Below are 130819 nucleotides of genomic sequence, written 5' to 3'. Positions count from 1 at the left end.
ACCCACTTGTGTCACAATTCATACATCAATAATAATCAATCATTTTTCTCTAAGTTAGCACATTTGATAACCTCTTCCCATGAATTCTCAAATTCATCAGGTGTTGTAGAATTTACAATGACATTCTTTATGCTTTGATAGTAGTCACGAAAAATCAAAGGGTGCAATTTATCTGAGAATTTGTTCAATATGTGCCATAAACAATATCGATGCACCGTCTGAGGAAAAACTTGGGCAATGACTTTCGTCATAGCAGGATCTTGATCAGTGATGATCACATTTGGTGCACCTTTAGGCATGGCTTCTATGAACTTGTTAAATAGCCAAATAAAAGACTCAATTTTCTCATCACTTATAAGGTCGCAACCAAAAATAATTGTCTGATGATGATGATTTACTCCTACAAATGGTGCAAAAATCAAACCATATTTATTGGTATTATATGTTGTATCAAATACAACTACATCACCAAATAAATTGTATGTCATCCTTGATAAATGATCTGCCCAAAAACATCTAATAAATCTGTTATCTGAGTCAGTCTCGTAATCAAAGAAAAAAGTTGAATTCTTCTCTTTCTCAGTTGTAAAAAAACTCGATAAGTGTTTCAACATCGATACCCTTTTGTTCAACCCTTAGTTTCTTTTCAAAGTTTCTAATATCTCTTTCTGTGCAACCTACTCTCTTAGGCCCTCCATACTCAATCTCCAATAATCGCATTTGTTGACAAGTTGGCATATTAGCCTCTGAAAACTGTTGAGTTAATGCTTTTTTTGCTGTCGAAACATTACGATGTGAGCATAGTAAATGTACCTTTGAAGGAGTTGAAAGTGGATGATTATGACTTTCCATGAAGTTACTGACAACCCAATTAGGTCCAGTTTGTTTCTTGACAAGTGAAATCTTTGACTGACAACCAGTTCTAACTTCGCCACGTGTTCTTTCCTTTTTTTGTTGATCACTTTTTGCTTGTTTATTCCATTGATCATCTGTGTGCCCTTCTTTAAAGCATACAAATGTTTTCCAGACAACTTCATTTGTCCTCTTATTTATTTTGCTATTGCTTATTCTTGCGCTAAATCCGGCTTCTCGTGCATATTGGTTATAGAACAAAAATGCTTCCTCTAGTGATGCAAATTTCATTCCATATTTTGGCTTTCGATCATCTGCAACTTGGGGAATATATAGTTGCACCTCGTTGTCATGGTCTTCCATTGCTGGGGAATGTCAGATTTAGATGAAGTTCAACTCTACATATCACAAAAGCATTATAAATCAAATAAATAAAATACTCTTCTTCATATCAGATCAAGATAAAGATCAAGATGGTAGAAATTAAGTCTATAAGGGATCCACAGGAACTGCCAAGATCAAGTTGGCAAAAATTAAGTCATATTGGTCATTTTGTTTTTGTGTATGAGCTTGCTAGTAATGCAATGTCATTCTAATGTCACCCACATGAATTCATTTCCTGATGTATTTCTGTTCGAGATTAGTACTTAAAAATCTAAACCAATCATGATGATTAAATCGAATTCAAATATCCATGCTAGGGTAAGAATTCATTCAAGCACATATACATATCACAAAAAAAAAACAAAGAAGAAAAAAATAAAGAAGCAAAACCAAGAATTTAAAACCAAATACAGATCATGAAAAGAGAGGTCTAATCAGTGAAACAATAGTCATTAAATCATAATCGAGGCAAAAGATGAGAGAGTGAGTACTTAGAGCATACTTTGAAATAAAAATTAAGTTAAAATAGTGTTTCTTCTTCTCATGTATCAACACTTCAGCTCTACATATCACCATATATCCACAAAAATATTTTAAATCAAATAGACAAATATTCTTCTTCATATCAGATCAAGATCAAGATGAAGATCAACATGACAGAGATTAAGTCTATAAGGGATCCACAAGAACGACCAAGATAAAGATGGCTTAAATTAAGTCACAATGGTCATTTTACTCTTGTGTATGAGCTAACCAGTAATGCAATGTCATTTAATGTCATCCACTTCAATTTATTTCGTGGTGTATTTCTGTTCCAGACTAGTGCTTAAAAAACTAAACCAATCATGATGAATAAACCAAATTCAGATATCCCTTGCTAGGGTAAGAATTCATGCAAGCACATATACAGAGCACAAGATATTCCAAAGAAGAAAAGAATAAAAAAGCAAAACTAAGAATTTACAACCAAATCTAGACCACGAAAAGAGAGGGTTAATCAGTGAAACTATAGACACTAAATCGTAGTTGAGGCAAAAGATGAGAGAGTGAGTACTTAAAGCATGCTTTCAAAATAGAAATTAAGTCAAAATAGTATTTCAAGAAGAAGGAGAAGATGTGCAAACCCTAGAAATAAGGGCAGAAGAAAGCTCATCGGGAGAGGAACGATGTTTGGCAGCGGTGCTCAGAAAGCGTCACACATAGGTCTCGAGGAGGGGACAACGTCGCGGTGAGGGAAAAACCTACTTGTTGCGGCGAAGAACGACGTCCACCAACGTGTTGAGGCGAGGGCGGCGTTGAGGAGAGGAGAGGAAAGGATAGAGCTGCGGCAAGGATTGCGGCGAGGAGAGGGAAGAGTCGTGACGAGAACGCGCCACGGAGAGGGAAGAGTGGCAGCGAGGAAAAGACAGGGCGAAAATAGGGGAAGGGCTAAGAAAGCTGTTCGAAAGAGTTTAAAAACCATTAACAATAAAAAAAAAAAAGGTGAGGTGGAATGCCACAATGGACAGGCGCGCACAGGAGCTCACCGAACGCCGCCCAGCATAACCGGCCTGTATATATATATATATCCTATTCTTAAATTTTGTGAATTGTAAGGATGACTCCCATTTCGACTATATGATTTGATTTGAGATCATAGATGGCTAAGTCATCGATGAGTTGTCTTCAATGTTGATGGAGTCGCTGCACGCCAAGGAGGATGAAGAGTGGGAGAGTCGAACCACCAGCGGCGCTTGTAAAGCTTGAGAGAAGGAGAGTTAGAATGGAGACCAAGGGTGCTCTGGCTCAGCCACTCTGACGTTTGTGTCAATCTCCGACAGAAGAAAAATAGAGAAAATGAATAGTGGAAAAGAATGTGTGTATTAGCTCGTGCATATATCCGCCTACCTTGGCCCACAAATGTGGGCTCCTTTTATAACACTGTTGGAATGATATTCTTCTTTCATTAATTAAATGTTGTCACAGTAAAAAAAAAATCCCATTGTTGTATCTTCATTGTATGCAATCTCCCATACTCCGTATCTTATTATATCATATTGCTCTACGTGCTCTGACAATCCATGTACCGTACGTAGCATTATGGCGTCAACCCACGAGATAAGAGTCCATTGGGCTTAAGGGTCTGGCCCCCTTGGAGCTGGGTGAACCAACTGGAAGAATCAAAGAAGAGTTGATAGAGCAGAGTGACCAATCGGGGGAGCTAAGCTCCTTAGAGTATGATGAACCAACTGGAAGAATTGGAGGAGACTTGACTGAGTGGAGACATGAGTCGAGGGAGCTAAGCCCCTTGGAGTCGAGTGGACCGATTGGAATTGGATAGAGCATCTGATAAGTAACTGAGCTGAAATGAGGCAAGGAGCTGAATGGAGTGCCCTCAACTTGACTACACCGTTAAGTCGGGGGGTTGTTGAGTTAGTGATATGACCTAAATGGAGGCGATCAGAGCATTTCCAACTTAGCAAGACTGTTGACCTTCTCTTGACATTCTCATTACATGGGGAAGTCCCTGATTACTCCTCGTATCATGAGCCTCCTTGAGTTTAGTCGAAGGAGATATGAGTCTGATTGACTAAACTATTATGCTATAACAAAATGAGATTATCGAGTCAATAATGGACACACGAGAGCTTGGCTAAAAAACCTATGTACGTGACAAATCCCCAACAAGATGTGGATGTCATTTCTCATTAAATACCGCTATGTGAACCATGCATAATCAGCTTCGATTTCTAAGGTGGGTATGTTTTGACGATATTTTTTCAAGGTTAGGTCCATTAATGTGACATAACTAACTGAAAGATAGAGGCGTTAGTCTGATCATAATGATTACCTGGCTTGTGTCGATTCATACGCTTGATCCAACAGCTAGAGATTGATGCCACCTTTTTGACTCCCCATTCCAACCGTCATGGTCAAGCAAGTGAGGGTATATTAGGTTGAGAGAGTGGGGGTGACATTGTCACCATCATTTTTGTTTGCACCTTAGGCCGTTTCTTCCATCATCTTCAAGCTTCTTGTGTCAAGCCTTTCCTTAAGCTCTCATTGTCTTTCTCAAGTCATCTTCTTTTGTTCTTTTTGACCTTTTATCCTTGGTATGAATTTTGGGGCTTAGATCATATTCGGATGTCGTATGAGATCCCAGTCGACCATCACATTGTAATCCCTAGTGTCGAGGATCGTCCCCATCACCCGTCAACCATCTTCGAGAGTCACCTAGTGAACAGGCTCTGATTCTCAATCCCCAGCTTTTTTCTGACATCTTCTAATACATTTGCATCCACTTGTCTCAGTTAGCTTCAAACTTCTTTAGACAGTTATGTGAGGTGGTTACAATTTTTTGCCTATATAGAATCTCTTTAAACCCTCAGATCTTTCATTATTTCTTCTACCCGAAGGAAATGAAAACGGGATATTCTATTTCTCCTCTCGAGCTGGGTGTAATTTTTTGAAAAAACTATCCTCTTCTCACAAAGGTGGAAGCCCCAATTCTTTTTTATTAAGTCTCCTACTCCCTTGTCATGGCCCACCGAGTGGCAAGCAAACTTGCCCTAGTCTCCCTCTAACACTATAAGTTAGAGCTCACGTATTTGGAGTCCCCTAACATACCTTAAGTTTGATAGCAACAAGCTGATCAAGGAGGCACTACTCTTTCGCTTCAGACTAAGCCCGATTGCAACCCAATTATAAACTTATTTTGGCAAGAATTTTATTATTTCTTGCTTTGTGATTTCTAATAGAAAACCTTTTTACTTGTGCAGTTTGGACCATGTTGTAGGTTATTCTCAATAACTTTCAAATTATTTGAGCCGAAAGTGAAAGCCCATGGCAAATTACTCATTGACCTAATCGTAGATGCGGCTGCTCCCTCGAGGGATGTACTAACAACCCCACAGTGTCGACGCAGCATGTCCCCTCTAATGAGTTGAGGGCACCCTTGAGAATAAATAGAAAAAAGCGCTAATTGTCAAGGCCCTTAACTGAACCAGCTTAGCAGATGTAGTCCCAACTATGATCTCTCACCCTAGGTAGAAGGTTTTCAAGCTGAGGGGAGTTCTACACATTTGCTCCCTAAACTAGCTTCCTCGGCTCTTTCTCATAAGGATCTTCAGATAGAATCTGGTGGTCACCCCGAGCCAACTGTTGGACCGCTGGGCCGGCTAGAAAGGGGGGTTGAATAGTCTGCAAAAACAAAAAGCACAACCCTTCTCGAACTCTTAAACTAACACTTGCATAAATTAGCAAAACAGAAAGTAAATCAGAAAAGACGAGGCATGCCGGGATTGACTTGGTTACAACCGGGGAGGTTGTTAATCCAAGGAAGATGATCGTACTAAAACTCCTTCAAGTGGAGAAGTCTCTTACAACAATGAAGCGCACAAAAAGAAGCTAAACTACAGACGAAGTACACAAGTATTGAAAGAATTGCTTGACTTCTGATTGATGAAAAACTTTCTGGACCAAGACTGTATTTATAGCCTTGGTCGAGGCGCTCCGAAGGGGTTCCGGGCGCCCTAGGGGATAAAACTTTATCCCCCAACGTTCAGATCGCGATTGACGCGATTTGGTCAAAAAGTCAACTCCGAGCGCCCGAAAGGGTTCCGGGCGCCCCGGCTGGTAAAGTCAATCCCGTTAACTTTTTTCAGCCTGGGTCTTCTACTCCGGCTCCGTTCGCCTCAGACCAAGTCTTCCGCTCGCTTGGGTAATCTCTGTCATCCGGAATAGGGCTCACCCGAACCCAACTTTCAGTCTTCTCGAGCAGGCTTCCGCTTCGGTTTCTCGTCCCTCGGAATCGTCGCGTGCTTACTTCTCGTCCGCCAGCGTACTCATCCGCATTCTTCGTCCCTCGGTCGCACCTCGTGACGACCTTCTCGCTAGCTGCGTCTCTTGCTCCTCGAGCAGTCTTCCGCTCCGGCTTCTCGTCCCTCAGAACCACCGCACGCTTCCTTCTCGTCCGGCGGTGTACTCTTCCGCAGCGCCTCGTCTCTCGGACGCACCGCGTGCCGTCCTTCTCGCTAGTTGCGTCTTCCGCTCGACTACCTGTGCTCCTAAGCTCCTGCACACTTAGACACAAGGTTAAAAACACGCATGACCTAACTTAACTTGTTGATCACACCAAAACAACCTTGGGGTTCCAACAATCTCTTTCTTTTTTATGTGAGCAACCCAAGTTAAGCTAGGGTAAAAATAGACATAATAATAAACTAACTAATTTTGTAATTAAGTGCAAAAAGATAAAAAAATTTATCTACCTCCCCCTAGACTTATACTTTTCCATCTCCCCCTTTGATTACATAAAAAATTGGGACTCCGAAAAAAAATCTAAGGGTAAAAAAAAATTCTAACTTTCTTAAAAAATTCTAATTTAAATAAACTCTAAGTTAGATAATTTGTAATAATTTTTAGAAAAAAATATTCTAAGTTAAATAATTTCTAAGTAAAAAATTTTTGGTAAGATTTTTTTTTTAAAAAAAATTCTAACTTAAGAAATTTTGCAAAGAAAATATTTTTGAAAAGAATTTTTCTAAATAAATATTCTAAGCAGAAATTTCTAATTTCAGAATTTTTTTTTAATTTTTAGTAAAAGTTTTATAAAAAAAAATTCTAAGTAAAAAAATATTCTTGAAATTTTTTTAAAAAAATGTTTAATAGACTTTTTAAAGTATTATTAAATTTCAATTTTAAAACTTTATCAGAAAGTTAATTAAATATTTTATTTCAATATTTTGACTTCCAGGTCGTGGCGAGGCGCTAGGTCTTTTTGGTTATTGGAGCAACAACTACTTCCTTAGATAAAGTCTCATAAAGAAATTTTAATGTCTAATTTTCTCGCTGAAAGCTCTAAATCTAACTAGTTCAAGTTTAAGTCAGACAGGACTTTGGAACCCAATATAGGTTCCAGCCTACTAGATTGACTAGGAATTTCTCAGGGACATTTTTCTTTGAAATAGTTCTAATTTGTCTCTTATGATATCGAAAATACTAATTTAAATTATTGTATTTTCTAAAATATGTTTTATTTGAACATGCATGATTTTTTAGACTATCTATTTGCATTTTCAAATTATTATTTTCTGATTTCAATTTTTTATTTTCTAATTTTGATTTGTCTAAATCTTCTAGAGGGCAAGATTTAGCTAGTATTACTTTTAAACTTTTATTTTCTTTTTCTAATTTGCAGCAATCTTTTGTTAATAATTTGATGAATTTAAAGAGTTTATCGGGAGGAAGAGATCGTACCTGACTTATCTTGTCGATCTAGTTGTCCATGTCTCCCCCTGAACTGCTGCTATCTTCCGACGTGCCTCCCCCTTCATCGATGCTCTCGATGCTCATTTCGGAAGACCTTGACTCGCAGTCGTCGTCTTGATGACTCGCCATTAATGCGAGCTCGGAGAATGCCTCGACTTCCGATTCGGACGACATATCGTCCCACGTCGCCTTTAAGATCTTGTGCTTTTGGATAGGCTTTTTATCTTTATCCTTGTCCTTGTTCTTTAGCTTGGGACAATTGTCCTTGACATGCCCTTCTTCGTCGCAGTGGTAGCAGCGGATGGTCCTTTTCTTTTTCCCCTGCAGATGGTTAGATTTCCTAGATTTACAAAGATTCTTAAACCGTCTTACCATCATTACCATTTCCTCGTCGTCGAGAGAAGACTCCGACTCAGGTTCGTCTCTCGATGCTTTGAGAGCGATGTTGTGCTTAGGCTCCTTCGTACCTGCACATCTTGACTCATGCACTTCAAATGTCGAAAAGAATTCTTTTAATGTAATTTTTTCTAAATCTTTCAAAATGTAAAAAGCATCTACTAGTGACGCCCATTTTGAATTTCTCGGAAAAAAAGTTAACGCATACCTGAGTGAATCTTGGTTACTTACCTTTTCTCCGAGATTCGAAAGTCCGGTGACGATTTCTTTAATTTTCGAGTGCAGATGTGCAACTATCTCGTCTTCCCCAAGTCGCAAGCTAGTGAGCCGATTGCGAAGTAGATCTTGTCTTACGAGTTTGGCTTTGGACGTCCCTTCGTGTAGCTCGAGGAACTTCTCCCAAAGTTCCTTCACGGAGTTGTAGTTGCTGATTCGGTTGACTTCTTGTGGCGGAAGAACGCTTAGCAGATGGTATTCTGCTTTGTCGTTCGCCACGTAGTGGGCCTACTCCTTTTTCGTCTATTGATATTTTTCTTTGCCCTCTGGAGCTACAAAACCAAATTCCATTATTAGAATTAATTCAAAATTTGTTGTAAAGAATACTTGCATTCGCTTTTTCCAGGTAGCGAAATCCCCTTCGAATTTCGGCGGGTATCACTTGGTCCGACCATTATCTTTGCTTCGATTGGCGGTTAGTCCTTCTGAATCGCCTTGGCTCTGATACCACTTGTTGGATCGCTGGGCCGGCTAGAAGGGATGGTTGAATAGCTTGCAAAAACAAAAGGCACAACCCTTCTCGAATTCTTAAACTAACACTTGCATAAATTAGCTAAATAGAAAGTAAAATAGAAAAGACGAGGCACACCGGGATTAACTTGGTTACAACCGGGGAAGTTGTTAATCCAAGGAAAATGATCACACTAAAAACTTCTTCAGGTGGATAAGCCTCTTACAATGATGAAGCACACAAAAAGAAGCTAAACTATAGATGAAGTACACAAGTGTTGAAAGAATTGCTTGAGTTCTGATTGATAAAAATCTTTTGGACCAAGGCTGTATTTATAGCCTTGGTCGGGGCGCCCTGAAGGGGTTCCGGGCGTCCTGGGGGGATAAAACTTTATCCCCCAACGTTCAGATCGCGATTGACGCGATTTGGTCAAAAAGTCAACTCCGGGTGCCTCGGACAGTTCCGGGCGCCCCAGCTGGGAAAGTCAACCCCGTTGACTTTTTTCAGGCGCTGGGGTCTTCTGCTCCGGCTCCGTTCGCCTCAGACCGAGTCTTCCACTCACTTGGGTAATCTCTGCCATCCGGAATAGGGCTCACCCGAACCCAACTTCCGGTCTTCTCGAGCAAGCTTCCGCTCCGGTTTCTTGCCCCTCGGAATCGTCGCATGCTTCCTTCTCGTCTGTCAGCGTACTCATCCGCAGTCTTCGTCCCTCGGTCGCACCCCGTGCCAACCTTCTCGCTAGCTGCGTCTCTTGCTCCTCGAGCAGTCTTCCGCTCCGGCTTCTCGTCCCTCGGGACCACCGCACGCTTTCTTCTCGTCCGCCGGTATACTCTTCCGCAGCGCCTCGTCTCTCGGACGCACCGCGTCCCGTCCTTCTCGTTAACTGCGTCTTCCGCTCGACTATCTGTGCTCCTAAGCTCCTGCACACTTAGACATAAGGTTAAAAATACACAAGACTTAACTTAAATTGTTGATCACACCAAAACAATCTTGAGGTTCCAACACCAACCTCCTATCAAAGGGCATGTGAGGGCTCACTTTCTCCCACACAAGGCGTGCCTCAAGGTTAAGGTGCCCCTTCATCACCCTGGTTTAGTGTCATGTTAACACCGAGAAATCAGCTAGCCAAGGTGTGGGACAAAGCTAAGCGTAAGTTGAGGCACAAATCTTTTAGATCTCTAGTGGAATCGACATCATGAGGTGGAATCGGGGTACAAACTTGTATCATCGAAAAAGCGCTAGAAGGAGAAGGGGGAATAGTGCTCGTGGCTAATTCGTTTGTTTCGTAAATACGCAACGGAATATAAAAGTAAACTAAAAGCAATCACTAACACTTTTGGTTACTTGGTTCAGAGACCGTGTCGACTCCTATTCCAAGACCCGCAATCGTTGATCACTTTAAGTGGACAATCACTATAAGCTCAAAAATCTTTACAAGATTAATTACAAGTACTGAACTTAAAAAGATTATACCGGCAATAAAAAATTATGGAAGTAGTCATCGATTGTCAGAATAGCTTGTTAGCAGCACACGGAAGAAGGGTCGCAATTGGAAGTATTGTAATACATCAATTCGTGACATGCTTATATAGGGTCATTGAAGGCGCCTTCAAGCTCCTTGGAAGGCACTTTCAACGAACTCTTATCCCCTGAATCTCAGTCATCGATAAGCTCCGTTGCGATCGCTGATTATCCACCCGAAGGCGCCTTCAAGCTCCATGAAAGACGCCTTCCATCAACTGTCCAAGGCGCCTTCAGCACACTCAAAATGCGCCTTCTGCCCTACTTCCTACGCAACTGCAGCCAAGGCGCCTGAGGCGCCTCCAACAGTCCGGAGGCGCCTCGGACACTGTTCATCCGAGAGTTCTCTTGTATAACTTCATTCCTGCAAGGCATATTAGTCCACAAACAAAGTATACCCTGCAAAATCAAGTTAGCACAATAATATAAGATAAATATAAGTACTTGATAGTCATCGGACTGTCCGGTTCTAACTTTGAATTTCGCTCCAAAAACTCTAGGTCTAACCGACACCTACTGTTCTCTCACTGGGGAGTGCATCCTCACCTACTCCTCTCAGGAGAGTTTACCTGTTGTCAGATTGATCTTCTAGACCAACTGGACTTTTGCTCACTGTCCGAAGCTTTTGTTGGTTGCTACTCGGAAAGTCTAGAGGTTCCACTGTACAAAAATTTTGTACAAAGGTCTGAACCTTTTCCTAGCTACCATGTGTTCTTTTAAATTAAATTTTGGATCGCCTGCAGAACTTAACACGTTTGATCCAAAACTTAATCTATTCGTTCTTTTAGGTTTTGACTTGGGTCTCCTGCGGAACTTAACACGTTCGACCCAAATCACCTTAAGTTATTAATTCCATTAAATATTAATTTCCATAATCGGTTCCCAGTACTGACGTGGCGAGGCACATGACCTTCTTGGATATGGGAGCAACCACCACCGACTAGACAAAACCTTTTATGGAAAGTTAATATTTAATTTCCTAAAATAACTTTAGGTTAACCGAAAAGAACAATCAAATCACAAGGAAAAGAAAAAATAAAAGAACACAACTTCGAAAAACATATTCGAAATACTAGAATCGTAAGCCTCTTGTATTTGGTATTATTTCCATAAATAACTAGCATGATGCGGAAAGGAAAAAATTACTAGTTATACCTTCTAAATAGACCTCTTGATCTTCTACCGTATTCCTCTTCTAACCTCGGACGTTGTGTGGGCAACGATCTTCCGAGATGAGAACCACCAAGCACCTTCTTCTTCCTTGCAAGTTTCGGCCACCACAATTCTCCAAGAGAAGTAGAGGTCCGGCCACCACCACCAAGCTCCAAGGGATGCAAGAAACAAAACCACCTTTCTCTCCTTCTTCTCCTAGCTAGAACCGGCCACCATCAAGAGCTCCAAGAGAGGTTGCCGCCGGCCATAAGAAGAAGAGAAGAGGAAGAAGCTAGGGTCGGCCACCAAGGAGGAAAAGAAAGGAGAAGAATGATAGAGTTGATCTCCCATGAAGGCACCTCTACCCCCTCTTTTATAATCCTTGGTCTTGGCAAATAAGGAAATTTAATTAAAAACTTCCTTAATTCTTTTGCCATGGAAAAGAAAAATTTATTTAATTAAAAACAATTTTCCTATTCTCAATTTACATGACCGGCCACCATCAAGCTATAAACAAGGAGAGTTTTAATTAATTAAAACTTCCTAATTTGTCTCTAGAAATTTATAAAAAATTTCTCCAATAATTTTCCCTTCATGGTGGTTAATAAAAAGGAAATTTTATAAATTAAAATTCTTCTTTTAAACATGTGGATAATTTCCAAAAGGAAAGTTATCTCTTAAAAATTAAAATCTCTTTTCAATCTACAAATAAGGAAAGATATCAAATCTTTTCTTAATCTTTGTAGAAACTAATAAAAGAGAATATTTAATTTTAAACTTCTTTTAAATTATTATCATGGTTAAAAGGAAAGTTTTTCTTAAAATAAAATCTCCTTTCAATCTACAAATAAGGAAAGATTTCAAATCTTTTCTTAATCTTTTGTAGAAAGCTTTTAAAAGGAAAGATTTAATTTTTAAACTCTCTTTTAAAACTATGATATCCACATAAGAAATAATTTTAAAAAATCCTTTTTAATATGATATGGCCGGCCACCTAATCTTGGGCTTCAAGCTATTGGCGGCCACCTTAAGGCCAACCTTTAGGCTTGGCCGGCCCTAAGCTTGAGCTTCAAGCTTAGCTTGGTGGCCCCTATTGGTTGGGTAAGAAGGTGGGTATGTGGTGGGTATAAATCTCTATATACAAGAGGCTACGATAGGGAGGAGGAATTGATTTTGGTCTCCCGATGAAATTAAGCATCCCGTGTTCGCCCTGAACACACAACTTAATTTTATCAATAATAATTCATTCCACTAAAAAACTATTATTGAACTACCGCACCAATCCCAAATTACATTTTGGGCTCCTTCTTATCATGAGTGTGTTAGTCTCCCTGTGTTTAAGATATCGAATGTCCACTAATTAAGTGAGTTACTGACAACTCATTTAATTAATATCTTAGTCCAAGAGTAGTACTACTCAACCTTATCATCATGTCGGACTAGGTCCACCTGCAGGGTTTAACATGACAATCCTTATGAGCTCCTCTTGAGGACATTATCAACCTAGTATCTCTAGGACACAGTTTTCTTCTATAATCAACAACACACACTATAAGTGATACCATTTCCCAACTTATCGGGCTTATTGATTCATCGAACTAAATCTCACCCATTGATAAATTAAAGAAATAAATATCAAATATATGTGCTTGTTATTATATTAGGATTAAGAGCACACACTTCCATAATAACCGAGGTCTTTGTTTCTTTATAAAATTAATATAAAAGAAACGACCTCAACTGGTCCTACTCAATACACTCTAAGTGTACTAGTGTAATTATACAGTCAAGATAAACTGATACCTAATTACACTACGACCTTCTAATGGTTTGTTCCTTTCCATTTTGGTCGTGAGCTACTGTTTATAATTTATAAAGAACCGATAACATGATCCTCTGTGTGTGACACCACACACCATGTTATCTACAATATAAATTAATTGAACAACTACATTTATCATAAATGTAGACATTTGACCAATGTGATTCTTATTACTAGATAAATGTTTATACCAAAAGCTAGGCTTTTAGTATACACCCTAACAATCTCCCACTTATACTAAAAGACTAAGCTGTCATATCTGCTGCCATACATCTGATTCCCAACCCTTCAACATGTCCATCAAAAGCTCTCGCCTTAAGGACCTTAGTGAAAAGATCTATAGGTCATCATCTGATGCATTCTAGGCGGCAACAACTTCTCCTCGTTTATACGATTTCTCGTATTGGGTGGTACTTGCGCTCTATTGTGTTTACTTGCCTTATAGACTCATGGTTTCTTCGAGTTTGTTACTGCACCATTATTATTACAATAAATTGTAATAATCTTTGGACAAACTAAAAATCATATCTAAGTCTATCTTGAGGTAATTAAGTCATTCAGCTTTTATGGCTTCCTCAGAGGCTTGTCATATACTAAGCTTCTATGGTGGAGTCCAGAAAAACACCTATGCTTATCACTCTTCCATAGTTATGACTTTACCTCCTAAAGTAAACACAAAACCCCGAGGTTGACTTATTATTGTCCCTATCCGATTGGAAGTTAAAATCTGTGTAACCCACAGGGACCAAATTAATTGCCTTGTAAGCTAGCATATAATCTCTAGCTCCTCTAAGGTACTTTAATATATGCTTTACTGCAGTCCAATGTCCTTGTCTAGGGTTACTTTGATATATGCTAACTATGCCCTTGGCAAAACAGATTTCTGATCTCGTGTATAGCATACATTAGGTTGTCTAACTGCCGAAGCATAAAGAACTGCCTACATGTCCTCAATCTCTTTTGATGTCAACGGAGACATCTCTTTAGATAGAGCCACTCCATGCTTAAAAAGTAAGAAACCTTTCGAGGAGTTTTGCATGCTTAAAACGAGCAAAGATTTTCCAATGTATCAAGCTTGGGATAAGTAAAATATATTTTTCTTTCGATCCCTTATTATTTTGATCTAAAAAATATATACATTCTCCCAAGTCCTTTATATCGAATTATTTGGACAACCATACCCTTACTTCTGACAACATTTTGATATTGTTTCCAACTACCAAAAATGTTATCTACGTATAGTACAAGAAATATCACCACGCTTCCATCACACCTTTTGTATACACAAGACTTATCCAGTTACTAAATAAATCCATAGATCTGGATTACTTTGATAAACCGGATGTTCCAAGACCTTGAAGCTTTGCCTCAGTCCATAGACTGATTGAGCTTACACAAGATGCTCTTAGCCCTTTGCAATGAACCCTTCTGGCTGCTTTATATGGATGCTTTCTTCAAGACTTCCATTAAGGAATGCTGTCTTGACATCCTCTTGCCAAATAGATAAAAGAATCCGGATAGACTTAAGCATGACTACCAGTGAAAAAGTTTCCTTTTTCATCAAGCCTTGCTTTGAAAGTTACTACCTTCCTGTCTATCCCTCTTTTCCTATTATAGACCTTTTTACACCCAACGGCTTTTACACCATTTGGTGATTCTACAAGCTTCCAGATTTTATTAGAATACATATATTCTAATTCTTTTATTCATTACTCTTTGCCAAGATGCTGCATCTTTATCTTGGAGTGCTTCATCATATGACCGGAGATCAGGTTCATGCCCTCCAGGGATCGAGTCCAAAAACTCTCCCAAAACATGAACCTATTTAGGTTGCATAACAACCCTCCCACTACAACAAGACACTTTTTGTAATTGTGTATCAATTTGTGATACGTGTTGCAGTTTTCTTGTGGTATCTCATCTTGTACAGTTGGTACTAGGTTAGACATGTCCTTTATTATTTCCTTAAGAACAAATTTACTTATGAGCACGTGGTTCATTATATAGTCATTTTCTAAAAATCAGTCATTGATGCTAACAATGACCTTCTGATTTTTAAGACTATAAACCTACTTTTGTTTATCTAGGATAACTTACAAACAAGTGAACTCCTATCCAACTTATCATTGTCTCTCTTTAACATATGTGTTGGATTACCCGAATCCGAATATGCTTCAAAATAGGTTTTCACCTATTCAGCAATTCTATATGAGTAGAGAGTTCTAACTTGGAAGGTACTATGTTCACTTTCGTTTTCAGAGTTTATCCTTAAAACAAATTTGGTAATTTTCTGAATAACTCATCATCTATCTAATTATTTCATAAGAGTCCTTTACCTTCTTTCTACTACACCATTCTGTTGGGGTGTACCAGGTGCAGTTAGTTGGGATTGAATCCCTACTTTTGATAAGTGACTCCTAAATTCTCCCAAGAGGTACTTGCCACTACGATCTTACCATAGTGACATTTACTTTAACATTTCTCCGCATCAGCCTTGTACTCTTTGAACTAATCAAAGTACTTAGTCTTGCGGTACATTAAGTAAATTTATTTGTATCTTGAATAATTGTCTATAAAATAGATGAAATATTCAATACTACCTCTTGTCTGGATAGTCATAGGATCACACAAATCAGAATGAACCGATTTCAACATATCTTTGACTCCATACCCCTTGGACTTAAAAGCTTCTTGGTTATTTTCCTTCCAAGTAAGACTCGCAGGTTGGAAAGATTTCCACTACCAATGAACCCAAAAGTTCATCAGCTACCAATGAATCCTACTTAAGTATAACCTAGCTTTAGGTGCCAAAGATATAATTGGTTCATTTCCGAAGGTTGCTTTCTCTTAAAATTAGAAGATGTGTTACTAATTTCCATTTGTTGCATTGTGGGAGTTATTGGATTATAAATTGTCAACCATCATACCAGAATAGATAACTTCTCTATTTTTCTTGATAACAACTTTGTTATCAAAATAGACACAATATCTATAATAGTTTAGAAACTGAAATCAGGTTCTTTCTAAACTTGGTACGTAAAGACAATTACTTAAAATCCATATTTTATTCTTATCAAAGGATAAACATCTCCCATTGCAACAACTACTTTTACAGTAGTGCCCATGTGGACGGTGATTTACCTTTCATTTAGTTGTCGGGTTTCCTAAAACCCTGCAATGAATTGCAGACATGATTAATGGCATCTTGTATCTATACTCCAGGTTCTGGTAGATAACACCACTAGACATGTTTCAACTAATGAATTAAATACACCTAAATTGTTCTTAGTTCTAAGAAGACAGTCTACCTTAATGTCCAAGTCCTATTTCCAATCATTACAATTGGGACTACTAAGTCTTTTTCTATAGTATGACTACTAGGGATTGACAAACATCCTAAGAATCACAAAAATATTTGGTCAAGATTAACTCCTTAAAATCTCCATGAATTTTGTGTATACAAAATCGAAGAGGAGATTTTATTCATTAATTTTATTATCTCATCAACTTGACGAATAAAATTAATAGTTGATATGTCTTTGATCAAATATTTGGTCAAAACTCTTTGAATTTAAAATAACATTGATTCCTCAAACAATATTATTTAAATTCACCAACACCTCAGACACCGTGAATTTTGCATGCCACGTTAGTGTGGACGTATACAAATTCATCATTTGTAAGAGGAGGGTTTTACCCATTGACTATCTTGTCAATATAACTTTTTGACAAATAAAATTACCTCAAACACCATGAATCTTGTATGCCACGTTAGTGTGGACGTATACAAATTCAAACATTTGTAAGAGGGGTTTATTAATTTTATTATATTGCCAATCTAGTTTTATGACAAGTCAATAGTTGGTTTCCCTTTGGTCACACAAGTGATAGTAGTAACTCCGTTGGAGAGGATACTATTAAATGTGTCTAAGTGTATACCATTACTTGACACTAAGTCCATTAATAAGATTATGCCCTTTGTTGGGAAGATCACACGCTCTTAATTAACTTCCTATAGTCATCCAAAATGGAAGTCTTATAGTGATCCACAAACAAGCTCATCCGTTATGGAGGAAGGCACTCGAGCCAACGCAAGCTTGTTTGCATCACTTACAAACCAGAATGGAGACCATGGGATTTACTTAAAATCCCTCTCCCATAGTTATTTATAAATGAGAAATTTTAACTATGCTAGCCTACTAAATATGTAAACCAACATGGACACGCACAATATAAAAGCAATAAATAGAAAATATAATTTTCAACTATTATGGCTTTTATCTCTAGTTATCCTCCGTGTGTTGTCATCCCAAGTTGCTGCCATATTTGCCACCGGGTCTAGTCGCATCCATCTTGCTCCTAGTTCATTGCGCCTCCGGTCCTTAGAAGGTTCCACGCTTTGCAAGATTCGATCCATGACATAAATAGAATTTTACATTTTGATCCTATATTCCATAAAAGGAATGTACATGTATCTAGATCAAAAATAAAATCCTAATAAAAATAAATACAGCTTCTGTATTTTATAATACAATCATGCACACACATATAAATGCCCTTGACATGTCCAAGGGTCCAATCACACATAATAACTAAAAGTCATAATAGTTGGATCCTGCGTCCACAAAGTTAGCACATCCTACTATTATCCCGCCTAAATTATGTATGACATGTGAATAATTAAACTAATACCAAATACACAGAGGCAAAACCCTAGCTCGATACCAATTGTTGGTTGCTACTCGGAAAGCCTAGAGGTTCTACAAAATTTTATACAAAGGTCTGAACCTTTTCCTAGCTACCATGTGTTCTTTTAAATTAAATTTTGGATCGCTTATGAACTTAACACGTTTGATCCAAAACTTAATCTATTCGTTCTTTTAGGTTTTGACTTGGGTCTCCTGCGGAACTTAACACGTTCGACCCAAATCACCTTAAGTTATTAATTCCATTAAATATTAATTTCCATAATCGGTTCCCAGTACTGACGTGGCAAGGCACATGGCCTTCTTGGATATGGGAGCAACTACCACCGACTAGACAAAACCTTTTATGGAAAGTTAATATTTAATTTCCTAAAATAACTTTAGGTTAACCGAAAAGAACAATCAAATCACAAGGAAAAGAAAAAATAAAAGAACACAACTTCGAAAAACATATTCAAAATACTAGAATCGTAAGCCTCTTGTATTTGGTATTATTTCCATAAATAACTAGCATGATGCGGAAAGGAAAAAATTACTAGTTATACCTTCTAAATAGACCTCTTGATCTTCTACCGTATTCCTCTTCTAACCTCGGACGTTGTGTGGGCAACGATCTTCCGAGATGAGAACCACCAAGCACCTTCTTCTTCCTTGCAAGTTTCGGCCACCACAATTCTCCAAGAGAAGTAGAGGTCCGGCCACCACCACCAAGCTCCAAGGGATGCAAGAAACAAAACCACCTTTCTCTCCTTCTTCTCCTAGCTAGAACCGGCCACCATCAAGAGCTCCAAGAGAGGTTGCCGCCGGCCATAAGAAGAAGAGAAGAGGAAGAAGCTAGGGCCGGCCACCAAGGAGGAAAAGAAAGGAGAAGAATGATAGAGTTGATCTCCCATGAAGGCACCTCTACCCCCTCTTTTATAATCCTTGGTCTTGGCAAATAAGGAAATTTAATTAAAAACTTCCTTAATTCTTTTTCCATGGAAAAGAAAATTTTATTTAATTAAAAACAATTTTCCTATTCTCAATTTACATGACTGGCCACCATCAAGCTATAAACAAGGAGAGTTTTAATTAATTAAAACTTCCTAATTTGTCTCCAGAAATTTATAAAAAATTTCTCCAATAATTTTCCCTTCATGGTGGTTAATAAAAAGGAAATTTTATAAATTAAAATTCTTCTTTTAAACATGTGGATAATTTCCAAAAGGAAAGTTATCTCTTAAAAATTAAAATCTCTTTTCAATCTACAAATAAGGAAAGATATCAAATCTTTTCTTAATCTTTTGTAGAAACTAATAAAAGAGAATATTTAATTTTTAAACTTCTCTTTTAAATTATTATCATGGTTAAAAAGGAAAGTTTTTCTTAAAAATAAAATCTCCTTTCAATCTACAAATAAGGAAAGATTTCAAATCTTTTCTTAATCTTTTAGAAAGCTTTAAAAGGAAAGATTTAATTTTAAACTCTCTTTTAAAACTATGATATCCACATAAGAAATAATTTTAATAAAAAATCCTTTTTAATATGATGTGGCCGGCCACCTAAGCTTGGGCTTCAAGCTATTGGCCGGCCACCTTAAGGCCAACCTTTAGGCTTGGCCGGCCCTAATCTTGAGCTTCAAGCTTATCTTGGCCGGCCCCTATTGGTTGGGTAAGAAGGTGGGTATGTGGTGTGTATAAATCTCTATATACAAGAGGCTACGATAGGGACCGAGAGGAGGAATTGGTTTTGGTCTCCCGATAAAATTAAGCATCCCGTGCTCGCCCCGAACACACAACTTAATTTTATCAATAATAATTCATTCCACTAGAGAATTATTATTGAACTACCGCACCAATCCCAAATTACATTTTGGGCTCCTTCTTATCATGAGTGTGTTAGTCTCCCTGTGTTTAAGATATCGAATGTCCACTAATTAAGTGAGTTACTGACAACTCATTTAATTAATATCTTAGTCCAAGAGTAGTACCACTCAACCTTATCATCATGTCGGACTAGGTCCACCTGCAGGGTTTAACATGACAATCCTTATGAGCTCCTCTTGAGAACATTATCAACCTAGTATCTCTAGGACACAGTTTCCTTCTATAATCAACAACACACACTATAAGTGATACCATTTCCCAACTTATCGGGCTTATTGATTCATCGAACTAAATCTCACCCATTGATAAATTAAAGAAATAAATATCAAATATATGTGCTTGTTATTATATTAGGATTAAGAGCACACACTTCCATAATAACCGAGGTCTTTGTTTCTTTATAAAATCAGTATAAAAGAAACGACCTCAACTGGTCCTACTCAATACACTCTAAGTGTACTAGTGTAATTATACAGTCAAGATAAACTGATACCTAATTACACTACGACCTTCTAATGGTTTGTTCCTTTCCATTTTGGTCGTGAGCTACTGTTTATAATTTATAAGGTACTGATAACATGATCCTCTGTGTATGACACCACACACCATGTTATCTACAATATAAATTATTTGAACAACTACATTTATCATAAATGTAGACATTTGACCAATGTGATTCTTATTACTAGATAAATGTTTATACCAAAAGCTAGGCTTTTAGTATACACCCTAACAATCTCCCACTTATACTAAAAGACTAAGGGGGCGTTTGGTTCTTTCCTAGGAATAGGAATCGGAATGGGAATCATTGTATTGTGGAATGGGAATAGGTATGAGCATGGATATCACTCTTAAAAGCAATGTTTGGTTAGTTGTATATCTTCTATCGGAATAAATCAAAGTTTCCTTTTTTACCCTTAAAGGAAAATAAGAGAAAAAATTAGATGTGAGAGAAAGATGAATGTGAGAGAAAAATATGATGAAAGAGAATGATGAGAGAGAAAGTATTATGAGAGAGAAAGTGTGATAAGAAAGAATGATGAGAGAGAAAGTGTGATGAGAGAAAATGAAAAAAAAGAGTGTGATTAGAGAGAGCATGATGAGAGAAAATATGATGTGAGAGAAAGTATGATAGGAGAGGATGAAGAGAGAGAAAATATAGTGAGAAAAAATGAGGAGAGAGTGTGATGAGAGAGATTGAGGAGAGAGAAAGTATGGTGAGAGAAAAAGAGAACAGTGAATATGATGGAAGAGATTGAGGAGAGAGAAAGTATGATGAGAGAGAAAGTGTGTTGAGGAAAAAAGAAGTAAGTGTGATAAGAGAGATTGAGGAGAGAGAAAGTGTGTTGAGGAAAAAAGGAGGAAGTGTGATAAGAGAGATTGAGGAGAGAGAAAGTATGATGAGAGAGAAAGTGTGATGAGAAAAAAGAGTGTGATGGGAGAGATTGAGGAGAGAGAAAGTGTGATAAGGAACAAAAGAAGGAAGAGAGTGCGATGGAAGAGATTGAGGAGAGAGAAAGTATGATGAGAGAGAAAGTGTAATGAGAAAAAAAGAGGAAAGAGAGTGTGATAGGAGAGATTAAGGAGAGAGAAAGTGTGTGATAAAATGATGAGAGAGAAACAATGATGAGAGAGAAAAATGTAATGAGAGAGAATAAGGAGAGATAAGTGATATAAAAGAAAAAATAAATAAATAAATTTTGATATTTGATATTAATAGAGAAAATTTTAGTTTTAAGTCAAGGGTATTTTTGGAATAAGGGAATATTTTGATTGATGAAAATAGGGTAATGGCTCATTGAAGGGGAGGTACATGGGAATGAGTCATTACCCAATTTCAAGGATTCATTCCCTTATTTGTATTCCTATTCCTATAATCCAAACATTAACAATGGGAATCAATGATTCCCATTCCCATTCCCCACTCTTATTACCCTAAACCAAACGCCCCCTAAGCTGTCATATCTGCTGCCATACATCTGATTCCCAACCCTTCAACATGTCCATCAAAAGCTCTCGCCTTAAGGACCTTAGTGAAAAGATCTATAGGTCATCATCTGATGCATTCTAGGCGGCAACAACTTCTCCTCGTTTATACGATTTCTCGTATTGGGTGGTACTTGCGCTCTATTGTGTTTACTTGCCTTATAGACTCATGGTTTCTTCGAGTTTGTTACTGCACCATTATTATTACAATAAATTGTAATAATCTTTGGACAAACTAGAAATCATATCTAAGTCTATCTTGAGGTAATTAAGTCATTCAGCTTTTATGGCTTCCTCAGAGGCTTGTCATATACTAAGCTTCTATGGTGGAGTCCAGAAAAACACCTATGCTTATCACTCTTCCATAGTTATGACTTTACCTCCTAAAGTAAACACAAAACCCCGAGGTTGACTTATTATTGTCCCTATCCGATTGGAAGTTAAAATCCGTGTAACCCACAGGGACCAAATTAATTGCCTTGTAAGCTAGCATATAATCTCTAGCTCCTCTAAGGTACTTTAATATATGCTTTACTGCAGTCCAATGTCCTTGTCTAGGGTTACTTTGATATCTGCTAACTATGCCCTTGGCAAAACAGATTTATGATCTCGTGTATAGCATACATTAGGATATGACTTACTGTCTATTCTATTCGGATATGACTTACTGTGTTGATGACTCACGTCCCTGCCCCTTGCGCAGATAACACCTATAGATACCACGCTCCCTCAAACGAATCCTAATTATATTATCTGATTCTATCAAAAGTAACTTTTTCTCAATATTATTATAGTTCGATGTCTCATACTCTTCTTCAACTCCATTTTTTTATATATAAATTGTTGGACAATACAAACAATCTGTTGCCGGAGATTTTAGGGGACTTAGTTGAATTTAAAACTTACACGAAATTTAAATTCAACTTACAGTCGAAATGACCTGGGCAGATAATCTCAGGCTGCCAGCAGAGGCTGGTTTTCGTAACGCAGCAGAGCTGAGCGACAGGGCAGATCTGCAGAGCGGTAGAGCAGGTCTGCAGAGCAACAGACCAGAGCGGCAGACCAAGTCTGTAGAGCAGAAGAGCAGGTCTACAGAGTGGCAGGGCAGAGCAGCAGACCAGCGCTGCAGTGCGGAAGACCAGAGTGGCAGGGCAGGTCTGCAGAGCGGCAGACCAGAGCAGCAGAACAGATCTGCAGAGTGGCAGACCAGAGCAACAGGTCTGCAGAATGGAAGACCAGGTCTGCAAAGCAGAATGACCAGGTATGCAGAAAGGAAGACTAGGTCTGTAGAGCAGAATGACCAGGTCTATTCGAGCAAGTCTGCAGAGCAGAATGACCAGGTTTACAGAAAGGAAGACCAGGTCTGCAGACCGGATAGTAAGGTCGGGCGAAAATTTTAACTAGGCAAGCTGACCGAGGTCTGCGAGTAGCAGTTTTCTTGAAACAGATTCGCCTACCTCGGGCTGTGCCTCGATGTTTACTCAGGTCGTTTGTTTTTCAGGATACAACGATTGACCGTGAACTCCACCAAGCACTGGTGGTCATGACGAACTGAGTGACACCCGAATGCTACCACGGGTACTCTGCCGAGCAAGAGTTGCACGACAGAGGAGGGGAATGTGGAGGAGAGCTTCTGCCTTCTTCGTTGTGTTATCTGCGTAACCTTTTGCTTGTGGTCGCAGCCTCCTTATATAAGAGATAGGACAACATTAATGATCATTACTCAACGCCAGCGTTTCACTTGGCCATTTCGATTCTACATTAATATTTCTTTAATGCATCTGTTACACAAGAAGCAAAAAGATATATGTGGCAAAATGTTGGTTGTTCCGCTTGAGCAAATTTTACCCTGACCGGTCCGACATTCGTGTGCGTAGGTCGCGTTCGAGTCAACTTGGTTCAATGCAATCCATGCCCTAGATTTCCACCCCCCTTGCACACCCACGCATGAGAGAGAGTCTCTCCCCATGCATTTGTTCATATCCTTAATATATGTGAATCAATATAAATCAATAAAGATACAAAAAAACTCCAATATAAAACTAAAGTCTCATGCACAATAGAGCTTCTTCTCTTCCTACTCTTCTCCCTTCACACTTATTCAACATAAATTAATGACATTTAATGTTATATTTTTTTTTAATTTGGTCATGAACTCATTCGTCATTCCCAAATAGCCTCAGGTAGTTAGCGTCAGTCTAATAATTTTGAATCTTAATTATGCTCTATGTTGGCACGTGGCTACACGGACAGGCGGACATCTCCCAAATCTTGTCATCGACAAATTCAACAAAAGAAATATTTCCGACCAATGTTCAAGTTAAAAATAAAAAATGGAAACTAGAATTAATATTTATTCGTTAATTTATTTTTAACTCTATGATGCATGGGTATAGTACAAGATATATGTACCTCATGGCAGTTTTCTTTTCGCTTTTCTCCCTATGCTCTCTCCCTCTATCTTCAAATTTCAATTCTAGAATTAAATTGTGACACAGAACATTTGGAAATTTTGTACTGTGACATATTTGGTATTATATAAACAAGTCTCTGCCTACTAGGGTTCAGGACAAATTTGGAACACTAAACTTGGGTGTAGGATTAAAAATAAGATAGCAAATCACGGAAGGACATATCATTGGTTTGAAATCTTTTCTAAGAAATCAACGCCTCTCGTCATCTGACGCAACAGTCCAACGTTCATCATCTGCCCAAACGGTGGTGTCGGCACCAGAAAAGTCAGTGGCAGAGGACAAATAGCCTGAGCTGGCTCATTTGCGGGACAGCCGGAGGATACTTGCTAACGGGATGCCCTGGCGCCGGAGGGCAAACGAGACGTGCAGTTCTGGCAGCTGGGGCAATCCGATATGCGATTGTATACCCAGATCGCAGTCATGGAAGTATCAAGTACGGGATTAAGGGCTGCGGCTCTCAGGCCTAAAATACATAATATATAAAATCAAACTATTTATATTTATTATTCAGTATAAAATCATCGAGTCTTAGATTAAAAAAAACATCTTTTAAAATATTTTTTTTAAGAGGCTCCAAACAAAATTGTGTATTACGGTTATTTTCATATTTTCTATCGTTAGAGTTTTACGATTATTTAAATATTTATTTAGTTAATGTTTAATGGTTTTGATCACCATCAATATTTTCTTTCATTTTGATGTCTATTTCTTTTTATTTGTTGAATCAATAAGTTTTTTTTTAAATTATTTATGACATTCGATTTGAATCAACGGATACAAAATCAATATAAATAATATGTGACCCTACCTATCTGATTATGATCGACCCTAAATCGATTATAAAATCATGATTCTATAACCCTTGGGGTTTTGCAGTGATAGAGCATCTAAATCGTCACCCAGATATTCATGATTCAAATCTTAACTATGACAAATTTATAATAATTTTCTTTCAAATAGGACACACAACTAAAAAATATCACAGCAACAGGCGTGGCCACAACAATCCTCAGTTATTGGGTGAGTCTAAGTCAAGAGATGTGCACACAACAATCCTCAGTTATTGGTTCTCTTTCACGGGACAGGCGTGGCCACTTGAAAGTGCCCAGAATGAGTATTGGCTGGCTCACTACAATTTTATTATAACTCATCTAAAGTTAAACAGTCAATGCAGTTTCACAGGATGTCAATCTGTTTTCAATTTTTTTATATATAATTCAAGCTTAAAAAAACAATTTGTTTAAGATCATCTTAGTTTGAAGAATAATCCTAATTAAATTACTGAAATTTTCAATCAAAGATAAAATCTCAGTAGATAAATAATACCTCACAATATATTTCAAATCATTGAATCGGTATATAAAAAGATTTTAAAAACTTTTATTTTTTTTATTCCTGTTCTCATCATTATCGTTATAATTCTTACCCCATTATTCTTTTCGATCTTATATTTATTCGCATACCAACCTATCCTATCCGTATTTTTTTATATTTTATTTTGTGTGATTTGATTTATTTTATCTTTATATTTTGGTAATTTGTTATCGCGTGTGCAATTCTCTTACGTTTTGTACAATTATTTCAACGATCGTAATCATACCCAAGGTTTCACGTATCATCTGCCAATTTAAAAAGCAGCGCATGTACCACGTCCATATTATATAAATTGTTTTGTACACTTAGGTTCCCGCTAAGTGATACATCTTTTAACTTAGGGTACGTGAGATTTATAAAATTAAAAATTCTTTAAAACAATTTGAGGTGAGATGAGGTGACATTTAAGGTTTGTAATTCCAGAATAGTACTATTATAATTTGATTGGGGTGATGATGAGGGGTCCACTTTATTATTATGGTGGAGATTAAAAGAGGTTAAAGTTAATATGATCATCGCGTAGATGACATCAGACGGTCGATTAGGGAGAAAGTTTTGATTCGCCGCATCCTTCGACACAAGGAGAAGTCGGACGACCTACGCTCAATGAAGACAATGTGCAGAAGTCTCCCGAGCGGCTTCCTCGCTCAGCAAGACACCAGTATTCGACGGGCGGACGGAACTTTGACCGAGCGGCTACCCCGCTTAGCCAGACAACCCGAGCTTGCCATCGACAGAGTTCAACTTCGATCGAGCGACTATCCCGCTCGGTCTGACAGTAGATCTCGACAGTGGAAAAGGGGAACTTCCGTCGAGCGACCACATACACAAGAGTAGCGAGATTCTGACCGACTAGACGAGGCATCAGAGCAGCGAGATCTAGGCCGAGCGGCCATCCCGCTTGCCCAAGCAGTAGAGTACGTTGATATTCATCAACATCCTTTTGAGAGTTAATGTCGTCGACATCGGGCATGGACAACTAGAAGATTGTACGACACAATCTTTCATTATCACTTCAGATATATGCTCGGTCCGTTAAGGTATTATGTTAGGGACATTTTACTGACAAGTCTTTTGAGGGAAACTTTGAGAAGCGTGCACGCGCACTACCGGAGCTCTATATAAAAGGGAGTCCAAGCATCGACGGAGGTATGCGATACATGCGATATTCACTATTTACGATACAGTTTTCTTGTTGCTCCACTTTATTCCTCATCGTCGATGATTGACTTGAGTATTGGAGGGTCAACGCCGAGGACCCCTTCCCTGTCTTGATACTGACGTAATTTGTGTTGTAGATTCGAACAGAGTTCACAGGAGGTCAGCAGGAACGTCACATCCTTGATTTTCTATCTCTTCGATTTTCGGACAGATCATAATTGAAGAACAATATTAAAAATTTAAATCTATTTATTTATTTTTTAAAAATTGAGTTGAAAAATTAATGTTTTGTATATATATGATTTGTAATGTTGAACTCAAACACAATGATAAATGAGTTTTTTTATTATAGATAGAATAGTCAATTTTTATTTTTATATAGTATTGATGTGTCATGGTGAGAGTTATAAAAAAATTTCATTTAAAGATTTAACTATGGAAAAAGATGCCCATAAGTGAACGTGGATGAAATTTTTTTTTTATCAGAAAATAAGCGTAAATATTTATTTGAAACTAATAATTTGTTTCTGAAATAAGAATTTTGCATTAATAGGCAGCTACGGACAAGTAAGTGGGATTCGAATCTCATATATACCATATCATCGCTAGGAAACTTGCGGGACCGACCAGACCAATTACCTCCTTAATTATTAAAAAGGAATGTGAACATGGTACTTTTTGAATAAAAAAATATAAATAATTGTAAAAAAGTCGATGTATCTATCAAATAATTGAGCTGTTAAATCCAGATCTGACTGTGTGGCTTATAATATTCATATATTTAATTAAATTATAATTATTTTTACAAAAGTAATTAAAAGCCGAATCTGTATCGCATTTGGAATTAGCTGACAGCCTTGGTCCATCGGAAGATGATTCTTTTATCTGTATTAATGAAGTTATAAGGAGGTAACATAATCGATGGATACATAATATTTTTGATATAATAATATGTGTATATATTTCTCTTCATTTTCATAAAATCGGCATAAAAAAAATATTAAAATAACATATCTATCTTTTTCTATATGTATTAATAGAAATTAATAATCTATTTATTTTATGATTATTAATTTCTATATGTATTAATAAAAATTAATAATCTATATTTAGAGAATCCTATCTGATTAAACATTTCATTCTTTACTCTTATAAGTATTTTTTATTTAAAATTTTAATTTATTGTTCTGTTTATATGAGGAAAATAATATTAAAATGAGAAAGCATTTTGATTCTATTTTATAATTATTAAAAAAAAATAATTTTATATAATTTGAGGATTAGGATGGGTATTTGAGTGTAACCGTCTTTGTTATAATTTATAATTATAAAATGAATAAATAATATTTTGAAGTTGTAGGAGCCAAAATAAAAAATGAATAAATTGTGGGGCAGGTCATTCTTCCCCCTCGATTAGGCACAAGTGAAACGAGGGAAGAAGGGCGAGGAGGAATAAGGAAAGCCAGAGATTCTTTTTTATTGATAGGTGAAAGCCTGAGATTCTTGCTTGCACGGAAGAAGTGCGAAGGAGTAGTGGAGGAGGAGGAGCCGAGGAGGAAGAAGAAGAGAAAGGATTAAGAAACAGGGGAGAAGTGTTCGTTTTCTCCTCCTTGGTCTCCCCTCTATCCGTCCATTCCCTTAAAAAGGTGGCAAAAACTCAGTCTTTATTGCGACCGAGGAATTTGACATCGATTAATCGATAAAGCCGTCGCTTTGTTATCTTTTTGTGCGCGCTTGTGATGGGGTTCGAGGAGGGGACGGGGAAGGAGAGAGGGGGCGTCCGTGTGGGGTTACGGTTCCTGACGAGGCGCAAGCAGGTGGATTCTAAGCGCGCGTGGTCGGATGGAGGTCAACAGCTCGCTAAGGCGTTGTCAGTTCCGCAGCTTGTGGCCATAGGTAGTGCCGTCGATTTGTTCAAGTTCTCATCTTGTGTGTTCACTCCTGTTCTTCTTATGACTTTCGAGTTAGATTTTTAGTCCTGATCTATGCGGTGCCGCTGTCGGTATTTGTGCAGTTTCATCTCGCTTTTTGGGTAATACGCCACTCTTTTTCACTTTCGGCTGTTAATTTATAGAGATGTTTTTTTTTCCCTTAATTTTTTCATTAGTCGGGAAGGAAACTTGTTATCTTTGCCGCAGTTGGTGAATTTATCATCGGTTCGTTCCTCTTCAAGTGAAGCATGAAGCTGATGGGTAAATTAGCTTGGCTTTGTCAGGAGTATAAAGATTTTTAAACACGTATTTTGAATAAAGTTGTAGCCTTCGTGATAGTCTACAAACATTAAAAAGATTTAGAATTTGGTGCATTTTATCAATTAACTCAATTTTCTTCTCGTCAAAGATATTTAATTCCCACATATGCATTATTTAGGTTAGTGTAAAAGGTAAAAGATTTAGATTTTCAGTGTATTCTAGTACTTTGGTCAATTTATCGACTGGGTAGCTATTTTTACCAAAGGTAAATTCAAATGTGCATTATTAGCTTGAGTCTGTAAGTCTTTGTGTTGGTTGAAAAGGCAAAATTTAAATTTGCGTGAATTCTATCACTTTGCTCTATTTTCTTGGTTCTAAAGCAGTTTACTACTTTAGCTGTCACTTTCCCTCTTACCTTGCATAATACAGTCAATGGTCATACTGATTGGATTGGATGGTAGGAAATGGTTATACTTGTTGCCTTAAGCATCTTCTTTATAATAGTCTGCAAGTTGAAGACAATATTTTCATGCTTACCTCTCATAGCTTCATTGTGGGTTTAAGTTGTTTTTATTAAGTTAATTCTATGGTTCTGGAAAGCTTGTTTTCGTCCTAAATTTTAGAAGAATTTTTCGATTTGACAATATTTCTCTTCCTTTCTTTATAGGTGTTGGTTCCACAATAGGTGCTGGAGTTTATGTTCTTGTTGGAACTGTTGCCAGAGAGCATACTGGGCCAGCACTCACCATCTCTTTTCTGATAGCTGGGATAGCAGCTGCTCTTTCAGCTTTCTGCTATGCTGAGCTTGCAAGTCGATGCCCTTCTGCAGGAAGCGCCTATCACTATTCATACATCTGTGTTGGCGAAGGGTAACCATTTAGTCTAGTAAGAATGTTAGGCTTTGAATGTTGTTATTAAATGGCAAACCATTCCTATGTGCAGTATTAAGATCGTATCAGAAAAACTAGTTTTATTGAAAAATGTAGGCCATATTAGTGACTGAGATAAATGACCATATATAATGAACCGTAGAACTATGTAATTCAATTACACTGGTAACATAATAATATCCATGTTGTTGGGCCCAAATAATTGAGACTATATATGTCTTTACTATGTTGAGTAATTATTTCACTAAATATAAGCTAGTTATTTCTAAGTTTGTTGTCTTTGTCAGGGTTGCTTGGATTATTGGCTGGGCTTTACTTCTTGAATATACAATTGGAGGGTCAGCTGTTGCGCGTGGTATATCTCCAAATTTGGTTAGTGTCTCAGGACTTCTATGTATGTGGTTTACTTATATATAATGGTTGATCTATCATTTTCTGAATTAAACACATCAAGACCTTTTTGTACATCATTGCTTGTTTTGGTACTTGGTAATTATTTTGTATTCATATTTTGGAACATTATATTGCACTTGTTACTTGTACGAGTGTTTGGAATCAGGTGTTAGTATGTTGGATTGAAACTTGGGAGTTTGAAATTTCCATGATGAATGATTGTTTTTATTATTAGCAAAATTCAGATTTCCTATCAATCTTCTAAATTTTCTACTTCTGACCTGTAGTATCTAAAAAAAAAAATTGTATACCCAGCAGAATGCATAACATGGAAAAATTGTTGTTGATCTCATTTGCTTTGGAATTAGATGGGAAGTTATTGACTATGTTTTTTTTTTTTGGATTATGCATTCTTGTACTGAAATACAAACAATGGGTGATTTGATCTTCAACTGAAGTTAATGGTACAGTGACAAAATTATAGTAGTCTTTCAAGATTGTATCTTGACACCCTTGAAATTGATTTCAGGCATTAGTTTTTGGAGGACCAGAGAGTCTGTCTATATATTTAGAACGCATTTATATTCCAGGTCTTCACATTGTTGTGGATCCATGTGCTGCTGTTCTTGTACTGGTTGTAACTGGATTACTCTGTTTGGGAATAAAGGAGGTATGCCACTGAGTACGAAGTTTTTCACACCAAAGTTGATTGCTTGCTACATTTTTGACATTAGTTGTTTTATCATGCAGAGCGCGCTTGTACAGGCAATTGCCACAGCACTAAATGTCTGTGTCTTATTATTTGTTATCATTGCCGGTGGGTATATTGCCTTTCAGACTGGATGGGTCGGCTATACTGTAGCTGGCGGGTAATTGTGTGACTCAAAATTCCATAGAAGGATTAGATTGTTTGTTGGAACTTGATCATTGTGTACTCTAATCTTTCAGATATTTTCCTTACGGGGTAAATGGAGTTCTTGCTGGTTCAGCAACTGTTTTCTTTTCATATATAGGGTTTGATAATGTTGCCAGCACTGCTGAGGAGGTTAGATTTTATTGATTTATTTTGCTTCAAATGATCCTAAGGCAGCTACTGCTGCTTAAAAGATTTTTTCACAATGATTACAAGATTGGTGACTGTGACTGTGAAATTCTGGAAAATGATAAAAAGAGTTTGCCTTTTTCTGTATTAGTGAGTATTTTTTCTGGTTGTAATTGCAGGTTAAGCATCCTCAAAGAGATTTGCCATTAGGAATAGCAACTTCTTTGTCTGTATGTTGCTTATTGTATATGACAGTCTCGGCTGTGGTTGTTGGATTGGTTCCATATTTTGCTATGGACCCTGACACTCCGATATCATCTGCATTTACTCGGAATGATGTTCACTGGGCAGCGTGAGTAGGTTGCCTATGCATCTGAGTCCTTGCATTCTTGTTCCTTTTCTAATTCTTCTTTTGGCATCATGATGACAGGTACATAATCACATTAGGTGCGGTTCTTGCACTATGCTCATCTTTGTTGGGTTCACTTCTCCCACAGGTACAGAATAAGTGAATAAATCCTGATGCCTTTTCCTCACTTTCAGCAGATTTCTCACCATTTATGATTATTTTGCTCTTTATGTTATTGCGAGGGAATGTTGTAATTCAAATTTACTTGGCTAATGCTAGATCCTGTCTGCAAACAGTCAGTGGATACCTGTAAAAATGATTATTTTTGTCAATGAAAATATGATGAAAAATGAAAACTAATTGTGTGAAACAAGTGCTTTGGTACAATGTATCAAAATATGTATTGTGTTTCCTAGGTAAGCTGGTCCTTGTTGATAACAAGGAAAGTGTTGGCCTTGGTTGTTTATCTTCATAAACCTTATCACCACTTGATTTTTCTCTGAGTAGCTTGGTAGTTGCTAATTTTCTTTTAATAGCTACAATAATGTCACTCAACCACGAATCAAGGTACCTTACCATGCTTCCTTTGAGCAAATATCTAACAATATCAGCAAGATCAAGAACTTGAGACAGTGTTCTAAAATATGCCACACTAATTTCACCGGTAAATAGGAGATTGTGTTTTGAATAACCTTGGGTTACAAGATTTGCTTCTTTGTGTGTTCACCAGTTATCTACAAGATAATTATTTGTGATTGTTTCATTTGACTATGCCTAGATGATTACTTGTGAAGTTGTGATAATGCAGTTTACTAATGTTTGTATTTGTTTGCTTGTTTTGCCAGCCTAGAATACTGATGGCAATGGCTAGAGATGGATTACTGCCATCATTTTTTTCTGATGTTAATAAGCGCACACAAGTTCCTGTCAAGAGCACAATTATAACTGGAATTTTTGCAGCGTCCCTAGCATTCTTTATGGACGTTTCACAACTGGCTGGAATGGTAAAATCACTTAAGGATCTAGTGTTTTCTTTGAAGATTGAGCATACTTCTTTTGTTGTCAATTCATCCTGATGAATAAACAAAGAAAAGCTGCAACATACCATCTATTTACATTGTCTTTTAACATATAGGTCAGCGTTGGCACACTTCTTGCGTTTACCATAGTTGCAGTTTCAATTTTGATACTGCGATATGTTCCTCCACATGAGGTCCCACTGCCATCATCTCTTCGTGAATCAATTGAGTCAGTTTCTTTTCGCTATACCAGTAATCAAAGCCATGATGATGTCACATCCCAAGAAATTTCCAAGGAATCAGCTGACTCTCCTCTCATTGTGAAGGAGCTTAAGAAAGGTATCTACAGCTGAAATCAATCAATCTTCTCAATGTGTGTCGAACACTTCTCTCGTGTTTACTGAATGGAGATTTCCTATGTCACTCACTAGGCGTTTATTGGTGTGTTATGAGCACCAAAATGCAAATTTATTTTCAAATATCTGTTTCTTATAGTCATTTTGTTCGAAGTCATCAATATATCAATTAATCTTTGCAGAGAATTTGAACGACCAAAATAGGCGTAAGAAAGCAGCTTGGAGCATATCATCTATTTGTGTTGGAGTGCTCATCCTCACTACATCAGCTTCTTATTCATTTTTGCCCAAGTAGGTTTTCCCAACATTGAGTGAATATTTCCTTGTCAGCTGCACATATCTACTAGCCACACTGTTGAATTTTGCGATCTTTGGTGTCTTCCATTCTCAGATGAATTATTTGCAACCGTTAAGAATCATAAAATGACTTTCATATGGTACATTTGTTGAAGCTGTTCTTATGGCCTCCTCCAACTTTATAAACAATAGAGACACATTAAATACGATACCTTGAAAATTTCCAGGATTTGTTTTCTTCAACATCTGATGTTTGATAAATCCTAGATATTGAGCTTCATTTTTCCGATCCTTCTAATGTTCTTCGAATTAACATTTCCCGACAGTGTCCTACGCTATATGACATGCTCTATCGGAGGTTTGCTTCTTTTGGGTGGTCTGTTTGTGTTGTCCTGGATAGATCAAGACGATGCTCGCCATAACTTCGGGCACACTGGAGGTAGTGTATAATGAATTCCTTTCAAAATGCCATGAGTTCTAGCATTTTCGGTGGTAACTTAGTAACGAGAAGACCGACTCTTTTCAGGTTTCATTTGCCCCTTCATCCCATTTCTACCTGTTTGTTGCATCCTTGTCAATGCCTATCTTCTTGTAAATCTTGGGTGAGTTATCTCCTGATTTCTTTTCATAGGAGTTTTTCAAATGCCATGAAGATCGTTCAAAAGTTTTTTGTATAACAAAAAGTAGATTCAAAATGGGTATCATCCTAAGAATTCACTAACCACATACTTTGATTGTCTTTTGGTATCAGTGCTGGCACATGGTTTCGAGTATCGCTCTGGTTATTGCTCGGAGTTTTTGTGTACTTGTTCTACGGACGAACCCACAGCTCCCTGACGGATGTCGTATACGTTCCCGCGGCGCGTGTCGATGAAATATACAGAACCTCAGAGTGCGCAACTTGAAGTCCATCAAAATCATTCAACTTGTATCCGTTATTATTTATCATGGCGATTAGTTGCATATTTTGATTACTACTAATGAGCTTGTTCTTGCATGCTTGTGTGCCGGTACTAGTGTTGTAAACATATGTACTGCTTGCTACCTCTACAGGAATGTAAATAGTATGGATTATATAATCTTGCATAAATTTAGAAGTCTAAATCAAAATTCCGTTGGAAATATGTATAATGATTAAACGACTAACACTTATTTACTTTTATTATAATTACAAATTCAATGGATATAAAAGGCAGTTGAAGAAGTTAATTCACTTTAAAGATAAAATCCTTTAAAATTATAATATTACACCAAATTAATAATTTGTAAGAAAAATAAAAAATTTAATTTTTTTTTTAAATTCAAGCGCTCGAGTAGAAGTTTTTCACCAATTAAATTAAAAAACACGGATGGTCCGTCAGGTAAGATCTCAATCGCCCATTAAGTAGTCGCTCTATTTTTTTTTTAATAATTCAAATATCTAATTTTTTAAATAAAAATATATATGGAGGTTTTTTTTATTAGAAAGATAATAGTAAATTTTTATGTTGTTGATGTGATATTAAGATAATATATTAAGAATTATAAAAAAAAATATTTATTCAAATACCCTAACGCGTATTGTTGTGTCATGCACGCAACTTCCTTATCAAACCAAAGCGCACTGAGAAATTAATCAAAGCTTCGATAATTTGTTGGTTAAACCCAACAATTCCAGGTCATCTCCAATTTCCATGCCTTCCAAGTCTTCTTCCAAGTCTTCAAGTAATGGCTAAGTAGGCCCTCGTTTCCCGGTAAAAATGTTAAGACTTTCCATGCATGGACTTACGGAGCCCACGTTGTTGCGAACCAGTCGCGAGAAGGGTAGAATTCGGGTAGGTTAAGGTAAATTTTGAAGAGAAATATGGAGTACGACAACGACTTCGCCGTCGTGGCCGCTCTGCTGACCTGTCGCCGTCTTCCCTCGCTTTGCGGTAGGCGTACGCTCGATGACCCCTCGAAATCGTACTGCGTAGGGCGTAGCGGCGGTTGATGCCAGCTGGGACACATCGTTTAGTTTCGTGAGGAGGTGAGTTCACCGCATTTGTTATGTTGACCCGTATAGTCCACCCCTGGTACAAACACGCCGAGAGACGATGGATGGATTTGTTGGAGAAATAAAATTGTTAATTTTGGGGAAGTATTTGTCTTCTTGAAGAGGAGAAAGCGGACAGAAACAGAGTGAGGGGACGAGAAAGAGGACCGAGCAAGCAGCGAGCGACGAGTAGTGAAGAAGAGAGAAAGATGGAGAGCAACATCGTCGAGATTTCTACTGACGAGGAGACGGGTTCGCGGGAGGATGGTAGGTTTAATTCCATCACGCGATTCAATCAGATTGCGCCGACGACGACGACGCGGGTGAGGATTATTTTATCCAATTTGTTGTTGCTTTTTTTGTATTTTACACGGTTACTATTTGTTGATGTATCTGTTCTTGTTTTATGGAGCCCTGTTCGTTGTTAATTCTTCAATCGGGCACTTCTCTGTTCGCGTTGTCTAGTGTGGATTGGTTAGGTTTAGTTCTTACAACCCCCTTTTCAATCGTTTACTGAAGATCGAGACTTTATAATTGTCTGGTAGGGAATTCTTGCAGGTTTTGCTACAATTGCTCGGTTGGGCAAGCTGTTTAACTAATTTGCTTTCTTTGATTATATTATCTTGCACGAAGTCAATGGGTTAAGTTTATGTTAACTTATTCATGGATTGGTGAAAGAAAATCAACTGTTCTTCCTTTGCAAGGAAATCTTCAGAAAATTCGTGTATTTATTTCAAAATGATTTGTTCTACATTTCTTGTGAAACTAATTTTGTAGCAATTTTGAAGGTTGATGCAGCTCAATTGAACTATAGATCGAGAACGGTGGGTAGCTTCGCCGGCAGGCTCGCCACCGTCCTCTTCTTTACCCACCTCCTCGCCGCCGTTATCCTCATCATCTACTTAGCTGCCCGCGGCCTCCCCTCCCGGCATCCGTCCTTCCACCAGGCCTACTGGTTCCCGCCTCTCCTCACCTCCGCCGCCGCCTCCCTCCCGTTCGCCGTCCTATGGCTGCTAATCGCGCTTCGCCACCCTACTAAAGCCCTCCGCGCCGCCCTCTGGCTCGCCCCCATCCTCTCATGCGGAGTCGCCGTGCTCCTCCTCGCCGACGAGAACGGCTACAGCCTGGCCGTGGCCGTGCTCTTCCTCGTCCTCGCTCTCGTGCTCTCTCTCTACTGCTGTTGGATCACCCGCCGGCTTCACCACGCCGAGGAGGTACTCTCGGCGGCCGGAGCCGCCGTCCGGCCAACTCTCGCTCTGGCGAAGTACCTGGTGCTCGCGCTACTTGCCGGAGTACTCTACTTCTTTTTCTGGACGCTGGGCGCCGGCGGCGCCGCGGCCTCCGCCTCGCGGTTCGTCCCGCTCTACGCGGTACTGCTGCTGCTGAACCTGGCATGGACGATGCAGGCCCTCAGGTACACTGTCCACGTGGCGGTCGCGCGGACAGCCTACGCGCGGCTCGCGTCAGGGGCGGAGGCGCAGCCCACGGCCGCCATTTTCGACACCGCCGCCATTTTCGACACCGCCGCCGCGAGGCTCGTTCTCGGGGAGGTGCTATACGGCGCGGCCGTGGTACCGGCTGCCGCGTTGGCGCGGGGAGCGTCCCAGACTATGGGGCAGGTGGTGCGCGACTCCGACGAGTTCCTGTTCTCGTGCACCATCTGCTTCGAGGAAGTGGCGGAGCGGATGGTGGCGCTGGGCAACCGCTGGGGGTTGGTGTACGTAGGGGCGCAGGGGAAGGGACTCGGCCGGTCGTCGGTGGAAGTGTGGGAGCTGTTCGCGAAGCAGGGAATGGAGAGGCTGATCGAACTTGATCTGACGGGGGCATTCTGCTTCCTCTGCGGCGTGGCCAGCGGCAGCGTGGCCGCCGTGGCGGCGGGGGCGTGGGTGCTGGTGTCGCACAAGGGCCATGTCGCGGACGCCACGGCCTACGCCTTCTTCGTTGGCTATTTCATGGTAACTAACTACATGACAAAACAACGTCTACGTACATATCCCTTGTTATGTTGGATAGGATCGGTCATAGGTTCTATATAATTGACCATGTGTAAATTTTGTGGAAACAGACACGGATCGCCATGGCTTGGCCTCAGGCGTGCGTCGCGGCGTACCACGTCGTCTTCGCGGAGAACCCGGCGAACAACGAGATGGGATCTTGCTTACGCGAGCGATTGACGCAGCTAAACTCCATCTCCACGCGTTAAATTTCCTGACCAAAAGACCTAAAAAAAAAAAAAGAAGCAATATCCAAGAAATACAACTTTCCAAATTGGAATTTAGGTGTACATGTGAAATGTTAGCGTAAATGACGATGCGAAACATGCGTTGTTAAAGAAGGATATACCAATATTAGCCCAGTAAGATGTGGCGGTAAGTGATAGAGTGTATTTTTTTTAAAAAAATTAGGCTTCAAAATTCATTCAGCGCATGTCTATGTACGTAGAATTAATTGAATTGTAATATTTGAATAGTGGTTAAAAAAAAAAGAATGGATAAAGTTATGGGAGACATGTAAACCTGATTCCGATTGTAACTTAGAATAGGGTTGTTAAATCTCTATGTCCAATGATGTAAAATATTATAATAAAAGATGTTGTTATACTATTTTGTCTGAAAATTGGGAAGATAGTTGATTGGAAACTTATAGGGCGTTTGATTTGCCCCATTTTCATTTTTATTTTCTGAAAAATGTGTATTTTTTATTTTTCAGAAAATGACTTTTTCACGTTTTTCGTTTTCTTAGAAAACACTCTCACATTTTCTTAAAAATGAACGTAGAAAACGCAAACCAAACGCGTTTTTCATTTTCTCAGAAAATGAAAACAGAAAACAGCGTGGAAAACGTAAACCAAACGCCCTTTAGCTTTGCGGTTGACCAAATGAAGACTTGAAGCTACCTTGATAAAGAGTGTTAGTTGTCGGGTCAAGGAAGAAGTTCCGACGTTGATCCTCCGATGCTAAGTCGGTAATTGATTTTGAGAGAGGAATCGTGAAAGAAATTATAGCAATAAGCGTGTAAAAATATATAGTGTCGCATACCTTCGTCTGTGGATTAAGATCTCTTTTAATAATGTCACTGTTGTGTCTGCATGAGCCCCCACGGGTTTAGCTGAGTTAGTAAGTACTAAGTTGATTGTTATATAAAGTCTTGGGAATGAATCTCGCGATTGGCCGAGCGTAAATCCCTGCAACCCGTGTAAACTCACCCCACCTGCCACTTACCTTCTCAGTCATCGTAATTTACCTTCTCCGTGTTGGTCCTGGGATGGGCTGGTAGAGGTACTGGAGACGAGTGTATTCGCCTTTTGTCACCATTGTGTCTACATGAATTACAAAACACTTTCAAAAAAGGACAAAAAAGGACAAAAACACTTTCAAATAAGCCAATAAATTTTGTAATTTGACATTTTGAAAGTTTTGAAAACGCGATTTACCTATAGAATATCCTCTGTCTTTCGTGGTACAAAAGGACAAAAAAACGTAATAGTTTGATGGTTTACAGGACCCGTAATAAATTACTTTAACCAACTGATTGAATTATTGGTATAATCCGACCGACTGTGACTCCAGAGGAGTACCCGGTTAATGTTTATGAGTGCAATCAACGACTCGACTTTCACTCAACTTCTTTATTTGAACCGTACGTGACTCAGTGTCTAGTACAATCGATCGGACCATATGTTCGATCTGCTGGAGCATTTGGTCGGGATAATTGATACTTGGCTTCATACTTCATCATTGATTGTGAAATCAGACTTTGAGGCTAGACTGACCGAAGGGCTGGATCGGGCGAGCCCCTGGCTTAACACTTAATTTGCGCATAAGATTGGAACTCATCGTTCACCCGGCCTAGAGGTCCTATCGGACATTCTCTTGTCCCAAATAATATTGACCATCATTTGACTTTAACTCTCACGTTAGCTGGCCTCCTAGACTTTGATCCATCACAAATAAGGCTGTAAACGAGCCGAGCCGAGCTTTGGGGTGTTTAAGCTTGTTTGATAAGGTAACTAAATCGAGCTTAAAATGAATCAAACTTTTGAAATGAGTGTTCAAGCTTGGCTTGATTTATTTTTTATGAAAGCTTGGCTTGAGTTTGGTTCATTTAGATGTTATCAAGCTATCAATTCAAGCTTGGCTTGAGCTTGGTTCGATTTTGATTCATTTAGATGTTATTAAGCTCTCAATTCAAGCTTATTTGATTGTTTGAAATTTTTAATTGTTTGATTGGTTATTGAGTTTGATAATTTAAATTTATTTTATTATTTATTTAGCATATTAAAAAGAGTTTTATTAATGAATATGGTTCGTGAACATTGTTCACGAACGTTGTTCATGAAAATTAACGAGCTGAACACATATGTGTTAAACCTGTTTATTTAGCTTAACGAGTTGTTCAAGCTTGTTTATTTAATTAGTTTTATGCATATTGAATGAATATAAATAAGTTCTTACTAAATTGAACACCAAACTTGTTCATGAACATTTGATTCATTTATAATCCTAATCTCAAATGGATCTATCTTAAACACCCTATCATTAGATATTTCATAATCCATACCAATGCCTGACGCGTTCGCTCAGAATTGCAAATGTACCAAAGAACAACAAGTGTATATATACTCTCATCCAGTATGAGAGACGCAAAGAACTTTGAGGATGTCTCTTTGCTGGGGAGTGTTGAGATCGTATTTGACATGAAGCAAATAAGCTCTTATGCTCTTACACTTATGTTTACTTGAGCGTGTGGAAAGTAATTAAATTTCACATCATTAAAATTTTTTAAATGAAAGAGAAATACTATCCTATGATTTTAAAGTCAAAATTAATCATCTCAAAATTAGACGAAAAAAAATGATACATGTACCAATTTTATTCATAAAATTATACAATATATCAACAAATAATAACACATGTACCTTTTTAATTCACAAAATTACATCATATACTTAAAAAATGATGCATATACTATTTTTCAGTTATAAAAATTACACCACATGTATCTATCTTCCACAATCAAGGTAAATAAGTATACAAGAAAGAGATTTCTTTCCTTTTTTATTCTCTTCCCATACCCTTAAGTTTATTTCATCCATCCATCATCCACTCCTTAGAATAAACAGAGCATTAAATTCTCAGGATGTCCTTGTGCTTGGGAGTGTTGAGACCTAAGAGTATATTTTGTTCAAATTATCATATATAATCTTGGTTATTTGATTATTTGATAATCATATAACTAAGACTATGGAGAATAAAATATAACTTAATGTTATTTGATTTAATTTAGGTAATACAATATAAACTTATTTATTTAAAGATTTTAATATATAACCTAATCTAATATTTTGTTGTATTATCCTCGGTAGGAAAATGTAATAAAACTTATTATTTTAATTTCTAAAAATTAAAATCTCAAAAATATATAATAATAATAATATTATTATTATTATTAACAGTAATATATATAAATAAATAAAATTGAATACTACTTTTTTTTTAAAAATTTGTTTACATAATTTTATTTGATAAATTTAAATTTATTTAGTTTATCCCAACTATAATTAGGAGTTGATTGATTTAATTTACTATAATTTTTGATTAAAATATTAAAGTTAAAAGAAAACACACTTCTTCCTCTCATCCCCGCTACGCCGATAACCGCCCCTGCCCACCTTCCGCCGATCGCCGACATCTGCCTGTCAACTGCCACCCGCTGCCCGTCGACCGCCGCCCACCACCCACCCTCCTATCTGATGATCTGCTGTCACCTCCGGAGATGTCTGTCACTGTCCACCAACTACAACCCGTCGCTCGTAGACCACCGATGATCTACTACCTCCGGCAACGCTAGCTGCTGCCCGCCAACAGCCATCCATCTCCTGATGTCGCCGCTTGTTGCAGCCTCCGCGTCATCGAGTTCGATGACTGCACGGATAATTTTGAAAAAAAAATTCGCTTAACCTTAGAAATAGAGAAAAACCAAAGCAACTAATGGTATTCTGATTCCGGAGTTAATGCCCCAATTGCTGATTTTTGATGAGGTTTGAGAAAAACTTTGGAATTGAAAAAAACTTAAACCAAATAGGTATCGTGGATAACTGTAGACGGATAACTAACGTTATCCACGATTACCTGAATCAAGTATGCCCTATGCGTATTTGACATGAAACAAATAAGCTCTTACGCTCTTACACTTAAAGCTCAAATTTCTGAAAGAAACACGCAAACAGATTCTTGTCAATCCATTTATCATTATCTGTTCGTCGATCTCAATAAAACACTATGCAAGAACGTATAATAAATAATGTTCAAATAAAAAATATTTTTAAAAATTAATTAATATTTCCTTCTCTTTTACGCCCTCTCTGATTCTTTTACACATTCCACTCTAATAGACTTTGCAATCCACGTTTTCAGAATAAACTTCTACGGAGCTACCCGAATAGAACTGATAGCATTTTGTTCGAAAATGTTTCGACGATAATAAGGAACTTAGACCATCTCTAACCACAAAACTCATTTTGGTGCCACTTCAACACCAATTTGGTGTCACTTCAGCATCAAATAATTTTTCAACTTCAATCAATACACATCTTTTCCTACCCTAAAAGAAATATTCCTTAAAATATTCTATTTTTCCATCTTATAATTTATTATTCAAGATACATATTAATTTATTAAATATTTTGATTACGATAATAATTACTATTAAAATTAATAATTTTATGGTACATAATAACTAATTTTTATTATATTAATTTATAATATTTAAGAATATTTTAAATATAAATTTAATATTATAATATATTATATTAAAAAAAAAAAGGCACTTGCACCATTTTGGTGCAAGTGAACAGTGCAACACCAAGACATCTTGGTGTTGCACTGTTCACTTACACAAAAATGGTACAAATTTTAATGTTCCGTTGGAGAGTATTTGGGATTCTTTTTATATTAAAATGCTGTAAAAAAGTAGGCGTTGGAGTTCGTCTTACAATCCAGTGTGTCCCCGCCCTCCACATCTGGAGCACATGATGTTGCCAACACCTCCACAAGCTACATCCAAAATAATGTGCATTACAGAAGTGAATAAATGATCCAAAAGTTGGCAGATGAAGATAAAATGGCAACTGAGCAATTTTTTCCACATTTTTTTTTGTATTACGGACTGGTGTTATAAACACAATTACACAAATATATACTGATACATTGTGAGGAATGAAAAGAAATGAACACAACGAAAAGAACAAACCTGAAAATTTTATACTGGAAATTATAGATCTAGTATAGTCACAAACTAAATTCAAAAGAGAAAATACAGGGCCCGATTGAGAACTTTTCAATATGGTCTCTACAAGATGAATTATTATAATGTCTAGCAGTAGATAAATGTCTAATAAATATTAGAAGAAATTTTATTGACTAATAGTGCATTTGATTGATCTGAATAATTATTCCTGACTTTTCACAGAAATTGCATTTTTATGCTTGGTTACAAGATAAAATTTAGATCACAGTTCCCATGGGATTGTGATTCCCTACTCATCCTTCATTGAAAATATGCTCCTCTATCTCATTCTCTAAAAAATATTTATTTTTACTCTATTCAGTTCTAAAAAAAATGCATATTTTTGAAGAGAATATATATTTTGAACAAGGCAAGTCAGGCAGGCTGACAGACCAGACCAAGCAGGTGGCTGGCAGACTGGACTGAATAGGTCATAAGGGATAAACAATATAGTAAAAGGATTAAACGATAACTTCAAAGCAATCAATTTATTGTTTATAGCTCTATTCTGCTAACACGAGTTGGTGGACTGAGTAGGCCTTAAGGGATTAACAACTTATAATCAGTTAAAAGGATTAAGAGATTAAAACTTCTAAGCAACCAGTGTACTGTTTATAGTTTTATTTGACTAATGAGTATAGTTCCAGTCTCCATAAGGATGACAACTCATTTACTAACTTATAAGGAAAGGGGGAGGGGAAGACATCCCCGTCAAAATATGAAGTCTTTCCCAAAGGAAATATGTCATAAGCACGATCTGTCCATCCTTTGTAGCAAGCAAGTTAGGATGGCTCAAACTGGGACAGTTGAGTGGGAAGGATGAATCAAATTAACACTGGTTGCCCATAGATCAGGGTAAAACTTTGGAATTGAAAAAAACTTAAACCAAATATGGTATCGTGGCTAATGGTAGACGGATAACTAAGATTATCCACGATTACCTGAATCAAATATGCCCTATTTGTATTTGACATGAAACAAATAAGCTCTTACGCTCTTACACTTAAAGCTCAAATTTCTGAAAGAAACACGCAAACAGATTACTTGTCAATCCATTTATCATTATCTGTTTGTCGATCTCAATAAAACATTATGCAAGATCGTATCATAAATAATGTTCAAATGAAAAATATTTTTAAAAATTAATTAATATTTCCTTCTCTTTTACGCCCTCTCTGATTCTTTTACACATTCCACTCTAGTAGACTTTGCAATCCACGTTTTCAGAATAAACTTCTACGGAGCTACCCGAATAGAATTGATAGCATTTTGTTCGAAAATGTTTCGACGATAACAAGGAACTTACAATCCAGTGTGATCCCGCCCTCCACATAGGGCTGCAAACGAATCGAGCCGGCTCGCGAATTTTTCGAGCCGACTTGAAAAATATTCAATTTGTATTCGAATTTATCGAATTCAAACATGTTCGAACTTTTTTTTTTGATCCGAACTCGAATCCAAATTATATTATTCGAACTGCTTGCGAACCTTAATATTTATTAATATAAGTTAAATATATATTAAATAAATAAAGTTCGAGTCTTTCGAATCTATTTTCAAGCAATAATTCGAATAGTTCACGAACATGTTCGAATATTTCGAGCTGAACTCGAACCCGATCCCTAATTTGAACCGAACTCGAACCAAACATTTTGAATTTTCCGGGCTTCGAATCAAGCTCCAACTCGAATATACATATATATTTCGAGCCGAATTCGAACCTTAAATTTTTCTGCATATTCGGCTCGATTCGATTTACACCCCTACCTCCACATCTGGAGCACATGATGTTGCCAGTACCTCCACAAGCTACATCCAAAATAATGTGCATCACAGAAGTGAATAAATGATCCAAAAGTTGGCAGATGAAGATAAAATGGAAACTAAGCAATTTATTCCACATTTTTTTTTTTGTATTACAGACTGGTGTTATAAACACAATTACACAAATATATACTGATACATTGTGAGGAATGAAAAGAAATGAACACAACGAAAAGAACAAACCTGAAAATTTTGTACTGGAAATTATAGATCTAGTATAGTCACAAACTAAATTCAAAAGAGAAAATTCAGGGCCCGATTGAGAACTTTTCAATATGGTGTCTACAAGATGAATTATTATAATGTCTAGCAGTAGATAAATGTCTAATAAATATTAGAAGAAATTTTATTGACTAATAGTGCATTTGATTGATCTGAATAATTATTCCTGACTTTTCACAGAAAATGTATTTTTATGCTTGGTTACAAGATAAAATTTAGATCACAGTTCCCATGGGATTGTGATTCCCTACTCATCCTTCATTGAAAATATATGCTCCTCTATCTCATTCCCTAAAAAATATCTATTTTTACTCTATTCAGTTCTAAAAAAAATGAATATTTTTGAAGAGAATATATATTTTGAACAAGGCAAGTCAGGCAGGCTGACAGACCAGACCAAGCAGGTGGCTGGCAGACTGGACTGAATAGGTCATAAGGGATAAACAATATAGTAAAAGGATTAAACGATAACTTCAAAGCAATCAATTTATTGTTTATAGCTCTATTCTGCTAACACGAGTTGGTGGACTGAGTAGGCCTTAAGGGATTAACAACTTATAATCAGTTAAAAGGATTAAGAGATTAAAACTTCTAAGCAACCAGTGTACTGTTTATAGTTTTATTTGACTAATGAGTATAGTTCCAGTCTCCATAAGGATGACAACTCATTTACTAACTTATAAGGAAAGGGGGAGGGGAAGACATCCCCGTCAAAATATGAAGTCTTTCCCAAAGGAAAAATGTCATAAGCACGATCTGTCCATCCTTTGTAGCAAGCAAGTTAGGATGGCCCAAACTGGGACAGTTGAGTGGAAAGAATGAATCAAATGGAACGAATGTTAGGATGTATACTATAAGCCTAGCTTTTGTATGAACATCTATTTTGAAATATTTTGAAATGAGAATCACTTTGGTCAAATGTCTGCATTTTATATTTGCATATATGTCAATGCAGTTGTTCATTTAATTTATATTATAGAGAACATGGTGTCACACAGAAGATCATGTTATCGGTTCCTTATAAATTATAAATAGTAGCTCACAACCAAGATGGATAGGAACGAACCATTGGAACGGTTGTAGTATAATTTGGTATTAGTCTGTCTTGACTATAAAATTACATTAATACACTATGTGTGTTTTGCGCAGGACCGTTTGAGGTTGTTCGATTTGTACTAACTACATAAAAGAACAGAACCTCTGTTATTATGGATGTGCGTCCTCTTAATCTCTATATAATAACAAGTACGTATACTTAGTATTTATTTCTTTAACTTATCAATGAGTGAGATTTATTCGTTAAATCAATAGGCCCGATGAGTTGGGAGATAGTACTGTTTATATGATGTGTTGTTGATTATAGAAGGAGTCTGTGTCCTAGTTATTTAGGCTAATGATGTCCCCTTGAGGAGCTCATAAGGATTATCATGTAAACCTTGCAGGTGGACTTAGTCCGGCATGATAATAAAGTTGAGTGGTACTACTCTTAGAATCAGATGTTAATTAATTAAGTTGTCAATAACTCAATTAATTAACGGACATACGATATTTTAAACACAGAGAGATTAACGCACTCATGATAAGAAGGAGCTCATATTGTAATACGGGATTGGTGCGGTAGTTCAATAATAACCCTTTAGTGATATGAGTTATTATTGATGGACTTGGGTTGGGTGTTCGGGCCGAACACAGGAAGCCCAAGCCCATCAGGAGGTCTAAACCAATTCCTCTTCTAGGTCCCTGTTGTAGCCTCTATATAAAGCCTCGCATCCACTCATCCATAACTTGGTTTGGTTTAACTTAACTTGGTTTGGTTTAACTTGGTTATAGAAAGGGAGATTTTTTTTAAACAGAATTCGGTTATAGAAAAAGAGATTTTTTCTAAATAGAATTCTGTTATTTTTTTCTTTGTAACAGACGACAAGCCTATAAAAAGGAGCAGGTGGTGACTCCTAAAATCAAATTTTCTCTCTTCTCCTCCTTGTGGTCGGCACCCCTCCCTTTCCTCCTCACCTAGGGCCGGCGCCCCTCCCCTTCTCCTTTGCTAGGACCGGCACCCCCTTTATCCTTGGTGGTCGGCGCCCCTCCTCCTTGGTGGCCAGCGGATTGGAGAAGAGGAAGAAGAAGAAAAGGAAGAAGATTAGAAGGTGCCCCATCCTAGAGCCTCCTTTTGTAGCCGAGGGTTTGGAAACCGAGAAGAGAAGGAGGGTGGTGTTGTCTTGGTAGATCGTCGCCCTCACGACGTCCAAGAAGAGGAGAGAAATATGGCAGAAGATCAAGAGGTCTTTAGCTACAAAGAAAAAGTACAACTAGTTCTTTAATTCTGCTGCGTAATTAGTTAGTTTTTCTTTGTATCGTTTTCGGAATACCAACACAAGAGACCAGCGATCTTGTACTTCGATCAAGGTATGCTTTGATCCGTCAAGAACTTGCTTGATTGATCAAACATATGTCTGATCGAACATGCGGGTTGCTAGGAATAGTTCTGTATTTGTACAATTTTTTTACGGGGAAATTTAAACAGAACGGAATTCCAGCGCCTTCAACAAACAGGTTGGGCAACCCAAGTAGATCAGGCGAACCAAGCAGCATACATTTGTCACTCGGGCAAGTTGATGACTTGGCTGGACTAGGCAGTTGGGACAGATCAGGTGACCCGAACAGATTGAGCAAGTGAGCCATGAGGATTGAGTCAGACAAGGCCTGACAAGTCGGGCCAACAAACCAGACAAAACAGACCACATAGAACAGGTATACTTAGCCATACAGGGTATCTAGGTGTTTTGGAGTTTGACTATATTAATGATTCCTACAAATCAAACCCAGGGATACTGCATGTGCATTCCATTTGATTAATCAAACTAAAGAGTACCTATTCAAATTATATTCCTAATCTATTTGATTCCCAGAAACAATTGTTCTTTTCCTTGTTTGTTCAGTTCCTTGAAGCATGGAGTGCACCATAAGAGCAATAATTGTTTTTGGGGAACTTGTTCAGTATGACAGTACTTTAGACAACACTGAAGTGCCAACTATAAAATACATATAAGGAAAACAATGTAAATTCATAAAGACAAGTCATGCAAGAAATACAATAATTATGCAAGAAATTAACATTACCCAGGCACCTAACTTTCACAATGATTCCTTGGCTCTCTAGGATTGAGTCGACATATAAACCAGAACCTTCACATGTAGCACATAACACTGCGCCTTTCACTTCACAATCAGTGCAAGGTGGGTTATTACCTATTTCCTTCTTATCCATCGTCAAACCAACAGGCATCTCTATATTCTCCTCTGGATAAGACTTGTCATAGCAGAACAAGGATTCAAGATTTGCTTCTACACTTCCGTAAATCATGAATTGAACTTGACCTGACCTGTATCACAAAAATAAATGAATTGAGAACCAATTACTCCAAAAATATCAGATCGCAAGGTAAGTTATACCCTCAAATTAGCCGGATAAGAAGTCTCCTAACGAATTTTCTTGTAAAAACCAATGGAAAAATTAGAATCATCATAACATGTTAGCCAAGTTATTTCTCTTCACAATGTGTGTATATATATATAAAACTTTTGAATCCAATTACATAGCTGTAATGAGTTACTTAAGAAGATAATATTTGACAAAAGTAGGTAGTGTAAAATTCACATGAATAATCACCACTCAAAAGAAGGAATTACCTATACAGAAAAATGCATATTTCTTAGGTTTAAATGTTTAAATCAGATTCCTGTAACAATAATAAATGGAGATAAGCACTACATTCAAGAGGAAGAACTCTTGCCGTTCTTTATTTCTTCCATGCAAACAATATAATCACTCCAGATGTGACTGAGATTCAAGCAAGACAAACGTTTTATGGTGGTTATCAAAACCAATGATTCATTTGTAGAATAATTAAACAGGGGTGGACCAAACAGAACTTTCTACATCTGGGTTGTGAATGAGAAGGAACTCTTTGTCCAACATGATATCAATAACCAAATTGACAGATGCACAGCTGGTATTTACAAATACTAACATGGTTTGGTGATGTTCGTGACTAAATAAACATCCACACACTACAAAGTAGTACATCAACTAGATTAACCAGAGAGTTATGTTTTCAGTTATTCTTTCTACATTTTACACTATTGTCCCTTGGTCCATTTGTCTTCTTTTATCTTATGGTTTACTAGTGAAGACATTCAAACAATAGGTCAATGATTAAAAGAGAATATGGAAAATAACACTGCCTTTGATAAAAAATTAAGACCTCCGTTATTAAAAACAGGATAGCTGAAGCTGAATCATCAATGATATGTGAGGTGCCTGAATTCGATGTGTGCATGGCAATGAGCACAGACCATATATAAATAGAAAATGCCCACAAGTCCATCATCATCGATGGAACTGCAACCAGGGCACAATGCCAAACAAGTATATCAAGAAGGTACTGATCAATAACTGGTTGGCATATTCCTAACAGGAAACAACACCAGAAATCAATTCTATGTCACTCCTAGAAACAGGGTATGTGTAGTAGCATGACTTTGTATCTTGAAGTGTTGTTAGGTTGACATTAGTGATTCACACACAATGGCTATAAGGGAAGTTAACTCCTAGTTTATAAAAAAACTTCTTCCATCGGAGGATAATGATTCCTATGTGAGTTCTGTGAGAATAATTCAGTGTGCTACTTTAAATATCTCATAGAAAATAAGCTGGTTGAATTTATTGGACTGCAGTCAGCAGGTTACCCACTTCTACATACTCTTCTCTTGGACAAGAAGCGACAAGGTCTCATTTTCTTCCAACCGAGGGCAACATTCTGATACAAGTAAACGTGAATAGTTCAACTTAAATCCTTTTCACCAAAAAGAACGTCAACAAATGTTTGTTTTTTCTGAGGCTATAGAATGGATTGATAGTTCATGAATCCACACTGTGTGGGTTAAGATTCCAGAAACAGTTCGCGGTAAAAAAAGTTGGCAGACATTGAGAACATTAATCAAATTTTGGCGCCAACCAGATCAAGTTAAAATGCCAAAAAAAATAGTAGTCGATACAATTGGTCTTTGCAGCACCAGCCCTTATAGAGAGAGGACTTGTAAATCTTACCAAGTATTGGTGCTCAACCGATCAAATGAATTTTCTAACCAATGCAAAACAAATAATAATGAGAAAATAAACAATAATAAAAGAAGTTGGTCCACAGCTAACTTAACAAAGCAGCCCTTAGCCATTGGTTTTCCAGTTTCCTATAAGCAAACAGAAATAAAATTTAGAGACAGCATGATCTCATCTGATCAAACATAATTTGCTCTGGTTCTCGATCAACCATGTTCAGTTCTCAAACACTCATAAACTACTGTTTCTTGGGTGGATCTTGATTTTTATTTCAAAAACCGTAAGTTTAAGACAAATAATTCAGATCAACAGAGCTCCCTCCTACAAAGAGTAATCTGCATATTACTTCTTAATTAAATTAAACAAAAAGCTTCAAAAAGAAAATAATGAAAAAAAGGTTGGAAACTACAAACCCGAGCTAACTTGCGACACAGACTGTCGTGAAGCGGATTCGCTCAAAGTGGACGAAATTTCCCGGAGAAATCGCACCCTTTGTTCTGAACTAAGAGCGCCCGCGCACCGCAGCATCGCATCGAGTGGCAACACGGTGAGATCGAAGAGGGCTTTGCGGAGAATAAGATCGCCATGAAATTTCTCCCCTTCCGCTTGAACATTAACAAGAAAGAGAGTGACGGCCTCGGGCGTATCGAGCGGGCCGGCGCAACAAGATCAACACTTCGGCCTTGTTACTCTCCGAGATAATGGTTAAGGATGAAATTATAAATGCATTTTTAAAAATAAATTAAAAAATTGATATTTTATTTTATTTTATTTTAAAAAATGATCTTTTTAGACGATTTAAATAAAAATGATAGATTATTTTTTAAGTCACAAAATATAAGTTAATTATTACTTAATTTTATTTTTAAAATTTTTAATATAAATTAAAAAATAATTCATTGTCTTTCATCCTTATTATCTTTTGCTCAATATTAGAAAAATCATAAACAGATGTTTTAATTTCACATTTATGGACAAGCCTTTAATTCAAATTATTTAATTTAACTGAAGATAAAAATAAAAACATTTTCCTTAATTTCGAAAATTTTCCATGTGGTCCAACCTAAACGTGCACCGCGGAGCACCAGAAACTCCGGCTCCTTCTATAAAATGGCAAAGTGGATGCCTCCTTCCAAATCGACTAAACTAGGGTTCTAAGAGGGAGCTCCTGGTTTCATAGTTCCTACCTTTCTCTGACGTATTCTTTTCTTCGCCAACTTCTCGATCGATCGTCCTCAATTTTTCTGACGTTTCTTTTTCCGAATCAAAGTTTTTCTCTTCTCTCTTCAATTTCGCTGCAATTCCTTGTTTTAGCTCCTACGCGTATTCCTTTTTGGGATCTTCTGTGTTTATGTTGCGTATGTGATTCCTTAATGCATTGTCCTTATCTCCTACGGTTCTTTGTTGCATGAGTTGTTAATCACGAGTATTTTTTTTTTCTTTTGGATTTCATCTCTTGACTTGTTATGGATCTTTTCATGCATGATCTTGGATGATGAAAAGAATCATTCGGATTCCCATTGATTTCCAGGACCGTTTTAAATTTGTCGTTTATATATGTGGTTGCAATCTGATTTATATTTTTCGTAAAATGCTTTTGTTAGTCTGTGATGAGGGATTAATATCTGCTACTTTTGATGGCAAATGACAATGGCCATCTGATGATTTTTAGTCCACCAAGATCTCTGAGACTTGTAAGCGTGCTATCACTTGACTCATCTTTATTAAAAGTCAGACTTTCTAAGGCCTTGTAGGTTTTTCCTAATGATAATTTAGCATCATTTCTTCTTTTCCATTACTTCATATCATCTAGTTAAAGATGTTCTCATTTTACTTCAAAAAGGATTAAGGATTAATGATATATTTATGTGGCATATATCATAAAATACGAGAGGAAAGCATAACATATATTCTCCCTGCGTCAGATGGATTCATAAAGGACAGAATGAGAAGAAAGCAGTTGAAACAAATTATCTGCCAGAATACGAACAGCTGTTCATAAGGATTTGTAAAATTAATTATAATTTTAATTTCCAGCAATATATTGTGATCCTTTTTTTTACTAAATAATGAGAATTCAATGCAACTGTGTCCTACCGAGTAATCTTTGATGTGTGTAATCATAGATTCTGCATTCTGTTTCTTTAAATTTCTTGTTCAAAATTTAAATGCTAATATTAACAGTTTGTCTATGACTCTATGATCTCTTTTTGAAATTTCAAAGTGCCCAATTTCAAATACAATTTTGTACAAGAGGACTGGAGTCTTATAGCTTGAGGAATTGAAAGGTGCCCTCCCTCCCGTAAGGCAACAAATATTTATGGCAGTTGCAGAATCATCAAATACACCAGCGATCAAAGAAAATTATGATTCCAAGAATATCATTTCAGGTTTCATTGAGCCTCAGCTTGTCAAGCATGACCAGGGTTCCTTAGTGTTCAATGATGTCAGGGAGCTTATCTGATGTAATGAAGATACGGTGGATAGTTCATGTCTGAGTTCATTGTGGTATTGCTGACTGCCTCAGATGCTATGGTGTAGAGAACCTTGGAAATTAGAGTGCATGCAACTAAGCATCTTTTATACATAGTGCCAGATGTTCATGGCTGAGTTCATCGTGGAATTGATGACTGCATCAGACGCTATGGAGTGGAGAACCTTGGAAATTAGAGAATATGCACCAAAGCATCATATATATACATAGAGCCAGAAGTTCATGTTTGAGATTCATTGTGGAATTGATGATTGCCTCAGATGCTATGGCGTGGAGAACCTTGGAGATTAGAGAGCACGCACTGATACAATGGAGAGCATTGAATAAGGTTAAACTGTGCGATAAAGATCATAGCACTGATAATTAACAACAGAAGAAGAAGAAGAATCCAATGTTATGGTAATTTTCCTAATGCAGTACATTGTTTTGTATATACTTTTTTCTTTCTGAAAATATGTAATTCTTTGAACAAGAAACGAGTATAGTTCTTGAGTGGGGCCGGACTGGTTACCTCCCGGTTCAAAAAAGTACTTGGATTACCAAATATATCAAGGTTGTTACTGTGGCTGTTCCTTTTCATCAACAACAAGAATTGGGATGTTTCAGACATTAAACTTCATAGAAAACGATAGTTTTGGTCATGACTTTATACTATAATTCTGTGCCAGTCGGCATGGGTAAATCTGTCATTTGCTGCTGACAGAAGTGAAGCAGAGGTACGCCAGCACTGCACTGAAATGAATGCTTTCCGGCCACGACCCGACTCTGAATGAAACTTCGCATTTAGTACCACACACTGGTTGTTCTTTGCTCCTTCAAAATTAAATATACCTCTCTCTATTTTTCCAGCTTCCTGTGCCTTATGCAGATAATTGCCTTGGATTAGTGAGGATAGACCAATGGGACCTGGCAATTTTGTTACACTTCCAATTGTATGGAGGTGAAGAAATTCCTTCGGTAGCCGGCTTTGGATGGTGATTATTCTTGGATTATGTGTACCCTACTGTCACATTTCAAAGGCATTGCAAGGGACTCGTTTGTTTTTTCTACTGCTTCAGTTTTGTAATCCTTGTTAGATCATGGCACTGGTACACTAATACAATGTATTTCTTCTCATGTAATACCAGAACTCGTACAACAGCTTCTGAAGAAGTGAGATGCTTTATCAATTTTACTGGTTGAAGTTTATTGATTTAACTCATGGAAGGATGATCCATTACTGAAATTAAACTATTAATACTTAATAAAAGCTAACTAAATTTTTTGAATGTGATCGGGTGATCAAAGTTTCAATTGTGTTTAGCAGCAGCAGGGTTTTTGGGGTGATAGTGCAGGTTGATTTGTAGAGTTTCCTATGCTAATGATGTGCCAGGGTGATTACTTCACTATTTTCAGTCAAATTTGGCTATTTTATCTAGGAAACCCTTGGCATTTATGTTGATTTTTTTCTCAACTACTTCTGTATCTTTCACTAGTACATAGTTCTCTTGAATTATTATTGCAGGCTAGTTCTCTTGAATTATTATTGCAGACCACTAAAGATCATGACATCCTAGCCATATATGTCTTTGACATCCGTTGCTATATAAATTTAAGATGAGAAAAGGGGTCCCTGAATAATGGCTCCAGTACCTCTCCTAGCCAAGCCCATAATCTTGCATGGTATCATTAACCTACAGGTCTTTAACTGATTGCTCAGGAGGCCTTTGGATACTATTCCAACTCACTATGTTCTTTCATGAAATGTTACCATATTTACGTGTACCCTTTAAGAGCCTCAGAGTATTTGAGTTGTGTGCAAAATAGCAATGTTCTTGTTTTTTGTTCTTATCATTTTTTTTTCAGTTCGTCACGCCACAGGAATCTGAAAAGATGAAAATAGATTTAATTTACAGTGGGTCACTCACTGTCAACAGGGAAGCCAAAGAGCTATTTCATGTTTCCTATCTCCATAATGCTGTGATAAATTTGAAAGGGGTAGGCAAAGACAGCTGTGTTCAATTGGAAGCAATGGAGTTTTCCAAACGTGGAGCCTCTTGACAGTAAAATATCATCAAAAATAAAATAAAATCAAAACCCTGTGTAATTGCAGGAGCTTGAGAGGGCCCCAAAGCATGTCTCTTTCTCTTCGCATAATTGATGACACGGTGCAGGTAATTATTTCTCAAATGAGCCTTATCATGCAGCAATTTACCGTATTGTTTTGGATCCAAACATTGCTTCCAGTAATTCTTTTAACAATTTTTTTTTTTTTTTTTTTTTGTATTTTCCACTTGACTCTGGCCTGTTTGATGATTGTTCTAAGTTCAAAAGTATTGTATTTTAATATACACAAGGCTCGCAGCATTGGACTTTGGATCCATAAAGAAAGCAGATTGTGGACTCGTCAGTCACTCATCTCATGGATTCAAAATTTGAAAGGGTGGAGAGATGTATGTCCTCTTATAGAGTGGAGGGAGAGTGATCATCTGTGTGAATGTGTGTGTGGGTGAAAGGGACTTTTTTTCTCCCTCTTTTGGTTGGCTGTGTAATTGTATTATATGGTCTCTAGTCTCTACCGACAAAGAACAGCAAGGAGATAGATAATAAAGGGACGAGAAAAGAGGCAAAGGAGGTAGCTGCTGCCTGTCCCTCCCTATTTTTAAGCCCCTCCTTAATCCACAAGGAACTTAGTATTCAATTCACCACCTCACTCTTCTTCCTTTTTGTTTCTTGTTCTTAGTTTTGGCGAGTTGAGCGGTTTGGAATGGACACCAGCAAGAGTTCTTCCACTGCTGCATCTTCTTCGTTGGGAGACCTCGTTCCTGGCTCATTCATGGTCATTTTTCTTTTCTCATTTGCTGTTCCTTAGAAACGCAAAACAAGCTTCTTTCTCGGTGTTAGTTTCTCTTGTGTTGGGCTTGTAGCGGAAAATTGTGACAGGAGAAAAATGCTTTCTGCGAATTACCACTTTCTTCGATATACATCCATGAATTGTTTTAGTAGAATTGCCAACTTGAATGTGGCTCGATATTTCCATTTAGCTCATCTTCAAGCGCAGGTTTCAAGATATGTTTCAAGAATTGTCACTTCTCCAATGAGCTTGTTTCCCTTCAATTCATAAAGGTCCCATTCTTCTTTGTTTTTCTTTGCATATTTCAGTTTCCCTGTCGACCGAAAAGCAGCTGCATGCAGAAAATTTATTTCACCTCAAGAAACGAATCTTTAAAACTCAGAGGTGCCAGCTTTTGCTTTGTGGACTGCCCTCTTGATTCTTGTTTTCACCTGCTGAAAAATTCATGCCATTGTAATTAATTATTTTATATAGCTCACTTGATGGTTCTTCATTCTTGTTTTTCCAATTTTAACTTTTTCATCTTCTGAAAATTCGTGCCATTGTAATCATACAGCTCACTTGATTATGTGCCATGCTCACAGGAAGAGGAAGAAGAATGGCTATCCATATATGTGGAGGACTGCTTCTCGAGCGCCACATCCTACAACAACTTCAACCTTCTTCCAACCTCACCGCCGTCACAAACCCCCAATCCTTCCTCCAAACCGCTGCTCCCGCTTGCAGCGACGGCTTCAACCAAGAGCAGAACCCGAAAGAGGAGGAGAATTTCCCCAGCAGATCACTCAAATCTGTCCCTCAGCATGAGCTCAGACCCACCCCTACTGCACCAGGTCCACTGGCTTGCAGACAGCGAGCTCCTCATCCTCCCCAAGCAGAAGGAACAACAGCCAGAAGAGGAAGAAGAGCAAGAGGAAGAAGAAGAAGTGAAGGCAGCTCCAAGAGAAGCACTGAAAGGAGGAGGAGGAGAAGGGCAGGCAAGGAGGTGCAGTCATTGTCTGTCACAGAAGACCCCGCAGTGGAGGGCAGGGCCACTGGGGCCCAAGACGCTGTGCAATGCATGTGGAGTGAGGTTCAAGTCAGGGAGGCTGCTCCCTGAGTACAGGCCAGCCAAGAGTCCTACTTTTGTGAGCTGCAAGCACTCCAACTCACACAAGAAGGTGATGATGATGAGGATGGCCTTGATGATGCCTTCCAATTCCAACTCAACCTAGTTGCTCCTCATATATATGCAGACCTATATATACATATATTTTGCAAAGAGTCCTACTTTTGTGAGCAAGACGAAGAAGAAGTTTCGCAGAAGTTACGCAGATATGTTGTATGTAAACTAGTATATATTTTGCACATCTAGCAATAGACTTCTGTTTGTGAACTTAAAAAGCGCTTTCAACCCACAGAAAGCAGTGCTGAATATCTGATGCCTTCAAATTCTTAATGAACAAGGATGGTTTTGTTTTTGCACAGCAAGGTGGAGCTTCAGCTTAGTGCTCACGCAATGTGATGCGAACATACTACAATTCTTTGACAACTGCTGGCTTTTAAGTACGAACTGTGTATCTTTAGTGTCTACTTTGAACCAAAGTCATGAGGATGGTTGGTTTATCTATTTACTAAGAAATATTATAATCGAATTTATTGCTTTTTTAAAAAAATACAGACATGGTTTGATTTCATTGGTTTCCAATACCATAGAAGAACTATCTTTTCAAATTCAAATTTTTTATTTGAATTGAATTAAAACATATACATAAAACATGTTTGGCCCACGCCACATAATCAACACAATTATTGATTATGAGAACATCCACTAAAATCCACATCAGGTGCAAAAGAACATCTACATAACCAAAAGGAAAGATTTATTCAGATTAATCTGCAGGCCAAAGAGCTACAAAGATGAGATGAGAAAACAGCGCCCATAAGCAACATTTAACCAAAGCGGTCCTTGCAAAAGAAATACGCAGCAGAAAATACACACTATTAAGAGCAGAGAAAACAGGTCTATTGCCTCTAATACTATGAAACTTAACCCCCCCAATAAACTACCTAAGGGACAGCTTAGAAAACAAACTCCATATCAAATATTAAGATGGAATAAGATAAACTACAGCTTTTCTACAATGCAGTGGCCGACATAGACCTAAAGCATACACGCCCACCGCCTGGTGCCCCAGTTTTTTGATCAAGTCTTAACACCATAGTTGAAGGTGCGGGAGGTTTGGCAGATTAACTTAGTACCCATTAGCTATACCGTTAGCCACAGCACGCTTCTCAGTCACTGGTTTAGCATCCTTTGGAGCAACGCCAGCTACAACAGGGATACCATTTTTTTCTGATAAAGTGAATTCTGCAAGTGCATTTTGTGAAGATTCTTTCTTCAAAATTGAAACTACTTCCAAGGGCTTCTGCAACCCAGGCTTCCCATTGGCCGAGTCCTTATCTTTTTCATCAAAAATGACTGGTTTTCCATCCACGACCTGAAATGAAAATAACACGGATGGGTATAAAAAAAAGATGGCTAACAATCCTACATGGAGATGAAAATTCCCACACAGGCACTTGATATGAGTTTCAGAAAGGAAATTTATGGAACTGAGTCATTGAACTATTAATTCACTGCAAACGTGCATTAGTTGCTAAATTATTATCAGCATAAACCAGTTTATGCATTGCATATCATAAGTATAAAAGACATGGCCATGCCTTCTGTAACTGCTGTTGCTTTGGTCTCTTTTCTAGCATCACCTTCTGTCGGGTCTCATAAAAAACAAAATCATCGAGAATTGATGTCTTGCTCGCATGTTCAGTGAAGAGCTTGAGTAGTTGAAGTCCTTGTTCGAGCTTCACCTAAGGGAAAAAACAAGTTGATAAAAAATGATACTTCACAGCTGTCGGGTACATCCTTACCTCCTGAGTTGATAAAAAATGATACTTTTCCTTACCTCCTGAGTGTCCCTACTGTTTGTCACTGGTTTGTTGTCATTGTTTTCCAAAGTAATGTGCTTTAGAATGCTATTGGGTACATCCTTTACAATATGCCACTTAACAGGGAAACACCCTATCCACTTGTCCTGCTGCCAATAATCTAATGTTTTGCTGAAATCAACCGGACCAACCATCTCCGCCACACCTACAAACTGTCCACTTGTGTTGACCTATAATGCAAAAATATACTCAATTCACTCAGGAACACCAAGAATAATAAAGTGTAACATAAAATTAATTCTTACAGAGAACAATAAAAACACTGGGCATTCATTTGTCTTCTCCTTAGATTCCTGATAAGCACCATCAAGCTTCTTGTTCCCATGGGGAGTGCTAGACCAAACATTGTACTTGACACTCTTGTGAATATCATCCTCACTGTAAGATTTTATAATAAAAAACTTGGCATCTGAATACATTACAGAGAAATCCAGCTTGTTGAATTGATCTTTATCAGGAACTTCAGAAGAGTCCTGGACATTTGTAGGAAGACTTTGTCCCCTGGCTGCAACAGAAAAGTTAGGCCCAAATCCCTTCTGATTTCTGAAATGACCTGCCCTCGGTCCTTTATTAAGCTCACTTAGTCCTTCTAAGTTCTCATTACCATAGCCACTGAAACCATTGACCTGGCATCTATGCTTATACTTGTTATCCATGGACATTACCCATCTTCCATTCATGCTAGAGTCATAGATATTTGAACGGAAATTCTGATTACCTCTGAATCCATTAGCATTCTGGCCATACATTCTATTATTAGAATACATCTTGTTCACTATCCCAGGTGCTGATGATCTTGGAGTATGCATTCCCTGGCAAAATCATATTCATAAGATATTATAACTAAACAACAAATAGAAAATCACAAGTGCCAAATAGAATCAAATCTGAATTTTAGTATGCTTCAGCTTAACATGATGATTGACAAGTAGACCTAAAGTAATAGTTCAGTGAAATATTTGGTTTGCTGCAAGCTAGATTATGATTACCAAGATGAAGTTATAACAGAATGTAAGCATGCGCATGCCACATTTTCTTACATATATGGCCCTACTCAGTTTCATCAAAAACAACAAATATATCAGTTAACAGACAAGATACTAATTTGCATAATACATACTGTAAGATGAGGAAGGTGATGGAGATTCTGATTTCTTGTGGATGTAGTATTTCCAATATGAGAAATCATTGAAGAACCATTGTTAGCGGAAGTTGGTCTCTGTGGCCCATCAGGAAACATGGAACTGTCATACCATGAAATAGGCGACCACATGCCATCATAACCAAATCTTGGATCCTGGTAGCCTGAAGATGGATTTGCACCAGGTAAGGTGCCTTTACCAAACGAGCCCATGGCATTTGATGGCGCATACTGTTGGTTTGGTTTTGCTTTTGTTGTTCCATTGTTGGTATTTGGGCTTGCTTTAGCAGTTCCATTAGAATTAGCTTTCGTTGTATCTACTGGAATAGGAGGAAGATCAATGGCAGTAGCTGTAGAAACATCTCCTTTCAAACTAGGATTTTGGCTTGGTGTGTATGGTGCACTGGTGGGTGTTAGTGGCTGGTAATATGTAGCAGGGAACTGGTAATGTTGGGGTGTGTATAGTTGATTATTGTGCCCCATAGTTGGTGCTGGGGAACCAGGAGAAGGATACGGACTATAGCATAGCCACATATCCGTGGATGGTACATATATCCTCAAAACCCCAACGGCGTTGTCATTTTTAATTGTAGAGTCCAGAGATAACTTTTGCATAAGATCTGCAGATTCTGAGACACAGGTTAAAGAACAAACAAAAATTGACAAGGTATGACCCAATAGTTATAGAACTCAACCCAGTATGAATCACATAAAAAAAAAGTTGATTTCATACCAAGTTTCAGATTGTGAATAGGAATATCAACGAAATAGAAACCATAGATCACCTTAAAAGGTATTCCTTCGCAGGATTAACATAATAAAACACATGACAAAAATCCCTTACACTAGGAAAAACAACCACCCCAGGATACCACCGTTCAACTTTATCATAATTGAAGCTTCCGATTCAAAAATAACGCAGACAGAAACCTAAATAAACAACGCAGAGAAGCAAAATCGAATTTTTAAATAAAAAACTAGCAACAAAACAACAAAACAAACGGATCACATGAGGTAAGGTAACACTAAATCGATTCCCATGTAAGGAAGGATACGGTCGGCGGGAGTGGGAAGAGCCACGGTCGCCATCAGCAGATCTGCAGGTAGACCACGGGATCGAAGAAGCGAGCTGTTCCGGGAGGATCAGATGGCCCAGACCCTGGAGAGGGCAGAGACGGAGGAGGATAACCCTAGGAAAAGGAAGGAGGTGAGCGCCGCCACAGGAGGGGGGAAGAAAAGGAGGGTTTTGGTCTCGAAGTGGAGCTGATCAAATACTCACAGCTTTCGCTTGAGCCCGATCTAACTCAACCCACTCTTGGAATCTACCCATTGACCCAGTTCGATACACTATGCCTAAAAGACTGCACCGTCGTGGGACCCTCCTCGATTCCGTGGAAATTGGCTAATCATTAGTCTGGTAAACATCCCGGGTGCATAGTTTCTTTTTTGCTTTCTTTCCTTTAGCACAAAGATCATTTCCAAAATAGGAAAAGATTTTGCTGTTCTTTTAAATTTACTTAACGGATAAAAATAAGCAGCTTACAATTTCTGTTTTTCTAAAGAAACAAAAATTTAAAATAAATTTTATACAATATTTTATATTAACTTATTATAAAGCAATGTGGATGTGGATTTCTCCAAACTAATCATCTTCACACGAAGTCATTGGAAAATGAAAAACAAATATAGCGATAATTACTAGTGTGTTATACTCTTCAGTGTGAAAGTTTCTTGTCAAAAACTAATAAAATTCAAGTCATTTTTGGTTCTTTTGATTTAATAACAATTATTAAGTACAGATGAATAGAAACAAACTTAAACTTCTCATACTATTGAGTGCATGATGCTCCTTTCATTTCATTTATACTGGTATACAATTATCGCTCACTCCAAGTTATGAGTAGTACTGGTTCTATGATAAGATACATGTATAGGAAAAGTTGACATTTAATAAGGTATTTTATACTCGTCCATGTACATCCTTGCTATCGCATCAAAGTTTTCAATAATGGATAAGAAGCGTGGAGGAGAGTGGAGACCACAATGGCACTTGATCTACCACCAGCAGTGCATTTAAAAAGGAATATAAAAGCCTGGAAAAATTGGAAAGTGACAATCAATTACACTTAAAGGCTGTTCTTTTGGGCCAAACAAATAAGCACAAAGTGGATGGTATTAGAATGGACATATATACCACAGTTCGTTCAACAATTATGTGTTTTCATTTATGTCTAGATCTTTATTTTTGTTAGCCTCTCTGAAAAACAAGTTCATTTTTGCAAACCACATGGCTTACGATTGATGCTCATCAAACAAACTCAACCTGGGGTATTATTTAAAATCAGTTTGTTTCAGCAGATAACTTATTTCTTGTACTGAGTTATCATTTTGCTGCAACAAGGCAACACAAAAGCTTAGCAATCAAGCTTCCCATCCTCGAAGAACAGTTGCTCGTGCAACTCGGTTGACTCCAAGAGTAAAAGCTCCCATGCGTAGATCACAGTTGTAGGTCTTGCACATCTCCTTCATATTGTTGAAGGCTCTGATAATGTATGTTCTCAGTTCAGCATTCACCTTCTCTTCATCCCACATGAATCCTTGGATATTCTGAAAAGGGAATGGAAAAAGAAAAAAAAAAAATCAAACTCTTTTAGAACTTTGTCGGATGCAAATTTTAAGGATGATAACTAATGCTTATTTATCTACACCCCTTTGTATTTTTAGAGAAAAGAGAACATGATATCCATCAGTTGGTTGCACATGAAATCTGTGATTGGATTGTTACAAGCTAAGCATGGAGTATGAAGAGTACTGGAACTAACAACTAACCTGAACCCACTCAAAATAACTGACAGTAACTCCGCCAGAGTTGGCATATATATCTGGAAGAATGACGACACCTTTCTTTGATAAGATCTAAAACAGGAGGCAAAAAGTTAACTAGCTGGCTATACCAGCAACTATGCTTTTGACCAATGAGAGGATTAAAACTTGGGTATCACCTCATCAGCTTCAGGATCAGTTGGATGATTTGCAGCCTCAACAATGAATTTGGCCTTTATGTCATTCGCATTTTCCCTTAGGATTGACAAAAGAAGAAAAAGTTTCTCAGATCATGAAAACTTCCAAGGAGAAGAAACAATCTAATTTATTCCCAGTGATCTCAGATGTTTCTTAAAACTACAAATAAGTAGATTATAAGGTAGAACAATTTACAGAAAGAATCAAATGATAAAAAACCTGTTAATCACACCACCAAGTGCTGCAGGAATGAGAACATCACAGTCTTCAATTAGCAAAGAACCTGGATCGATGGGTTCTCCGCCAGTGAAGCCTCTAATTCCATGATTCTCTGATGAATGTTTTAGCAATTCTTTTATGTTCAGACCTTTACTGTTCTTAATTGCCCCAGTGACATCACTAACAGCAATCACCTGACCACCAGCTTCACTAATGAGTTGGGCTGCCCATGATCCAACATTACCAAAGCCCTGAATTTGAAGACAACGAGATCTTCATCAATAAATAAGTTAGCGAAACGGATTGGTAATGGTTTCACAATCTGAACTAGTACATTATCCTAGCCCCAACAGAAAAATGTGTCGATTGTATAGTATGATTCAATTTTAATGATTTATGAATCAAAAAATGACATTGAAACACCAAACTGAGAGCGAAATTCATTATGATGATCAAAGCAAAAAGAAAAAGATATGAACAAGTAAAACTGTATGTAAGAGCAAGACAGGTAAGCCCATCTGTTCATGTATTAAGAATAATGAGATTTTGAAAATTTCAAGCAAATGTGGATAATGAATATATATGACAGAAATGACCACAAACAAACAAATCATCAACAAAAGTAATAACAGATTATGTTCTAACGTATAATTTCATAGATCTTTATTCATTTCTTTTCTGATTTACATGATGCTATGTTTGAATTATAGTTCATATTACTATACTACTTGCAGGGCTAAAAATAGGGCACTAAACTTAAATCCTAAGTTACAAATCATCCAAAGAATGCCAGTACCTAAAGCTCAACATTTGAAACAAGCTTCGCTCAAGAGAGCTGCTTTACCAACGGTGTTAGTTGCATTTTAATTCCATAGTTACAGAAACAAAAGGCAATTCTAGTATATCAATTATGGGCTCCACTTTATGGTTCTTTTTTCAGGTACAAAAGGCAAAACAAATTTTTTACTTTAGTCAACAGGAACTAGATTGCTATTTAGCAGACTATAGCTCCCAAAAACCTTTGAACTTCATTTTGTTATATCTAGGTGCTAAACCTAATTATTATCAATGGTCTATTTTCCATATGCCTTAAGATCCAAACCAATAGTTTTCCCATGAATTCACCAGTTTTTTTGATGTTCTCTTTAGTCTCTATGACAATCTGGTCCATCAAACATTGCAGACCTTCTGTCTATTTGATAAAATTCTTTTTCTTTACAGAAGGATCGAAGATCACAATAATTTCTTTAAAATTTCTTATTTTATAAAAAAAGGGCAGCCCGATGCACGAAGCTCCCGCCATGCGGGGTTCCGGGGAAGGATCCACGCAGCCTTAGCCTACTTTTTGTAAGAGACTGTTTTCAGGATTTGAACCCGTGACCTTTTGGTCACAACAACTTCCTATTATATAAAAGTTCTTATTTTATATAATTAAAAATTTCCTTCTAATTAACTTTAGTTTTGACAATTGATTTGTGAAACTCAAAATTAGCAACTAGGCGCGTAGAGAAGTTGCAGTAGCAACTAGCATCTAGTTGTTACTGCAACTTGTAAGAGCTATACAAAAAAAGCATAGCTTTACCTGTATCACAAAGCGCTGATCTTCAAGCCTCTTTCCATGCTCCTCTAGTAGAACTTCTGTGGCAAACAGCACCCCCCTTCCAGTAGCTGCTTCTCTACCAAGAGATCCTCCAAGATCCTAAAGGAAAAGAAAATTCTTCATATCACAAGGTAATAATAAACTATACAGTATCTGAATTTTGAAATGACAGCTTTTTCACTTATGCTTTAAGAAACACAATGAAGAAATTACTTTAGAATTGATTAGTTTACAAAGTTTAAAACAAGAAATTGTATTTCCCTGAAAAGCATTAGTAACACATAAAGTCAAGATGAAATAACTGAATTCATTTCATATTGAGCATTGAACATGAAAGTCCACATTAACCTTTGAAAATACTACTTTCTGGATTTATTTCATCATTTCAACCATCTTATCATTATTTATAGAATAAATCCTTCCTTTCCACTTGCCCAGAAAGATGCCCACTGAATAGAAATAGATACAAGAAATCACCAGTCCTTTTACTTCCATCGGGTTTTAATTCCCAAACCTTTATTTGATGTATGTGATAGGATAGCTTTGACTTGATTGTTGAGAAACTCAAGTAAAACCAGTAGCAAGCTCACATACAAGAAAATAGTAGTCAATGTAATAAAATGACTTAATTGGAATGACTATTACAAGTGATAGCCTCGCATAGAATCCAAATAGAGAGATAAGATTCATATAGCTGGCCTAAATAGTTAGGACAAACACAGTTTGTGATGACAGTGATATATGGCAACAACAACAACAACCAAGCCTTTTCCCACTAGGTGGGGTCGGCTGTATGAATCCTTTTACGCCATTAGTACTGATACATTTTTGCAGTTAACAAGAATATGGGCAGTGTATTTGCAACATAATAGACACTTAAAATTTATATTTAGAAACTCTGCGATTGTGGTATCACTTTAGTGAACTTACAACAGGTTTTCCAGTAACAACTGCTGGTGAATAACCATGAAACTTTGAGTACTCGTCCAGTATCCAAGCCATTGTCTGTAGGCATTCCCACATACAACAATTAGACTGGTACACAAGTATAGTATATTATCGATTAGCTCCAGAAAATGAAAAAGAAATTAGCTTAAATTAACCTGTGAATTAGTCCCCATATCAGGTGCTGGAACATCTGTGTGAATGCCAATCAAATCATGTATCTTCTGAGTGAAAACTCTAGTAAGTCTCTCAAGTTCAGATTTACTAAGTTTCCCCGGAGTGCACCCGATTCCACCTTTAGCACCTCCATATGGAATATTTGCTACAGCCGTTTTCCAAGTCATCAATTGTGCCAAAGCATTAACCTCATCTGGATCAACCTATAGTATCATGTCAAATTAAATAAGAAATGATGTGACAACATCTGCTGGAATGTATCTATAGACAATAACTACAGTTACTCAGTGAGTAAGATAAATCAGTATATTAAACTAGTAAAATTTAAAATGAGAATGGAGTTATTGTCCACAAGTATATATACATTCACTCCAATTTTTCGTATGTTCAAGTATAGTAATTCAAAAGAATAGCAACATCCTTACAACGAAGAAATACACCAAGATGAAATTCTCAGATAAGTAAAAAAACACTTGAGCGTCCTTTCCTTTTTCCAATAAACAAAATTATATGCACAAAGACCACATGCAGCATGCATTTCCTCCTCTATGAACAAGTAAACTAACTCAGTATTTTAAATAGGTTAAACAAGTGAAAATAATTATAATTTATCTAGGTATGCAGCAAGATTACCTGCAGTATGCCATTAAGGACAATCCCAAAAAGTAAAAACAATTGCTAAAAATCGGTATTCCATAATGAGTTCAAAGTAGTGTAATGTTCTTGGCAGCAGTGAGTGTAGCTTCTTTCTCCATTTTTTTTTAAATGGATCACAGGACGACCGACCCTTTGAGACCAATGTTAATCAAGCTTCTAATGAATTTTTCCAGAAAGTGACTTCTGATATCATTATGCAAATCAATTAATTCGGCAGGGAAACAAAAGGGATGAATATGAGAGCTTGGCTTGAACACCCACCTCATGGTGGTATCTGATACCTCCCTTCATAGGGCCTCTGGCATTATCATGTTGCACTCTGAATCCAACAAATGACGCTAAAGTACCATCATCTTTTGGGATTGTGCACTCAACCTGCATTGAAATTTGAGGTGGTCAAACAAATAACACAGTGTTCGCAGTACTATCCTCTTTGTTCCAGAAGATAAGTGTTGAATTCACTAAATAATAGCCATCAAAGGAAATGATAGGTCAGACAGATGAATGTTTATTGTCAAAGATCAACATGTTCAGCATTAGTATTCTAATTTAACGCAAAAAGATAAATTACTTAAAAATTTGAAACCAGTCATTATAATCATTTCAATAAGTTGGCTTACATAAGATTGTAGATAATACTGATGTTGCTAGTTTGGCATCAGCTAAAGTATAAAGGATAGTACATATATAATTGTAGGCGACGGCATTGATCCATAAGGCTTGGGGTCAGATACTAGAGAGAAAAAAGGTTTAATAAAAGAAAACCTTTCTAGAAATAGATATTTTATGTCAGATAGGACAATGCCTTTAATCCAGATATGCAAACAAAGCTAGAACTTTATAAGCACAAATTAGTGCCTCTCCAGAACAAATTGTTGAAGAAGTGTAACTTAGTGTGGAACCTTGAAAGTAGGACCAAGCCAACATGGCTGGATTTTTTTTTGGGGAGGCATAAACATAAGTTCAGATAAAAGGAACTGGTACAAAATTTGTTCAGCAGACAAAAATTGTGATCGTATCATAGCTTCCTTACTTTTATTTCTCTGAATGGAATAAGCAGACTTTTCTCCAGCTTAGAGTCCAAGCCCAGCAGCTTGGCAGCCTGCTTGAAATTTCTACTTGTTGCAGCTAATGCATTCATCTTTTCTTTTTCAATATTCCACAACTTCAAAATCACAAAAAGCGAAGATTCTTACATAGCTTAACAGTTTTGCTCTAAATCAGTGCATGGGTTCTTACCAAAGCCAAGTGCGAACCAAACTGCTTATGGAATTTTCGCAATATCGAATTAGGCAGTGCAGATCTGAAAATGGTGTGTGGTTGGTTCTGAAACAAGAGGGAAGAAGGTTTAGCACTTGGGGAGTTGGGTAATTATCGCAATGTACGATTAGCGACAGCACAAAAGTCTTGAGCAATAAATGCGTGGCAATGTACAATTAGTTAATGAACAATGGCCCATGCCATGAATTAAAAATCTAATCCTGGAGTGTAAATACAAGATAAGGCAAGATTTTCTCAGAAAAGTAATAAATAATAAAACTAACAGACCCAACACATGGCTGCCACCTATTGCTGATGAAAGTTTGGTGACAAGTCAAAGGTTAGCGAATAACTCGCCAGGAAATTAAGCTCGCCAAATTCATATAAATGTCACATGTTCCATATGTTGGCCATGCATTATTGCGTGACCTTATCTACACATCCATGGGCCTCCAATATTAACACCATTTTCCTATTACTTCTCCAACAATTTCTTGCAATTATTGTCGGCAGTTGTTTGAATCATTCAACCATGGAAATCACAGCACCACGAGCTTCGTCGTGAAGATGAAACTACTTTTGGAGGAAATTAAGAAGATAGACTATTAAAATAGACAAACGTAAAATACTTATAATGCTAATTCTTGCCTCCTTGATTTAACCATCTTCATCCTCGTCAATAGCACTGACATCGTTTAATCATCCTTGCGAAGTGCAGTGAACAAGCATTCGATAATTAATCATCCTTTAAGATAACTGTTTGACTCCAAATCATCATAGAATCACATTCCTGACTTCCACTATTTTTTTTTTTGGAATTAAAGGAAGGTGAGAATGTAATGCGTACCTCAAAATTCATACGCTCGCGGTGTAAACACAACTCAGTTCAACTTGATAGATTCAACACTTCTAACAAATGTAAAATTATAATACAGTTTTTGATTAATAATGGGCTCTAGTAAAGCAGATTGAAATGAATCCAAAGACCGACGGACATGAAATTGTGGTCAATGCACAACCAAACAATTGGACTACTAACGCGGAACATGAAGGACTCGAAGAGACGTTTGAGTTCATCGCTTCTTCGAGACATCAACAGTCTTTCCCAGGCCTACAAAACGTTTGAGTTCAGCAGCAGATAGCTCACCAGCACTACAAAATGTTGCGCATGTCGATTAGATCCTAGAAGAAGATAGCACACAAGGCAAATTCAATTGGATAGTTTAAGCGAAGTTCAGCTTGGAGCATTAAAATAAAGTGTTGGCAATTTCTTTCGACAAATATTAGACAACACGCGGATACTCGTAATAGAATGAACAACTTGTGGAGAAACGCATCGGTAGAGTTTCAAATAAACAAATCAGGAAGAAAGGGGCCGATAAAACTTCGAATTCCAAATATCGGGATCATCTTGAATGAACATTCGTCAAAACTTAGCTCAAAATATCAAATATAAACTCGCTTAGAAGACCCCAATTTTGTACTTCATAAAAGAAGAACCTTTTGTTCATATTGATGTCGGCAATGTTGGCGAAGCGGTGACCGATACACTCGATGAAGGTGAGGGTGAACATGATCCTCTGCTTCCCATCGACGTTCCTCTCTCTCTCTCTGCGACGGCGAAGCAGATGGTCCATCTGCAAAGCAGTATCTCAATTACAAAGAAAAGGGGTTCCTAAGAGTCACCCACCATTTGTGACATAAAGGAGCAGAAAAGAACGGATTAACAAAACTAGAAACCAGCCTTCAAATCCTTATAATAGATATAAACAAATTACAAATAGGTTTAATTACTTTTAAAAATATTTATCTAATTTATCGTCCGCGATATTGAACTAGCTTGAATAAATCCTACCATTATGGGCCTGCACACATAAATACAAAAGAAAAATATTAAACTAAAAATTAGCCTTTTTTACATGATATATGATCAGTGCCTTAGCACCCACAAAAGAACGCCAATGAGATTGAATGACAAAGGGCATGTGGAAAACAATCATAAAATCCACTGATCAAAATAATATTCATTTGCTAAGTATGTTATCAAAACTTACGAGAACATACTTTAGACTGCCTATGAAAAACCATGGCATGTTTAAAATGTTGTATCAAATAGTGTAGATGCAAGGCGTCCCAACAAATGCATCAAAAGGCTGTAAACTCTACAGAATGAATGGATTGAATACCACAAATGTGTGTCATTAGGATCTAACCGATGGATGACCAAATTCCTACAGAAAATGAGACATCTTTCCGTATTTGTCATCCCTACACGAGAAGCCTCTTCCAGCCAGCAATACATGGAGCTTCAGCATCCCTACACGAGAAGCCTCTTCCAGCCAGCAATACATGGAGCTTCATCATCCCTACACGAGAAGCCTCTTCCAGCCAGCAATACATGGAGCTTCAGCATCCGCCTGAATATGCCGCTAGTAATAGTCAATAATCCATGTGTCAAAAAATTGCATTGACAATATTGAGCGCCTGCTTGACACAAGAAAATGCAGGGGATAAGAAATAGGGTTACAACATTCAGAAGTAAAGAGAATTTATCACCCATTTGATATAAAACCACCACCATTGATAATTCACAAAAATATTTAACCACATCCAAAATTAGTAATTCAACTGGAACATAAAGGAGAAGCTATACTTTCTAATGCAACAGGCAACTATAAAGCAATGCTACATTTGTTGCATTAAGAACCCTGTAAAACAATCCTATGCAGGGAAAAAATAGGAAGGCCCTAATGCACATTGCAAATAAATTACTTAATAATGGGTTTTAGGCAAATGTTCTACAGATATTGAAAATAAATTAATAAAACCAAAAAAGGAGAACTATAAAGCTGAAGCAATTACATTCGAGATGTTTATTAAAGATAACATGTTGGGACATTTTGAAAACTATCAAACGTAAGGTGAGAACACAGGTGACGGTGCTGAGGCCAAGCTCACAAATGTTGTACAGAATCTGTAAATAAATTAAAATAACCAAGTAGGAGACTATAAAATTGAAGCTAATGCATTCAAGATGTTTATTTAAAGATAATAAAGTTAAGATATTCTGAAGTAACATCAAAAATAAGGTGAGAACAAGCTTATGATGGTGCCGAGGCCAAGTTCACATTACTTAATATATGAAGAACTAGGAAATAGTCATCAACCAACAGCAAAACAGATTATTAAAATATCTACAAAAATTTAACAACAATTTTGAAATTATTTGGACCACGTAACAAAAGGTTCCAGATGAATAAAAACAAAGTTAATATTAAGTAAATAAAGTGTACTTACCCAAAGTTAAGCTAATATCATTCTTCCTTTTGTACTTCTGGTACAAACTCAATATTGCACCATCAAGAAGTGCTAGCACCAAATTATCGCTCAGCATGCTCAGCCCAACGTACGATCAATACTGAGCATTTTTCTAGAGATCATCAAACATTATGAAGTTCAACAACCTCCATGATGTTGACCACGTTCAAAAATGCTTCATCAAGAGGCATAAAGCAATACCTTAGAAGCTTGATGATATTAGTCTTTACTATTTGCAAGAGAAATTAACATCATCTTTCTCACCAAATCAGAGGTGGCAACTGGTATCTCCACAACCTTTCAATCTTCCCCAAGTAAATACATCCCTATAACAGATACATTGGACTTCCCACAGGGTGCACTATGAAGAAGATTCAGGAGCATTATCAATCCTCTTTAAGATCAAAGAACATCAGAAGCATCATGAACAGTGCATGAACAAAAATCAAGAATATGTCCAGCAAGTCGCCTCATATTTTCCACTATAAGAAGTATTTGCAACATTAGCATGGCGGGACTTAGCCAAAGCAACATCAGGAATCACATTGGATGGCTTTAAATTAAGGCAGACATCATATGTATCTGAATCTACTTACGAGAGCAAGCTATACCTGTGCGCTCGGATTTTGTATCTTACAACACTTAGTGGAAGATAAGTTTTACTCACTTGCACCAGTACCGTTATTTAGTGAATATATCAGACATCAATTTTGTTGTACGGAAAACTTTTTGAGTTTTCATTAGTATTGAGAAATGTACCACATGAGTATGGAATACAAAATTCTTTCACAGCATCATTGCTATTATACCTACTGATGACCTCCAAAGTACAAGATTCAGAAACCTCACCATTTGAAGAAAATTCAGGGTCCAGAACAGCATCTTCAGCTTTCACCTTATGGATGCTCTGCATTGGTTCTTTGCTGAGCATGAATATAACATCTGAGCATTCAGCATGAAATTTCTCATCACATATTAGATTGCTGAAACTTCTCATTACATATTATATCAAAAGTAGATCCACGATAAGTAGGATCACGGTGCTGGGCAGAGTTTCAAAGTTAATTTCTGCTGATTCAATTAGTTTCTTAACCAAAGTAATGATGGATTCCAAGAAACATATGGGAGGTTCAATGCTCTCTCTAACCTCATTATTAAACGTGGAGGTACAGATATTGGCAACCACAAAGATACTCGCATGTATGTTGCACAATCTTCCACTAAGTGTGAAGTATACAAGGTAAAGATTATCCTGGACTTTGGCAAGCAGAGGGGTTTGCTTGGAAAAAATGTCACCTTCTTAATGGGAGATGGACACATTCAACTGCTATCATTTTTTCTCCATATTATCTGATGTAATGCCAATGAGCCCAGTTTTCTTATCAGATGTGAGATCCATCTGAGATTTATCTTCATCATGAGAACTTGTTGAACATTCCTCAAGAGAAGTGTTAGTGCACACAACATCAGCATTCTTCAGTGAATATCTGATATTAGAATCTGCAGACTCGTCTGAAATTCTAGAAGGTAAAAGATTCTCTCCTTCATATTCGGCTTTATTTCTGCAATCATTCATGGTCTTAACCAAGTTTGGGAGGTTCGCTTCAGCAGCAGAGAGATCAGAAGAATCACAAGCTGCCTTTGTCTCATAATGATGCTTGATGACATGCTCAAACACTCCAACTGCATAAACAACACACGTGTTAAACACAGAGAGAACTATCAATTAAACCATGTCAATAACATCCAACATGCTAACCTCCATCAGTAGGACTATTATAATATTTAGAAGAATGATTTTTCAGAAGAGGCTTCTGTAATGAACCGGTACCAGGAAAAACCAATATGTTTATGGACCTAACTTCTAATTTTTCAGAAGCCTCGAGAGGCTTGAAGCCAAAAGCATTAATCCATGTGTCTTTTAATTCAGAAATTGCAGGTATAATCAGCTTTTCAACATTAAGAGAAGAGAGAGCCTGAAAATGAAAACAAATTAATGCAAATAGACAAAATAAATTAGTCAATTGAAAATTTCAGAAATAAAAGATTGAACTAAACTTTTTTATAAAAGAAAGATAAAACGAGCAGACCAGATCCTCTAGTCCACAAAAAAGTGGATCAGGGATGGATCACTTACAATTGCGGTCAAATCGTGACCGCGATCCGGTCGCAATTGGTTGTGATCCCTCTCTGGGTTTACCGTCCCCAGGTCATAGTTTGGGTCGGGGCAGATGGCCGGGCAGATGGCCGCCCCTGATTAACCTGGCCACTTGCCCACCGCCAGCAGGCTCCGGCCACCCGCTCGAACCCAAACTATAATCCAAACTATAACCTGGGGAGGTGAATATAAGGAGGGATTGCGGCCGAATCGCGGCCACAATTCGGCCGCAATTGCAAGTGGTCCATCCCTTGGTCCACTTTTTTGTGGACCAGGGGATCTAGCCTCCAAAACAAGAGAGGAAAACTAACACCAATGCAATAGCACAATACTGCAAAAATCATGAAAAAGGAAACACTGCATATTTACAAACACATAGGTGGAAGTGTCAACATCCCAAAAGGAAAGGACTCCAATAAGTCATTGCTGAAAGTGTCTTTGACAATGTGTAACTGCAAGATAACCCTATTTCACAAAATAACACCAAATGACAAACATACAAATATCATATGCACACCTAAAAGTTTGGATAGTACCATCAACTTATATCAATATATTGCCAGCTAATTAGTAATCATCTTGTCCATTGACTGTCTTCTTTCTTTCCTGAGACGAGGCTTAGCGCCATATTAAAAGTTTGCAACTATGCATCTTCAATGCCCACGGTGCTTACGGTGCTTAAGGTAACAATTGAAATACTTATGGGCACCATATTAGGGCCAGACTTTTTTAAATTTCTTCGTCTAAATTATGTAAGTCATGTCATCTCAAGCACTTTTATTTAACAACTTGTGCATTTTTTCCTCTCTGTTACTTATCATAGTCGATAAAAACTAACAAGTGCTCAAAACTAATTCTGCTTTTACTGGTATATGAGATATTTACAAGTTTGATTTGAGTGCTGCACATGTACATATATGCATGGCCTACAAATCATATCATGCAGTTACACATGCATGAGATGAGATGAAGGTGATCAATTTAGTAGATCAACGCCTGACACAAACAATAATTGAGATCTCTTCTAATTTAATTGTTTAAGTAGAGAAATAACTGAAAATTGTAAGACTCGTAACCAATATATACCATGAATACAAACAATTAAGCAGACTGCATCATCATACTAAGTTATAATCAAGAGGTAAAAGAATTTATAAAAAGGTAAAAAGAATAAAATGATAATTTGAGAATTTATGAAGGGTAAAAATTAAAAACCAAGTGGAACAACATATACACTTTTTTTATCTTTTACTTAAAAAAGATGCTAGAGAAAGAACTTACAGATTCAATTCCACTAAGAAGACGACGGCACATGCCTTGTCGTCTATACATATTTCTTGTCCCAATGAAAGGCATTTCTGCAAGCCTGGTTCCATGAATTCTGTTTAACACAATAGAATCAACATAAATCAGTATCAAGATTTTAGCAAACAGAACATAATGATGATGCTAAATGGAATCTGAAACATAACTATATAGTCACCTAGTTAAAAAAAACCTAAATTTTAGAATGCACTTTAACAAATCATCTTTGGCCAAGATTAGCCATGCTATCTTGGTAAGATCAAAAAGTAGTTGGGTCAACTATTGACAAGCCAATCAGTAGTCAGATTTACCAATATATCACAGTTGGGTTAAAAACCTGTTTCTCTAGGACAAACATTCAATTAAACTGGTCAGGTTGGATCTCAAAACACCTAAATATCACCAGATTTTTTGATAGATCAACAAAATGAATCAATCCCCACCAGGCCACAAGGAAACAAGAAGGAACAACAAAACCCTGGAGGAAAGAGAAAGAAGAGTAAACCATAACACTATATTCCATGACCAATGACAGCTTGTATTAGATAGGTAACATCTATTGCAATCAGATGAAAGTAAAATGGAAAGTTGAAGGGTTAGCTAAGCATAATACTATACTTCATTGGCTGAACTCTGGTTAGAAATATCATGATAACTAATATGAGCAGATAACAGGGACATGGAAAGGAAAAAAGAAGGGAAGATAAGAAGAGGCAAAAAAGGTAGTATGTTTGCAGATCAGGAACATAGTATAGATAGTAATCTTAAAGTAGTGCAGCAATACAGTGGAAACTTAATATTCATAAATGAATAGGAAAGATAGGTGTAGTTACAATAGATAATAAAATTCGAGAAAATTGGTTAAGATGATATGAGCACATCCAAAGACAAATCTATAGGAATTAAAGTTGTAAGGTGTAGAGGGAAACCCAAGAGAACTTTAAGAAAAAGGGCAGTCCGGTGCACGAAACTCCCGCTATGCGGGGACCCGGGGAAGGATCCATTGTACGCAACCTTACCCTGCTTTTTGCAAGAGACAAAGAGAAGTTTAAGAAATGCAATAAAAAAGTTAATGGAGGGCATGTTGTTGACACCAAATATAAAAGGGACTTGTACAACTCAGTAATGATGGTGACCTTCCAATGCAAAAAAAAGTCAAGCGCTTATAGCTAAGGATATGATGATTAGAAATTTCTTCACAAATCAATCGAATCAATTCAGCTAGCAGGTTGGGAAAATAATGGCCATTACTACGACTCACACTAGAATTGAGATTTTCATTACTACAGCCACTAGAAATGAGATTTTTCATTTAACAAATGTGAGAAGGACAAAGAATCATAGTCAATTCAACAGCCTATCACCCAACAGAAACAATAAATTTAAGTCAATACATCATAGGCCCAATGAAATTTTCATGGAAACTTGTTTGAGAGAAGGCTACATCAGGTGGTAATTATGCCGAAAATAAAAATATCAGCAATTTAAGAGAATAGAAAAATGCTCACCTGACTGATGCTACAGAAATAATTTCATCCTTTCGTTCCAAAATAAAAGTATAAAAGCCTCTATAGTTCAACCTACTGAAATTTGATCTACACAGGAAACCAAAGACAATAGTTATGAGAAATGCATTCAAACCAAAATCATAGTAAGTATTGTACTACGTAGAGAATGAAGAACAAAAAATGAACTTCATAACAGGGTATAACACCGATGTTTGGTCATTTGGTTAGTAACTGCAAATAACACTTATAGCAAATATTTTATTTGGAGCATCTAGTGGGTTGCTACTGATCCACAAACTTCAATTCAGCAATTCCATTTTCAGTTAGGTTTTAAGACATGATAGACATGACTTGAATTGGTCACAAGTTATTTTTCTAACATGCAAGTATCAAAAAAGAAACACCAGTATACCACTATTTTTAACTTTTTGTGGATGAAACATTTGCCTCTTTGTTTTGATTCCAATATCGAAAAAAAGCCTTATAAATCAAATCTCCTTAACACCCAATTGAGTAATTTTAACTAGGATTAGAAGTGACATAATGCTGTCAGTTACTCAGCTTTCAACAATAAATAAAATCATAAATGTCATAGATACTTTATTTTCTGCATACTCTTTGTTTTGATTCCAATATTGAAAAACAAAAGCCTTATAAATCAAATCTCCTTAACACCCTATTGAGTAATTTTAACTAGGATTAGAAGTGACATAATGTTGTCAGTTAACTCAGCTTTCAACAATAAAAAAATCATAAATGTCATAAATACTTTATTTAAAAAAATACTTAAAATTACCAAATAAGGAACACAATTCCAGGATGGTGTTCCAGATTTTGTGCAAAACTAGCCATATAAAGAATTGCAATTGCAAATAACAAATGCACTTGCAAAAACCAGACAATCAAATTGACTGAGGTAACCTTCTGACCGGTTTTGCGACGCAGAGATAGGCTATAAGACGCCTCTCTACAGACTCAAGCTGGTCGGAGGTGTGCCCCATCTGGATTTCACCAACCAAAGATAGGCCCATTATGCCAATTGGGTGGGCCTCATCCATTTGGCCCCTAATCCCCATCCGTAAATAATACACAATTAATACAAGCCATTAATACACTAGGAAAATAAAGAGTCAGCAGGAACAAGGAAGATAAAGAGTCAGCGAGAGCATTAGAAAACCATTAATAGGGAAGATAACAGGGACTTCACACATCAATGGGAGGAGAGATTTTTTCTTTGATCCAAGAGTTCTCCTTTATTCATCTTCTTTGCATATTTCTCCATGTTCTCACCGTCTCTTACTTGAACATCGGAGTGGCAACGCTGGGCATCTTGGCGCCATTCTAACTCTCCTCTTCTGTCTTTTCTCATCTACAGGTGCTCTAGGTGATGGTTATATCTCCCCCCGATCTCCCTCTCCTTACGGTTCCAGCGACAACTGTCAACACATCTGTCAGTTCACCGGTGGATCATCCTCCGAGGTCTTGGCATAGGATCAAATTGGCACCATCTGGAATGTATACCTGAACCAAGAAACTCAGATGTATGACACTGGGAGGGCCGCCGAACATATCGCCCTAAGAACTCGCTCAGGGCAAAGTGTCATCTGTCAAAATTGACCGAAGAGCCATAATATGCCAAAGCATTCTGAAAGATCTGTTACCTCATCATTATTGACTACCGATGATCGACGAATATAGTGGTACTACTGATCCAGAAGACCATGTATGCAAGTTTGAAAATATCGCCTTATTACATCAATATTTTGATGACGTGAAATGTTGAGTGCCTCTAACCACACCTCGGGCTCAGCTCAAAGGTGTTTCACCTGACTCCCTGCAGCCTTTGTTCACTCATTCGGCGACTTCAGAATCACAAGACGTCGTTGAATTTATTCGCTCTCAAGTAGAAGCCTAAGGAAACTTTCAAAGATTATATTCAACGTTTCAATCAAATGAGTCAAGATATTCGACGACTTCTGAGATATTGATCAATGTCTTTTCTCAAAGCCTAGTAGAAGGAGACTTCTTCAAATCTTTGGTAAGAAAACCCCTAACTAGTTTTGACGATCTACTTGGTCTGTGGAAAAAATCCAATTCGCTTAGAGGAAGGATCTCGGAGTTCTAAGTGCTCTCATCCCTCACTTAGAGCGGAAGACACCCCCTCTTCCCTTGCGAGCGAGAGAATCCCAACCAAATTATCACCAGTCGATGGATCGTCGAGGGAAAAAGGCAATTTAAACGGTAGAAGTTGTTGCTCAACCGAACCACAGCTCCGATAGGTGGCTCCCTAAGACGATGGATCGTTTTTGTACTTATCACCAATCAGGGGTCATGCAACCAAGGAACGCTACAGTTATGCTAACCACATTCAAAGGGTTGTTGATCGGCCTCGCTTAATCGAAGGCATCGTTCTCGTGAACCTTGTCATCCCACTACTCCTCGAACGGATCACCTCAACAATGAAGATTACCGATCGGACAGGCATTCTCGGACGTCTCCCAAGTGGCAACGAAAAGCATCAACGCCTCCGAGAGAAAAGACAAAGGCAAGGCCAAAGCCAAGGCCCCCTCAAGGGAACTGTTGGCACAATTTCTGAAGGATCAACTAGCAAAAATTCATATCGGGTCCGAAAAACCCACATTCATCAACTAGAAAATTACTCTGTCGGGATCAGTCGAGAGAGCAAAGAGTCAGTTCCTCCGTAAGCTTCGAGCCAAAAACTTAGAAGGAGTTGATTGCCCTCATGAAGACGCCCTGGTAATTCAAATTTTGATTGCTAATTATAATGTAAAAAGGGTCTTTTTAGATCCAGACAGCTCGGTTAACATCATCTTCCAAAAAAGCTCTCGATCACATACAAGTTGATGATGAGGAATTACAACCCATGGCCACTCCCTTATTCAGCTTCACTAGGCCTCAAGTGCAGCCGCTCGACTAGCTCTACCTCTCCCTATCACTCGGAGAAGAACCTCTGGAGAGAACCACACAGATGCCTTTTATGGTGGTAAATACTTCTTCCTCTTACAATACTGTACTGAGAAGACCGACGCTAAATACTTTCCAAGCGATAGTTTCCACATTTTATCATAAAATTAAGTTCCCAATAGGTGATCAGGTTGGGGAGGTCAAGGGAGATCAATTAACTTCCTGGAAGGGTTATGTTGACGTTGTCAGAACTGACTCTCACAAAGTTTGAAAAGTTTAGGAAACATTGCAAGTTGTTTTTGACGTTTCTATCGCCCGAGCGACAGATAATGAAAAATCTTATTGACCATAAGAAAAGCAGGAAGAGGTCTAGCTTCATCTTGAGCGGGAAGACGGGGCCACCCGAATAGTTGCAGATCGTCACCCTAACTTGAAACAAAAGTTGGTGGCTTGTATCTCCACAAACCATGACGTCTTTGCCTAGACGGCAAAAGAAATCACCGGCGTTTCTCCAGCTCTGATGATGCACCGACTTAGCGCTCTTCCTGATTCCCGGCTAGTCAAGAAAAAAACGAAGACATTTCAGGACAGATCAAGATAAGATAATATAAGCGGAGGTTACTAAGCTCTTGGAGGCCAGCCACATTCGGGAAGTACAATTCCCAACTTGGCTCACTAATGTTGTCTTACTTTTTAAGCATGGAGGAAAATGAGGGGTGTGTATCAATTTTCGGAATCTCAACAAAACTTGCCCGAAGGATTGTTATCCCCTCCCTCGCACCGATCAACTAGTGGATTCTACCTTAGTATGCGAGTTCATTTGTATGTTGGATGCTTACCAAGACTATCATCAAGTCCCTCGACCCCGGAGAATCAAGAAAATGTTAATTTCATCACCGCACACAGAACTTTTTGTTATAAGGTTATGTCGTTCGGCTTGAAAAATGCAGGGGCTACTTATCAACGACTAATGGATCAGGTGTTTAGGCACCAGATCGGGAGGAATGTAGAAGTCTATGTTGATTATATTCTCATTAAAACCGAGCAAACTAGAGATTTAATAACTAATATTGAAGAAACATGCAGCACCACAAGGAAGTATGAGCTCAAACTGAATCTGAGTAAATGTCTTTTTGGCATAAAAAGCGGACATTAATTGAATACATGATGATTGAACGAGAAATTGAAGTCAATCAGGAGAAGGTTCAAGTGCTCCAAAAGATGCCCCCTCTTCGCAATCTCCGAGAAGCACAGAGGTTGATCGACCGTATCATAGCACTTTCTCGATTTATCTCCCAGTCGGCTGATCGAAGTATTCCATTCTTCAAAATTCTTCACAAAGCTTCTAAATTCGAGTGGGACGAAAAATACGATCAAGCCTTCGCTGAGCTCAAAGAGTATTTATCCAGCCTGCCACCCCTCTTCAAGCTGATTGCAGCAGAAAAATTATTATTATATTTATCAACAACCAAGCAAGCGATCGACTCAGCCTTACTACGGGAAGAGAATAACACAACAACCTATCTATTTCTTCAGGCATTTATTGATAAATGTGGAGACGGTATTTTACTTCGGAAAAGCTGGCCTTTTGATTAGTCTTAACGGCTCGGCGGTTAATATCCTATTTTTTGTCTCATCCAATTACCATCCTCACCAACAACCATTTGGTACGTGTATTAATGAACCCAGAGGACTCCGAGCAGTTAATTAAGTGGACAACAAAACTCATCGAATATGACATTTCAATATCAATCCTGGGCAACCATCAAAACTTAAGCCCTGGCAGATTTTATAGTAGAGGCAACCAATCGCGACTTAGAAGGCACTTGGAAGATATACATGGATGACTCCACCCAACAGACTAGTAGGGTTGGGATATTATTGATCTCTCCTCAAGAGGATGTTTTACAGTTGTATGGGCTCCCAATAATAAGGCTGAGTACAAAGCCTTACTTGCCGATCTTCAAGTGGCTAAACGTGTGGACGCTTCTAGAGTCATCATCCACACATATTCATTGTTGGCTTCTCAACAAATAGAAGGGAGGTTTGAAATAAAAAATAATCAGCTGAAAGATTATATAGAAGCCTTTGATCGATTGAGAGCCAATTTTCAGTAAGTGACTCTCTAGGAAATACCCCGGTCAGATACATTTAAGGCTAATGAGCTCGCCAAAATGACAAGTGTCTTAGCCACCTTTACTCTGGATGTCTCAATCTCTCACATAATGTTCATTGCTCATATTGACAAGGAAGCCGACAGAGAAGAACCCACTGAATGGAGAGCTTTTCTCATTTCTTTCCTCCCGCATGGCGTTTTGCCTACCAATTCAAATCAAGCTTGGTTATTAAAAAGGGCCCTTTGATTCACTCTTATTGACGATCATCTATACTGGCGAGCCTTCTCTCACCCCCTCCTTAAGTGCCTTGGGCCTGATGACACTGATTATGTCATGTGGCAAATTCATGAAAGCATCTACGACAATCATATAGGGGTCGGATGTTCGCTCGGGAAGTTTTGTCGACCGGTTATTTTTTGCCAACCCTACAAGCGAATACCACCAAGTTTGTAAATATGTGTGAGCATTGCCAGAAGCATCAACATCTTTCCCATTGTTCAATCGAGCTTCTTAAAACATCCACCGTCTCCTACCCCTTCGATCAATGGGGGGATGGATATATGGGACTGTTCCAGTAGGGCTGCAACACAAGAAATTTCTTTTAGTTATTGTCGACTATTTTTCCAAGCGGATTGAGGCTGAAGCATTGGCTCAAATAACTGAAGAAACAGTAATAAAAGTTTTCTGACAAAATATTGTTTGTCGGTTCGAAATTCCGCACAAGTTGGCATCCAATAACGACAGGCAGTTTTAGGGCCGTAAGCTCAAGGAATGGTACGAAGGATTTAACATTCAACAAGCCTTCACATTAGTAGCTTACCCCCAAAGTAATGGACATGCACAATTGGTCAACCGGGAAATCATTCGCGGTTTCAAAGTCAAACTGGACCATGTGAAAGATAGTTGGGTTGAAGAACTACCAAGTATACTCTAGGTATATCGGACCACCCCGAGAGAGCACCGGTCAGACTCCTTTTCACTTAGTTTATGGAGGAGAGGTCGTGGTTCCAGTTAAGGTGAGAGAAGAATTCGTTCGACGACATATCTATTAGGATAAAAACAATGCTCATTGTTGACTTCTCGACCTTGACCTCGTAACCGAAATCAGAGAGAGAGTTGTCGCCCGGCTTATGGCCTATCGACAGATGATGAGGCAAACGTACAACAAAAGAGTCATTTCCTGATCATTTAAAGTAGGCAACTTCGTATGGCAAAAAGTCACACCGGTCAACAATGTCAACAAGCTCGAGCGATAATGAGGAGGTTCCTACCGAGTTATCTGCAAGCTAAACTCCGAGAGCTATTATCTACAAGATTTGAATGGAAAGAAGTTGGATCGACCATAGAGTGCTAACCACTTACAACCCTATAAACCCAATAAATATCCATACAAAGATTTGAATGGAAAGAAGTTGGATCGACCATGGAATACTAACCACTTACAACCCTATAGACCCAATAAATATCCTTACATTTTGATTTTGCTCTAACTGCAATTGCCATGTACATACACATTTTATAAAGAAAAGCTCAGGGTTGATCGACACTCCATCTCGAATGAATGAAATTCCACCAACCAAAGGTCTGAAAGGGCTCAACCTCCCTGAATGAGAGATAATAAAGTCAACTAATCAAAGGTATGAAAGGGCTCAGCCACTCAAAGCAGGAGCTAATAAAATCAACTAATCGAAGGTCCGAAAAGGCTCAACCTCCCTAAGTGTAAGCTAACCAAAGGTCCGAAAAGGCTCAGCCTCCTCGAGCAGGAGCTAACCAAAGGTCTGAAAAGGCTCAGCTTCCTTGAGTGGAAGCTAATCAAAGGTCCGAAAAGGCTCAGCCTCCCTAAGCGAGAGCTAATACAATTAACTAACTAAAAGTCTGAAAAAGGTTCAAAAGTCAACTAATCAAAGGTCTAAAAGGGCTCAGCCACTCCAAGGAGGAGCTAATAAAATCAACTAATCAAAGGTCCGAAAAGACTCAACCTCCCTAAGCGGAAGCTAACCAAAGGTCCGAAAAGGCTCAGCCTCCTCGAGCATGAGCTAACCAAAGGTCTGAAAGGGCTTAGCTTCCCTAAGCGGGAGCTAATCAAAGGTCCAAAAAGACTCAGCCTCCCTAAGCGAGAGCTAATACAGTCAACTAACCAAAAGTCTGAAAAGGTTCAACCTCTCCGAGCGGGAGCCAACCAAAAGTATGAAAAGGGCTCAACCCCTCCGAGCGAGAGCTAACCAAAGGTCTGAAAGGGCTCATCCTTTTCAAGCGGAAGCTAATCAAAGGTCCGAAAAGGCTCAGCCTCGCCAAACGGGAGCTAATAAAGTCAACTAACTAGAAGTCCAAAAAAGCTTAGCCTTCCTGATCGAAAGCTAATCAAAGGTCTAAAAGGGTTCAACCTCCCCCAAGCGAGGACTAACAACGTCCACTGATAAAGGTCCGAAGGGGCTTATCTCCTTGAGCGAGAGCTAACCAAAAGGTTTGAAAGCTTAGCTTCCCCAAGTGGAAGCTAAACTAAATTCACAAGTATTTCGCAATTCAAACAACTCAACGATTCTCGATCGGTAAGCCTCTAATGATCGCTCGGTCGAGCTCTCTCCGAATTTCTCCCAAATATTTTGCGATCGGAACAGCTCAACAATTTTCGATCAGAACGCTCCTAACGGCTACTTGATCGGGCCATCTCCGGATAGTGAACAATTACACCTCCCGATTAGTACATACACAAAAATAAAAAAAATATAGAAGTAGTTTCATTTCTACAACATAAGGTTTCTCAGCCAACTACAAAGAAAAATAAGAGTGCCCCTTCATTTATCTGCCTTCTCGTAGTAGGGCAAATCCTCCCACACCTTCTGTGGGTCGAGGAAGTCCAAGGAGGTACCAAGCGGAAGATACCCGGCCTTGAAAACTTGTTGGACTACGCTTTCAAATCCTTGTTACATTCACTTCTATTTTTGGACACCCAGCATATCGAAATATTCCTATTGACTACGGGAAATCATCCTTGAATTTTACCTGCTGCTCTTCTTGTTATAAGCCACCAGCTCCGCCTTCACAAGCTCCAGTTGTACGATCATCGCTCCTGACTCTGAATAGCCTCATTTGCTTGCTCTCTCAGCGTCTTGGTGCTCTCGATCGCCCAAGTCAAGTGCTCCCGTAGGTCGGTCACTTGCTTGCCCAGACCAGCAATTTACTCCTCATGATGTCTGATTCAAGCCTCTTGCAGTCCCACTTATGCAGTCAAGCACTCCGATCTGCCTCCAACGGTGTGATCCGCGTTTGCAGAAGTTCCTCCTTCTTGAGGTTGGCCGCCTCCAATTCAGCCTCTACAGCAACAATGTTCGCCCGGGCCACTTTAAGTTCTTCTCACGGGCGTGTTGACAAGCTCGCCTATAGTTGGGACTGCTCTCGGGATTGAGCTACCTCGACTTTCACCTCTTCTGCCGTTCAGGTAGGTGTAGCCAGTTTGGCTTCCAAAGCCTTCACTCGTTGTTGTAGCAACCTGATCTGCTTCATTAGATGGGGCACCCGATTATGAATTTTGAGGTGCTCCAACCATAACAGGGCGCCTAATTAGCATCAAAGGTAAATCGTGAACTATATTTTTTTCAATCGGGTTATATACCTTGAGCATGGAGGCATTCGCATAGCGGCTGATCTTAATCGTATCCAATGCCTTCAGCTCTTCGACGTAGCCACTTTCCTTTATCATAGCCATTGGCTCAGCATGTGTTCTCCACCGCTAAGCATTACCCGAGCAGCACCCTAGTGAAGGTGGCCACTACTTTTAACTTTGTAGATGTCTTGACCAGCTCGAGAGCAACCTCCCCTCCGACGGATCCAATAGACCGTCGGACGGGTCATTGTCGGCATCTCTTGTTGCACTCCGACCGACATGCTCGACCTGGGTGAACCCAACCGCGGAGAACTTCATCGTGGAGATCCACCAGCATTTCTCCCAGCACACTGACAGACTCCGAGGGAAGGGCATGTGGCTCGGCTGTCGTGTCCCTCCGACTAGAAGGCGCTCGGTGCTTGCGTTTCTTCTGTTGAGCAGGAGCTTGAGGGGTAGACACTGAGGCAGTCTCTTCAGTACCTTCGACGATCTCCTCGAATGACAACATTGCCTCAATAGATTGAAGTAGGGTCTCCATTGTCACATCCGAGAGATGAGGAGATGGTGGCACAGCTTCCACGGATCCAACCAAACGACCGAGTGCTTCTTGGGAACTCTCCCTGATTTCCCCCACTCAGCTAGACGATTCTCCCTCAAATCCGATACCCATCGGAGATTGGGAGGGAGGCATCTCAGCTTCACTCTCTGCGTCGTTTGCAGTATCTTCAGAAACTTCCGGCATCAGGAGTGCTTGTAAGGTTGCTCGATCCCACTTCACTTGCTTGTTTATCGAAAAATTCAACATGGTGACACCTACATCAAAAAAGGACCATTATTATTCACAGAAGGAAGGTATACTGTAGGATTTACTGAGCGACATCTCTAGATCGGCGACATTCGAGCTCAGTCAAGCACGGTACGATAAGCTCTCGTTCTCAATTATCTTGATCGCATTGAAGCACATGTTGGTCAGCAGCTCCAGGGCCCTCCTATACTCGGAATCCTTCTTGTATCGTCTGAGTGACAGTGGGTTTGGCAGTTCTACTTGCTAGCCGATCAAGAAAATAAAGGGAGTTGGTGGCTTTATGTAAAAAAACTGACTTTTCCACCCCTTGTGAGACGAGGGAAACTCGTCCAAGGCCATGAAGTGGAAAGCCCCAAGCTGCGTCCATTTTGGATGATAAAAATAATGAAAAAAAATGAGGGGCATATTTGGTAAAGTCTGAAGATCACTGCTTTCCTGCTTAGGATCTTAAAAGCATTTGGAGCTAACTGATGGAGAGGAATCTAAAAATACTCCAATACTTCCCTAAAAATTCAGGGGTTGGAAAACGAAGACCACTTTCTAATTGAACGGAAAAGGTGAGGAAATCCAGTGGAGGCATGTATGGCACTTGATCCGTATTCAGTATATGAATCTAATGGTCAGTTGAAATGTCGAAGGATAGCCGCATTTCGGTGCAGACCTCTCCGGTGAGGGACGAATGAGTCCACTTATATTGGGAGAGAGAAGGTGGCCATGGGCCATGGATTAAGGACGAAAAAAGGATCAAAAGGCAAACGGAGGGGAATTACGAAAGATCGTCGGGCGCAGTGGCCTGAAGTAGGAGCAAGGCAGAAGACGAATAAACAGGAAAAGAGGCGGGATTGTTTCTATGTCATCCCATCGGGCACAAAAATTAAGAAAATCCTTGCAAATCATTACCCTAGTTAAACACAATTATTCCATCCAATCACATAATCCGACGCGACTTTGGAAAAGAACATCGACGACATGCCCTACGCCCAATCCATGACCTATGATTAGTTGACGCCTCATTAATACACAATCTCTCAACACATGTTTCTCATAAATACAAGAGATTTACACCCCTCCCGCATGGCATCATTGAGGTGACCCTTGACTAACTCGACTCATCCAGTCGATCGGGCTTCCACCTCCTTCGACTGAACTTGACAAGGAGGCTTGTGATGTGTCGGAATAGGAGGAGCCTCCACATGTCCCCCGTCAAGATATGCGCTTGGATGGAGGTCAAAGTAAAGATGAAGATAACTTACCCTAATCAGCCGCGATAGGAGAAGCAAACTTCTAACTGGTCAGTGTATGGCTTGTCTGATCCAACCAATCGGACCTTGCCCAATTGACTCCCCATAGGTTTGTTCGATTGGGCATCGCCTGGCTGAGGCACCACTCTCGATCGGGTGTTTCTAGGCCAGATACTCCTCGCTCCTACATAATGGATATCCATTGGTCCTCTCGACCGTGTGTTAACCGGTTGGATGTAGCCTTCTGACCGGTTATGTGACGCCCAGATTGGTATAAGATGCCTCTCTACAGACTCAAGCCGGTCGGAGGCACGCCCCATCTAGATTTCACCAACCAAAGATAGGCCCATTATGCCAATTGGGTGAGCCTGATCCATTTGGCCCTGGATCAATGCCCTCTTTTCTTAGACAGGCCCCCAATCTACATCCATAAATAATTCGCAATTAATCCATAAATCTACATCCAAATATACACTAGGAAGATAAAGAGTCAGCGAGAGCAGGGAAAATAAAGACTCAGCGAGAGCATTAGAAAGTCATTAATAGGAAAGATAAAGAGTCAGCGAAAATAGTATAAAAGGAACTTCAAGTTAATATAAGTTCCATTCTGGATCATCTCCAACAGCGGAAACTTAGTCCACTCTGATCTCAATCTGGTTGTTCCAGGATATTGACAATATCTTCAGACCCCTTACCCAGAAATATATATAGGCCATTGTTAGTTAACAAATAGTGTGTGAAGTTCAGAAAAAAAAAATTATGATAGACACTTACCCACAATTGTACACAACATTATGAATAAGGTTAATGCCACTTCTCTGGTCAACAATTGGAAGAAAGCACTCATCCATAACTGCAAGGGAAACAGCAATCATTGAATTGCATTCAACCATCTGGCGTGACCTTATTGGGGATATAGAGGAATCCTCGTCAAAACGTCTAACAATACTCCATGAGAATCCTGCTTCAATCTCATTTTTAGTCCCAAGAATCTTCTGTAATCCTCTGAAAATCTGCAGTAATTAGAATTACTGTAACTCTGCTTGGACCAAAAGAAACACATATTTTGACAGTCAAGACTTCAAGATTTAAGCTTTAGAAGACTTTAAAAAATCATCTTCATAACTTTTGCTACTTAAAGATTTTGAATTTTTGAATGATTGTTCCTCGCAAGAAAAGTCAATGTTTTACTTAGTGCCTAAAGAATAGATGATAGCATCCAAGAAATTGAACCTGATCAGCATCATGATTGAGCCATGTTAATCCCAATTATTTGGGTCATCTAAATGGATCTTAGACAAATTATTCAAAATTTAAAACCTGTCACAATACATGAACATTGTGCTTTGAAACCTTCAGTAAGAAAATCAACTAATACCTAAATATTAAGAAGATAATTTTTTTTCCTAGGTTCCTACATCTTGAACATAATAGTCTGCAAAGATCTGCAATATAAAATTTATTTACAAACAGATATTCTATGGACGTTTCTCCACTTAAGAAGCATAAGGATACTAATACACTAGCCTTCACATACAAGGATGATCCCATGTTTTGATCATGAAATATGTTTACTTCAAGACAAAATGGGACTAGAAGGAATTCATATGCATTATTCAGAAAAAGTGAATTCTTACAAATGGAAGAAACATCATATGCTTATCTAACAACCTTCTAGTATATCAAATCCATCCCATGTTTGTTCCTAATACAATATAACTCAATGTGCATGAAATGAAACCAAACCATGATATCACAATATATTTTTCGCCCAAACAAAGATATGGCATGCATCAAAACACATGGAAATAGGCATTTGATGTAACAAAGTTATCAAAAAAGCACACAAAAACTTGGTAAGTTGATTTATCTAAACTATTCTAGGAATAATTTAAAAAATCCAACAAGGGAGATAATTGAACTTGAACTCACATGAGATGGTCAAACAAAACCAAAAAAGGATCCATTTGTACCTTTCTACAACTTTGACCACAAAAAGAAATTGTTGACTTCTTGGAAGTGGCAGAAATAGATTCTTTGTCGGGAATGCAATCTTCATGGTCTGCAAAATCAAATATATGTGACGCCAAGAATTCTAGAAAACATGGAGACAATGTATTTGGAAAGTAACTTAAGGATTCATACATTTTGCCTCACACTGGTGGCAAGAAAGAATTAAGGAAACTGTTGCATCAGATTCTCCACTGGGATCAGTAGAGATCCTCCCACAATACCTGCAACAGCAGTTTGTACAGTGCCAATCTCCAGGAGGAAGCTTCTGGAAACAAAATACAACGAAAGTGAAACACCACGAATAATGAAACCAAAGGACAAAGATATTAGGACTGAACTTACAATGAGAGAAAATTCAGCAAAAAGAGGTGGATTCATGCATATGAAATAACCAGGAAAGTTACAAAACTTAAACCTTGGCGGTGGTAATAGAAATCGATGATTTTGCAAAAAGACTTTTCCATCAACATTCTTTTTAGAATCCGCCAATATAATGGCCATGGAGATGAAAGAATATGCGTGTATGAAAAAAAAAAGGGTAATGATATCCATTTCTACCACCTTTATATTTGTCATATGAAAGAAATATGATAAGAAGTTCCAAAAATTAAGTGATATTCCATGTGACGCACCTCAATGCCCAAACAACTCAGATGAAATGTTGACGGGCAACCATCACAACAGATCAAGGACCCACCATCACTGCAGATACCACAAGTATCATCATTGGGATCATCACCTGTTACATCGATAGTGTAGAATCCTCTCCTTTCAGATTCATCCTGCTTTTTCCATGCCTCAATCTGACAATTGAACAGGGATGTTTCTCCATCCTCCAAAAATATATTTTGCATCGGCTGCAGCTGCACAACTCTGCTACCAGCATGAAGCTCAAACTTGGATACAGGAAAACTTTTACTGCAACAGCTACAATTAATTCCTTGCCGAGTTATTTGGCCTTTCAACTTTGTTTTTGTCTTTAGCTGGTTCATATACTTCACTTTTCCATTTATAGGCAAGACACCCATATCTATCATCCATGAAAGAACTGTCCTTTTCCAGACATATGGTACATAATCATCATCGTCAGCTTCTGATTCCTGGTTACTACCACGAACCAACAGGGCACGTCCTCTCTGTTTGCTTCTCCGTTGGTGAAGATTCTTGCGAGATGTGGTACTAACAGAAAACATTGAGTTCGAAGCCAGCTTACCCTTTGTATCCTGATCTATAAAATGTCTCTTGTCATATTTTCTCTTCACCTTGTTCCTTTTGTTTTTTTCATCATCTTCTGACTCTTCTGCCCTTCTTCTCTTGTTAACAACAACTCTCTTCAGTAAATCAAGGGACTCCAGAGGTACAATTGAGTTACATGTAGAAGGTGTTCTAGAGTTTCCACTACGGGAGATCTCGCCTTCCACATTACCCTTTCTGTTTAGTCGTTCCTGATACACTGCATAAGCTTTTGTGATTGACCAATAACCACCATGGCCTTCAGGAGGTATGTAAACAGAATCCTCGTACTTTCTGCCTCTTCTCGGTCTCAGATCTATTGTCCAACCAGCATTAAGAAGTATGCCTTTTATCTGATCTCTAAGTTTTTGCTTCTCAGTACTGCGAGATACAGTTGCATCCTTGGAAAATTGTTTTGTCTTAAAAGAAGTTCCTGCCCTGCAGCTGCTCTTTGTTCTCAAACCAGTCTCGCTTTTTGAAATATCAGTTCTATCCTTGGTTTCTCTTTTAGGAGAAACAATCTTCTGTTCTGTTTCTGGCTCACTGAATTCACTTTTTTCAAGGACGTCTTTTTTTGGCTTCCTCGTTTCATTTCTACTGACTGTAGCCCCTAGGCTTGAATTACCATCAAACCTTCTACAATGGGAAAGAGATGGTTGTTTTACTGCGCCATAGGTAGCAACACTACTTGCGTTTATGTCTGTAGAGATGTCCTCGTATTTCCTTTTCGAATGGTTCTCAAGCCCATCTACTTTCTTATTACTTGGTAGAACTCTCAAGACACCAGCTTTCCTTTCCTCCATCAGTATCCCATCTTTGGATCGTGAAATCCCAATCTTTGCTCTCCTGTCGCCAGCAGCATTGCTTCTTCTATCCGTCATATGAAGTCTCACGTTTTCTGATGATTCTATCAACTTGAGCTTTTCAGTTGCCAGCTTTCCATTTTTTTGTGAATTTGACAGTGCTTGGTTCTCTATCACCCCACCCTTCTTCCTTTGCGCAGGGATTAGGGTTTTAGAACCAACATCTTCGTCTTCATTTATTCTTGTTTCATCATCCACAGTGTGTGAAATAGAAGTTTTGGCTTCGCTACCTCCAATTAGAGATCGTTTCCTTCTTTCTAGTTCCCAAGACTCTTTCAATTTTGTTGAAGGAAACTCAGCATCGGCTGATTCTCGCATGCTCTTTCTGGCGAGCTCTGCCTCAGCAACTCCTTTCTTATCAGTAACTGCGACATCTTCATTTTGTTTTACGACATCTGACCTCAAATCTTTTTTTCTGTTGTCCGCGTCCGCCTTTTCCTTCATCGGATCCACCTCATTGCCTTCACCGCGGACCGAGATGTCTCCATTTTGAGCCCCTCCGCGATCCGCCTGAATTGAAGAAACCAAAAAATCATCCGAGTCCGACTCGGAATCACTCAAAATCAATCTCCGTTTTTTCTCCCTAATCGATTCATCAGCCTTTTTCATAGCTAAGACTCCATTTCCTTTAATCTTCTTCACCGCGATCCTCTCCTTCTCCATCGAGGTCATGCCAAAAAAACCCTAATCCTCCACCTAACAACAATCACTGCGAACCCAAGGCGATAAACCGCGCCGAGAGACAAAGAATAAGGGATGCTGACTCCCCACGAATCCCGATGGGATGCAGACGAAAGAGGAACGCGACTCTTACCCTAGAACAAGAGTAATATGACAAAAAAGGAATGAAAGATCGAAACCCCCAAGGAAGCAGCGGATCGGAAGAGCAGGATCCGGCATACCTCAAACTGAGATGGGGTTCTCGAGAAATCGGAGCGGAATGGGGACAGAAATTGAGGGCGGCGAATGGATCTTCGCGGTCGGATTAGGGTTGGAGAGGCGAGATCGAGGCGGAGACGAAGAGGGGGGAGCTCGCAGGGGCGAATAGGTCCGTGGAGGAGATTGGGGTGGTTACCGTGCTTTCGAGACATTTTAAACGACTAGATTTTCCGGTTTTTTTATTTTATTTTATTTTTCCGATCGCGCATTAATATTTTTGGAGCGTTTCACTTCTAGTTTATTTCCCTCGCCATCGCCGTCGAATTGGCAAATTGATCGACGAATTATAATCGGATTGTGTCCCAGCAGGAAAAGTCAGCGTATTTTAAATATTTTTAAGCACAAAATAAAATAAAATAAAAAAGCCTCGTATTTTTTCATTATTATCAAAAAAAAAAAGTGATTCATATAATATATATATTTATCCTTTTTGTTATCTTAACTATAATTAATTGGATTTAAGTATAACTAATCCTGACGATAGACCAATTAGAGGTTGAGATTAATACTAAGATCCGACAATTTTGAAAAGGGCCTTAAGAGTGTAAAATGTCTAGTGATTGTTCCCAAATCAAGGACGAACACAAAAGTCAATAAGATTTTATTCGCCAAACCGAATAAAATTCTATAATGTTCCAGGTGCATGATTCACTCTGGCATCAGAGCAGAGCTTGGAGAGATCGCTAGCCAAGAAGCTGTACATCACCATGTCCCTGCTCTCGCCCTTCAACATCACGTACTTCCGCAACACGCCCTCCCTGTGGAACCCGGCCTTCTCCAGCACCCGCTGAGACGCCGGGTTCTCCACGTCCGCCACCGCCTCCAGCCTTTCCAGCTCCGGCCAAGCCTCGAACACGGCCGGCGTCACCGCCCTGAGCGCGGCCGTGGCGATCCCGCGGCCCCAGAAATCTTGGGCCACGCGGTAGCCCACGGAGGCCCGGTGTGGCTCGTTGGACCGCTGGACCGAGATGGAGCCGACGGGGCGGCCGCTGGCGCCGAGGCAGATGGCGCGGTAGAAGGGGTGGGGGAGGATGTGGTTGGCGATGTAGCGGCGGGCGTCGTCGATGGCGGTGAGCGGGTGGCGGCGCTGGAAGAGGGTGACGCGGGCGTCGGAGGCCCACGTCATCAGGGCGTCGGAATCGGCGAGAACGAACGGCCGGAGAGTGACGAGCGGAAATTCCACGGCCTTGGATTGTTCCATCTGATTTTTTTTTTTCCTTGATGGGTGTCAAAAGAAACGGAAGTTCTTCGGACAATTAGATTTTTAGTCGGCCGTCTACGTTGACCATTGTGCTCAATCTTTCATTATGATTTATTAGATTTCGCAGCAGCATCTGGCCCAGCGAGGGCTTGTTAAGGACCGGGCCGATTGTACTCCGTAGTCTTTGGCAGTAGACACGGGCCCACAGGCCGTGGGACACCTGAGTTTCTAACAAAAAAAAAAATACCGTTCCATGACTGTTGGATGCAGTCATGACGGATGGCCTATGCTAAGACACAAAGGTCGAGAGATCCTTCATTATTTCTTACTGTAGGAAAGGTATTTCTCGTAACACTGAAAGGTGTCCAGCACAGTGCGTCTGACAACTTGATACACACGCCACATATATGATTCATGCATGTCAGGGAAACTCGTAGATCATGACGTCAAAAATAATTTTAAAAAAAAGAATATTTTTCAACGACAATTTTTTGTCTTAAGTCTCCGTGCCGACTTCACATTTGAAGAAGCCCTGTCTGAAAGACTGAAACCATCCAAAAGTTGCTACTCTTGCACCAAAATCGCGATCGCTTGGCTCTGCGCGTTACGTACGTGCGACACCTCGCCTCGCTCCCTGAGCAAGCAGCTTGACGTCGTCGTCACTCTTCGTGACTTCGTACAAGAAATTAACTACTTACCTTGCCGATGTACACTTAGTCTTTTTTTTGTATGAGTTGCAGTGTCTGCACTTTAGTCGTCCGAGGTTATTTCGTTAGTCAATTTGGAGGTGTAAAGTCGTAATGAAGTGTGCAGCAGTGGGTGCCTGAGCTCACCAGAAGACTTCCTCGGCCATCTACGTAAACTCGCGTAAGATTAAGGTACTGCTGTTTGAACATAAAAGGAAAGCGAAGAATCTCCTTTTTACCTAAAAGAAACTCTCATCTTCCATTTTATTTCCCTATTTTTTTTATCTGTTTTGTATATATATATATATATATTTTTTACCTTTTAGCTTACTGTTTAAGATCCTCATGGACTTTTAGATATGTATTTTTTTTCTCAAAGAGAGCGTTTGCTTGCTGACTAAAAAAAGCTTTTATATTTTCCCCTTTCTTCATCTACATTTCAGTTTTTACCGTTTGTTTTGTCGGGTACCCAACTCTTGACCATTCTACCGTATCATGAGGTAAGGTCAAAAAAGCACCACACTCCAATTTAATACAGATTTCCTATTCCTCCAGACAATTTTTTAAGGTTCCCAAAGCTGATGTCCTCAACTATGCCAACTAAATCTGTCACATCATCTTCATGCTTTTGCTATTCCAATTAAAAAAAAAAGAAGCAACAGCAAAAGAAAACAACCGCATTGATCATCAATGACAAAAACTTCTTCAGTCAACTCCCCAAGTATGCTCTATGAACACAAGTGATACATTCCTTTATCCAAATGACAATGAGTGTCTCCACAATAGTCTTAATCCTATAAGGAAAAAAAAAAATTCCCAACACTCTTCCAGACATCAAAACTTGGACAATACTAACAAACAAGCTTGGCAGTTCCTGAGTGGCTGATGTCTTTTGCGAAAGGCACTTGTAGTGATATTTATTTGCTCATCTTTGGTCAGCTAAATCTGGTTATCCTGTGTCTGAAACATGTCTATGTTTCCTGGTCGTCCAACAAGCAAAATGAACTTAGTAAATACTGCTGACACTAGTTTTTTCAGATAAGATCAAACAAAAGATCAAATACTTACCTTTAAAGTAGTTTGTAAAATATGGTTGTTGGACGAGGTAATGTCAACTTTTCGAATATAAACAAAAGAAATCATTATGTAATTCTGAGTTTTGATCTGTTGAATTATAAAAAATAAGCACCTATTTTCTTTGCTTGATACTGGGTCCACATATTTGGAAGCTCATTGTTGGGGCCTGAGTGCAGAACAACCCTGCATTCGTTTAAGATAAATAACACTTAAAAGGTAAACTGATCATCAGTATCAGATGTTTCACTCTGATTTATGCATAGGAGAGAAGGTCAATAAATACAGGAAAAGGCCTAGGACCTTGGTTTAGAATTTGCGCAGACACTTCAATAATAATTCTCTGTGAAACCATGTGAGTATGGTAGTAGCTCTTCCACCTCTATTCGAGAGCTACAACCCATGCTCTTGATTCTGTTGCAATTTATTATTTCAACCTCTGCATTGAAAATACTGTATACTGGTCTATGATCCGAAAATCTAGACTCTCCGTGTAAATAAGCTAGCTGAGTAAGACCTTGGCCATACCACAAGATACGGTCACACCTAGATCAAAAAAAGAGAACAATATTATTTAGAGTTAGACCAATTTAAGAAAAAGTGCATTTTTTAGGACTCTACCAAGCAGGTGTTCGCCTCTTCTCTTTTCGATGCATGTCTGCACCAGCATATCTGTCGGAGTTGTTTGAATATTTGTAGGTGGGAGGAAAGAATATTCCTCCTTCCTTCCATCCTTCAAAAACTCGTCCACACCTTTGCTCTATCCGAAGCTATTCTTGAAGGGAAAAATAATTAGAGTTTGGGACTAGTATAGTAGTTTGAGAGAACATAAAGAAGAATAGAAGAATCTTGGCTTTTCCCTATGCCACAAGGGATTGCCTCTTTGGGGAGCATCTAGAAAAGCATTATGTTCTTAATGCCCCAAGAGATTTACATACTTTTGAAAAATCTATATGTCAAAAGCAACACGGAGAAACATTAGGCAGTTATCACAACATTTAAATGATACTTAGAAAAGGATGGACAAACCACCTGATCCTTTTCCAATAATGCTCTCCAGTTGTGCATCTCAACTAGTGCTTTGGCTAACTGATATGATAGAGCAATACGGTAGTTCAAGTCACCAAGCCACATGATGCGACTAACAAAAGAAAAGAAATGAGAGAATTATGATCATAGATTCATTCCTTTTGTTAATATCAGAGAAATATGAGCAAATAAGATAGCAAATTGTGAACATCAATCTTACTCATGATCAAGGATTGTTTCAGGAGACATTTCGTTGAATGCTTTGTGCACCCGAGGAAATTTTGTTTTCCTTAATATCTCAATCACGTCTGAGTTCCTCCGTAGTTCATCCCCTTCTTTCTCTCCCGAGGTTAGGTGAGTACAGATGAAGCAAAAGCTTGTTCGGTGCAATAACATGCTAATTGCGATTGAACCCTACAGGTAGAGGTGAACATTCTATTAGGACAAGCTGAGTAAGGATTACATAGATGTTAGAAAAGAGGGGAAAAAAATAGTTACAAATGTTTTTCAGATAAATGGAAGGTGTAGGACAAAGATTTCACTTCTAACACAGAATGTAGCATGTGTTTTCTAAAATATGAGACAAAATGTGAACTAAAGCAATTACCTTGTTTCCAAGATAGCCCATTAATCCCCTCCCGACGCAGGATACCTTCAAGTTCTTTATGTTGCTTCTAATTTCACTTTGCACCCAAATTGTCAGAAATATGCCTACCATCTGCTTACTTGCAACCAAGCAGTACCTAGAACTGATGCATAGTAGAATTAGAATTTACGAAAGACTCATGATGGTTACCCACTGAGAACAGAACCAAATGGACTTGTTGAAACAGATACCTAGAGAGAACTGAAAATCTATCCCTTTCTTCCATATGCCGTGGAACACCACAAGAATATGACATTGGCGAGCAAAAATCAGAGTAAGATGATATTTCTCCCCCAACTACCTCATCATAGGGTGAAGCTCCAAAGTTAAAATAGGGATCAAAGTTACTTGGTCTACTCTTGATGCTCACCCGATCACAAACACTGAATCTTCGATCCAGCCTTGGTTGCATTACCATGACATCATTGTCTATTCTTGAACTACAACTCATGGAATGAAATGACCGTCGATGGAAGAATGATGAGTTCATCTGCCTTATCGAAGACCCCTCAAAATCAGCATCCATCTCCACTAGTGGATTTGGAATGGGGGATGGTAAACCACAGCCATCGCCACAACCATCCGTGCTAGGAAGAGTGTTTAGTGTCCTCCTAATTAGTGCTAACCATTTCTTTGCTGGAATATTGTCTTCTGAACCAAGAACATTTCCAGCATTAAGAGGAACAATCTCTTGAAATCTGACAAGTAAAAAGTATTTAAGTTGATTAGATCTACATCTAATAATTTTCTACCTTTATATAATCATGCATATATATCAAAACAATAAATTTCAACTGAGCAAAGTGCAGAAATGGACCCTAAAACATATATATCTGCAGGAGGTGAAGTATGGATCCATTCCTCAAGATTCAAATTTTTTGTCGGGGACTTCCCACCAACATTCCATGTCGATACAAAAATCCTATAAACCATATTTATCAATCACTGGTCATATTGAAGTTCCATGAAAAAAATGTCAGAAGTCAGAAAGCAAAATCTGTGAGGAGCCAAAATAGGTTACTTGTAGTCCTTCACATCTGTAACATGAGCAGCATCAACATCAAATCTTCCTCGCCGAACATGATTTGTGTTCTTCTCATACAGCCTCTCTGAAAACCCAGAAAAGAACAATACTGAGAAAGGAATTTTTAAAGCAAGCAGATGTCGTAATTTTGTCCAAAGTTTTGAACAAGACAAGCCACAACACTTTATACCTGTCCTGCTTTTCTTCACTGTGCTTGTGTCCCTCTCCATGAAGTTGGTCCTCCATTCTCCATCACCTTGTGATGAGCATGCAGAATAACGAATAAAGAAAAAAAATCAATAACAACAAAAGAAGATGCGAATTGTGTGCTATTATTCCCATGAGTTTTTATGTATTTATGCACAGCTAAAGAAGATCAAAGGAAGCACTGCGCACCTAACAAGAAGACTATAATAGCAGTTGAACAAAAGTCTACTCACCAACAAGGCAAGTGATTATAAGTGAATACCATATATTCGACTTAAGCACTATAGTAGGCAGAAAAATGTTAGAACAGATACAATTAAGCCAACCTCTTCCAAATACATCATCATCAGCCTGGAAGTCCCCAGGGTTGTTTTTGATGTTGAACCATTTTCGAACTGTCTTGGACCATGATGACTTCTCCGAACAAGATTTTTTTTTTTTTCAAAAAAAAAAAAAAAAAGAAGAGACTAACTCAGAAATCTGGATAACCAAAATCAGGAAGAATGCTAAAGATCAAATATACGAGTAAAAAAACCTTGCTTTTCTTTGAGTTTCCATCTTTCATTGTTTCGGCAGTCCTTCATGCACCCGTCGCAGATGGCTTCCTTCCCTGCTGAATGTCGAAGAGCGGTAAAACCGATCTTTCCAGTTGGTATTGCTCAACGGAAGTTCAGGACTACGAAGTCGGAGAAAGGGGAAAGCTTAGATCATGCCAGTGGAGAAGAACAAGAGGCCGAAGAGAAACGCCGCGACAAAGCCTAATAAGTGAAATTGGGCAACCTCGTCTTCGCAGCACAAACTCGATCCAAAGCCGCTGGCTACCGTCCAAGCGCAATGGAGAGGTAGGGGAAAAAAAGATATTTTGGACACAGAAGAGCAGCGAAATGAGGAGGCAATGGAAGGAAGCGAGCACGCACACTCAAAAGACACTGCTCTCAGAGTCACAGAGTCACAGCGAAGCGTCCAACTTGGAAGAGACGCGAAGTAGCGCAAACCTTATAGCCCGTTTCTCTCTCTCCTCGGCCTCGCTTCTCCCGGACCTCCAGACCCCCACTTATCTCGAGGCTTTTTACTTCCCCCAATAAACAAACTGCCCAACCTCGCCGGTCCCAGTTTTCAGTCGCTCTGCTTTCTCATTTGCTGCCCACGGTCAGTCTTGTCTTCCCTGCTCATTGCATGGAACAGCAACAGAGAAAGCATACTTCTCTTTTTTAACGAATAACCATTAACACTGCTTCCTCCCAGGATCAAATGTATTTCTTACAAAAAATAATTCTACTTGCGATAATGTATGACTACTGAGCGTGTTATGGTAGAAAGATGAGGAAGAAGCAACAAGAACATCTTCGTTTCCATTAAAAAGAAACACTGAACAAGTATTTAGTTATTGACCGTGATGAGCAAGATGAAGGAGAGGATGATGATAGTGGCAAGTGAAGACGATATAGTGGCCAATCCGATGAGGAAACCGTACAAATGCAGATGGATTTGGTCAATGAACAAAAAAGAAAAACAAACTGTTGACTCGAGTTTCCTCGCCTTTCTTTTCACTGCCTTTCCTTCCTCTATTTTTCTCTTCGTCAAAGTGAACACAGTCAAAATAAAAATAAAAAATCACTTTCTCTTTCCCTTTTTTTTTTTTTGTTTTTAGAAAAAAAAATTATTTCATTTTCTAAGATCAATTTTACTGTACATCACGGATTCACGGCAACTATTTTGCGGATGTTAGATCTGAGATAAATCGTCCTCAGCGATAGTATCAATTAAGATCACGACTTTCTAAAAATTAAAGTATAAAGATATTAATATTGAAATTCCTAAACTGTAAAAATTTACAAGATCTGTTGAAGCGAGGCAATCTCTCGAAAATGAAATTATTATTCGTTTTCAATAAATATAATGAAATAAGAATGTCCATATCTATCATTCATATTCAAATATCTCAATAAATTAATTATAATAATGATTTAATTCTAATAGTGTTACTAAATAATTTTTTAATTATTTTTTAATAAGACAATACTCATATATAGACAAGTTGATCTTAGCATGAGCACCTAATACATTCTCTTTAGCTAATCTATTCATTTGTTCTTAGCTAATCTTGTCCAATATGTCCTAGTGTAACATGTCAAACTTCATCATTAATATCAGTATCAACTAGTAAGAGTAATATTTAAAAAATAACTATTAATACAATAATTAATATTCGGTTATATATCAAAAATTATGAAACTATTTGTTGCATAACCACATTCAATTAATACAGAGTTAATACGAAGTTTCGCACATTAATTGAAAACTTTATACAATAACTCAAATCAAGAAGACTAGTAATAGAAACCAGATTCGGCCAAATCTCAGGAGCATAAAGGACATCATGTAGAAACAAGGTGCGTCCACTACGTAGGTTGAGTTTGCAAGTGTCAACCCCTTTGACTTCAATCTTTGCATTGTTTCCCACATATATTCATTTATTGCCAATTGGTACTCGACAGTACTCCATCTATGTAACTCGATCACGAATTACATGATTCATTGCTCCTGAATTTATAATCCACAAAAGATAAGAATCAAGTAATAACACTAAACTAGCAACATAATGCTCATGAAAATAAGTTAAACATGGATTTACTTTTTTTTGGCTCAGTACAATCCCAATCAAAATGACCCTTCTTGCCACAGTTATAGCAAGTTAGTTTGTTTTTAGCTTCTTTCTATGCTTTTTTTCTGTTGGAATGTATACTAAAAGCCTAGCTTTTATATAAACATTTATTTAGAAATAAAAGAATCACATTGGTCAATATCTACATTTATTTATTAAGTGTAGTTGTTCAATTAATTTATATTGTAAATAACATGGTGTGTGGTGTCACACACAGAAGATCGTGTTATCAGTTCTTTATAAATTAAAAACAGTTGCTCACGACTAAGATGGAAAGGAACAAACCGTTGGAATAGTCGTAGTGTAATTAGGTGTTAGTTTATCTTGACTAATAAATTACACTAGTACACTCTAAGTGTATTGAGTAGGATCATTTTAGGTAAGTTATTTTTATACTGACTTAATAAAAGAACAAGACCTTAGTTATTATGGAAGTGTGTGCTCTTAATCCTAATATAATAACAAGTACATATATTTGTTGGGGCAATATCCCTCAGGTCAAGACTGACCTGGTTGACCAAGCTGAGTCTTGGTTTGAGTTTCAATGTTTGACAATACAAGGTTGATTGAAGAAGAGTCAAGTAGGTCAAGGGTGACCGGATACTTGACTGGGAAGTCCTAACTGGGATGTCAGGTAGAAGGAAAATCCTGGTGAGTGAAGCTAGGTGAAAGACCTAGTGAGTGAAGCTAGGCAGTGAGAAAATCCTGGTGAGTGAAGCTAGGTGAAAGACCTAGTGAGTGAAGCTAGGCAATGAGAAAATCCTGGTGAGTGAAGCCAGGTGAAAGACCTAGTGAGTGAAGCTAGGCAGGAGAAAATCCTAGTGAGCGAAGCTAGGTGAAAGTCCTGATGAGTGAAGCCAGGCACGGGGGAAATCCAGATAGGTCAAGGTTGACCAGACATCTGGTGAAAGTCCAAGTAGGTCAAGGGAGTGACCGGATACTTGGCAAGATGAAGAAAAGTTCAAGTGGGTCAAAGGGATTGACCGGACAATTGGTAAGGGAGTCCTAGCAGGTCAAGGGTGACCGGATGCTAGGCGTGATGAACCAACAGGTCATGGATTGACCGGATGTTGGTTTGGGGGCTTTGGGACTTGGTTCTGGGCAAAAACCAGCAGTGGATCGATCAGCCAGGGTGTCCCCGCGAGAAGCCTTCGTCCCAATCGATCAGTGGATCGATTGGGAGGAAGTCGCGAGCGCACAGAAGCCTGCTGGATCGATCAATGGATCGATCCAGAGGCCCCAATCGATCATTGGATCGATTGGGAAGCTGCGACTTCGCGCGATAAGCCCTGGATCGATCAACCAATCGATTCAGACTATTCCAAAGAGCACAGAGGCGCTCTGGATCGATCGGTTGATCGATCCAAAGCCTCCCCGATTGATTGGGAGCAATCCAATCGATCGTGATCCGACCGTTGGCGTCGTATTTAGCTGCAGGCGAGCGTTTCCTTCAGCACAACTTCACCGATTCATTTCAGATCCTCGACACCAACTCCACAGCTCTCTCTAAGCTCCAGATCGCCAGTTCTTGAAGGTTCTTGGAGGCTCTTCTAAGTCAAGAGGCGGATCAAAAGCAAGAAGAAGAAAGCTAGGGTTAGGGTTCCTGTATTCATTGTAAGTTTTGCTTATATTTTTGTTCCCTTTCCTTTCTTTCTGTATTGAGAGTCTTGTAGGGCTTCTCCGCCTTCGGTAGTTACCGAAAAGGAGTGTTTATTAGTGGAGGTGTGTGTGTGTGTGTGGATCCTTGGACTAGTCACCTCCTTTGGAGGTGGATACCAAGTAAATCTACTTGTTAGCGTTGTGAGTGTTTGTTTCTTGTATATTTCTGCTGCACATCTTTGAAGAAACAAGCAACGCTGACCACAAAGATCGCGACGAGCTATTCACCCCCCCTCTAGCTACTTTTCAGTCCCAACAAATGGTATCAGAGCGAGGTCGCTCTTCACCGGAGTCATCGCCGGAAGGGGCAAACAAAACAAGCAAAGCTAGAGGGTGAAGAAGTTGAAGCAAATTCATCAAAGTCAAAGAATTCAAGAAGCTCAACATCAAGATGCAATTCCAAGATGGACTTGGATTTGACATAAGGGTGCCTCCACCATACACATCTACAAGCTTCGATCTTTGGAAATCAAGGATCGAAAACTTCTTAATGGTGGAGATAGAGCAATGGTTTGCTCTCATGGAAGGCTTCAAGGCTCCAACGAACTCCAAGGGAAAAGTCCTAAAGAAAAGCAAATGGAGCTCGGAGCAACTTCAAAGATGTGAGGCCAATGACAAAGTGACCAAGCTTTTGGTCAAGTTATTGCCAAGCAACATCTTGGAGCAAATTGGAGATTTTGAAGATGCCAAAGAGCTATGGAGCAAATTGGCAAAGACTCATGAGATCCCCTCCACTGTACCAAATCAAGAGGAATCCAAAGAGGGTGACTCATTGGAGCAAGACCAAGAGGAGGATTCCGAAGTTGAGAGATGCTCAACTTCCGAAGAAGAGGAAGTCCAAGAAACTTCATCCTCAAAGGAGTGCAATCAAAAGAGCAAGGAAGGAGTATATTCCTTGTTTCATGTACAAGAGGATGAAGAAGAAGGTGATGTCTCCACCTCTAGGATTGAGGGGGAGCAATGTTCATTGACACCGGATCAAGAGCAAGAAGAATCCTCCACATCCGGGTCAAGAGAAGAAGAGGATGAAGAAGCTTCGACCTCCACAAGTCAAGCAAAATCAAATGGAGGAGTATCATCTTCGGAACAAGAGGAAGCCTCTACCTCCGGATCCAAACAAGAAAGTGTCATCCCTACACAAAAAGGTATAAGCATTTCAATTAATAATAAAAATCATATTATATGCTTTGAATGTAGGGAAAAAGGGCATTACAAAAGTAAATACCCTAAATTGGCCAAGAAGAAGGGCCAAGTGGCACAAAAGGGCAAGGAGAAGCCCAAGGAGACCATCCCCGGAACAAAGAAGAGCAAGGAGCACATTGTGTACTTTTCTTGCAACCAAAAGGGGCATTACCGAAGTCAATGCCCTAAGGGGAAGAAGGTGGTCAAGGCTCATGGAGGAAGCTCAAGTCAAGGGGGAGCCTCTAAGGTAAAAAGAAAGGTAACTTTCATTGAGCCTACCCCTTTAAATTATGGTAAAAAACATGATAGTTCTAATTTATATCATTTTAATGCTATTTACCATGAAAATATGAGGCATGATAAAATTAAAGAAAATCATGTAGCTTTTCATGCTAAAACTACTACACCTAAGGCTAGGAATGTAGGTAAAAGTCTAGGCAAGAACTCTAAGGATCTTAGCTACAAGCCTAGAAACAAAAATGCTCATGGATTTAATGGAAAACCAAAAACTAAAGACTTATTGATGGAGAATCAAGTCTTGAGGTCAAGACTTGACAAACTAGAAAAGACCCTAAAAAGGATGGAAAATATCCTTAAAAGACAAAATGAGCAAAATCTAGGTTTAGAACAACAAAAGTCATCCAAGGGCCATAGAGGTTTGGGATACAAACCTAAAACCAAAAAGGATGTACCTACCTATCATAGGGTTCCATATAGCTATGGAACTAACTCTAAGTCTATGGGTCAAGTCAAGGATACAAGGGAAGTTATCCCTAAAAATATCTTTGCAACAACAAATGTGACTAAGACTTCTAAGAAGTCAAAGAAGGTCACAAGGGAAGAAATCCCTAGGGTTGACCTAGAAAAGGTGACCAAGGCCTCTAAGAAGTCAAACAAGGTCACTAGGAAGGTATCTAGGGAAGTTATCCCTAGTGAATACCTAGAGCATCCAAGGAGCACAAATAGGTTTTGGGTTCCTAGGAGCATTTTCTCTAACCCATAAATGGGTTAGAGAGTGTCAACTCTAAGAAGATGGGTAGTAAACCCAACTTTGAAGAAATTGACACTCAAGGAGCATTTTCAAGGTTATTATTATTAACTTTTGAAAATGAAATGGATTTATAATTTACTCTTTGGAAGAGTAATATGTGCCAAAATTGAGAAGTATTGTTCTTATTTTAAAAGGCACATATGGGGAAAAGACAAGGAAATGTCAAGTTGGGATTTTGGTATTTTCTTAGTACTACTCTTGATGGAAGAACGAAATATGCCAACATTTGTGGAATAAGTTTAATTTCAATTGGCATAAGTACATCAAGAGAACTAAAATGACAATTTAGGTTTTGGCATTTACTTGGCACGTTTAGAGGGAAATCTAGGCTTAGTTTTTAATTTAGCTAAGGTTTAAGGATACTTAGATAGGAAATCTAGGTATTTTATTTATGCTAAATCTTGCAATGATTGTTTGCTCACTATATGCCATGACATCATATTTAATTTTGTATTTTGCATTCATCTTTTATTATGAAAAATATAAAAATACCATGTCATGTCATACATGCATCATGTAGTTATAGGAATCTTACTTTTGAAAGCTATTTCATTTTGATGTATGCCATAACATTATCATGCATTATATTTCCTTAAAATTAAGGACAAATGATATTTATCAACTTGTATCAACAAGTGGTATTTGTAACAAGTGGTACAAGTGTATCAACAAGTGACATCCTAGGTGGATGTTCAATATTCACGAAAATGCTTAGATAGATATGCATGATCCCTAGATTAGGGCAAAACCAAAATTTACATCTCACAAAGACCTATAAGATGACTTGTATGTGTTTTATGCACATTAGAGACAAGTGAGATGTTAGGATGATGAACAAAACTCAACATGCTGATTTAGTGCATTCTTTTGAGTTTTAAATTCATCAAAACACATAGTTATGTGTTTTCCCATCATTAGGAAAGCTAATGTACAAGTCATGTGCATTAAGCCCAAGGAAAATGGTGGCATATTAGTTTTGAAAATGTTTTTAAAATGCTTTTGGAAAACCTTGGTGAAGGCTACCTTTTGATAGTAATCATCATTAAATAGTTAGACACAAAACTTGACGAAAACACTAAAGTCTTTGCAAGTTTTCAAGTTTGTGTCAATCTTTGAAAATATGAATTATTTTCTTAGAAAACTATTTTTCCATGATAAAGTATGCCCTAAATAATGTCTACACAAATTTTTACAATTTTTAGATTTTTGTAGAATTTTCTAGGGGTTTCTGAAGTTGACTGAAATGGAATTTCAGCAACTATCAGAACTCCAATCGATCACCCGATCGATTGGAATGCCTCAATTGATCGGGCGATCGATTGGGAAGGCAAATCCCGCGAGCAGTAGCTCGCTGGATCGATCCACCGATCGATCCACACTACCTGAATCGATCAGTGGATCGATTCAGCATGGTCCGATCGATTGGGACCCAACTCTAATCAATCGAAATTGCTGATTTCAGCTGGGAAAGCTGATTTTCAGTGGTTTGACTCTTGTTTAGTCTATGTAACCATTCCAAACCCCTCAAAATATATTTGTATACATAAAAAGGGTGTTTTCATGTTGAAAACAAGGATGAATTGGTTAAGGAAGACTAAATTGAAGTTTAGGTTGAGGTTTGTTTCAAATTTTGAACATTTGAACCTCAAAACTTCTAAATTTGGGTTTCCTAAAGGTTTAGAGATTCCAAGTCATTGTTGGTGCAATGACAGAAGTTACCACCATGTCTTTAGGGGGAGGGACTCTTTAAAGACATGAAAATTATTTTTCATGAACCTTGGAAGGTGGTTAACCTTCTGTTGTAAAAATGCTCAAGGCTGAGCGTTTGAACTTTAATGGGGAGTGGATATCCTCATTGTTTAAGTGGTTTAAGTGAATAATGCTCAAGGATGGGCATTTGACTACATTAATGGGAGAAAGTAGGGTTAAGGATAATGAAGGGTATAGGACTTTCACTATCTTGTTGATCACAACGAGTGAAGTTGTGAACAACGATGAGCAACTCTTCAGGAGGAGAGTTTTCAACAAGTGAATTTGTTGATGTGTGCCAATAGGGGGAGAATGAAGGGTTTAAGTTAGGACTTCATTACCTAGAGGGAGTTTGCCCTCTTAGGAGGAGAATGAAGGGTTTAACTTATGCCTTCATTACCTAGTGGCATGAAGGAGATTTCGGCTATGGGATTAGCCCAACTTAAATGAGGTATTGTCAAACATCAAAAAGGGGGATATTGTTGGGGCAATATCCCTCAGGTCAAGACTGACCTGGTTGACCAAGCTGAGTCTTGGTTTGAGTTTTGATGTTTGACAATACAAGGCTGATTGAAGAAGAGTCAAGTAGGTCAAGGGTGACCGGATACTTAACTGGGAAGTCCTAACTGGGATGTCAGGCAGAAGGAAAATCCTGGTGAGTGAAGCCAGGTGAAAGACCTAGTGAGTGAAGCTAGGAAGTGAGAAAATCCTGGTGAGTGAAGCCAGGTGAAAGACCTAGTGAGTGAAGCTAGGCAGGAGAAAATCCTAGTGAGTGAAGCTAGGTGAAAGTCTTGGTGAGTGAAACCAGGCACGGGGGAAATCCAGATGGGTCAAGGTTGACCAGACATCTGGTGAAAGTCCAAGTAGGTCAAGGGAGTGACCGGATAGTACTTGGCAAGATGAAGAAAAATTCAAGTGGGTCAAAGGGATTGACCGGACACTTGGTAAGGGAGTCCTAGCAGGTCAAGGGTGACCGGATGCTAAGCGTGATGAACCAACAGGTCATGGATTTACCGGATGTTGGTTTGGGAGCTTTGGGACTTAGTTTTGGGCAAAAACCAGCAGTGGATCGATCAGCCGATCGATTGGCTGGAGCCCAATTGATCGGCCGATCGATTGGGGTGTCCCCGCGAGAAGCCTTCGTCCCAATCGATCAGTGGATCGATTGGGAGGAAGTCGTGAGCGCACAGAAGCCTGCTGGATCGATCAGTGGATCGATCGAGAGGTCCCAATCGATCAGTGGATCGATTGGGAAGCTGCGACTTCATGCGATAAGCCCTGGATCGATCAACCGATCGATTCAGGCTATTCCAGATAGCACAGAGGTACTTTGGATCGATCGGTTGATCGATCCAAAGCCTCCCCGATCGATTGGGAGCAATCCAATCGATCGGGATCCGACCGTTGGTGTCGTATTTAGCTGCAGGCGAGCGTTTCCTTCAGCACAACTTCACCGATTCATTTCAGATCCTCGACACCAACTCCATAGCTCTCTCTAAGCTCCAGATCGCCAGTTCTTGAAGGTTCTTGGAGGCTCTTCTAAGTCAAGAGGCGGATCAAAAGCAAGAAGAAGAAAGCTAGGGTTAGGGTTCTTGTATTCATTGTAAGCTTTGCTTCTATTTTTGTTCCCTTTCCTTTCTTTCTGCATTGAGATTCTTGTAGGGCTTCTCTGCCTTTGGTAGTTACGGAAAAGGAGTGTTTATTAGTGGAGGTGTGTGTGTGTGCGTGGATCCTTGGACTAGTCACCTCCTTTGGAGGTGGATACCAATTAAATATACTTGTTAGCGTTGTGAGCGTTTGTTTCTTGTATATTTCCGCTGCACATCTTTGAAGAAACAAGCAAAGCCGACCACGAAGATCGTGACGAGCTATTCACCCCCCTCTAGCTACTTTTCGGTCCCAACAATATTTAGTATTTATTTATTTGACTTATCAAAGGGTAAGATTTAGCTCGATAAATCAATAGGCCCGATAAGTTGGGAAATGATATTACTTATAGTGTGTGTTGTTGATTATAGAAGGAAACTATGTCCTAGTAATTTAGGTTAATAATGTCCTCAAGAGGAGCTCATAAAGATTGTCATGTTAAACCCTGCAGGTGGACTTAGTCCGACATGACGATAAGGTTGAGTGGTACTACTCTTGGACTAAGATATTAATTAAAGAGAGTTGTCAGTAACTCATTTAATTAGTGGACATTCGACATCTTAAACACAGGGAGAATAACACACTCATAATAAGGAGCCCAAAATGTAATTTGGGATTAGTGCGGTAGTTCAATAGTAATTCTTTAGTGGTATGAATTATTATTGATGAAATTAAGTTGGGTGTTCGGGGCGAACACGAGAAGCTTAATTTCATCGGGAGACCAAAACCAATTCCTTCTCTCTGTCTCTATCGTAGCCTCTTGTATATAGAGAATTATACCCACCTATGCCCACCTTTCTACCCACCCTTAGGTGGCCGACCAAGTTAGCTTGGAGCTCAAGCTAGGACCGACCAAGACCAAAAGGTTGAGCCAAGTAAATGGTTAACCAATGCTTGGAGCCCAAGCATGGTGTGGCCGACCCTAAGCAAATTAAAAGGTTTTTTATTTTAAAATGTTTCTTATATGGATTCCATGGTTTTAAAATAGAGTTTAAAATTTAAATCTTTACTTTTATAGCTTTCTACAAAAGATTAAGAAAAGATTTGATATCTTTCCTTATTTGTTGATTGAAAGGAAGATTTTAATTTTGATTAAACTTTCCTTTTTTTGTAACCATGTTCATGATTTAAAAAAAGAGTTTAAAATTAAATATTTCATTTTATAAGTTTCTACAAAAGATTTGATATCTTTCCTTATTTGTAGATTGTAAGGAGATTTTAATTTTAAATATAACTTTCTTTTTTGGAAATCATCCACATGTTTTAATAGAGAAATTTTAATTTATATATTTCCTTTTATAACCAACCATGAAGGGATAAATTATTAGAAAAATTTTTATTTTAAAATTTTCGGAAACAAATTAGGAAGTTTTAATTCTTGTTAAAACTTTCCTTGTTTGAGATTATGAGGTGGCCGACTATATTATTTTAAGAAAAGGAAATAAGTTTTAATTAATTAAATTTTCCTTTTCATGGCAAAATAATAAGGAAGTTTTTTATTTAAAATTTTCTTATTTGCCAAGACCAAGGATTATAAAAAAGAGGGTAGGGGTGCCTTCATGGCTAACAACTCTATTCTATTTTTCCTCCCTCTCTTCCTTGGTGGTGTGGCCGACCCTTCTAGTTCTCCCTTCTCCTTTTTTCTTTCTTCTCCTTGGTCAAAACTCTTCATCCTTTGGAGCTTGGAAGGTGGCCGGATATTGCTTGGAGAAGAAGGAGAGAAAGAAGACTTTGTTTCTTGCATCCCTTGGAGCTTGGTGGTGGTGGCCGAACCTCTACATCCTTGGAGGAGTCTTGATGGCCAAAACTTGGTGAGGAAGAAGAAGAGCTTGGGTGGTTCTCATCTCGGTAGATCGTTGCCCACACAACGTCTGAGATAAGAAGAGGAATACGGTAGAAGATCAAAAGATCGTTGCATACAAAGAAAGGTATAACTAATAATTATTTTCCGCATCATATTAGTTTTTCTTTGTATGAATTACAAACACAAGAGACATATGATTCTAGATTTTCGGATTAGATATTCGAAGTTGTGTTTTTTTATTTTTTCGATCTTGTGATTCAATTGTTCTTTTTGGTTAAACCTAATATTATTTTAGGAAATTAAATATTGAATTTCGTTAAGAGGCTTTGTCGAGGCAGTGGTGGATGCTCCCATACCCAAGAAGGTCATGTGCCTCGCCATGTTTGACCTGGGAGCCAATTTTTGAAATAAATATTTAATTGAATTTGTAACATAGGTAGATTTGGATCAATAGTATTAAGTTCCGCTTGCGATTCAAATCTAAACCATTAAGAACAAATAAGTTAAATTTGGAATCAATAATGTTAAGTTCCGTTTGCGATTCCTAATTTAATTTCTAAAGAACACAATAGGTTGTTTAGGAAAGGTTCGACACTTGTACAAAATTTTTGTACAGTGGAGCCGGTACGATCTTCCTAGGACCAACCAAAATTTTCTTTTCTTCTTAATTGGGTCTTGCCCAACAGTAGCACCAGCTTCTTTTCCCTTTCCTTTTCCTTTCTTAAACCATCTTTTTCTTATTCTTGGATCTAAAACCTTTAGTTAGAAAAATTGAATCATATATCCTTGCAGATTCTATTCTCTCCGCCTCAAGTTCAACATTGCGTGAGACATCAGTGAAAGTCTTGATGCTTTCATTGTGAGCCAGATTTTGCTTCAGCATTTCCCAAGAATGAGGAAGGGAACGCATAACTATCTGAATCTGTTGTTCATCAGTCAACTCATGACCAGACTGTCTTTAGCTCTCGAATCATATTAGTTATTTCCCTCAAATGTTAAGTCATAGTAACATTCAAACGTTTTTTGTAGTTGTCAAATTTTATTGTCAGCTTATAAAATTTGCTTAAACTAACTCCACTATACTTCACTCTAAGGGCTACCCAGACAACATGAACTGATGGAAATAGCTCATACTCATAGACCAAGTCATCTAATATTGAACTAATCAATATACCCTTAGCAGTAGAGTCATTTTTCTTCACTGCATTATAGACATTAAGATCACGTTTATGCTGTGTCTTAGAACCATATGTAGGTTCTTTCATAAATTGATGAACAGTCTCTAGAACTTCTTGTTCCTCGAGAACATATTGTATCTTGAGGTGTCAGATCTTGTAGTTATCGCCATTAAGTTTATTTCCCTTATTGAGTTCAGCTATGATGCTTTTAATTATCATGATCTAACATAAATAAATACATTATTTAGTATTCAATGTAATTTATATGCATATAATTTATGATTGACTCAATATTAATTTGAGTTGATGTACAAAATTAAGTGATAACTACGTTTTCACTCATTATTTGTATGACTAATCAAATCAACATTGATAGATACTATTAAACACATCTCAACAAATGAACTAATCATAGAATGAACAAATTATTAAAGTAAAAATGAACTAATCATTAAATTAAACATGAACTAATCATTTTTAAGTTTGTTAACACATAACATAAAAATAACTCTGTTCATACATAACGACAGAAATTATTACACGACTCATAAACTAAATGGACTAATATTTTTTTGTACATAATGATAGCATTCTAATAAACTAGATAGGCCAACACTACTTCTACCAGGACAAACATCAATGTAGTGGTCAACCCATTCCCTTTCAACCTGGACTCATTTGAGGCAATCTCAGGTAAACCAACTTTAGGATTTTCAATGTAGTCTATCATCGAACCTTCTTTAGAATCCTCCTCAGATTCTTTAGGATCTTCCTCTAATCCTCTTCAACTTCTTCAAGATCTTCCTCTGGATCCTCCTCATATTCTTCAAGATCCTCTAGAAACTCAGGGTGAAGTAGTTTGACACACAACTGTGCATATGAGATTCGCCCTTCAGTGAGCTCCTATATATGGTATGCTACCACCTTTGAATTCCACCATAGTGAACGAATCAAAGCCCATGTCTTGTAATTATCGAGGATGTGAAACTCTTCCTTTTTAAGTTTCCAGAACAATTGATCAAGTCATCCAATATGTCATCTAACTGCATGAAATGGGTCATATTCAATCTCCTGAATCTTCTCCCATAGCTCATTTCTTTACACATCGAGATGAGTTATCGTGCATATCATCAGTGACATCTAGAATTGAAAAATAATAATGTCAATGCAAAATTGACATACCACTAACAACACTAGTTCATTTCAATTTTCACACATGCATAAAATATACAGAATTTATAACCAAATAAGAAAAACTAATTTTCTTTATTTGAGGAGCTCCAATGGACTAACACACTGGACCATTTGATTGAGAATCCTGATCCTGAGTTTGGTCTATTGTTTTTGTTAGAACTAATCTAATTGGACTAGGATATCTTACCTAGGTTATTCTTATCTAAGCATATTTAATCAAATCAACCTAAATTGACTCTAGTTTAATTAAACTGATTCGATTAAATCAACTAATGATTTAATTTAGACCAAAGTCTAATTGAACTAAAATAGTCTAATTAAATAAATATTTAAATCAAATCTGGATTTAATCGGATCAATCTAATTCAAATTCATTCGGCTTGAATCAGACCAATGCAAGAACTAAGGGAAAAATGACCTTTTTTTTTTTAATTTTAACTTACTGTTCATTTTTTTTTTTTCGATTCTTCATTTGAGAAAACACTGCTCATGTTAAAAAAAAAAAAAGTTGATTTTCTAAAATCAAAACACTTATCCTCACTTTCTTATCCATGCCCACGAACGCACAAATGCCCACGCCCACCTTTTTCGCCGATGTTATACTTAGGGATGTAAATGAGTCAAATCGAGTCGAATAATTTTAAGCTCGAGCTCACATCGAGTTTTTACCACAAGGCTCAAGCTCAGTTCGTTTTAGAATTATCAAGCTCACGAACAGTTCGAGTTCGACTCATTATTAGTTCGATTATCAAAGTTAACGAGCCTAACTTGTTAAGCGAGCTCGGGCTCGTTTTCGAGCTCGTTTAGAGCTCATTTTGGCTCGTTTTAGAGCTCATTTTTTTGGCTCATTTTAAAGCTCATTTTAAGGTTCGTTTTAGAGCTCATTTTTTTGGCTCATTTTAGAACTTATTTTTTAGCTCGGTTTAAGACTCATTTTAAGGCTCGTTTTTTTAGCTTGTTTTAGAGCTCATTTTTTGCTCATTTTAGAGCTCGTTTTTTGGCTCGGTTTAAGACTCATTTTTTTAGCTCGCGAGCCTATAAACGAACATGTTTGCGAGCTCACAGGCTGAATATCCATAAGCTCGAGCTCGGTTCAATAAAACTGTCGAGCTCGAAATCGAGCTCGAGCTCGGCTCGATAAGATAAATGAACGAACTCAAACAAGCTTTTTACCGAATCGAGCTCCGAATAGTTCGCGAACCGTTTGGTTCATTTACATCCCTAGTTGTACTTCTTTCGCCCAATGCAGCGGCGAGATTTTGGCTACAACTGCCAACCGCCGACCTTCCAACACTATTACTAGTGTTGGCCAGCAACAAATGGCAACTTCTTTCTTTCGATAGCCAGATGATTCATATGTAGATGAAAATTAATACGATAGATAAATACTATGGAAGAAAATTTTATTAAAATTTTTTATAATAAAATTCTGTTACAATTTTATATAACAAAATTCTGTTACGATTTTTATAATAGAATTTTATTATAATTTTTCATAATAAAATTCTGTTACGATTTTACAGGTCTGGGGTTTATACTTTATTTATAGGGATCATTATAAGCATATTGTACAACAACAATCATAAGAATCATGTAATATGATTCTCTCTACCACCACCCATAGAATTGTGAAAGAGCTCTCAATCCGTCCTCAGGGCGTAGCACAGTTGGGCGTGCATGGTTTCATGGCCGAAAGGTCGAGGGTTCGATCCTCGAGGTGTCATTGCCTAGGGTTAGCGTCTCGACTATGCGCTTTCAGTTGTGTACTTGCATTTACCTCCCTCCATATCCGTGGGACTGGCTCTAGGGGGGCCGCTGATGTGGCGGTTCCACTTTTTTTTTTTGTAAAAGAGCTCTCAATCCGCACTTGCAGATTTGGGGGATATTATTACTGATCCTTGGATGATTATGGGAGATTTCAAGTCATTCTTGTCTATTGATGGAAAAAAAGGTGGTTCTCTAGTCACAAATCATGAGATGAAAGATATGCAGATTTTTGCACAAGCTTGTGGATTGGTGGATCTCCGTTCCATTGGATGTCGCTTTACATGGTCTAATGGTAACGTTTCTTGCAAGCTAGATAGAGATTTGGTTAATTCATTTTGGTTGATGGCAGATTATGATGCATACGCAGAGTTTACGGCACCAGGGTGTCTCTGGGACCATTCATGTACTATTGTGAACACCTTGTCCAAAGACCGACCTCCGAATAGAGCTTTTAAATTTATCAACATGTGGACATTACATGAAGACTTTGAGAAGATTCTGAAGGACTCATGGGCAACCCCTATATAAGGAAACGCTTAATATGCTCTCAAGGCAAAGATGTTCCGCTTGAAAAGGTGCTTGAGGGAGCTAAACAAGAATAAATTTGGGCACATCTCGGAGAAGGCAAAGAAAGCAAAAGAAGAATTAGAGGAGGTCCAAAGAAGCATTCTAGATGGGGGCCCAACTCCTATAGAGTACGCTCATATAAGGAAGAAAACAAATCTCTTGGCCGAAGCGGAAAGATAATTCTACCAACAAAGGGCCAATAATGTATACTTGAAGAGTGCGGATAAATGCACAAAGTTGTTCCATGATGTGGTGAAGAGAAACAATAAGAGAAATGCAATCATCACTCTCAAGAAAGGAATGGGGACCAAACTACAAGTATTGGTGAAGTCGCGGAAGAATTTGTTGACTACTTTCAATGCTTACTTGGTAAAAAAGAGGCGTGTGCATTTTTGGACAACAATGACATCACCGGAAGGAAGCTCACCTTGGGGCAAACTGAGAATTTAATCAAGCCGGTCATGCTAGAAGAAATAAGAGCCGCCTTTGCATGATATTGGGTGTGGGAAAGCCCTAGGTCCGGATGGCTACGGTTCGAAATTCTTTACCTCTTCTTGGGATATTATTGGTAATGATTTTATTGCAACTGTGCAGGAATTTTTCCAAAGTGGCAAACTTCTAAGGAAATGGAACCACTCCTTAATATCACTTGTGCCAAAAGGGGACCATGCGGTCAGGGTAGTGGACTATAGACTAATTTCATGTTGCAATGTCTTCTACAAAGTTATTTCAAAGATACTTGCTGCCCGGTTATCGGAAGTTATGGATTTCTTATTGAATCCAGCTCAAGTAGTGTTTATAAAGGGGCATTCCATAGGGGACAACATATACTTGACTCAAAAATTGCTTCGGAAATATGCAAGGAAAAGGGTTTCTCCTAGATGCATGATCAAAGTGGACTTGAAAAAAGCTTTTGACATAGTGGATTGGGATTTTTCTTATGTCGGTACTCGTTGGTTTTGATTTTCCCCAACGATATTGCACTTGGATCAAGGAATGTGTTACAACGGTCTCCTACTCAATCTCTCTTAATGGCGGAGTTTATGTCTTCTTTAGTGGGCAAAGAGGGCTTAGGCAAGGGGATCCCCTCTCTCCCTTATTTTTTGGATTATGTATTGAGGTATTATCAAGGAAACTCAAAGTTACCTCTAGATTGTCATCTTTTCACTTCCATCCAATGTGCAAGGAGATGGGCATCACTCACCTTATCTATGTGGATGATCTTATGTTATTTTGCCGAGCGGATACATCTTCTACACAACACATAGCAGATTGCTTGAATTTCTTTGGAAAGGCTTCGGGACTAAAGGCAAATCCACAAAAATGCAGATTTTCATGGTCGGTGTAGATGCGAGAGTGAAGGCCCAAATTCTTGATCTTTTGGGTTTCCAAGAAGGTTCTTTCCCTTTCCGATATTTGGGCATTCCATTGGTGGCGGAAAAATTGAGGATTGCTAATTATGAACTGCTCCTAGATGCTATCACAAGAAAGATAAATGCTTGGCCCAAACATACTTTGTCATATGTCGGAAGATTGGAATTGATAGGCACGGTTCTACAAGGAATAAAATGTTTTTGGCTTTCAATGCTTCCAATTCCGAGTGGGGTTGTAGACAAGATTAAAACACTTTGATGTATGTTTGTTTGGTCCTCCAAATGCCCTCCTATATCTTGGAAAAAAATTTGCCTACCAAGGCAAAATGGGGGATATGGCCTTAGAGACCTACTTGCATGGAATGAGGCTTTGTTGAGCAAGATCTTATGGAATATCAAGTCCAAAACAGATTCTTTATGGATAAATTGGGTACATCATCATTATATAAAAGGTGCAGATTTTTGGGCATGGGAAAGCAAGGCTTCGGACTCCCCTTTCATCAAGAGGCTTATAGAAATTCGGAACAAGATCTTGAGAGCCTCAAGTGGCGTTGGAAATGCAAATATGAGGATGATGGATTGGTTTGTTAGGATAGAAAATGGAGTTAAAATGCATACAATTCTTCATGCCAAGGGAGCCGGAAGTTGCATGGAAATTTATGGTGTGGAAATTGGAAATCATGTTAAAGCATCGCTTCACGCTATGGATGTTAGCTCATGGGAGGTTGAGAACCAAGGATAGAATGGAGTATGAGCCAAACAAGATTTGTGTCATGTGCCAACAACAAGAAGAATCAAATCAACATATCTTCTTTGAATGTCTGGTGGTTTGTGAACTTTGGTGCAAGGTAAAGAGATGGTTGGAGATCAAGCATAACTTCAAATCTTTTGAGGAGTTGTATCAAATTTTTGGAAGACATTACAAGGATGGTGGTAGAAAGATGAAGGCCCAACATCTAGCCATCTCTAGCTCAGTCTATTACATGTGAGAGGCTAGAAATAGATGCCGATATCAAGGTATTGCACCGGATGTGGATTGGTTTTTTCGAAAGGTCCAAATTCATACCTACTGGTTTGTGGACTTGAAACCTCCTTAGCGTTCTTCATATGCAGGTGGTGGACTGTTGTTGGAAGGTGTTTGAAGGTATAATGCTGGCTGAACTTGAAGGATATGGAAGCTATAAGCTGATGTTATGCTTGCTGTCTGAATTTTGGTTGGAGCTCACTGTGCTTGCTGCCCAAATGTGCTTGCTGTCCAAAGAGTGCAGCTAGATTTGGCTCACTGTGGAAAGTTTCTTGTGGCTTGAATTCCATCCGTGCATGGCTTTGATGGTCAAATACATGGTGCATGCTTGATTTGGTGGTGTTTCTTGATCCGGTCATGGCTTGACTTGGTGTCTACATCCGTGCATGCATGACTTTATCTTATATGTTGAAGTTTTGTATGTTGCATGTGATTTGTTTGAGTTGAGTGCGAATGCAAGTTCAAGTGTGGGCTAAGTACGTGTAATGTCAAGTGTGATTTGTAGTTGGATTGCATGAAAGAGTGATATGTATCCATCTCATTGGTCATTGGGTGTCATGTACCTATGTGGTGTTGTGCTTGTGCAAGGTAGAGGGAGTGATTGTGGAGTTAACCTCAACTATAGAGGTTTAAGCTCATGATGTTTGTATGGTTTGACTGTGATTTTGAGAGTTTTTACCTCTCAAATCAGTTTTTATACATATGTATCTATTTCCGTGAAAGAGCTCTCAATCTGGGGTCGGGTGTGGTGGGGGCACTGGGGGAAAGTGATTTCGCCTTTTTGTCACGTGAAAGAGCTCTCAGTGTCTCATCAGGACGATATAGTGGCTAACACATAAGGTATTGTCACCGTGAAAAAACTCTTAGTTGTGAAAGAGCTCTCAGTAGTCCTCAATGAGTCACCCTTTGGTCTAGAAAGAGAAGCTCTCCCTTCTCTCTAGAATTTCTAGAGAGAAGTTGATTGGAGATTGGTAGGAACACCGGAGTCACTCAGTTCTAGAGTTAAAAGTGGTTGGTGATTTCTGGTAGCAGCTTTTCCCGACGGTGAACTCAGGTGGATGTTATCTCCGACCAAGTTTTGCCAAAAAGGAAAGTTTTCAACGACAAATAATTTCATTAATTTGCATTCATTGCATTAATTAATTGGCAAATCTTGGATGGGACACTTTCCTAGTTTCAACGTTAAATCTTTATTCGGTGGCTTTTATTTGGGAAGCTAGTTTTCCTGAAGGTGCTTAGGTGTCAACTTTTCACAACGGGAAAGAAGAAAAAGGACTTAGGTACTCTCTCTTGAGTCAAGCACGTGAATTGCAAATTGCCTCAAATGAAGAGCAAATATTTAGCCATATTGAAACGGTCAACTTGGCAGCCAATGGATTTCATGAAGTGGGCGTGGACTCTCGTTCTAGTGAGGTAGACCAATCTGTGAAGGGCATTTCTGATGATAAGGCTTCTAATCTCAAAAATGGTGCTGTGGTGTATGAACATGGAAAGCTGGAGGCTGTTGGTGAGACTATTAACATGAATGAGGCTGCACCAACGGAGGGGGTGACGCCGAATCCAATTCCAGGGGTTGGAGATGGTGATAATCAGAAGGATGTTGTTCCACCTGCCCAACCGGCACAGGTGACACAAAAGAAGAAGACTTGAGCAAGCTTATTCAGAAACAACTGGAAGTCAACATCAGGTGTGTCTCTGGAGCAATATGAAGCTAAAGGCGTGAGGCTATCTTTCGACTTTGATGATATCGATGACATTGAAGACACCATGGGTTTTTGCCTTGTTGGTTGTTTCATGGGCCAACATCCGGGAAGAAATGGAGTCTATACGATTGTCAATAAATGGAGGGTTCCCTATAAATTTCTTATGCACAAAAGTGGGTGGGTGGTTGATAACCATGATTTTACTATATTATTTTGATTCATACATGCATGATTTGATGTTATGTTCATAGATAAAATCTATATATGCATCACATTTCATGCATTATTTTTATTCTTGGACTTAATTATAAATTATCTTATTTTTGGTGTTATTTTATGCTAATATTTGATTCTTATTTTGTATGCATAAAAAATTTGGATCTATTCGAACTGAATTTGTGCTCGAATCGGAGTTTAAACGAGAAGATCAAGTTACAGAGCATTATGGACCGTTCATCAAAGATCGAAGGGATCTGAGCCGTCCATTGAAGATCTGGTCCGTTCGACCTAAGGGAGAGTAGATCTAGACCCTAAATTAAGATCAGCACCTTCGGATCGGAGTTAAAACAACTTTTCACCGTTGATCAAGATCCGAATTGCTCTTAGCCGTCCGTTCAAATCTGGATTTGATTTAAAATAGAAGCTACAGTAGCTTTGTTGGTGTCGATCTCCTATGCTTCACGTCGCACAACGCATCTCGGCGATTCCAACCCCTTCTCCACTTCCATATCCAATTTCCGGCCAACTTCATCGGCGACGATGTTCTCAAATACTTGCGACTAGCTTCCGGCTATCTGACCTTACTCCAAGGCATTCCTACGACGAGAATTCTGTCTGCGATACTATGTTTCTGTTGCCGCCGATTTAGAGGTGTTCCTCCGATTAGTGGTTCCGCTTCCCATCAGAGAGCATTGGCGTCGTTCCTCCATTGCTTCTCAACTGTTTTAGATGGCATTCCATCAACCATCAACTTCACATCAGATCAGAGTTCACAGTTCATGGAATTGCAGATTTTTCGAGTTTGGCAGCTCCGATCTTCATCAGCTTCATTCGGAGAGGTTTCCTATGGTGCTAGTGAAGGTTGAGCTGACCTTAGTTATTGAGAATGTTTTCCCCGATTGCTGAAGTGAGGTTTCATTGATGCTTCCTTGTGTGACGGCAAGGAGAAGTTTCCGTGAAGATTGGTTTGATGTTGAGATGGTTTAGGTTTTAATTTTTGCATTCTTTTTATTGTTGATAGATTTAGATTTCAATTTATGTTATTTGGATTCAGTAATCGTAGTTATTTTTAGCTTAATTGTTTAAATTCAAGTCTATTGGGTAATTTAGTTTCAATTGAGTTAAAAGTTGTTCTTAATTCTGCTTTAGCTTAAAATTACAGTACTGTGGAGTAGTTTAGTTTTTGTAATTAAGATTTAAATATTGTTTTAGATTGTATTCCATTTATGTCTTGTTATTTCATTCTTAGTTTGAGTGTGTTAATGATTTAATCATAACGTACAGTGACAATGCGTTATGGTTCGATTGTTGACACCTAGGTAGATTTCATTTATGCATTAGATAAGTTCTTATTTGCTTGCTTTTCAATTGCTAGATTTAGATTCAAAGGTTAACCCCCATCCCATTTATATATTAAAACTCCAAAAATAGGAATAGCATACAATCCTAGATTACATCCTATCGTTAGTTCCTCGAGAAATTTGATCTTGGACTCGTTATTACAACATCATTGTGTAGTTAAGGGGTTCAGTGGATATTGTTGGGATCTTAGATGGCTAGAGGGGGGTGAATAGCCTCTTTGAAAAATACTAAACAGAAATTTCTTCAAGAACTTTGTTAGCACAGCACAGCGGAAGTAGAAAAACTAAAAAGAAAGAAAACAAACACACAGCAGACACAAGGATATACGAGGTTCGGGGATAACTTGCCCCTACTCCTCGGCGTGTCCGTAAGGAGGACGACTCCTTGATCTTTCGATAGATCACACCCCGGACAAGATCCGGCTAAAGATGTCTCCTTCTCGGTGGAGCAACCTCTCAACAAAGTCTCAGATGATTATAGATTTAAGCACAAGACTTACAGTGGCTGAGAAAAATATTAAGATGAGCTTACAGCCACGCGGAGAAGAGAACAGAGCTGAGAGCGCACAATCAACCTTCTCAGCAACTTGCTTTCTCGAAGGCTTGATCACAAAAGACAGAGAATTCAGAATTCCTTTCTGAACTCCTCTTCTTCCTTCTTATGTCTCTCTGCTTCACTGGCTCGAATCACCGCCGTCTGCAGAATCGCTGCTGCCAGCCAGGCGTAGCCAATCACACCTCCTCCTCTTGATTCTCTGAACCCATGCCAATGGAAATCATTGGCGTCTCGGATACGAACCAATAGCTAGAGGTCAAACTGAGCAGCCCAATCGTAATCAGATTTCGCCAGTGAACGTTGATGTCTCAAATGCATCCGTTGCAGCAAATTACAGTGAAAAGGGTACTTGTCTCCTTCTCTTAATGAAGCTTAATTTGAATCCAAACATGAGAATGTGACCTGCAACCTGCAAGCTAGAAAGACTCACAGCAGATTAAAAACAGATAGGTGAATACAAATACGGTAATCGAAAAAGTGCATGCAAAGCAAACAATACCGTGGGTGCATCAACCACGCTTCGATCATCACCGATCGGTGCGGACCGATCAGAACTATCTGATCGGTCCCGCACCGATCAGCGCCGCTTCTTTCGGGTGCGCGCTTCGATCGGTCTGCGGACCGATCAGCACTAATCTGATCGGTCCCCGGTCGATCGATGTCGCCGTCCTGCTTAAAGCCTCCGATCGGGCATCGATCAATAAAATCTCGATGAGGCTATCGATTGATTTCGATCGGTCCGCACCGATCGAAACGCTCTGTAGCCATCGATCACTGATCGGCCGGCACCGATCGGTATAAAGCCACCGGATCGGCCGCATCGATCCGCTTTCGACTCAGTCCGGGTCGAGCCCTCTCTGACTCCGCATGCCAAGTTTCCTTCTTGGACTTTTCAACACCAGATGTCCGATCACCCTTGATCCATCTGGATTTTCCCTTGCCCGGCTTCACTCACCAGGACTTGCACCTAGCTTCACTCACTAGGGTTTTCACCTGGCTTCACTCACCATGACTTGCACCTAGCTTCACTCACTAGGGTTTTCACCTGGCTTCACTCACCAGGACTTGCACCTAGCTTCACTCACTAGGGTTTTCACCTGGCTTCACTCACCAGGACTTTCCAACTGCTTCAATCAGGTCAACCTAGTCAACCTGGATTAGTAATTAATCTGAGTTAATTATCTGATACAAACTTAAATCAGTGTCAACAGCAAAACAACATCCAGGTCAGACTGTATCAACAGATATCATTTGTTAATTTGATTTGCGGGTGTGATAGACTGCGCATCAGTGGTCTACCGTTTTGATACAAAAAAGTATCGAGTTGGTGTATTGCAAGGTAGACCTTATTTTGCTTTTGGAGTTCCCATTTTCTTAAAGCTTATGCCAAAGTGCTTTCTCTTCCATGAGGATGGTCGGTTAGTTCCAGCTTAGATTCAAATCCATGGGTTATCACCAGATTATTGGTCACAGAAAGTACTGAGCATGATTGGTTCAGAGATAGGGAAGCCTCCATACACTGATAACTTGACGCGATCAAGGGAGCGACTGGAGTATGCTCACCTCTTGGTAGAGGTTCCAATCATTGGCGATAGAATTTATGAGGTGCCAATCACATTACCTATTGGAGCACATGTTGATCTCAGAATTGTTTATGAAATGTTGCCTAAATATTGTGACGTTTGTAAGAAGATTGGTCATCGAAAGGAGGACCGTCAGGGTGTATCTCAATCAAATATGATTGCACCTCGTGCAAGAAGGTCGAGGTCCAAATCAACGGGTCACTAGAGGAGAAGGAGATCGCAACCGAGATGCAGAAGTCGGGTAAAACAAACCAACCAACAATCGCAGAATGTGGAGGAATCGGCGACACAGAATGAATTGACAATTGTGGTGGTGCATAGTCCTAAGCCCGTGGTGATTGAACCTCCCCTAGATCATGAAGAGGTGGGTGCGCAGCAAGTACATCATGTAGAGGTGCCGAATACGGAAGAGGAGTTGTCTATTATACTAGAGGTTTCAAGTAGCAAGGAGGCCTCTTCCTTTACAGCGGATCATCAGTCCCAAATGGCTAGTAGTGATGCAAATCGATCCTCAACAGAATCATCTCCGGCTGTATCAGTGACACTGGGGTCATCTTCTTCAGCATCCTCTCAAGTTGATTCCATATGTAATAAAGGGAAGAACAAGGAAGTGATTGGCAGTACAATGCCCTCACAGAGTGGACGACAACTACGGGCCCGAACAACCTGACCAGGAGGTGTAAAATGAAGGTAGCCGCATGGAACATTAGGGGCTTTCACAAGTCCCTAAAACATGGGGGGTGCACAACCTCCTCAAACAGAAAGATATTTAGATGATGACATTATTCGAGACAAAGTTGGACGACAATTCTCTTGACCCTATTATGCGTCGGCAGTTTTCAGGTATGTGACATGCTCATAATTTTGATATGTCTAATCATGTCCATATACTGCTTCTTTGGGATGTACACAAAGTTGATATGGGCATGCTCACAATGACTGAACAATTCATTCATTGTTGGGCTCAGTGTCGGATTTCCGGGAGGGACTTCTTAGTGATATTTATTTATGGACTTCATTCTATTATTGCTTGGAGACCGTTATGGGAGACTTTTACGGATCTTGGGGAGTCCATTTCGAAACCATGGTTGATTCTTGATGATTTTAATTATATTATATCGACATTAGATAGACAAGAGGGCTCTCCAGTCACCAATTATGAAATGCGGGATTTCTAAATTTTTATTCAAGTATGTGGTTTGTGGACCTTCGCTCCATTGGATGTTGGCTCACTTGGACCAATGATATGATTTCTTGTAAATTGGATAGAACTTTGGTGAATTCTTTTTTGTTATTGGTAGATTTCAATACTTATACGGAGTTTACGGCGCCCAAGTGTCTCTCGGACCACTCATATACCTTAGTGCACACTCTAGCAAAGGATCGACCTCCAAATCAACCTTTCAAGTTCCCTAATATGTGGTCACTAAATGAAGGTTACACCGAGCTTGTGATAGACTCATGGTCACCCCCGATTATCGGGAATGCTCAATTCATTCTTAAAGTGAAGTTGACCCGTTTGAAGAAAAGATTGAGGGAGTTTAATAAAAATAATTTTGGGCATTTCAGAGAAGGAAAAGAGAGCAGATGCGGATTTAGAGGAGATACATAAAGGGGTCATAGTAGGAGGTACTATTCCCATTGACTATAATCATATACAGAGGAAGGTCACTCTACTTGCGGAGGCAGAGAGATAACTTTATCAACAACGTGCAAAGAATGTTTACTTAAGAAGCTCTGATAAGTGTACTAAATTCTTCCATGATGTAGTGAAATGGAACAACAAGAGACAAGCTATTATCACACTCACAAAGTGAAATGGGGAGCAAACATCAAGATTAGGTGAAGTGGCAGATGAATTTGTGGGTTTTTTTCATGATTTACTTGGAAAAAGGTGGGGTGTGACCCCATGGACAGCGGTGAATTTCCCGGAAAAAAACTTACTCATGGTCAATCTGAAGACTTAATCAGGCCGGTGGAGGTGGAGGAAATTAAAGCAGCCTTATATGACATTGGGAGTGATAAAGCATCAGGTCCAGATGGATATGGAGCAAAAATTTTCACCTCGTCTTGGGATATTGTTGGGTCGGAGCTTATCACAACCGTTAAAGAATTTTTTTAGAGTGGTGAACTACTCAAACAATAGAACAATTCATTAATATCTTTGTTGCCAAAGGCAAACCATGCCCCGAGAGTTTCATATTACCGGCCTATCTCTTGTTGCAATGTGTTCTACAAGGTCATTACAAAGGTACTGGCCGACCGATTAGCAGAAGCTTTGGGGGACTTGTTGGATCCGGCGCAAGCAGCTTTTGTGAAATGACGATCTATTGGTGATAACATTAATCTCACACAGGAGTTGCTACGGAAGTATGCACGCAAAAGAATTTCCCGAGATGTATGATCAAGGTTTACTTGCAGAAGGCATTTGATACAGTAGATTGGGATTTCCTCATGGGTGCCTTGTTAGTTTTGATTTTCCCCAACGATATTGTTGATGGATTAGGGAGTGTGTAACTACGGCCTCCTATTCTATTTCTCTAAATGGCGACATCTATGGATTCTTTAGTGGGCGTCGCGGTCTAAGGTAAGGTGACCCCCTATCTCCACTACTTTTTGGGTTGTGAATCAAAGTATTATCACGCAGGTTGCCTCCTTGTCGCCCTCCTTTCACTTCCATCCTATGTGTAAAGAGGTTGGCATCACACATCTTGCATATGCCGATAATTTAATGTTGTTTGCACAGGTGGATGAGTCCTCAATAAAAGTATTGGTGGATTGTTTGGAGGTTTTTGGCAATGAAGCAAGACTTTGGGCTAATTCATTGAAGTCTCATATGTATATGGCAGAGATTGATGATAGAATGAAGGACCGATTGCTCCAACTTATTGGGTTCCAAGAAGAAACATTTCCTTTCTGATACTTGGGGATTTCACTAGCGACGGAGAAGTTGCGGATTGCAAACTATGGACCATTACTTGATACTATTACAAGGAAAATTAATTCTTGGCCAAAGCATACTTTATCTTATGCGGGGCGGTTGGAGTTGGTGAAGACGGTGCTTCAAGGTGTGGAGTGTTATTGGCTTTCCATGCTCCTTATTCTCGGCAGTGTCATTGAAAATATCAAAGCAATATGTCATACCTTTGTGTGGTCTTCAAAGCATCCTCCTATTTCTTGGGTCACTATGTGTCTTTCTTGACATGATGGTGGTTATGAACTACGAGACCTACATGCATGGAATGAAGCACTTCTTAGCAAGACACTATGGGAGATCCAAACTAATGCGGATTCACTATGGGTAAGATGGGTGCACCATCATTATCTCAAGAGTACTGATTTTTGACAATGGGAGATCAAAGTTTCGGACTCTCCTCTTATTAAACGGCTTGTGGACATTCAAAACAAAATTCGAAGGGCTACAAATAAAAGTGGAGAGGTGAACTTGTTGATGGGTGAGTGGTTTGCAGGAGGAAAAAGTGGGACCGCAAATGCATACGATTTCTTTATGCCGAGAGGTCCTAAGGTGACATGGGCATCATTGGTTTGGAAGCTAAAAATTATGCCGAAGCATCAATTCATTCTATGGTTACTTGCTCATGGGAAGCTACAAATAATGGACAGAATGTCTTATGTGGAGAACAAGACTTGTATGCTTTGCCAATGTCAAGATGAGTTGAATGGTCACTTGTTCTTTGAGTGCCCTATCACATGTACTCTTTGGAACAAGGTGCAGAGATGGTTAGAGATAAATCATGACGTTAGTTCAATAGAGGAGTTATTTCACATTCTTGACCAACACTATAGAGGTGCGAGCCAGAGAATGAAGGCGAGGTATGTTGGAGTTTCTAGTATGATCTATGTTCTATGGGAAGCCCGTAATAGATGTCGCTATGAGGGGATGGTCCCTGATATTGATAGGATGTTGCGCAAGATCCAAATTCACATTTATCGTTTTGTGGACTTATGCAGAAGTTGAAGGGGCATTCTACGATGTTGCCTGTGAGGAGTTTGATGTCCATGTTTTTGATGCTCCACCTATAGTCCATGGTTTTGAAGCTACATTTGCTGTCCGTGTCTTTCATAGCTTGTGTGTGTACATGCAAGTCAAGTTATGGATTTGAGTGCATGCATGTGAGTCAAATGTGGACTGTGTGTATGTTGTCTATGTTTTTCATGGCCTGTGTGTGTACAAGCAAGTCAAGTTATGGACTTGACTGTATGCATGTGAGTTAAATGTGGACTTTGTGTGTGTCTTGAGATTGGGGGTGAGATGAACTTGTACAGTTAGGGATCCTACTGTGTGTGGTGAGGGCAAGTATTTTGTACACATTTCTTATGATGAGGGGATGTGAGTTGGGAGATATGGGAGTGGATGGTGAATAGATCCATCGTAATTGATCTATCTAGTCCGCAGCAAATGATTCACGGTAAGGACCGCGACAAATCCATTGATGGCTGGAGTTTTGCTAAAAACCCCAAGAGGGTGAATAGATCCATCATAACAATCTATCTAGTCCGTAACAAACGGCTCGCGGTAAAAACAGCGCCAAATCCGTTGATGATTGGGGCTTTGCCAAAAAGCCCAAGAGGGTTCATAGATCCACCAAAAGGGTATATCTAGTCCGCAGAAAATGGCTTGCGGTAAAGACATGATAAATCTGTTGATAGCTTACCACTTGCTAAAAGTGGGGTAACAATCTATAGCGGGATGACAACCTTGGTCACCTCAGGCAGATTCAGTTCATGATTTTGATGTTCCGCTTGTTGTCCGTGCTTTTGATGCTTCATTTGCTGTCCGTACTCTTCATGGCTGAGTATTCATGCTTGTTGTTTGTGTTTGATTGCCACACCAACTGTTCATCATGTTGTAATGCATGTAGTGCATGCATGGTATTTGTGTGATGTTGTGTATGTGATTGGAGATTGGTTTGACTTTATTTTTGCTTATGGATTGCCCCACGTGAAGCATGATGGTGAGAGAAAAGTTGAGTGCATATGATGATGTAAGTGAATTAAATGATGATAAAGGAGTTACCTCACTTATAGAGGATGAACTTCTAACTATCATGTATGTTTCGACATTTGATTTGTGAGTTTTTATCTCCCAAATCAATTTTATATAAATGTACCTATTTATGTGAAAGAGCTCTCAATTGTCCCCTCGGGACGGTCTAGTGGCTAGCACATGAGGTGTTGCCACCATGAGGTCTGGGGTTCAAATCTCGGCAAAGCCAAGGTAAATACCTCCCTTATGTGCTAGTCACTATTCCAAAGGCTAGTAGTCATCCGTGATTTACCTCCTTTATGTTGGTCCTGGGGTGGGTTGGCGGGGGCGCTGGGGGCGAACGTATTCACCTTTTGCCACCGTGAAAGAGCTCTCAGTTGTCCCCTCGGGACGATCTAGTGGCTAGCACATGAGGTGTTGCCACCATGAGGTATGGGGTTCGAATCTCGGTAAAGTCAAGGTAAATGCCTCCCTTATGTGCTAGTCTATTCCAAAGACTAGTAGCCACCCGTGATTTACCTCCTCCGTGTTGGCCCTGGGACGGATTGATAGGGGCGCTGGGGGTGGGCGTATTCGCCTTTTGCCACCGTGAAAGAGCTCTCAGTTGATCCTCTGGGCGTCATTATCTTGAGTTAGCGTCCCGGCCATGTGCTTTCAACTGTGCACCTGCATTTAGCTCTCTCCATATTCGTGGGGCTGGCTCTTGGGGGCCTGCTAATGTGGTGATTCCATATTTTTTTCTATTTCTATGGACGAGCACTCAGTCACCTATAGAATCGTGAAAGAGTAACTCTCGGTCATGAAAGAGCTCAGAGCTCTCAATCAGTCGCTCTCAATCATGGGTGTTCACTTCCTAGAGTGAGAAACTCCAACTTCTCTCTAGGATTTTCGATCATCTTCCACACAGTGAGGCGAGTGATTTCTAGGCTCTTTCTCCAATGACTTTGGAAGGACTCTCTTCAATTTTTCTCTTCCTCTTGGTGGCGATCGTCCACTTGTAGTGGATGACATCTCTCTGGAGGTTCTTGAGTAGAATTGGAGGGTACATAGAGTATATCCTACTGGCTATATCGGAATGTTCTTCTCCGACGTAGGGGCCATCTTCTTACCGATTTACCATCCAACTTCTCGGTAAACCTGTTCTTATCCCCTCCTCTTCTACTTCGGGTTTCTTTTGATTTTCTTCAGTTTTCTCCCTCTCCCCTTTTCCCTCCATTGTCCTGGTGCCCGAAGGAAGGCTGTGATTAGTTAAATTCATATTGCTTCACACATCACTGGAGGTTCGTCGGCGTTTTCAAAATCTGTGCATTTTTCGACTGACAAGCTCTAAAGAAGGAATCTCTTGGGCTAATTATTCAACATTAACGGATAATAATTTCAACGAATATTCTCTATAGTTGGAGTTCTTCTCAATTGGAAGTATTTGGTGGCATTCTAATTTAGTCTCGGCATGGATTGATTGAAGTTTTTTTTATTTGGAAGTCATAGGTGGCATTTTGAATTTGATTTTGCTCTCGGCGTGTTCCACTGGTTGCTTGGATGTTGATTCGAATTTGTTGGATGCATTCATGTTGTTTTTCCATTTTTACACGGAGATTAATTGGAAGGGTTTGTGATTTGTTGCATATTTGAAAATTTGGAAGGTTTTGTTGTAATCTTTGACTTTTGATTGAGATTGCACGTGGACACTTGTCAATGGGTAAAAAAAATAAGGTTTCAAATATTCTCTCTTGAGAGAAAATCATACAAAGATCTCATTTGAAGAATCAATGTTTGCTAATATGGAAATATCATAGAGTGTGATATGGAAAAAGGTGATGAGGTGGAATGTCAAGTTGAGGTGGATCATGCAGCTGATGTGGCTAACTTGCCACATGGGACGTTGGAGTTTCCTCCCCTCCCTCCCCTACGACAAGCTCAAGGAGTGTCACGATCACCATCTTTGAAGGTAGTGGGGGAGTCACTGTAGGAACAACAACCTCTGACAACAAATAGTCTGACGAAAGAATGCAATAGGGTTAATGAACATGGAGGGGACAAGCAACCTCAGTAAAAGAAGTCTTGGGTCAATCTTTTCAAAGAAATCGGAAGATGAAGCTCGCCATGTCACTGAACCAATATGAAGCTAAGGGAGAAAGACTTACTTTTGGCTACGTGACATAGATGGCGTTGAAGATGCAATGGGGTTCCATCTTTGGCGGTTGCTTCATGGGTTGGCACCTTGGGATAGATGTCGTAAGAATTATTGGTGCTTCTGGAAGATTAATTGCACATATTTCTTGCGCAGAAATGGGTGGATGGTTTATCGCTTTGACACGAAAGAAGATCATGAAAGGTTTTGCAGGGAGGGTCATATTTTTTCTTTGATATTCCTATTTTTCTGAAGATTATGCCAAGGTGTTTTCTCTTTAATGAAGACTTCCACTTTGTTCCTGCTTGGATTCAAATCCATAGGCTGCTGCCAGATTGTTGGACGCAAAAGGTGTTAAGCATGATTGGTTCGGAGGTTAGAAAACTGTTATACACCGATAACTTGACGCATACAAGGGATTGTTTGGAGTATGCTAGACTCTTGGTGGAAATTCCAGGCATTGGAGAGAGGGTGTATGAGGTTCCCATCACTTTGTCTACTGAAGTTCAAGTTGACCTCCGTATCAATTATGAAAGTTTACCGGATTTCTACGAAGTGTGTAAAAGATTGGGTCATCATTTGGACACTTGTCATCGAAGTGATGGCCTAGCGGGACAGCAAGCAAATCAGTTAGGAGATAATGTGTAAAATGGTGCCAATGAGCAACGACAATGGAGGCCAAGGTCGCAATCAATAAGGGGACGAGGGAGAACAAGAACGAGGTATAAAAGTCGTTCGAAGCAATAATGGAGGCCGGCTCAACAAACACAGAATGCGGAAGTTGCTGTTGAAGTTCAAGGCGTTGGAGTCCAAGGTGTTGTTGACCAAGTTAGACTTCAAGGTGATGTTGACCACAATGTTGAAACCCAAAATGTTGAAGACGTTGGTGATCATGTTGTTGACCAAGTTGGACTTCAAAGTGATGTTGACCACAATGTTGAAGTCTAAAATGTTGAGGACGTTAGTGATCATGTCGGAGACCAAGTTGTTGACCAAGATGCTATCCAAGATGTTGAAGGCATTGGTGTCCAAGGAGAAGCTACTAAAAACATGGAAGCCCAAAATTCTAAAATTCATGAAGTTGCTGACCATACCATGGATTTCCAGAATGTTCACGTCCAAGATGATTGACCATATTGGTGTCCAAGCTATTGACCATGATGGATTTCATGTTGACCACATTGGTATTTAAGGAGTTGTTGAGTTTGCTTCCAAAATGGCGTTGCAAATTATCCACCTTTTGTTAACACAAGGGCAGTTGAAGAACTTCGGTAGTCGTTGGGTGTGCAGCAGACAACAACATTCAGTAGGGGGAGCTCCTCTTCATCATCCACAACATCAATTGGAACATCGTCATATGCATCTACTGAATCTTCTTTCTCCTCCATACCTACAGCTACTACCTCAACCACAGATGGAGACATAAAAGAAGCCACAAAGAAAGTGATGCTGGCACCAAGAAGCGAGAGGCAACTTCGGGCGCGAGCAGCCTGCCAAGGTGGTCAATGAAGGTGGTTGCATAGAACATTAGGGGCTTTCACAAGTATAAGTTATGACACTTATCGTAACCAAGCTCAATGAAGATTCTCTAAATATCATCATGCAAAGAAAGTTCTCAAGTATGAGGATGACAAACAATTCATTTATTTTAATAAAGGTCTTATTTTGCTTCTTTGGGATATGCACAGGGTCACTTTGGATATTCTTGCTACAACGGATCAATATATACATTGTCGTGTTCGTTGTTCTATTATGGTTCGGGTTTCCTTGGTGACATTTGTATATGATTTTCATTCTATCATAACAAGGTGACCTTTATGGACTTCTCTCGCACTCTTTAGAGAAATGATTACGAAGTCTTGGCTCATTATAGGAGATTTTAACTCACATTTGGCACTTCAAGACAAAGAAGGTGGGGAATCAGTTTCTAATTATGAGATACATGATTTGGAGTATTTTGTTCACACTTGTGGCTTGGTTGATCTTCGCTCTATTGGGTGTCACTTAACATGGACTAATGGAAGGGTTTCTTGCAAGCTAGATTGTGCTATGGTGAATTCACAATGGCTTGTTGTGGATTATGACAGTTATGTGGAATTTACTCCTCCCGGATGTCTATCGGATTACTCTTGTAGCATAGTTTCGATACATGCAAGGGAGAGATGATCCAATAGGCCTTTCAAAATTTACAATATATAGACATTATATGATGGTTTCAAAGACTTGGTGGCAAATACATGGGAGGAACCGGTCTATGGCAATGCACAATTCTCTCTCAAGATACAACTTTTACAATTGAAATACAAGCTAAGGGAACTTGATAAGCTTTACTTTCAACATATTAAGGAGCAAGCCGCAAGAGAAAAATTAATGTTAGAAGATGTTCAAAGAGCCCTTCTTAATGGTGAAGAGCCCCCAAGTGATTATGGCACAATAAGAAAGAAAGCAATTGATCCGGCGATAAGAACAGGGGACCCTCGTTGTAAGGGGTCAA

General features: G+C 38.8%; 10 protein-coding genes, 1 long non-coding RNA gene and 2 other non-coding genes across 25 annotated transcripts; 5 read left to right on the top strand and 8 right to left on the bottom strand.

Annotated features, from left to right (window-relative positions):
- The first annotated feature begins 28053 nt into the window (after positions 1-28053).
- Positions 28054-34286, top strand: LOC122012220 (cationic amino acid transporter 2, vacuolar-like). Its single transcript, XM_042568694.1, has 14 exons — positions 28054-28565; positions 29529-29730; positions 30039-30123; positions 30674-30814; positions 30895-31013; positions 31093-31189; positions 31366-31538; positions 31617-31683; positions 32381-32539; positions 32671-32893; positions 33093-33201; positions 33534-33646; positions 33734-33809; positions 33959-34286. Exons 1-14 carry the CDS (start codon positions 28409-28411, stop codon positions 34110-34112), a joined length of 1875 nt encoding a protein of 624 aa, XP_042424628.1. The 5' UTR covers positions 28054-28408; the 3' UTR covers positions 34113-34286.
- Positions 34287-35287: 1001 nt separating this feature from the next.
- Positions 35288-37824, top strand: LOC122012219. The gene is made up of 3 exons (XM_042568693.1): positions 35288-35544; positions 36010-37176; positions 37287-37824. The coding sequence occupies exons 1-3, from the start codon at positions 35431-35433 to the stop codon at positions 37422-37424; spliced, it is 1419 nt and encodes a 472-aa protein (XP_042424627.1). The 5' UTR covers positions 35288-35430; the 3' UTR covers positions 37425-37824.
- Positions 37825-40726: 2902 nt separating this feature from the next.
- Positions 40727-50365, bottom strand: LOC122012563 (protein BUNDLE SHEATH DEFECTIVE 2, chloroplastic-like). The gene is made up of 4 exons (XM_042569143.1): positions 50087-50365; positions 47675-47937; positions 42216-42276; positions 40727-41145 (listed from the first exon to the last, which is right to left on the bottom strand). Exons 2-4 carry the CDS (start codon positions 47916-47918, stop codon positions 41130-41132), a joined length of 321 nt encoding a protein of 106 aa, XP_042425077.1. The 5' UTR covers positions 47919-47937; positions 50087-50365; the 3' UTR covers positions 40727-41129.
- Positions 50366-51159: 794 nt separating this feature from the next.
- Positions 51160-51206, top strand: LOC122013203. The gene has a single exon (XR_006120527.1). It is a non-coding gene; the product is annotated as a small nucleolar RNA R12 (small nucleolar RNA).
- Positions 51207-51275: 69 nt separating this feature from the next.
- Positions 51276-51366, top strand: LOC122013096. The gene has a single exon (XR_006120439.1). It is a non-coding gene; the product is annotated as a small nucleolar RNA SNORD24 (small nucleolar RNA).
- Positions 51367-54573: 3207 nt separating this feature from the next.
- LOC122012218 (GATA transcription factor 2-like) lies at positions 54574-56295 on the top strand. Of its 2 annotated transcripts, XM_042568691.1 has the most exons (3): positions 54574-54781; positions 54890-54985; positions 55585-56295. In XM_042568691.1, exons 2-3 carry the CDS (start codon positions 54914-54916, stop codon positions 56212-56214), a joined length of 702 nt encoding a protein of 233 aa, XP_042424625.1. In that variant the 5' UTR covers positions 54574-54781; positions 54890-54913; the 3' UTR covers positions 56215-56295. The 2 variants fall into 2 exon arrangements, with proteins under 2 accessions (XP_042424625.1, XP_042424626.1); XM_042568692.1 differs by lacking the exon at positions 54574-54781 and having other exon boundaries at positions 54790-54985.
- A 550-nt stretch (positions 56296-56845) lies between these two features.
- LOC122010480 (YTH domain-containing protein ECT2-like) lies at positions 56846-59663 on the bottom strand. Its single transcript, XM_042567021.1, has 5 exons — positions 59109-59663; positions 58234-58800; positions 57946-58158; positions 57707-57850; positions 56846-57480 (listed from the first exon to the last, which is right to left on the bottom strand). The coding sequence occupies exons 1-5, from the start codon at positions 59661-59663 to the stop codon at positions 57235-57237; spliced, it is 1725 nt and encodes a 574-aa protein (XP_042422955.1). The 3' UTR covers positions 56846-57234.
- Positions 59664-59724: 61 nt separating this feature from the next.
- LOC122011511 lies at positions 59725-60451 on the bottom strand. The gene is made up of 2 exons (XR_006119958.1): positions 60185-60451; positions 59725-59758 (listed from the first exon to the last, which is right to left on the bottom strand). It is a non-coding gene; the product is annotated as an uncharacterized LOC122011511 (long non-coding RNA).
- Positions 60452-61434: 983 nt separating this feature from the next.
- On the bottom strand, positions 61435-67147 carry LOC122012217 (glutamate dehydrogenase-like). Of its 2 annotated transcripts, XM_042568689.1 has the most exons (10): positions 66988-67147; positions 66782-66913; positions 66010-66123; positions 65073-65294; positions 64900-64974; positions 63952-64068; positions 62370-62620; positions 62132-62207; positions 61959-62045; positions 61435-61736 (listed from the first exon to the last, which is right to left on the bottom strand). In XM_042568689.1, the coding sequence occupies exons 2-10, from the start codon at positions 66887-66889 to the stop codon at positions 61551-61553; spliced, it is 1236 nt and encodes a 411-aa protein (XP_042424623.1). In that variant the 5' UTR covers positions 66890-66913; positions 66988-67147; the 3' UTR covers positions 61435-61550. The 2 variants fall into 2 exon arrangements, with proteins under 2 accessions (XP_042424623.1, XP_042424624.1); XM_042568690.1 differs by lacking the exon at positions 66782-66913 and having other exon boundaries at positions 66988-67143.
- Positions 67148-67879: 732 nt separating this feature from the next.
- Positions 67880-69325, bottom strand: LOC122012216 (40S ribosomal protein S18-like). Of its 2 annotated transcripts, none has more exons than XR_006120160.1 (3): positions 69195-69325; positions 68509-68645; positions 67880-68160 (listed from the first exon to the last, which is right to left on the bottom strand). XR_006120160.1 is itself a non-coding variant. In XM_042568687.1 (3 exons), the coding sequence occupies exons 1-3, from the start codon at positions 69094-69096 to the stop codon at positions 68082-68084; spliced, it is 240 nt and encodes a 79-aa protein (XP_042424621.1). In that variant the 5' UTR covers positions 69097-69316; the 3' UTR covers positions 67880-68081. The 2 variants fall into 2 exon arrangements, 1 of the variants encoding a protein (XP_042424621.1); XM_042568687.1 differs by having other exon boundaries at positions 69073-69316.
- Positions 69326-69368: 43 nt separating this feature from the next.
- On the bottom strand, positions 69369-91156 carry LOC122012214. Of its 10 annotated transcripts, none has more exons than XM_042568679.1 (11): positions 88635-91156; positions 88135-88267; positions 87963-88051; positions 86764-87002; positions 75298-75384; positions 73766-73865; positions 72086-72302; positions 71176-72009; positions 70528-70687; positions 70306-70438; positions 69369-69492 (listed from the first exon to the last, which is right to left on the bottom strand). In XM_042568679.1, the coding sequence occupies exons 1-8, from the start codon at positions 90768-90770 to the stop codon at positions 71657-71659; spliced, it is 3354 nt and encodes a 1117-aa protein (XP_042424613.1). In that variant the 5' UTR covers positions 90771-91156; the 3' UTR covers positions 69369-69492; positions 70306-70438; positions 70528-70687; positions 71176-71656. The 10 variants fall into 10 exon arrangements, with proteins under 10 accessions (XP_042424613.1, XP_042424615.1, XP_042424614.1 ...); XM_042568681.1 differs by having other exon boundaries at positions 70306-70501; positions 70591-70687; XM_042568680.1 differs by having other exon boundaries at positions 70306-70501; positions 70591-72009.
- A 388-nt stretch (positions 91157-91544) lies between these two features.
- On the bottom strand, positions 91545-92306 carry LOC122012027 (uncharacterized N-acetyltransferase p20-like). Its single transcript, XM_042568478.1, has one exon. The coding sequence runs from the start codon at positions 92236-92238 to the stop codon at positions 91663-91665; it is 576 nt and encodes a 191-aa protein (XP_042424412.1). The 5' UTR covers positions 92239-92306; the 3' UTR covers positions 91545-91662.
- A 1309-nt stretch (positions 92307-93615) lies between these two features.
- On the bottom strand, positions 93616-98274 carry LOC122012213 (type IV inositol polyphosphate 5-phosphatase 7-like). The gene is made up of 13 exons (XM_042568676.1): positions 97440-98274; positions 97231-97318; positions 96888-96953; positions 96695-96782; positions 96491-96595; positions 95865-96371; positions 95635-95776; positions 95248-95441; positions 95031-95139; positions 94620-94768; positions 94302-94544; positions 93993-94184; positions 93616-93904 (listed from the first exon to the last, which is right to left on the bottom strand). The coding sequence occupies exons 1-11, from the start codon at positions 97467-97469 to the stop codon at positions 94328-94330; spliced, it is 1695 nt and encodes a 564-aa protein (XP_042424610.1). The 5' UTR covers positions 97470-98274; the 3' UTR covers positions 93616-93904; positions 93993-94184; positions 94302-94327.
- Between the last annotated feature and the right edge of the window lie 32545 nt (positions 98275-130819).

This window comes from Zingiber officinale, chromosome 8A (assembly GCF_018446385.1).
Source record: "Zingiber officinale cultivar Zhangliang chromosome 8A, Zo_v1.1, whole genome shotgun sequence".
NCBI lineage: Eukaryota > Viridiplantae > Streptophyta > Magnoliopsida > Zingiberales > Zingiberaceae > Zingiber > Zingiber officinale.
The sequence above is the reverse complement of the archived record's forward strand: the minus strand, read 5'-3'. Positions and strand labels throughout refer to the sequence as shown.

Bases quoted from the DNA above. Each gene is read 5' to 3' on its own strand.
- LOC122012220 (XM_042568694.1), top strand. From the start codon at position 28,409: ATGGGGTTCGAGGAGGGGACGGGGAAGGAGAGAGGGGGCGTCCGTGTG. The intron at 30,815-30,894 runs GTATGCCACTGA...TTTATCATGCAG, and splicing joins TCTGTTTGGGAATAAAGGAG to AGCGCGCTTGTACAGGCAAT. The intron at 31,684-32,380 runs GTACAGAATAAG...TTGTTTTGCCAG, and splicing joins TGGGTTCACTTCTCCCACAG to CCTAGAATACTGATGGCAAT.
- LOC122012219 (XM_042568693.1), top strand. From the start codon at position 35,431: ATGGAGAGCAACATCGTCGAGATTTCTACTGACGAGGAGACGGGTTCG. The intron at 35,545-36,009 runs GTGAGGATTATT...GCAATTTTGAAG, and splicing joins CGCCGACGACGACGACGCGG to GTTGATGCAGCTCAATTGAA. The intron at 37,177-37,286 runs GTAACTAACTAC...TTGTGGAAACAG, and splicing joins TCTTCGTTGGCTATTTCATG to ACACGGATCGCCATGGCTTG.
- LOC122012563 (XM_042569143.1), bottom strand. From the start codon at position 47,918: ATGATTTACGGAAGTGTAGAAGCAAATCTTGAATCCTTGTTCTGCTAT. The intron at 42,277-47,674 runs GTAATGTTAATT...TTTTGGATGTAG, and splicing joins TGTGAAAGTTAGGTGCCTGG to CTTGTGGAGGTGTTGGCAAC.
- LOC122012218 (XM_042568691.1), top strand. From the start codon at position 54,914: ATGGACACCAGCAAGAGTTCTTCCACTGCTGCATCTTCTTCGTTGGGA. The intron at 54,986-55,584 runs GTCATTTTTCTT...CCATGCTCACAG, and splicing joins TCGTTCCTGGCTCATTCATG to GAAGAGGAAGAAGAATGGCT.
- LOC122010480 (XM_042567021.1), bottom strand. From the start codon at position 59,663: ATGTGGCTATGCTATAGTCCGTATCCTTCTCCTGGTTCCCCAGCACCA. The intron at 58,801-59,108 runs GTATGTATTATG...TGATTTTGCCAG, and splicing joins ATCACCTTCCTCATCTTACA to GGAATGCATACTCCAAGATC. The intron at 57,481-57,706 runs GCATGGCCATGT...TTTTCATTTCAG, and splicing joins AGCAACAGCAGTTACAGAAG to GTCGTGGATGGAAAACCAGT.
- LOC122012217 (XM_042568689.1), bottom strand. From the start codon at position 66,889: ATGAATGCATTAGCTGCAACAAGTAGAAATTTCAAGCAGGCTGCCAAG. The intron at 62,621-63,951 runs GTAAAGCTATGC...CTTCAAATTCAG, and splicing joins ATCAGCGCTTTGTGATACAG to GGCTTTGGTAATGTTGGATC. The intron at 62,046-62,131 runs GTGATACCCAAG...CTCCTGTTTTAG, and splicing joins CTGATCCTGAAGCTGATGAG to ATCTTATCAAAGAAAGGTGT.
- LOC122012216 (XM_042568687.1), bottom strand. From the start codon at position 69,096: ATGGTTTTTCATAGGCAGTCTAAA. The intron at 68,646-69,072 runs GTATGTTCTCGT...ACTGCTTTGCAG, and splicing joins TTTTTCATAGGCAGTCTAAA to ATGGACCATCTGCTTCGCCG. The intron at 68,161-68,508 runs GTTCTTCTTTTA...AACATTTTGTAG, and splicing joins GACATCAATATGAACAAAAG to TGCTGGTGAGCTATCTGCTG.
- LOC122012214 (XM_042568680.1), bottom strand. From the start codon at position 90,770: ATGACCTCGATGGAGAAGGAGAGGATCGCGGTGAAGAAGATTAAAGGA. The intron at 72,303-73,765 runs GTAAGTTCTTTC...TTTCATTTTCAG, and splicing joins TTCTTAGTGGAATTGAATCT to GCTCTCTCTTCTCTTAATGT. The intron at 72,010-72,085 runs GTTAGCATGTTG...TTGTTTATGCAG, and splicing joins TAATAGTCCTACTGATGGAG to TTGGAGTGTTTGAGCATGTC.
- LOC122012027 (XM_042568478.1), bottom strand. From the start codon at position 92,238: ATGGAACAATCCAAGGCCGTGGAATTTCCGCTCGTCACTCTCCGGCCG.
- LOC122012213 (XM_042568676.1), bottom strand. From the start codon at position 97,469: ATGAAAGATGGAAACTCAAAGAAAAGCAAG. The intron at 97,319-97,439 runs GTTTTTTTACTC...TGTTCGGAGAAG, and splicing joins GAAACTCAAAGAAAAGCAAG to TCATCATGGTCCAAGACAGT. The intron at 95,442-95,634 runs GTAATTGCTTTA...CTCTACCTGTAG, and splicing joins TGGGCTATCTTGGAAACAAG to GGTTCAATCGCAATTAGCAT.